This window comes from Carassius auratus, chromosome 35 (genome assembly GCF_003368295.1).
Source record: "Carassius auratus strain Wakin chromosome 35, ASM336829v1, whole genome shotgun sequence".
In the NCBI taxonomy this organism is placed as follows: domain Eukaryota; kingdom Metazoa; phylum Chordata; class Actinopteri; order Cypriniformes; family Cyprinidae; genus Carassius; species Carassius auratus.
In genome coordinates this window covers 3972001-4116179 of record NC_039277.1, presented here as the reverse complement: position 1 = coordinate 4116179, position 144179 = coordinate 3972001, and the positions used below count along the sequence as shown (strand labels likewise).

The following is a 144179-nucleotide window of genomic DNA, read 5'->3' as shown; positions in this document are numbered from 1 at the left end:
ATTACAATTTAAAAATTGTTTTTAAGTTAAATGTTACTTTAGAATACTATTTTAAAATAAAGTTCTATCATTTTAAACCTAACAAACCACGTTTGTGAAATGTTTTGCTTAAAGTATGCTTTTCTTCAAACTAAATGCCACGTGATTTGATATATTTTTTATGTATTAATGCACTTTCATTTTGAATTAAGTGTCCAAATACTTTTCGCACCAGTTTGTTTTGATTTTAAATATTAATTATCTTTTATTTTATTTAAATGTATCTTATTTATTTTTATTCTGAAATTAATTAATTAAATGTTACTTTAAAATATTATTTTACATTAATTTAAAGTTTGCCACTTGATATGATACATTTTTATATATTATTACAATATTAGTATGAATTAAGTGTCCAAATACTTTTTGGAGCCACTGTATTTATTATAATTTCACTAATTATTATTATCATGATTTTATGAATACAATTTAAATACAATTTAAAAATATTATTTTTTATTTATAACATGAATACTATTTAAATACATAAATACAATTTTAAATGCAATTTTTATTTTATTAATTTAATTTAGTTTAATGTGATTTAAATTAGAAAAGTGAGAAGTTCACTAACTTTTAAAACTCATAAAGCTGATTCTGATTAATGAGGTCTTGACTTTGTTGTCATGGTTCTATGCAGACTGTTAAAAGCGAGTTTTCAGTGAACTGACAGTAAATTGTGTGATTTGTGTGTTGACAGTCGTGAGCTGCTGCAGGAAGTGCTGGACTCTGACGTCAGCGACGATACGTTTCCCTCCTTCACACACAAGATCATGAACGCCGCTGGACACAAGGTAACACGCTCTCTTCCTCCCTGTCCTCCATCTTCGTGCAGTTCCAGCTCTGTCTGACACTCTCAGACACTTTTGTTCATGCTCTAATTAGTGGCACCTGCTTCGGCAAAGCATCACTATTATTATTCATCAACTTTTGTTATTTTTTCACCCTGCACCATGTGTCATAGTCATGAAAGATGTGCCTCTTATGCTTAGTATTGAGGAGATGTGTGTTAATTTATGCATTTTGTGGCATTGCATTATAAGTGTTACTATAATGTACATTTTTACCAAAACACTGTATTGACCAATCAGCAACCAGAAAAGGAGGATTGTATTTTACACTTTCTGTGCGTGTGTGTGTGTGTTAATGCATGTCAGACAGATTCTTTTGACTAACATAGACACACAGCTCTATTGGCTGATGGCTTGTGTCATCCTCTTTAAACTCTGCTCACTCTCTTTTTCTCTCACACCTCAGAAGGTGATCATTTATAATAACAGTGTATATCAAGAAAAGCAAAGCCAAAAAAAAAAAACCTTTGCAGTTTATGCATTTAATAAAATCAAGCACCATTGATATTTATGCATGCATTAGACATTATATTACAGTAGATTCTTTTTTTTTTTTTAGATGCTTCATTACCAAAGACTTCCACCTGACTGGTCTTGAATTTAAATAACAAAATGTTAACCTAATCGAGGAATATAGACATTGAGCTTGAGGTCAGTCAGCACATGGGAGTGAGCGAGAATGATTCATTCATTTAAAAGATTTGTTTAAAAAGCACCGATATGATGGATATTGTAAATCATTATACAGTGCATGAATTTTTCAATGATGTCATAATCACAGATGAATATAAAAAATATATGATTATTTTCTAGAGCACTAATTGGTAAACATTATACTGTATTTTACATTTATTTATGTGCATTTTTATTTAAGTAAGACATACAGTTTCTGCCAATCTCATGCTAATCTTGAGTACCTATAGAGTAGTATCACATCCTTCATATCTCCAAACAGTCTTTAGTTTTATTATATTTTCAAGGAATTCCACCCTTCATGACAACCTTCATACAGGGACATACTCCACAGAAAACTTTCAGAAACTTGTACGAACCCTGAAGGATTGTATTTGCCACAGAAACACTCCTTTTTGAAGCTTTGTTCATGTTTATCATAAGAAATACGCGTGTCTGTGGCTCAGTGGTAGAGCATTGCGTTAGCAGCACAAAAGGTTGTGGGTTTGATTCCCAGGGGGACACACATTATGTAACAAAATGTTAGCCTGAATGCACTGTAAGTTGCTTAATAGTGTGTGCTAAATGCATAAATGTAAATAGCAATAGACACCCCCTTTAACTGATCGATTTTATTATCAAATTGGAAATACTTGAGTCTGTTTTGTGACATGCATTTATACATACATATATACATAATTTAATTTTTTTAAATGATTTTTGAGTGTCACATTCAACCCTTTCTGTGTTATCATTAAAAGTTAATGTACTGTTCATAATTGTACGATCGATTACAATCGATTTTACAATCTAAAATAACTGTTTTCTATTGTAATATATTGTAATGTAATTTATTTCTGTGATGAAAGCAGAATTTTCAGCATCATCTCACATGATCATTCAGAAATCATTTTAATATGCTGATTTGATGCTCAATAAACATTCTTATTCTTATTATCAACAGTTGTGATGCTTCAGGATCCTTTAATCAACAGAAAGTTCCAAAGCATTTATTTAAATTATAACTCATTTGAAACATTCCAAATTAGCTTTTTCCAACACTTTTGAACAATTTAATGCATTCTTGCAGATTAAAATTATTAACTTAAAAACAAATGTGCTTTGAATGCATTTTTGGTGACATGTAGAAATGGGGAAACCTGAAATCTGGGATCATATACACATGCATCATCCTGCTACTGTTTGCTTTAAACTAAACTCTTGAGTATCTTTCAAACTTGTTATACCCTGACCCTTACAAACAGCAGAAACAGTGGCTCTTCCTGAAAGAGCTGCTGGTGACACTAACTTCCTTCCTGCAGAAGCCGATAAAGACCTGTGCACTCTGACTCCCAGATACTGAATAAAACCAACCAGTCGGATTGGAACCGGCGAATTTTGCCAGCTTTTGGTTGAATATGCTTCAAGCGGTCTGTGAACGCAGATCTGCGCATGGGCTATCTGAGGCTAAGACCCCAGTGGATTGTGGGTAACAGGGTCTCAAGCTGTTGAAACAACTGTCTTGAATTAGACGACAGCTATTGACGGCCAGAAACGCTTCACATGCTCACTGTATCTCCCTGCGGGTTACAGTGGAGAGCGCAGTGCTTGTTTCTGGCTGATAATGGTGTCCTTCACATGATCTCAGCCCCTCAAGCCTGGCACAATGAGCCGCTTCTCTCTGCTCACTGCAAACACACAGTAATGCACACACTCGGCCGTGTCTGGACTGGAGAACGGCCAGACTATTATCTAAGTGACTGCTGTGTCTCTGCTGTTTAGGGCTGTTGGTTCTTCTCTTCGCCGGCTGCTGTATCTTGATCCTGGTTGAGTGTTAATGTGTGTTCGGTAAGAGTTCAGCTCAGTTTAATGAACAGTTGAGCTTTAGGTTAATGGAGGCTGGACAGATGGACGCCAGGATGAGCCTCTACTGAAACTGTTTCAAAACAGTGTTTTCTGGCTCTCTTTATGGACAATACTTCATCATGTAACTTTTGTACCTGAATAATTATTAACAATAAAGCCATTTTAAGATTTGCAACATGTACAAGACAATCTTGAAATAAGAAATTTCTTTTTATTCATCATGGTCACATTAAATTGATCAAAAGTGACAGGAAAGGCATTTACGTTAACAAATGATTTAAAAGAAATCAGTATATCAGAATGATTTCTGAAGGATCATGTGACACCGAAGACTCGAGGAATGATGCTGAAAATACAGCTTTGGTCACAGAAATAAATTCAAGTTTAAAACATATTGAAATCGAAAACAGTTTTTGTAAATTGTAATAATATTTCATAGTAATCCAGTTTTTGCTGTATTTTTGATCACATAAATTCAGCCTTGGTGACCAGAAGACTTTTTTATTTATATTTTTTAATAACCGTTCCCAAACTTTTGCATGGTAGTGTCTATTTAATTAGAAAAAAAATTATGGAAACTGTTTATTCAGATGTCCAGGGGTTTTTCTAAAAAAGTCAAAATTGTAATTTTAGTATTCTTGAATGATTTATCATACTAGCATACTGTTTTAGACTATGTTCTACTTGTGTTCTGTTTAGTCTCCTCTGTCTTGGTTTTAACCTCTATCCCCCTTAAGGGATTTTAGGGGGCAAGCGCTGAACTATTCCAGAGAGCTGAAACAAACTACAGTACACTCATGTACACGCACTCTGCATTTAACAAAAAGTCATTTTTTCTTTCCTTTATTTTGTGTGTTTATAGGTGAGGGTCATGCGGTTGTCGTTCGTGGGTGAGATGGGCTGGGAGCTTCACACCCCTAAAGAGTCCTGTCTGCACATCTAACAGACCGTCATGGCCGCAGGGGCCAAGTATGGCGTCTGTAATGCCAGCTACAGGGCCATTGATTCCTTGAGCATTGAGAAAGGTGATGGTTAATGCTATTATTATTACCATCACTGTAATTCACTGTCACTATAAATATTATTTTGACTTGGGTCAGTAAGAAACCATCCGAAACATCCAAGTTACCACACAAACACTCTGCAGTGCTTTGGCAATCACCTTAGCTTGTGCTACATTTTGCATAGGATCCCCAACGTCTTCTTCTGGAAACATGAATAAGTCTAGACACACTGCAAGCATTAAACATCACTGTATCGCTCTCCAGTAGAGCCACATATATAATTCATTCTTAGTGCTTCTTTCAGCCTTAAATGGCAGTTTTTCTGCAGCAGAATTGGTCTAGTATGCAGTAAATGAACACAGGTGGAGATAATAGTTCAGGTGTACTGTAGGCTGGTAGGCGTTTCTTATGCAATGAGCTCTTTGTTGATTTAAAGGCAGTAGTAGACAGCGGGGCACAATAAAAACTCATTACTGCAGGTGAACACTTCAGCACTTCCAGTGAACTCAAGAGACTCAACACCGCTTCACTGTTTGTCCACTAGTTAGGTCATATCTTCTAGACTGTGGTTGAAGTGCTCTACCTGGGTGCAAGATGAAGAAATAAGTCCATCTCTGTTCATGTGAATGCATCAGCATGTTAGTGATAATGGATGTGCGATTTTTAGTGTTTTTTTCTGCATTTGGTTCAATGACGTGATGCTCTTTGGATATATTGATTACTTTTACACTATTTACACAGAAAATTAATTAAATGCATTTTATTTTCTAAATTAAAACTAATTTTGATGCCTTTTGTGTGGTCAAGTTTAAAATGCTAACATTATAAGAGATTGTATTATAAAAATACAATAATAAAATAAAAAATAATCTACATTACCGTTTAAAAATATGAGTCAGTAAGATTTTTTCAAATGTTTTATAAAGTAAAAAAAAAAGCTCATACAGTAATATTGTGAAATATTATTACAATTTAAAATAACCTTTTTTCTATGTGAATATATTGTAAAATATGATTTATTTCTGTTATTTTCAGCATCATTGATCCAGTCTTCAATGTCACATGATCCTTTAGAAATCATTCTATATTCTAATATGCGGATATTTCTTATAATCATTTAATAATTATTAAATTTTCTGTAATAATTAGAAAGTCCAAAAGAACAATATTTTTTTATAACTAACTCTTTTGTCACTTTGGCTAATTGAATGTGCCCCTGATGAATTTTTTGTTTTAATTTCCTTCAAAAAACAACAACTTTTGAACGTGTATATTCAGGAAGTCAATCTGTTCAAAACATTTGTACAATTATTAAATCAAAGTTTTGTCGAGAAGTTTTGTTAATTTATTTATTTTTGTTAAAATTGGTTTTGAATTACCGCTTTCTCTCTCTCTCTCTCAAAGAAGAGATTTCAACCATAGCTATCACTGTTAATAATGTCAACGTTATAAAAAAGGCAGCAATATTAAGATGGTAGATAAACAGAAGGATTTAATAGGCCTTTGACTGAATTTCAAAATCATTTAAGTGGTTTTGCTCTGTTTGCTTTAAGCATAGTGTTTTAGCATTACATCAGTCGCTCACCACTGAATCCTCTGCAGTGAATGGGTGCCGTCAGAATGAGAGTCCAAACAGCTGATAAAAACATCACAATAATTCACAAGTAACTCAGACCACTCCAGTCCATCAGGTAATGTCTTGTGATGCGAAAAGCTGCGTGCTTGTACAGAACAAACTTGATTCTGGAGGAAGTGTTGTTATGGATTGTGGACTCATATTTTAGCCAGACGTGGTTTGATGTTAAAAATGTCTTAATGATGGATTTGTTTGTTACAAACACACAGCTTTTCACTTCACACGACATTAACTGATGGACTGGAGCGTTGTGGATTACTGTGAAGAAACAAACTCGTCTGAATCCCGGACGGCACGAGGGGGGAGTATATTTTCAGCAAATTTTATTTTTTGGGTGAACTACTTTAAAATTCAAAGCACAGCTGTAGACTAATATGCTGCTCATCACTGGTTTCACAGCCTCAGGTATTTGGCAAGGTTTTTGACATTTATTTACAAACCATCGGACTTGAAAGTGAATAATTGCTGTCATTCCGAACTAATGATATTATACATCACAATACATTTGACTGATAAGGTTTTTCCAAAGAGACATCTGAGTTTGACCAACACTTTCAACTTTTCATGTCCACTTAGAGCTTCATTTGTTCCTGCCATGAGCCTTAGTCAATACAAGTTAAGCAAACTAATGTTTTACATATGGCCCAAACAGCTTTATAGTTTATAGAAGTTGAATTCACAACAAACTTGGATGTTGAAAGCAAACTGCCAATTCTGGAGATGGCCTCAAGGATCTGCTATGAATGCCATGCAGTTTCTCTGGACCAGTGCTCATGTTATTATTGTATCCTCATTTGATCAGCACTGTATGCTAGTAATATGCATACTAGTAAGCAACTAGTTAATAGTTACAATTGGTTCCTAAACCAAGGTCTGCTACCATGCTATGTATTTTAGCCAAACTACTGTACAGTACTGTAGATTGCATTATTAGCATAGCAGCATGCTAATAATCACAGCATCTACAGTAACTGTATTGAAACCAGTTGTGAATCAAGTGAGTTACTGCCCATGTAGAGTGATCCAAATCAGACTGTTATGAAGATCCATTTTGACCTTATAAGTCAGCTGCCTTTGTAGGCAGTAGAGAGCAAAGGAGATGTTTTACTCACACAGTCGGATTGGAATATGAGAATGGGTCACTTCTTATCATTAACATGATATTTTAAGTACAATTGAACGTTGGCAAGGACGTTTAAGAGATAAGTACTAAGAAACCCTCCCTTTTCTCTGATTTGTGTCTTTGTTGCATTTGAACTCGTTTCCCTTCTCTGCTGTAATGATAGAGAGTGAATCATGCGAGTTGTTCCTCATATAAGCTAATTTAACAGGCCTGTAAAGAGCGATGATTAGATGAAGAATACTGTGTGCCATCGTCTCTGCTGTCATTATTGTGAAGTGCTCATTTGCATTTCTTAAGTTTTTGAAATGAAAGGTGAGGTTCATTATGGCTGGGTGCTGTAAATTGTTTTATATACAGTTGTGCTCATAAGTTTACATACCCCTTGAAGAATATGCAAAATGTTAATAATTTTCACAAAATAAGTGATTTTTTATTTTTTATTTAGTACTGTCTTGAATAAGCTATTTCACATAACTGATGTTTATACATACTTTATATATTTATAAAATGACCCCGTTCAAAAGTGAATGTTAATACTGTGTCATTTCCTGGACGATAACATGTTTTGTGATGGTTGTTCATGAGGCCCTTGTTGGTCCTGAACAGTTCAACTGCCTGCTTTCTTCTGGAAAATCCTCCAGCTCCTGCACTTTCTTTGGTTCTCCATCTTCTTCTGCATATCTGAACCTTTCCAGCAGTGACTGTATGATTTTGAGATCCATCTTTTCACCCTGAGGACAATTGAAAGACTCATACGTAACAATTACAAAAGCTCAAAACATTTACTGATGGTCAAGAAAGCAACACGATGCATTGATGTGTGATGTGCAAATTTTTCTTATTTTTCTTCTGGTCGCTTGTCTTCATACGAAACGTTGGTCTGCCATCACAGAGGGATCCCCATCCTGACACGTCTGAGGGAACCACTATTCGTCTAACTACTGTGTCCCGTATACACCTGGTCGCTGCTCTACGGCAGGGGCTGCTTACAACGTGTGAACAAGTGAGCGACTGGAGTTTCCTGAGCTCTGAATGCGGCTAACCATTGCTTTGAGGCTAGGGGCTGCCGCTATAATGTGAATGAGTAAGTGATTGGGACTTCTCTGTGTTCTGTACACGGTTGGTTACTGATATCCCGCTAGTTAGAGAGCATACTCTTCATACTCTGCTTACAGTTGGCTGTAGCTTTGAGGCAATGGGCTACTGATATGGATTCTGTGAAAGAGCGATTAAGCGACTGGATCTTCCCCATGCTCTGCACACGGCTGACCTCTCACTGCTCCAAGGCCAGGGGCTGCTCATATCCAGCGAATTAGTGAGAGCCTGGAACTGTTCTGTGTTCTGCACATGACTGGCCACTGTTTTGAGGCAGGGGCTGCTGGTATTGTGTGAATGAGCGATCAAGCGTCTCGAACCTCTCCGTGCTCTGTACACAGCAGGCTGCTGCTTGAATCATGCCAATGAGGGTCTGTGAAACCCTGTAAACCTTCTCTAATAGACGGCACTGTCAGCGACAGGACTATTTTCCCGCCAACTTCAGGTGGGTGGGGTGAGGAGAACAGAGGAACTGGGCCCGCGGCGCTTGCTTCCCAAGTTCTTAGGGCATCTCTTAATGTCTGGTAGACAAACACGGGCTGCACTGCATCTGTGTGGGGGCAATGAATATCCACTCTGAAGGAGACATGGGAGGTTTAAGTGAACAAGGGGGGTGCAGAATTGACACGTCGCAGGCCCATCACCTAAACTTTCTGTCCCAAGCTGGCATGCCTTCTGTCTCCATGATTCAGCAGCAGAGGTGAGGAAGTAAACGGACATCTCATCCGTACTATAAAATGATGTTATCCTCACTGCAGCACTGCAGGGAATGGCAATCCAGGCACTGAAGCATATACTTCAGTGGTATGCGATAAGAGGCTTCTTGAAACAGCATCGCTAAGTGAAGGAGAAAGATGCGGAGGTAAATCGGCGCCCAACATCACCTATATAGCAGCTGAGCCCACCAATCAGGTGAATACTCGAACGCCATTGGCTATTGACAGAGCAATAAAGTGATTCAATCAGATTTCAGCATCTCAAGAGGAAAAGGGTTTCCCCATACGTAATGTCAAGAGACCGACTCGAAAAAGGAACCCTCTTTTGTGTGGAATTACTTCCTTCTTCCTCCATGGATTCAAATCTCAGTTTGACAGTTTAACAGCTGAGCACAGAAGTCTCTGTTAATAATTCCGAAGCATCACTTTAGAACTTTAATAACGAAGAAGCGTTGAGTTGCTTCATTGAAAGCTTATTATATTGAAAGCCAATACCATTCTCAATACTGTAAGGGAAACAGGTCAATTTAGCTCAAAGGGAATCATTTAAGATTTTAAAGGGAATTTGAACAGAATCACTGTTTCACGGCTGTTCACGGAGACGCGCCTGCGGTTCAGTGAACGAGCCGTTTAACATCAAATCTGCGCTGGATACTAATATCCAAACTATAGTGAAAACACTATCAATTAGCACAGTAACAAGATCGGCAGTTTAAGACATTAACTTGTAAGCACAAAACACAAGATACTTCTCTTTTCAATATGAATAAGGCTTTATTAGATAAATCTAAGACATATAAACTAATCTAACACATAAACGCACGCACGCACACATTCACACAAGTTGCAGGAAGGTCGAAAGTTAGGGAAAGATGAGTTTAAGAGAATGGAAATATGGAATCCCAAGTTTACAGCAATACGTTAAATTGCATAGACATGAACAACCATCAATCACGTAATTAGCGCTCGCATTGAGTTCCTCAATGTGACTAAAATTATATTAGATACACCAGCACAACAAATATCTGGGGATACGTTGCCTTAGTTTCCTGTGAAAGGGACTCCCGTTGAAAGGGGTATCCCGGTGTCGCTGATTGGCTGGAAGTTCAGTTGGCTGAAGTGACGTCTTGGGGAGCCCGTGCTTGGGCTTTGGCTGAAGCTGGAGTTGTGTGGCTGGTCAGAGTTCAAACGCGCAGACGAGGTCGACGTTACAAAACTTAACTCAGAACACGAAACTCTCAAACGGAAAAGAAAAGAAATAAAGTTTGACGAGACTAGGTTGTGTTCCTTCTCATTGTGGCATAAGTAGCAGCAGGCAGGCACGCTGGAACCGCGCTCAAAGAACCATGATGACTAACCACATGGCTAGATGCTACAAGCTAAAGCTAGGTAGCAAAGCTACAAGCTAAGAGCAGGCATGACTGATAGCACGAGCAAGGCTGGAACTAAAAGCCGACATGGCTAATAGCAGCAGGCAGACTAGAACTAAAAGCAAGATTTAATCGTGTCCAAAGTATTTAAACTTTCCTGTTGGCCACCCCTCAAATGTTGCCTTGACCAATCAGATATGTTCTTGGGGTGGGTATCATAAATCATTTGTTTATCTTACCAAGCATGTGGTCCTTGCCTCACAGGGTCTAATTTTGGACATGATTCCTATAACATGATTATGATATATTTTACAAATAAATGATTGTCAGGACAATATCAAGAAAGAAAATGCGATTATTTCAATACTAGACATGACTAGGTATCCTATAGTTATCAAAAGACATACACAATAAGTGATTATACATGATAGTCAAATGTGTGGGTTACACGTAAATGAATATGGAGTTAAGCAATGGAATGATTCATTCATAAGTCTTTTTTTTGAGTTCATTCTGGTCCATATATAATGGATAAAAAGGGTTTCTTTGCCATTCTCTGGCAAAGGACTTTTCTGTGAGGACAAAGGTTTAAAGCCCTTCCCCCTTAGGAATTTCAGTCTGGTTTCACTGGCTGGGGGGGGGGAGTCAATGCAAGTATTTAACTTGATCTCCTGGGTTTACATGTGATGTCCAGCGTTGCATTCCAATCACGAACAATAAATTTGACAATCTCTTCTTCGAATTAAAATTGTCAATAATTGTTCTATTGGTGTTAATGTTGAAAGCTGTTGTGTGAACAAGTTGGTTGGTTGGTTATCTTGCCTGGTTCTTGTGGCACTAGAACTGATTTATGACTTCCTGAGGAATTCAGCTCATGTTTCAATGCACACAGCTCTGATAGACTCTTTGATTTGTCTGATTTGACTCATTTCTGCTACATATATCCCCCTTTCGATCGGCGAGGTGTTTAGGTGAAGACATCGTCGATCGCTGGAGAAACAAAGGCAGAAGAAGCAGACAAACACAGCAAACAGCAAGACAACACCTCCATGACAGTTACTGTACTGGTGCAGGCATCAGGTTATTTAGGTACACGTGGTTAAGTTCAATTAGTCAATGTAGTTTAGCACATTGAGGATAGTTTAGATCGTCTTGGAAATTGTTTTTATTTTGATTCATCAATCAAATTTGTGGTTAACTTTGTTTGGTTCTTCTAGGTCGTCTTACTTTACATGTTTACCATTAGTTTTCTAGTAATTTCATTTTCAATTCAATGAATTGACCTATCATGCATGGAGCTCTCTGGCTTCCATTCAGTTTAGAGTGGCTGGCGGATATTAGGTGTTGCGAGTCAATCCTAATATCAGACCTTCGACCCTCGCAGGGTGTCTAGGCGTTTCACCTACTCAGGAAAGAGGGGAAGGAGAAGGATAGGTAGAAGAAGAACAAAACAAAACAAGGCTGCTGTGGGTTTTCCTAGCATGGGTTACAACTACTATTGAGCTAGGATGTCAGGTGCAGCTAGTGTGTCATGAACCTTAACTTAGTGTCAGGTGTTCTACCTATTGTGAGGATGGCTGCACGTTTCTTCATGGTGGGTATGTGTAACTTTGTTACACTAAAAGTTGGATATTCTACCTGTGGGAAGAATATGTTTGTTGACTGTGTTCTCAGTAGATGTGTTTACCTCTGGGTGTAGGTAATGTTGTGTGTTACTGGTGTAGTGCATGTGTGGTCAGATCTGTTCAAGTCTGTCTTGTCTCCCCCTTTTTCTAGCATGTCACTGAAGACTGGCTCTCAGCATCCTTGGCTTGGATGAGGGCGTGTCCATGGTCTAATGAGGGGTCAGTCCAGCAAGGCAGGAGGTTCTTTAGCACGCCGTCGGAGGCAGTTTGGCATGGCTGTGTGAAGCTGAGTTGCAAAACTTGTCTCCTATGTTGCATTCTTCTTGTGATGCCTTCTGGCTGTAGCAGACTTTCTGACCTTCTGTGCTCTGGTGGTTGCTGTTGCACAGACAGGGAATTTGGAACTTGGAGTTGGAGTTCATTTGACAGTTTGTTAGTGACTGAGGTGATGTCCTTTAGTACCTCAGATTTTTCATCAACAGTTGGCCGTGAAAGACTTGTTCGTTCTGGGTCGTTGTTGAACAGGTGCTTGTCATCTCTGATGTGGTGCACCAGGTGATCACCGGCCTTCCGTTCTGTCGCTGGTCACAGCGAGCACGACTCAACTTTGTGGTCATATGCATGTAAATTGTCTTGAAGGAACTCTCTTAGTTGTTCCATGACTTGTTCCGTGTCTTCTAATGGTAAGCGGTTATGTTCTTGTGCATACTCAGCACTGTGCATGTCTGAGTGGTGCTGAGGTGGGTTTTGTTGTCGCTTACCCACACGAGTTGCTCTTGGATGAGTCAGCTGATTACCTTTGGATATCTGGTTAGGTTTCCAGATGTTCTTATCCTTTTGGTTTCTTGAGAAGCGTGGCTGGTCCCATGGATTTTTCCAGCAGTTGGGCTGAAAGCGGTCGTGGATATGGGCGTCACGTTCTCTGTGCTCTTGATGGAAGACTCTGGTGTTGTGATGCCACTGGGTGGCGTCCAGTGCAAGGCTTGAGTCTTTGTTGACAGAGTTCAAGAGTGTGGATGTTTTGTTACCTTTCTTTGAGGCCAACTTCTGCTTGTTATAGGCCTTCTGTGTTAGGTCACGCAACTGTTGGATGGTCATGGAGTTCGGACAGGCCATGACACCTAGATGGTGACTGACTCCAGGGTGCAGATTCTTTAGGAAGAGGGTTTTGAAGTTCACATCCTCTTCAAGGTCAGAGTTGTTGTGTGCACCAAAGTAGGCTTGTCGGAGTCGGTTGTAGTAAGCTTGTGGAGTCTCTTGACGACCTTGTTTGGTTTCCAAGGCAGTTAACAGTCCATGTTCAGACTCTGGGTCTGTAAACCCTTTAATCAGGACCTCACGAAGTCGCTGGTAGTTTGACTTGGTTTGACTGGGCTGTCGATCTAGAAAGTTTCGTACCTCGGAACTGGACGTGGCTCTAAGGAGGTATAACCAGTCTCTGTCAGTCACATGAGGTCTCACTTCCAGGTGAAATTCGATATCTCGCAGATAAGCTTGGATGTCGGGGCTCTCTGTGGAGTTCGGGTTGAACCTGCTGATGTTTTTAGACAGCTTGTTGAGGTCTTTGATGGTCATCCCGTGTGCAGCTTCAAGGCCTTGGACGGGAGGTTTTCTTTCGTTGGCAGGAAAGGGTTGTGTGGCGAAGGCAGGTGAGGTTTTGGGTTGTGGCCCTTCGCTCCTTTCGTCATATGCCAGTTCTTGGACGTGGGACTCTGCTCTGCTCAGCAGTGATGAGGCTAAGAGAGGTTTCTCTTTCCTTGGCTCTTGTTTGTGCTTGTAAGCACTTTGGAGTTCTTTTCTGACCATGTAGAGCTCATCGTTGGTATCGTCTAGTTGTTGGGTCAGATTGTCCATTTCAGTTCTGTACCTTTCAAGGTGGTCTTTCAAAGCACTGATTTCAGAATTCTTGTTTCTGATGTCTATCTTGGCTTTCTCCAGTAGCTGTTCGGCATACTGGAGTCTGTTTACCAGGTCTTTCTGAGCAGCCGTTGCATGTTGCTGGTCGAGCTGAGCTGCTGCTAGGAGCTTCATAACTTGTTCTGTTGTATCCTGCTCCCTCTCGCTGGGTGCTTTGAGTTGATTTTGAACTTTCACTTCCAGCTTGTCTATGCGACGCTGAGCACGTGTCAGCTCCTCTTGAAGGTGGGTGATGTGCTTGTCGCTCAGTTTCAGCTGGGTTGTGAAGGCATAGCTTAGTGAGCTCGTGATCTTGACTAGCTCCTCGTGGTTGTTGTTCTGGCTTGAATCTTGTGTCAGGAATCTTCTCAGGATTAGGATTATTATTAAAAATAATAACAGTTCAAATGTCTTTGGAGTGAGGCTGTCTGTTATGCCTCTCAGCCAAATGTTCACATCTTCCCCATGGGAAATGGGGTCTGCAGTCTGCGGCATGTTGGCACGCTGGGAAGAAGAGAGACTGACACAGATCTGTGTGGAGTAAAAGCCTATGTGTGGTGGGACAACTAAGTGTTGTATCAGTGATTGTGAACCACTAGTGAAATGTGGTGATGACTGTGTTGGTCTCAGGGTGTCTAAGTAGACTAGAGATGCGAAGACTTTGTCACTCTAATGAGGAAGAGGAAAAGAGAGACAGAGGTGAAAAACAAATTCAAATGACAAGCAAAATTTCTGTTTTTCAAATGAGGAAAATTATTTTTTCCAATTAAATGTTATCAAAAACGTAAATAATATTATTATATTTCTTGCTTTGGACAAAAGAATACAATAATAATTCTGATATCTCTTTTCTTAGTCTGACAGGATTGACACCGTACACCTTTCAGTTGGACCGCTCACCAGGGAGTCAGCGAAGGCGACAGTTGCTCAACACGTATCTCTATTAAATTGATCTCAACGATGGATGAGATGCTAAAACTTGGAATGCGTTTCCAAATGTAGGGAGGTTAGGAAGAACAAATGAGAGGATGATTACAATCAAATTCATAAGGATGATTCGTCGTCTTTGGCACGATTGTGTATTTACTTCACTTAGAATTGATTGATGGTTCTTACATGTCCTACAAATGTAAAAAGAGAAGAGGAAAGTAAAGGAGAGAGAGGACGGAGATGGTAAGTCTCAGAAGCGGTTACCTCAACTACAAGGAGAGCGTTGTGTTAGTTGCTGCACAACTAATCAAACAAAATAAACTTTAAATGAAAGAGAGTTGTCTTTCTAATTTATTTGAACTCGTAGTGAGGGATAACAATGTCTCCTTTTAGGGCTCAGGTTTGTCGTTCCCAGGCTAGGATACACAAAGTAAAGAAATGGTAAGAAAAAGTAAAATTAAAAAAATTAATAAATGGGCAAAATATGCAAAAATGAAATAAAAAAAAAAGGAAATCAATAAGTAAAACAATAGTGGTTAAGTGTATAACCAAAATAGGAAGAGGGGTAAAACGCATTCAAATAATTAAAGGTCTGAATAGCATATATTCAGATGGGTAATAAATAAATTAGGAAGAATAAGTTTACTTAAACTTCCAAAGTTCAAGGCTTATTCATTCCTAAAATAATAAGACCCAAAAGAGAATACTAGAAATAAAAGATCATATGAAATGATCTGAGAGGGAAATTTTAAATGATTCAAAATAAATTTAATGTTTCAATTAAATTTCAATTTGACAATTAATAATTGTGAGTCAGTATTTCCCTTTCTAGTAAAATGAAAATAAGTGGTCTAGTGAGAAAAGAGAGCGATAAAAAGAAAGAGACTAACAAGTGTTAGTTAAGATGTTGAAAATGGTTAAATCACGTCAGCGTTGCCCAAACACACATTATTCTACCACTGGATGGTAATGCTAACGGCTAACCTTTGAGGCTAGTGGCTTTAGTATAGACTTCAATGTAAATGCAATGGTTTCGTTAGCTTAGCGACACCGCAGAGTTTGTGCGCTGCGCGTGCACAGTTCAGAGTTGCTCCGGAAGTACGTTAGGCTTCCGGGTCACGGTCGTCACTATGGCAACCAAAACACATTCTAGTGGATCAGCACATGAATCGTTGCATTGTTGCAAATACAGTTAAGCATGTTACATGAAATGTCGGCTCATTTCAACACTGTACAAATAACAACACCGCCTTTCAGTTGGTTTTGCGATGTGGCACTTAAACTCTCAGTTTGTATAGAGTTAAATTTATCTTAATTCAAATAGCAGCTTCCTGCTGTAGTTAAGGGAACACAGTTATATCAATCTCAGCAATTTGAATCTCCGTGCCAGTTTTTCTGGACACAAACATAAAAGTTTTCCTTCGCTGTTGGTACACAGTTAAACTTTACTTGATCAAGCTTTTAAAACACTCCCATTCAAATTACTCTCGGACACACGCAGTGTTACGCGAGATTGCATTCACTTTGTGAACGGATACAAATGGGCAAACATTGTTCTCTAATGTTTAACGTTAATTTAGGGGAGTAGAATATCAAATTTGATTCGGCAGTGGAACACGCACTGGCAATCAAACTATATGAAATATGAATACGGGGACTTTGATAAATAGATTGAGGAACCCGCTCAAAACTATTCTTTATTCACCGATTTATATCCCTTTTGACAGTGTTCGAACTATACCGTGTTCTTTGGGGGAGCCCACTTCTTTTTTTTTTTTTGGGGGGGGGGGGGGTGGTAGAGGTCGTGCACATGCGCATGCCTCAAATAAGGACTTACAACAGCTACAAGTATATGCACTATTATACATTATCGACACGAGTGCCTCAAAAAAGGACATATAATGACTTACAAAGATACATAACAGCTACAATATGCACTATTATACTTTATCGACACAAATTGATAGGTCAGGAAGACAGCCTTGAATGATGTTGCGCTCTCCTCCGTTAATTTAGAATTCACCTCAGTTACTTTATCTGCCAGAATCGCCTTTTGCTTAGTCAATGCCACTTCAATGGCCATCTTGTGTGCAATGCTGTCCCTGTATTTATATATAATTTTTCGCGACTGGTTCTGAGCATTAATCATTAATCCACTCCTCAGACAAGTGCGTGCCAGGTACCTTTTCAGACAGAAGAAGGTTTTTTGCGTCCTTACAAGTTGCAACGAGTGGAAAAAAATGTGGCGCCTTTAAGAGCTGCGCGCTCCCTGTAAAACGGCATGCACTCTGTATGATAATGTATACACGCGCGACTCGAATCGCCCATGTATGCGGGTAATCTCTGTTTGGAAATCATTTTGTTTTAATATTGTTTGTTTTGTTTTGGTTACGCTGTGGACGGTGGAACATGGGACAGACAATTGCCCGAGTTCGATTGGAGAAATAAAACGAGTCGTTGTTAAATGTCAATCGCCTCCGTGAGTTTTGTCTGGCCTAATAACTTTGTGAGCTATCCATATTTTTTCCCCCTCCTGACACAACGCGTTACAAAGTGATACACCCCAAGCTTCCATCCTTAACACACAGCCATGTATATTGGCTCTTCCAGTCTCTCCACTGCTGGCTGTTCCAGTTTAACGCGAGAGAGGACTCGAAGCAAGAAAGCAAGAGGGGTTAGGATCCCAGAGATTACTTTTCTTCAGCTTCATGCGTTTTCACGGTGGGCTTGGCTTGAGGTTTACCAGTGCTTTCAGCAGGTGAATCAGTCGTGCGTCATCACTAGGCTACACAATTTCTTAATAATACCAAAATTAATTGAACTACCTTGTTTTCTTTTTGCCCTGGCTATGATGCTATTACTGCATAATGGAAGGACTTTGCGCACGATAAATGGCCTCCAACGTTTATTTTGTTTCTACGAACCTATGACATACTAACATGTGGAATTTGCAGCGCAGCGCCCCCACACCTACTGTAATCTTAATTGAAGTTAATTAGGTTTTAATCGCCGTCATGCATGAATGAATAATATTTTGCCATCATAATCACATTACAAAACTGAAATTGCACTTAAAAATATTCACATTGTCAGTATTTTTTGAGACCCCCCAAAATTTCAGATTTCTCGTTTTCAGGGGAGCCCATGTCTTATTAAGGGGAGCCGAGCTCCCCCTAGCTCCCCCGTAGTTCGCACTATGCCTTTTGAAACACTAACAGTTTAGCTCCGTTCAGCAAACAGTGACTGAGATAGCGTTTGAGACACTGGAACACGCAGTGAAATCAAATCAGCTATAAAACAAGGCATTACACAAATGAGGAACACGCTCAATTTCTACCTTATTGTACGATCTCAGATGTTTACTTTTAAGTTCACTTACTGCTGTTAACAAAGGGGAGACGGACTCGAGTTAAAGTCTCCTCTAGCTCCTTTCATTCAAGCGGGAGGGCGCGCGCTGCTTACGTCACGCAAACACACACACACACACATACTCCGGTCTCGCAAGCTTCTCATCTTTCATTCCTTTAGCAAAATCAAAGATTAAATAACTTGGTTTATGCTCACAATTTAGATTAAACTGCCCGCATCCTCCACCATTATAAATGTAAGGGAAACAGGTCAATTTAGCTCAAAGGGAATCATTTAAGATTTTAAAGGGAATTTGAACAGAATCACTGTTTCACGGCTGTTCACGGAGACGCGCCTGCGGTTCAGTGAACGAGCCGTTTAACATCAAATCTGCGCTGGATACTAATATCCAAACTATAGTGAAAACACTATCAATTAGCACAGTAACAAGATCGGCAGTTTAAGACATTAACTTGTAAGCACAAAACACAAGATACTTCTCTTTTCAATATGAATAAGGCTTTATTAGATAAATCTAAGACATATAAACTAATCTAACACATAAACGCACGCACGCACACATTCACACAAGTTGCAGGAAGGTCGAAAGTTAGGGAAAGATGAGTTTAAGAGAATGGAAATATGGAATCCCAAGTTTACAGCAATACGTTAAATTGCATAGACATGAACAACCATCAATCACGTAATTAGCGCTCGCATTGAGTTCCTCAATGTGACTAAAATTATATTAGATACACCAGCACAACAAATATCTGGGGATACATTGCCTTAGTTTCCTGTGAAAGGGACTCCCGTTGAAAGGGGTATCCCGGTGTCGCTGATTGGCTGGAAGTTCAGTTGGCTGAAGTGATGTCTTGGGGAGCCCGTGCTTGGGCTTTGGCTGAAGCTGGAGTTGTGTGGCTGGTCAGAGTTCAAACGCGCAGACGAGGTCGACGTTACAAAACTTAACTCAGAACACGAAACTCTCAAACGGAAAAGAAAAGAAATAAAGTTTGACGAGACTAGGTTGTGTTCCTTCTCATTGTGGCATAAGTAGCAGCAGGCAGGCACGCTGGAACCGCGCTCAAAGAACCATGATGACTAACCACATGGCTAGATGCTACAAGCTAAAGCTAGGTAGCAAAGCTACAAGCTAAGAGCAGGCATGACTGATAGCACGAGCAAGGCTGGAACTAAAAGCCGACATGGCTAATAGCAGCAGGCAGACTAGAACTAAAAGCAAGATTTAATCGTGTCCAAAGTATTTAAACTTTCCTGTTGGCCACCCCTCAAATGTTGCCTTGACCAATCAGATATGTTCTTGGGGTGGGTATCATAAATCATTTGTTTATCTTACCAAGCATGTGGTCCTTGCCTCACAGGGTCTAATTTTGGACATGATTCCTATAACATGATTATGATATATTTTACAAATAAATGATTGTCAGGACAATATCAAGAAAGAAAATGCGATTATTTCAATACTAGACATGACTAGGTATCCTATAGTTATCAAAAGACATACACAATAAGTGATTATACATGATAGTCAAATGTGTGGGTTACACGTAAATGAATATGGAGTTAAGCAATGGAATGATTCATTCATAAGTCTTTTTTTTGAGTTCATTCTGGTCCATATATAATGGATAAAAAGGGTTTCTTTGCCATTCTCTGGCAAAGGACTTTTCTGTGAGGACAAAGGTTTAAAGCCCTTCCCCCTTAGGAATTTCAGTCTGGTTTCACTGGCTGGGGGGGGGAAGTCAATGCAAGTATTTAACTTGATCTCCTGGGTTTACATGTGATGTCCAGCGTTGCATTCCAATCACGAACAATAAATTTGACAATCTCTTCTTCGAATTAAAATTGTCAATAATTGTTCTATTGGTGTTAATGTTGAAAGCTGTTGTGTGAACAAGTTGGTTGGTTGGTTATCTTGCCTGGTTCTTGTGGCACTAGAACTGATTTATGACTTCCTGAGGAATTCAGCTCATGTTTCAATGCACACAGCTCTGATAGACTCTTTGATTTGTCTGATTTGACTCATTTCTGCTACAATACTTAATACTATTGTTATTAAAAACTACTATTATATATATCAGATATAATTTTTTGATTAATAATATTTCATAAACAACAAAAACACCCATCATAAAATTTACTAGGGAATTCAGTCAAAAGTACAAATGCAGCGCTCTGATATGCAGCATTAAAGTTACATTAATTAATGTGTGATGAGATTTTGCCCTCAGCCCGTGAGATTTACCCAAAACTAATTATATCTCATGTTTAACCACTGTAGAGACATCAGAACCGACGGAAGATTCCAGAATGAGTGCTGAACAGCCGCTGGATATCTCCAAAAACCTTCAAATAAACATTATCTTTATTAACAAACTGCATATTTGAAGTTTAAACAACTACATTCTTGCCTAAACTCATAAACTCTTTAAACTACATTCTGGGACGCAAGAACAGTATTATTTATAAAACTGTGGTGGTTTTGGGCGTCTGCCATGACACTCGCTGTGAGAAATACTGAAAGAGGAGTGAAATGGTTGGAAGGCTACTATCACTAGAATATTGCATGCCTGGAAAATGCCCTCAGCCAATAAGGTTCAAGAACCAGAAAGGACTGTTTTATATATATACGGTCAACAGTGTGGGTTATGATGCTTGGACACAGTGGTAGCTCTGAAGTCCGTGTACCTTGAGTATGACATGATACAGGGGGATGTGTACTTAATGTTAACTGACAGAGAGGTAGATGAGGAGGGACAGATGGGGAGGTAGAGCGGAGACGTCTCCATTCTGCAGCATAGACGGCAGTGCTGTTGAACAGGGCTGAGTGCTGATCTGATCAGACCTTTACTCTCTCTCCGCTCCCTGCATTGCACACCACTGACACATCACTGGACATAATGTCAGAGAACTATTATTCACAGCCGAGAGACCTCGTTACTTCATGCATAAGACTTTTCATGGTTTCTAGTTCACATTTTTTAAGTTTCCGAACCCGTGTGAGTTGCTTTCTACAGTGGAACACAAAAGAGGAAATTTTGAAAAATGTCCTGGAGAGTTTACAAGCTTCAAAAGGACTGAATGTATTGTAAAAGCAGCCCTTACTAGTCAATGTATTAACTTACTAGTAAATAAATACTATAATTTGTTCAAATAAATGTGGTCTTTCATTTGTCAATACTGGCAAATGGTGCCATTGGATAATGCATGGCTAGCTGTGCATTAAACTATTTTAATGCATTCCGGGGAGGCAACCACCAAAATTGATTAATGCATTTAACCTTTACATACAGTATACAGTAAAAAAAAAAAAATTTTTATTATTATTATTGTTTATTATTTAGCATATAAACATTATAAGAAATATAAGACTATGTATGTATGTAATTTCATGTTTACTGCAGAATAAGAACAGATATCCAAATATTTAAGCAGGTCGATGCATAGAAGGACTGATTCAGTTACGTGATTCTCATTTTAGGATCATGAGTTTTTCTCCAGGAATTCACCATAATTATGAACTGACTGCTTCAACAAAGCATATATCTTTAAATCACCTTTTTTGATTAGTATTTTAATACCTTTAATTACATGTATGCAGGAGTATATGGAGCTCAAGATACTCTGTAGAGTTTCTGTATTAATTGCATGAGCAAATAGTATGTATTTATTTGCACACTGCACAGCAGTTTTGCTTTAGTTTCTATAGCTACAGCTGCTGCTAACTGCTTAATTCTATGTAGCAGTCAGTGGATTTGTACCCATGTGTCCATTAAGACTGCATTGTGCCCACTTACAGAGGTCAGGCTAGTTTTCCAGCCACTGCGTCTTGATCTCGACTCCACAGGGTAATGCCTGCAGCTCGATCAGTTTTAATTAAAAAGAGATGTAACCCCTGACAGAGAGCGAGCCGCAGGGGCACAGATAGAAAGAGAGGGATGTGAGAGCAGACTTCATTTCTATTGCATGGTTTGACACTGCGATATGAAAAAAAAAAACATTAATGTGGATTAAAGAGAATTAAAATAAATCCACTTTACTCAAAGTTCGCTTGAATTTACAGTATCTCTGTTCACTTCGCCCCCAGGTGAGCCCTGATTTCGTCCGCAGCAGTGAATTCATTCTGGAGAGGATGGGCGTCACAAACAAGGCTACAGCTCACCTGAGATCTCCTTCGACCCCGAGAACAAGCATGTTAAGGGCATCTACGGCTGAACAAAGACTGATTCAGTGTAACTGAAGTGAATGTTTACAGGCCTTTGTCAAACACATCAGCATCAGTATTCCAGGACCAAACTGAATACACTTCTGTATTTATACTCAGTGTCTTTAAGGGATGATTCACTATGAAGCATCATAGAAGAACAATGAACTAATGTGAAGTTCAGAAATAAACTGGTTATACAGTCTAAAAGTGTTCAGCTTCTTTCAGTGCCTTAAATTTCATCATTTTCAGAAAGAAATAATTTATATTTTTCAACTCTTTTTTTGTGTTTTCATAGAATAGTTGTGTATTAAAGATTTTATTCAAATCAAATCAAATATACTAATGTAATGGTTTGATTACTGTAACTTTTGCAGAATATAAATCGGTGGAATTAAATAACTGTACTTAAATTAACACTTCACTGGATTTTAACCATGCAGTAAAAACAATAACCACTGCATTTAATTTCCTTATTGCTAATAATAGCAATTCTTTCTAAAGTCTACCCTTTAAGCTGTATGCTCTTTAACTTAATTTGTTTTTAAATGGAAAGTGTGAATTTGCTAAATGTATGAAGATTAAAACACTGTCATATTGTTTTTTATGATTCCTTATAGGAGAACATAAACTTCCATTTAAAAGTTTGGGTTAAGTAAGATTTTATTTATTTATTTATTTATTTTTGCTTTTATTAAGAAATAATGACTTAAATCGGCCAGAATGAGAATAAAGCTATTTATAATCATTCAAAAGATTTTTATTACAGATAAATGCTGATCTTTTGTTACTTTATTCACACATTGATAATAATCAAAAATGTTTCTTAAAGGGTGGGTGAAATGATCGTTTTCACTCAATATCCTGTTAATCTTGAGTATCTATAGAGTAGTACTGCATCCTTCATAACTCCAAAAAGTCTTTAGTTTTATTATATTCATAAGAGAAAGATAGTCTGTACCGATTTTTACCGGAAAAACACGACCGGCTGGAGGCGTGACGTGTGGGCGGAGCTAAAGAATCACGAGCGCAAGTAGGCTTTTGCATTGAGAGCGTCTGGGAGCTGTGACATTACCGTGAGGAAAAAAACATCCAAAACAAACCATGGCTAACAGTCAGATTCAGCGTATATTTATGATCCAGAATCAGATCCAGAGGCTGAAATTGAACAAGAGCAGCATCAGCAATGACGTCTCTATGTGGTATGTACTGAAACTGTATATATTTGCTTAGCGGTTTTGAAAAATGACTAAGTTCCACTTTATATCGTCTTTTTTTTTTTTTTAAGCTGTACATGTGGAAAGTGCAGTTTGATGACAACATCGCATGTTGTTTACTTGATGTGCTTACGCGCCGATAGCTAAGTTAACAACACAGAGATATTTGAAGCAGTTTTACTCACCGCCTGCGGTTCCAACACACGATCGTGATACTTTTTCGTTGGGACTGCATTATCCTTAAGAAATAAACAATGTGCAAATCAGTCGTCAAACTGGGCCTTGTTTGTAAAACAAGCATCTTCGAAATGCAGGGAACAAACAAAAACACTTGCACAACTCTGTTGATGCTCTGTAAAAATAAACTCCATCCACTGGTCCCTTAATGCTGTTTCTTTTTGGATGATCTGTGCAGGGTTGTCTTGCCCTGGCAACCAAAAACACACTTCTTTTGTGACATTTCGCAACGCTCTCGCTCTGATCAGTGAACGTCTGTGCTCTCAGTGCTCTGCTATACGGGAGCGCGCGCTCTTCCGGCAGAAGTGCCTCAGGACCCATATAAGGAAATTCCGCTCCATCTAATGTCACACAGAGCCATACTCGAAAAAAATACTCCTTCAAACGTACAACTTAATTTTTGAAACTTTGTCCATGTTTAGCATGGGAATCCAACTCTTTAACAGTGTAAAAAACTCAGTATGCATGAAATAGCATTTCACCCCCCCTTTAACAAACTGAACCTTATTGTGAAGTGTTGACAATAAAGCTAATTTTAGATTTTCTAAAGATGAATTCAGAATAGTATAATGTTTATTGTGTTAATTCATGTTCATTTACAGTACGTTCTTACCTGTTTCTTACCTCAAGTTCTCAGTGTGTGATGTTAATGGCAAATCCCAACACATAACAAAAAGTTTTCAACCAATTTATTATCCACATTGTATTCTTAATTGTATTATCAATTACAGGACCATTTCGGTATCACCTTAAAACATAAAACAATATTAATTATCTATGGCTGAAACAAAAATACTGTGATAAAGCAGTGCTGCAAAAACTAATAATAGTAATAAATATAGCTGCAAGCAGCAATTACGGGGCCAAGCACTCCAACAGCAAATGTAGGAGCTAAGCATGGCATGAAGCATCACACCAAATACATTAATGAGCAATAACAGCAATTTTGGAATTATTTGAAATGGCTAAAAAAATCATAATACCATTTCTAGTAGCATGATTACTTGGCTTACCAAGTTTGACCAATAGGTGGCACTGTTATAAAATCTATTTGGTGTTCTCTGTGTGACTTTTCAATGACACACACAAAGTTTGGTGTCAATATACCAAAGCATTCAAGAGATACAGCCTCAAGTGTCATTTTGTCATTGTACCTCAAATTCGTCGCTGTGGTATGCAAAAACGGTTTTGTCTATCGACACAAAATCCATAACTTTGTGTCAGCATAGTCTGAAGATCATCTGATTCTAATTTGGTGAAAATCGGACCTACGGTTGATGAGAAGTTCAAAAAAGTAGGTTTTCAACATAAATAAAAATGTCGGACCGGAAGTTCAGCTTAATCTGGCATATTTAGTATATATGTTGTCAGCATAAACCAGGGAATATTTTGAGCCCAGTTTCGTTGCAATAGGCTAATGCATTTAAAAGTTATTAGCATTTTTAAAAGTGTAATTATTCATGGTTAATGAATGGTTTATTACTCTTGACCAATAGGTGGCGCTGTTACCAAATTTATGTGGCATGGTCAGTGTGAGGTGACAATGACAAATACAAAGTTTGATGCAAATATGTCAAAGCTTTGCAGAGATACAGTCTCAAATTCATTTTGGCACCCTTCCAGCAAATACGTTGATGCGCTAAATGAGAACCGTTTTGTATATCGACACGAAATCCATAACTTTTTGCCAGCATGGTCTGAAGATGATCCATGTTAAATTTTGTGAAAATCGGACTAACAGGTCTAGGAGGAGTTTGAAAAAGTATATTTTCAACGTTAATCAAAATGGCGGACAGGGCGTTCAGATTTCCTACTAAAAAACTGGTATGTCTATTGTTGGCAGAACCCAAGGAATATTTTGAGATTAGTTTCATTACAATAGCCTAATGCAATCAAAAGTTATTAGCATTTTTGGAAATTTCATAATTGAAGGTGAATGAATGGTTAATTACTCTTGGCGAATAGGTGGCGCTGTTACCAAATTGATGTGGCATGGTCAGTGTGAGGTGACAATGACACATACAAAGTTTGGTGCAAATATGTCAAAGCTTTGTTGAGATACAGCCTCAAATGCATTTTGGCATCCTTCCAGCAAATTTGTTGATGCACTAAATGAGAACCGTTTCGTATATCGACACGAAATCCATAGCTTTTGGCCAGTGGGGTCTGAAGATGATCCACGTCAAATTTGGTGGAGTTCGAAAAGGTAGATTTTCAACATTATTCAAAATGGTGGACAGGAAGTATGGCCAATTTTGGAATAATTAGATTATATGTTCTTGACAGGACACAAAGAATATAGGGATACCATTTTCATTTCAATAGTCTAATTTATTCGAAAGTTATTAGCATTTTTTAGATATTTCATTATAACTCTTGACCACAAGGTGGCGCTGCCACCAAACGTTTTGAGTACCTTCAGGGCATGGGGCTGAATATTTTTGTAATTATTTTCATAATGATACGGTAATGCGTTCAAAAAATACAGCATTTTAAAACATAATTCAAAATGGCCGACGCCTAAAATGGCTGATACAGGAAAATTGGATATCATTCGACTCGACATGACCCAACGAATCTAAAGAGACCAGCATTTTTCATATCTCCTGACCACTAGGTGGCACTGCTTCGAAACAATGCTGGTAGGCTCAGGTCATGCTTGTTATAACACACACCAAGTTTGGTCTCAATACACCAAACCGTTGCCGAGATATAGCCTCACATGCATATTTGCGTGCTTTTCGTCAAATTTGTTCACCTGTTATTCGAGAACGGTTAGACGAATCAACTTGAATTCCATAAATTTTAGCCAGCATTATCTGAAGATGGTCTGAGCCAATTTTCGTGAAATTCGGACTAACCGTCTAGGACGAGTTCGAAAAAGTAGGTTTTTCGAACAATCGAAAATAGCAAAAAAAACTAAACCTTGCGATTTTTGAATTTTGGGGTTCATTCGACTTGGCATGAGCCAAGGATTCAGAGGAATAATTTCCATTTTCTGACTTACGGTTCAAAAGATATTAGCATAAAAATATTGAAATTTTGGACAAGTGGTGGCGCTAGAGAGTTGGAGTTAGGGACTTCAAATTTGCTGTAGTTAATGATGGGACTGTCCTCTATCAGTGTGCCAAATTATACAACTTTCCTGCAATCGTTTCTTTGGGCTGCCATAGTCTTGCGACGGAAGAAAAAAATGACGCTAATGGATACAATAGGTGCCTTGCACCTTCGGTGCTTGGCCCCTAATAATACAGTTGGTATTAACAGGCACTGAAACATGTATGTGTGCAGATGAGAGACACAGCGTGAGATTTAAAGGGGTCATGGAGAGTGAAAGAAGAGCTAGGAGAGAATTCTGAAATCACAACACAACCACAAGGTGATCACAGAAGTCAAAGTCACCTGCAGGACTGTAGTGTGTGGCTACACACCCAGCGATAGAAGAATATCACTGTTAAACAGTCTAGAAACAGAAAAAATATTCTTGATAATCACTGTGTCATTATTAAAAAGAAGAAAGTTGTTGCATGGCCTCACTTGTTTTGACATCAACAACGCACAGGAAATAGGCTAACTGTCACCTCTGTAAGCATGAACAGCAGAGAGAGAAAGAGCGAGATAGAAAAACCCTTCTGGCAGAAGATGTTCTGTTCATAGTCCAACAAGCAGCATTTAGAAAGAGCAAATGTTGCACTTGAAATCAAGAATCCACTGCCCTTATATCCATCTCACATTTGGGTTTTAAAAATAAAATCAATGGAAATCATTTTAATGCAGCTGAAACAAAATCATGTGCTTTTTTAGATAGGAGAAATGTGAATTAAAAAAAATATATATTTAAACATCCAAAACGGAACAAATAATTCACAAATTGTGAAAACATCTATTCATTTATAGAATCCCACACATTAACTTTTCAGTATAAAAAAAATGCTTATCATCCCATAATCAAATGCTTACATTATGTTGTTACATTTTGTTCTAACAGTTTTACTGCAGCCCACTTAGGGATTTTCTTAAGTTGTATTACATGTGTTGGTGTGTTAAAACAAAGTCGGTGGCTATATCATTTATTATTCAGCTAAAATGTCTCGAGCTACTTGAACAATAGAAAACTTTCCATTCAGAACGAATATTTAAAAATACAAGATGTCAAAGTTTCCGTGTATTGATGTGTCTTTCGACAAAAATGTAAGGAAATCATAAAAACCTCTGAGTCATTTTCTGAATCCTCTTTCCAATTACTGAAAACACAAAACAAGAGATTCAGGAGTGAAGCAGATGTGCTGAGGGAGAGAGAGTATGTTTGCTCTCACCCCATTTTTGCCTTTATAGTTCCCAGTTACGAACAAACAAACTGGGATGCCTTCCTAAAAGTTTGCCACTCTGGGAGTTTCCAGAGGACATTGTTGACATTGTTTTTATGCAGGCAAGTACAACAGCTTTATGAAATGAGTAATGTTTTTTTTTAATGAGAATTGAGTCTGTTGCCTGCGTTGATGCAGTTAGCTGTTAGCATTTAGCATCATTTAAATCTGAATGGCTACACGTCAGTGCTAATGCTGCAGCTTCGTGTGAACATCTCCCTCATGGTAACTGAGCGGCTGAGGTTTAGCTTGTGGTAGTTGGGTAGTGGCGTCGGCAGCTGGGTGGGCAGCAGGGTGGGCAGCCCCAAATCTTGTTGATACATGCTGCGGTAGCTAATTCGTTCTCCGCCATTTCGCAGGCTGTCTGGATGCTGCAAGTAAAATGGCAGGTCATAATGTGTACAGGATGGACAGTAAGTCTGTGAACGGGTCAGTTTTCGTGTTTGCGGGGGCGTGAAAAGGGCAGGCCCATTGGGGGTGGTTGACGTTGGGACAGTGGCCGCCAGGATGTTGTGGTTTGAATGCACCGGCGGCAAACGAGACGTGACGGCGAAGTCAGGCTCCTCCTCCTCTGACTCCGACTCCTCCTTCTTACAGCAATAGTACTAGAGGGGTGTAAAGACAGACTGTGTCAGCTTAGTATTTTAAATGTACATATAACAAATATAGCACATGTGCATTTTTTTACATTTGTAAATGCATTAAGAAGTCCAATAAGAAAGTACTGAAAGGCACAGATTTCACAAACTTACAAGTGTTTACAAATATTTTTGACGTTCATAGAATTATGAATACTAAATGAAACTGAATGGCGACAAATTTATGTACACACATTTTACATTATAACAGCATTCTATTCTGTATGTTTTCTAAAAAGAAATAAGAACCACTGTGACAGCAAATACACATTTAAAAGTTGGGATAATTAAGATTTTAAAATATTTTTCCAAAGAAGTGTCTTCTGCTCACCAAGTCTGCATTTTATCGATCAAAAATACAATATAAATGGTAGGGCTAATACTGTGAAATATTATTATGATTTAAAATATGTGTTCTATTGTAATATTTTTTAAAATGTAATTTATTCCTGTGATCAAAGTTGGAATTCCAGTCTTCAGTGTTACATGATCCTTCAGCAATCATTCTAATATGATGATATACTGCTCAAAAAAAGCATTTATTAATATTATCAGTGCTGAAAACAGTTGTGTATATTTCTTGATGAATAGAAAAGAAAGGTTGAAAGAACAGCATTTATTTGAAACAGAACTTTTAAACTTTACTGTCACTTTACCCTAAACCAACTTTTTTTAGTTAATGATCTGTAAGAATGGGGCTTTATTAGTGCTGTTCATTGATTCGAGTAACTTTTTTTACATTTGTCAAAATTTCTACAATATATGGTGTAAAAACGTGTGCTGCCCTCTTCAGGTTGAACGGTGGCTACTGCAGTTGATTTTTCCTATCGGATGTTTGCGTGGTAGGTGACGTAAGCGATGGCAGGTGACGCAATCAGTTTCCAGCTCACCATGCCCTTGGTACGAGCTACCACACCCATGTAGGTATAAAACCATCTTGTTCCGTCAAAATCACTGTAGCAAGTCAGGAGTTTTGAAAATGATCAGGATAGAGTATTTTAGCATCTATTAAGGATAGCATTTATATAGTTATTTAGATTATTTTGTGTAGGCTATGTAGTTATTCAGCATAGTTGTTTAGTGTAACTTTAGTATTGTAAGAAGCATATAGTTAGTAGCATAGTATTGCATCAGTTAGGATAGCTTCAAGTTAGCATAGATTTATCTGTATTTAGTACAGTGGTCAGGATGGTACGTAGGTTTAGTGTTGCTGGTTGCGACAGCACTGCTGGACTGCATAGTTTTCCAGCAGACTTGAAAATTAGGCGCCAGTGGTTACATGCACTTGGCCTGGAAGACCGGGAGTTCCCGCCTAGAGCGGATGCTGATTGCGATGCGGGAGTTAAGACCGCAGTTTGAGCCAGCGGCTCAAATTGATATGGCTCATATCAATGTCCACAGACACTTCGACATCCTCCACTTAAGGTTAAGGTGGGGGAGAAAAGTCCTCTACTTCAAATGAACGTTCAGTTGCAAAGCCACTTGCGTCACTACAGTCACTTTCCATTTTAGCGACTCTGACAGCAGCTGTCAATCAATTAATCTGTCACTGATTTAAATTAATAAAATATTCCAGTACTGCATTTTATACTTGATGTAACTGAATTACACTGCCAATAGTAAAAATTGCACAAAGTTCCATCTGAATTTCAATTACACAAAAATGTGGTCATTATTTTCAACTATGGCATTATGTCTGAATATGCAAATTGGTCATCCGACATGGCAGTCAATTTTAGTGCCAACCAGTTGTTTCAGTGTCAAATCAAAATGTAAAATCTAACAAACCATCTGAAAAAAATTATGCAACCTGACTTTTCAATTCTGACGTGACCTGTTAGTGTTTGTGACAAGCAGTCACGTATGAAGTTATTTTTGATTCAAAACAACTGAACACCTGTGACAGTGCGATTTGTAGTTGTAAAGAAAAGCCACACATGTGTATCAGTAAATTTGAAGTCACAGAGAGAAATGTTTTAAGAGTTGCAAACCTGTAGACTTTTTTTCTCTCCCACAAACACAACACAACAGTTACACCTTCTCAAATTCTTCATTGCAGGTGCACAAATCCTATTCTACAAATCACACATTTAGAAACTCGTACGCTGACCTTTTTGTAACAATTGCTGCAGTGAATGTTGTGCAAAACGCATTTACACACCTGCATCAAGAAATGTGAAGTCGTGGAGAAATGTTGAACATCCGAAAATCAATAGGTGAATTCATCAAATGAGTTGCACACTTGTAGAATGTTTTCTCAGAAATGTCTTGTATATTTTTCTAACACAAACACAAAATACATAACTACATTTGCTTGAATCTTCTGCGATGAATCTCAAACACTGTTTTTCGCTTTCAAGTGACAAGTTTTGCGCTCTCCCTTTTGCACCGAGATATTTGGTTCAAAAGTGATCTGTGCATCTGTAGAGGTAGTGGGCGGGACTGTTTAGAGATTAGTGAATTTCAGCCAATCAGAAGAGCTACTTTGGCTCGTTGCTGAGCATAGACTCATGGTGTCATATTCACATTGTTTTTCATGGCATATAGTTTATCCATAATGTTAGACCATTGCTATAAAATAATAGTTTTTTTCTTAATATAGAAAAGGCACTTTTGATTTTGTTGTAAAAAAAATAAAAAATTAAAATGCTAAATGATGCTTGGCTTATTTGGGCTGTGATAAATCTTTCTCTGGTAATCCATCATCTGTGCTCTTGCTGTTGTGAAACATGTGTCCATCTTGGAGGCGGAGGAGAAATTCCTGCAAGGACCTGTCATTGACGCAAGGTACTGTAAGGATTCTATAAAGGACAAAATGTTGAAACATGACATCCTGCCATAATATATAAATAACCATTGTTTATACCACTATGCAACTTTTGCTTTATTTATTTTTATCAGTGAGTGGGATCACTGACAGCAGGATAAAGAAACAATTAAAGATGAGTGCCAAGCCATAGGAGAGTCATCTACAGGAGTCATGCTGTTAAGAAATAACCAAGTCATGGTGTTAATAAATTTTTTTTTTTTTTGAACAACAAAGTTGTCTCTTTCTTTGAAATGACCCTTGGAACTTTAGAAAAGGGTTAAATTGTGTTTGTCTTCATAAAATGCTATGTAGGGCATGTTTTGTTGCTGTATGACGAGCAGTTGTGAATTGTAAAGCAAATATTTCATTTAGGATCCATATGATTACACAGTACTGTATGTCTAATGGCCTGAATATGGTCAATATCTAAATATAACTTAATATAAATTCACAACATCATATATCAGTCAATCTCTGTATATAAAAACAGTTTATAAATATATATAAATAATAAATTTTACAGTAGGTCATAGGTCTGCAGCCTCCCCCTACTGGACGCATGAGGAACAACAGGGGCGTAAAACTACTTGGGGCTTATATCTACCGCTACAGTTCCCAAGCCTCCACCTACTCAGCAACGAGCCAAAGTAGCTCTTCTGATTGGCTGAAATTCACTAATCTCTAAACAGTCCCGCCCACTACCTCTACAGATGCACAAATCACTTTTGAACCAAATATCTCGGTGCAAAAGGGAGAGCGCAAAACTTGTCACTTGAAAGCGAAAAACAGTGTTTGAGATTCATCGCAGCAGATTCAAGCAAATGTAGTTATGTATTTTGTGTTTGTGTTAGAAAAATATACAAGACATTTCTGAGAAAACATTCTACAAGTGTGCAACTCTCATTTGATGAATTCACGTATTGATTTGCGGATGTTCAACATTTCTCCACGACTTCACATTTCTTGATGCAGGTGTGTAAATGCGTTTTGCACAACATTCACTGCAGCAATTGTTTCAAAAAGGTCAGCGTACGAGTTTCTAAATGTGTGATTTGTAGAATAGGATTTGTGCACCTGCAATGAAGAATTTGAGAAGGTGTAACTGTTGTGTTGTGTTTGTGGAAGAGAAAAAAAGTCTACAGGTTTGCAACTCTTAAAACATTTCTCTCTGTGACTTCAAATTTACTGATACACATGTGTGGCTTTTCTTTACAACTACAAATCGCTCTGTCACAGGTGTTCAGTTGTTTTGAATCAAAAATAACTTCATAGTCACTTCCTGTACAGAAAACATGAGATCTATCAGCAACTACAGAAAAACAAGAGCACGCCACTACTTCCTAAGAGAAGAGAAGGTACTAAAACACAGCAATATACCTGTAAGACAAATATGTAGCTATTCAGATTTAAATGATGCTAAATGCTGTACTCCAACAGAGAAAAGCACACAGCTCACCTGCAGCCTACAGTAACACAGTACAGCGATAATGCACAGTAAGATTACTGTAGCTAGAATTCCTCCTGTGATTACCACTGTCCCGGCTGTCATTCGAAAGGCTCTCCATCAACACCTTAAAAAACAGAAGCAAAGAGAGAAAGGCTTTAGGTTAACAAGAAACATCTATATAACAATGGTTTATAATTAAAGGTAACCCTTCATACAACCACAGTGTGTGCGACTGAACTCCATTAGATTCAATCAAATATGCCAGAAGAATTTTATGGACATTTCAGCATGATAAATGTTTCCCTGTATCTATGATTTGAATGCCACAATCATCACCGCACAGGGATGTATGTGAATGGGCAGAACAAATGGGAGGAAAAATACAGGAGCCATAATGAAGGTCAGAAGAAGATGAAATTATGGAGAGATAACCTTGGACCAAGATGACGACAGTTAATATAGAAGGTCAATAAACAAAGATGTGAATGATAAAGAAGAAAATTGTATTTTAAATGGATCCAGTCGTCATTTGGCACAGTGAATAGAAAACACTTCAACAGAACTTATATACAGCAAATTTTACAGTTTAATTCATATCTTTATTCTGAACTTTGTTCAGAGAGATGTTTGTTTGCCTGGTTTATACATAATTGTATTGCTTAAAACAAGGTGAAAGTGTTTTTTTCTTCTTCTGTCTGTTGACAGTATTTTCTGGTTTATCGATAAAACAATAAAAAATTCCTTCTGTAAAATCTGTCATGTCCTCTGGTTAATCACCCCATCCTTCAATTGGTGTGTTCTGTATCTGTTTGCATGTTGTGTGCACATGGTGTTTTGTTTTGATTGTTCGCCATGCACTCCTCTATGGCGTTCCTCCCTCCCTCTCGTTACCACCCTAACTGCTCTTAATTGTTTGATTCTGCTCACATGAATTCAATGTTTGTTCATCTCTCGCTCTATTTATTCCCCTCTTTGGTGTCGAATGGTGCCAGATCATTGTTCACCAGTTAGCCAATGCTCAGCTGCTCCGTCTGGTCCAGTCTAGTCATGACATTGTTGGCCCCCTGTCAGATTTTTGTTGCTTTCTCCGTTGTTTTGTTTTTTAAAAAAATTTTCTCCCTCGTTTCCTAGGCCAGGCACCTGCATTCCCGCAGAAGTTTTCTCTGTCCACTTGAACACCAGCTCCCTCGTTTCCTCTCCTCTCTGTCTTCTGATTCCCAAGTGGCCACGCCATTGAGCACCCTTTGCAAGGACATTTTAGTTTTTAGCATTTTAGCCTTCTTACCTCGGCATCACCCTTACGATTGTGCCACTGAGCTCCTCCCAGGCACTTCTCCGCCTAAGGGTCACTTGTTTTCCCTTTCCGGTCCTGAAAGAGAGGCCATGGACAAGTATATTAATGAAACTCTCAAAGTCGGTCTCATCCGACCCTCTTCATCTCATGCAGGTGCCGGGTTCTTCTTTGTCAAGAAGAGGAATGGCTTCCTGCATCCCTGTTTAGATTATCGAGGCCTGAATGACATCACTATAAAGAACAAGTACCCCTTGTCTCTTATGTCGTCTGCCTTTGAGCTTTTGCAGGGAGCCAAGGTCTTCACCAAGCTTGTCCTCCGGAATGCCTATCACCTGATTCGCATATATGAAAGGATGCATGGAAGACAGCTTTCAACACACCCATGGGAAACTTTAAGATCCGTGTCCTACCGTTTGGTCTGACCAATGCCCCAGGTGTCTTCCATTCAGGTTCATTGGCCCATACTCTGTGGTGTTCCTTCCTCTCGTTACTACCCTCACTGCTCTTAATTGTTTGATTCCGCTTACCTGAATTCAGTGTTTGTTCATCTCTTGATCTATTAATTCCCCTCTTTGGTGTCAAATGGTGCCATTTGCCATTTAGCCAATGCTAACTAGCCGCTCCATCTGGTCCAGTATAGTCATGACATTGTTGGCCCCCTGTCAGGTTTATGTTGCTTCCTCCTGTTGTTTTGTTTTTCTATTTTCTCCTTCCTCGTTTCCTAGGCCAGGCACCTGCATAACCGCAGAAGTTTTCTCGGCCCAATTGGATGCCGGCTCCCTCGCTTCTTCCTCCCCTCTCCATTCTCCATTCATTTAATATGTCATATAAAAAAATATTTTCAACCTGGCTTTATCCAATATTCAGATTTATGTTTTAAGAAAATGTATGCAAATTACTACAGATTTAATTAGATGTTTTGCCTACAGTATTTTGATACTTTGCATATTTAAATGTAACATTTCAGAAAACAACTGTCTTATTGCACTGAAACTAATCAGCTTGGGGAAGTATGGTGATATCATATCATTTTCACTCTATTCTATGTGATTTCTACAAAGAAATCAGACTCAGCAAATACACACACATCAGTTTGCACATTTTGCTGTACGGTGGGAAAATGCTTCAGGAGAAACTCCGGGTAAAACATCTAGTTCAAAGTAATAGTGATGCAAGAGCAGCATTGTGATCACAATGACACTCCTGCTACTTCAGACTCAATCTGTATTATCTGTTTTAACAGCTTCCTTAATATTAATCTACCATCAACCAGGAGAGACAGATCAGAGCACAAAGAAGCTGATGTCTTCACTCACAGCAAGCATGAGCACCATTCAGGAATGAAATGACACCTGCTTTTAAAAACACCCGCCAGAATCCACCAGCAGGCATTTGCCTATAGAGCCCCAGACCAGCAGGGGGCCCTGAAAAGCTGTAAATGTACTCCAACTGTAGCCTCTTATAAAATGATTGGTAACACTTTACAATAAGGTTCCATTAGTTAATATGAAACTGGCTATGTATTTTTAGTTGGGGCTCCTTGGCATCATAAAGTGGACTCCACAAGACTTTCCATTTGTGGAGATGCTCTGACCCAGTATTCTAGCCATTATTTCTCTTGTTTGTTTAGACATGTAATAGAATGAAAGACAGCTTTTGGGAGACAAGGCTCAATGAAAGGCTGGAAACTGGTGAGTTTAGATGAGTATTAATAGGTAATGCCCTTTCTGCGGTGCTGGCCAAAAAAAAATCTTTATTCAACAATTTTTCTCCTCTGTGTATCTCCACATCACCGTAGCGGCATTTTGGAGAATATGAGCTGAACGTAAACGGTGTACGCTATTCTGTGTCAGCCGCGCCATTAATTCAGACTAAAGGTTTGAAAAATTATTAATAAGAAAACTCCTCTAACATCGGTAAGGTATTACGCTTAAATAAGACTAGCTGTAATGTTGTGTGAATCACGTGTGAAGTGACAAAAGCAAAGTAATCTTGTGCAGTGGCAATAAACTGTAATAAGCTTCATCTGTCTTCTTTTCTCCATTGGGTGCTCTTTAGACATGGACCTTCCTCAAGCTCCTAGTTGAAGTCAACACCAAGACTATTAAGAAATAACAGAATGGAAACATTATGTCCTGAATACTGAGGGTGTTCCTGTACTCTTCTTTAAGGGAAAATGACAGTTTTTTCATATTCCACTATGTTCTTCCCTCAACTTAGACAAGTCGATAAGTACCTCTCCCATCTCAGTGGGTGCACTCAATCGTTGTAGTGTGCGGCGCCACTATGCTAGCATTTAGCTTAGCACCATTCATCCCTTAGGATCCAAACAGGGATGAATTTTGAAGCTACCAAACACTTCCTTGTTTTCCCTATTTAAAGATGGTTACATGAGTAGTTACACGAGTAAGTATGGTGACAAAAAATAAAACGTGGCGATTTTCTAAGCAGATAAAAATGATGACAATAATGTATGGTGGAAGAGCACTTTGCAGCACTTTGACCTCGGTGCAGTAATATCATTACTCCTGTAAACTCCCTCTAACTACCATCAATACAACCAACGTGAGGAGCTCTTCCGCCATAAATTATAGTTATCATTTTTTATGTAACATAGTGGAATAAATGCAGTGGCATTTTTCTTTAATAATAGGCTCCTGATGAGAAAACACACACACACACCAATTTAATGTCGTCTTAAACCACCTTGATTTAAAGAATATGAGACTGTCCGTGGGATTCTAGTCTTTCTGTGTTTTATTTTGACAGGCAGCTGTCCTCGAGTAGTTCGTATGTGCTCTCTAAAATCTAATTAGGCCTTCGTAACCTGATCCGTCTAGTGGCCGAATGCAATCAATCGATCTGGGTTGGAAATGGAACTGATGTTGGTTTTCATTTGATTGCGAAAAAGGCAGCCAGATCAATAATGCGTCAGAGTTCATTGTTGATGTAAGGCTGAGGAAGAGCTAGAAATCATTCTGTTAACCCCTGGGTCACTGACAAGACACTCATGTTGTTGTTGTTTTTTTTTGTCTGTATACCAAAGTCAATACATTAAACTGGAGGTAACTGACTTAAAAATATGTTTATAGCATTACAATGTTATTAATTTGAATAAATAAATACATAAATACAGGAATTCTTTAAAAGAAAAAAAATTAAGTAATTTTTGATTGTTATTATTTTTTACGTTTTCAGTCATTTAATATTCAATATTAAGATTTTTTTGTTTATGACAATACCATACAATTTTACAAAAGATTTCGATTTCAAATAAATGTTCTTCTTTTGAACCTGAATTTTTGAAAACTCTGATTCCACAACAATGTGAAGCAGAACAACTGTTTTCAACAATGCTAATAATAAGAAATGTTTCTTTGAGCAGTAAATCAGTATATTATAATGATTTCTGAAGGATCATGTGACAGTGAAGACTGGAGTAATGATGCTGAAAATTCAGCTTTACATCATAGGAATAAATTACATTTTTACATATTACAAAAGAAAACAGTTTTAAACTGTAATAATATTTAACAATATTACTGATTTTCTGTAAAAATAAGATGTACAACCCCAAATTTATTTGAACTAGTGTATCAATAAATAATTTATGCATAAATATAACTATTAATATATATTTAATTATATAAAATAATGATCAAGTTTAACATTCACATGATTTTAAGATGCATGATATGTTGTTGTTGTTGTTGTTTTTTTGTAAAAACAACAACTAGATGCTTAAATCTTTTTGTTTTCTTTGTTTTAGACACTCTTATTTGTCATTGACCCTGATACTGACTGCCATGTCTATGACCTTTAACCTATGAAGATCAGTAATACTGGGACCCATTGATTAAAAAGTCATATATGAATATATATATATATATATATATATATATATATATATATATATATATATATATATATATATATATATATATATTATATAAAATATAAATATAATATATATATATATATATATATATATATATATATATATATATATATATAATTTTTTTTTTTTTTTTTTTTTTTTTTTTTTTTTTTTACATGAGCAGAGACTCAAGCCTGTATCCTACGCAAAACCCAGCTTTTACTCACAGCGCTCATGTGCACACGTAGCTGTAATTTAATGAAGTCAAACCTCCATCAGCGTACTGCAGTCTACCTCACAATCCTCCCATGGGGATCACTAAATTAGATCACAGTTTGAAGAATATGTTGCCATATCACAACATATTCATCACATGACGCTTTAATTACAGGATGTGTGCAAACACACTTAAAACAAAGATACACAAAGCCGACCACAGGCAGATCCTTGTACGCAACAGTCAAAGTTGAAGAAATTTAAACTCAAAATAGATTTTTTTTTTTATATTTATCTTAAAAATATTTATCATATGTATCAGAATCTCATGTCTGAATCACACAGGTTTAATCATACTTAAAGGGGGGGTGAAATGCTCATTTTCACTCAATATCCTGTTAATCTTCAGTACCTATAGAGTAGTACCGCATCCTTCATAACTCCAAAAAGTCTTTAGTTTTATTATATTTATAAGAGAAAAATAGTCTGTGCCGATTTTTTCCAGAAAAACACGACCGGCTGGAGGCGTGACGTGTGGGCGGAGCTAAAGAATCACGAGCGCGAGTAGGCTTTTGTGTTGAGGGCGTTTTGAAGCTGTGACATTACCTTGAGGAAAAAAAAACATCATCCAAAACAAACCATGGCTAACAGTCAGATTCAGCGTATATTTATGATCCAGAATCAGATCCAGAGGCTGAAATTGAACGAGAGCAGTTTATATATTTGCTTAGCGGTTTTGGAAAATGACTAAGTTCCACTTTATGTCGTCTTTTTTTTTTTTCTTTAAAGGTGTACAGGGTTTACTTGATGTGCTTACGCGCCGATAGCTAAGTTAACAACACAGAGATATTTGAAGCAGTTTTACTCACCGCCTGCGGTTCCAACACACGATCGTGACCCTTTTTCGTTGGGACTGCATCGTCCTTAAGAAATAAACGATGTGCAAATCCGGCGTCAAACTGGACCTTGTTTGTAAAACAAGCATCTTCGAAATGCAGGGAACAAACAAAAACACTTGCACAACTCCGTTGATGCTCTGTAAAAATAAACTCCATCCACTGGTCCCTTAATTTTTTTTGGTAATCTGTGCAGGGTTGTCTTGCCCTGGCAACCAAAAACATACTTCTTTTGTGACATTTCGCGACGCTCTCGCTCTGATCAGTGATTGTCTGTGCTCAGCCTCTCAGAGCGCGCACTCTTCCTTAGGACCCATATAAGGAAATTCCGCTCCATCTAACGTCACACAGAGCCATACTCGAAAAAAACTTTCCGAAACTTGTGACAAACCGGAAGGTTTTGGGAACAAAAATACTCCTTCAAACGTACAACTTAATTTTTGAAACTTTGTCCATGTTTAGCATGGGAATCCAACTCTTTAACAGTGTAAAAAACTCAGTATGCATGAAATAGCATTTCACCCCCCCTTTAATGTCTCATAAACAAATCCCATCTGAGACGCATCAATCAAAAAAAATAAATAAATAAATAAAAAGATAGCAAAATCAATGGCGCCATTCAGTGCATGACTAATCATATGCTTAAAAATATACTGCATATTTGTGAATGTTTTTCAAAGTGTTGTATTTGTACTGATAACAGACTAATCATTCCCTTGTTATGAAAACTTGGTTCACATACAAAGCATCAAGATCCTATTCAAAAAATCCAGATAAATTAATTCATATATTTTTTTGTCAAATAAAATTAAGAAAAAAAAAAAAAAAAAAAAAAAAAAAAATATATATATATATATATATATATATATATATATATATATATATATATATATATATATATATATATATATATAATTTTTTTTTTTTTTACATGATTATGTTGTATATAAAATATTTTGAGGTAGAATTTGCTCCAAAAAGAACCATATCATGTACATCGGCATATTATGAGATTCGTTGTTCAATATTTGCCATTCAGGTCTTTTATTTTCTCATTGTGATAAAATCATTCACAAGGATTTTTTTTTCTATTCTAATCTAAAGTTCATTTAACCTCTTTCATTCCCTTCTGAAAATGAAGTACACTTGTTAATATAAGTTAAATACATTAGGCAACAATGAATTAACAATGAAAAATATCTCTATGCATTTATTAAGCTTTGCTAATGTTAATCTCAACATTTACTAAACATTTTTAAATAAAAAATTGTATCTGTTAATATAAGTTAACGCACTGTGAACTAACATGAATATTTTTTTAAAGTAACATTAACAAAGTTTAATAAATGCTGTAAAATTATATTTGCCTGTTTTATTATTATTTATTTTTAAATATACAAAATTATACAAAAATATACAAAAAGTTCATATTCAATCAATTAATCAATTAACTTCAATTAAGCACACTCCTTTTTCACAAGGGTGTGCTTTTACTATTTTCTTTGTTTACAATCTTACTTTCTTGCAAGCAACTTCATGAAATCACTTTCCTGTGACACTGCAGTATTTTCAAGGGGAGGTCAAAGGTGCATTGAAGCCCTGGTGTGAAATGTGTGAAAGGGACTTAACAACTCCTGACAAAAGTTTGCACATTTCTCAGTGGTGGTGTGGCATGGGAAATAATGAAAATACATTTTTCACTGATGCATAGCAGGGGCGCACAGGCAAGTCCATTCGTGTGACAGCATAATAACACAACCTGACCGTGCACATGAATGTGGAAACATAAAACTGCAACAAAAGTCATTAATTTCTGCACACACGATAAGATTGTGACTCCATACAGCATCAAGTACACTTCCAGAAGAATACATCTGGATTGCATGCACAAAGAGCTTTGAATATGGATCACCCTGCTGACAAGACCACCTTAGACCTGCACACATTTCCATGCTGGCTCAGACTAGTTTATGCTAGTTAATGCCTGTTTGGTGCTGGAACCTCTCATGCTGGGAAACAGTGAAAGTGTAGCAGGGGAAGCTAATCAAGCTGAATGGTTGCCGGTAAGGCTAGTTAAGAGGTGTGATGTCACACTAGCACCAACATCCAAAATAATATAAAAAAAAAATAGTAATAATAAAATATAATTCTGTAGGCCACATTACAGCCACAAAGCTGAGTAATGCAGGCAGACGATAACATGATGCTACTTCTGATCTGTATATGCATATTGTCCAAATGAGAAATTGCTGCTTAACTGTGAATCACCACAACTTTGATATGACTTTGATAAAACCTTGCTTCAGAGGTTTTCTAAAAACCTTATTGTTGTATGTGACATATAACCCACATTATTTGGATGTACACTGTAAAATCTGAAAAATATATGGTAAAATCGGCGGCTGTGGTTGCCAGAATTATACCAGAAAAATACAGTAACAACGTTATAGGTTTTACCTTAAATTTACAGTTTAATACTGTAATTTAACTGATATAATGTTAATATAACAACTTATTGAAGTACTGGAATCTGTTTTGTACCTTTGTAATACACTGATAACCACCAGAAGCAGGTGGTGATGAGAAAGTCACGTGATGAAACAAAGCCCATCACAAGCAGCTTTTAAATAATAAGATACATAGAAGGTGCACAGTGTGATTCACACAAGCACTAAACACCATCATGATGAGACTAATTCAACTGAAATATGCAATAAACATGAATTTAACAACATTATACACACCATAATAAACATAACAGATAAGGAAAAATAAATAATAAGAAACAGTTATTTCATAGAAAAAACATCAAATTCAAACTAAATTTGAAATGCAACGCAGAGAATTCTGGGAACATCTGTTCACAGGAAATTACCGTTAACCATTTAAAGGGGGGGTGAAATGCTCGTTTTCACTCAATATCCTGTTAAACTTGAGTACCTATAGAGTAGTACTGCATCCTTCATAACTCCAAAAAGTCTTTAGTTTTATTATATTCATTAGAGATTTTTCCCGGAAAAACACGAGCCGCTGGAGGCGTGACGTGTGGGCGGAGCTAAAGAATCACGAGCGCCAGTAGGCTTTTGCATTGAGAGCATGTGGAAGCTGTGACATTACCGTGAGGAAAAAAACAAACCATGGCTAACAGTCAGATTCAGCCGTTTATTTATGATCCAGAATCAGATCCAGAGGCTGAAATTTAACAAGAGCAGCATCAGCAACGACATCTCTATGTGGTATGTACTGAAACTGTATATATTTGCTTAGCGGTTTCTTTATTTTTATTTTTATTTTTTTTTAAGCTGTACATGTGGAAAGTGCAGTTTGATGACAACATTGCATGTTGTTTACTTGATGTGCTTACGCGCCGATAGCTAAGTTAACAACACAGAGATATTTTAAGCAGTTTTACTCACCGCCTGCGGTTCCAACACACGATCGTGACCCTTTTTCGTTGGGACTGCATTATCCTTAAGAAATAAATGATACGCAAATCCGGCGTCAAACTGGGCCTTGTTTGTAAAACAAGCATCTTCGAAATGCAGGGAACAAACACAAACACTTGCACAACTCCGTTGATGCTCTGTAAAAATAAACTCCATCCACTGGTCCCTTAATGCTGTTTCTCTTTTGGTAATCTGTGCAGGGTTGTCTTGCCCTGGCAACCAAAAACACACTCCTTTTGTGACAATTCGCTCTCGCTCTGATCAGTGAATGTCTGTACTCTCTCTGCTCTGCTATACGGGAGCGCGCACTCTTCCGGCAGAAGTGCCTCAGGACCCATATAAGGAAATTCTGCTCCATCTAACGTCACACAGAGCCATACTCGAAAAAAACTTTCCGAAACTTGTGACAAACCGGAAGGAGTATTTTCAAATGAAAATTTGAAATACAACTTAATTTTTGAAACTTTGTCCATGTTTAGCATGGGAATCCAACTCTTTAAGAGTGTAAAAAACTCAGTATGCATGAAATAACATTTCACCCCCTCCCCCCTCTTTAACAGGTTCATAATGTAGCATTTTCACAGTAATTACAGTAATTTTTTTTACCATTATTATTAGAAATGAATTTCTGTAAAGTTGCTTTGCAATGATTTGTATCGTAAAAAAGTGCTATACAAAAAAAATTTGAATTTGTTAGCTTGCTATGCTTATATATTGCATTATGTATGTTAACATTACAGTATATATATATGTTATACATTTTAGCATGTTGTTGTTGGCATATGTTCACGTTAGCAATATGTATGTTAGCATGTTTTTACAATATGTTTATGTTAGAAATTAGTTTTTTATGTTTAGGTTAGCAGTATGTAGCATGCTTTTACAATATGTGTGTTAGAAGTGTGTTACCATGTTATTACAGTATATACTAGCAGTGTGTGTTATGTTGTTACAGTATGTGCATGTCAGCAGTCTCTATGTTAGCATGCTGTTACAGTATGTGTATATTAGCAGTGTGTATGTTGTCATGCCGTTACAGTCTGTGTATGTTATCATGTTGCTACAGTATATACTAGCAGTTTGTTATGTTGTTACAATAGGTGCATGCAAGCAGTATCTATGTTAGCATGCTGTTACAGTACATGTATGTTAGCAGTACTGTATGTTGTTACAGTATATGTTAGCAGTATGTATGTTATGTTGTTAGAGTACGTGTATGGTAGCAGTATGTATGTTAATTCTCTGTGGTTAATTAGCAATTAAAGAAACACTTAAGCAAAATATGGTCAGGTCAAAGCATCAGAATAATTTTTGGTCACAAATAGTTTATCAATTTCACTGGTAGTCCACAGTATGACGAATTTTTGGGTATAATATTTCACAGTTCGCTTTATTTTGCTGTACTCACTTACATAAATGAACTATACCCTTATGAAAATTAACCATGGTTTTACTACAAATAAAACCAAAAAACCATGGTTACTATAGTTAAACCATGGTAAACAAAAATTAACCATGGTTTGCTAAATTAACCATAGTTTAACCATGGTATTTGTTGTAAATCTGTGGTTATACAAATGGTAGTCAACACGCCAAAAAACCATGGGTTACTACAGTTTTACTATAATAAAACCATGGTTATTTTTCGTAAGGGTAGTGTCCTGCACCCACTAATAAAACATGTCTGGTGTCTCAATAATTTTCGGTTTGGCTGTGGATTGATTATTGTTAAAACTACATATTAATTCAGTCAAGAGCAGTGATTTTCTGTCTTCCATTTTCTTGGATTAACATTGTTTTGTCATTTTTGCAATGCAATTTTTGCAATGGAATATAATTATTCATTAATCAGTCTGAAATCTTTCCAAACACTACATGCAATCAACAAAGGGTTTGCTAACAGATTAAATTGGAAGATGAATTAGATTTTTTATCTGTGTCATTTTTATTGACCGTCATGTCAGCCTATTTTACCCTTCACCAAGCCTGTGTGTAAATAACCAACAGGCACAAGCTGCTTTAAAATGTGCAGTAAGTGTAATAAAACTCTCCAAGAACGGATATAGTGCAATTTAAAAGTTTTGCATACTCTGCGGTCAAAATTAAATTTCTTTAATTTCAAAGAGATAAAAGGATGAAAAACCCTATTAGACGAGCACAACACACTTGGCTAGAAGAGAAAAAAAATATATAGAGCCTGAAGAACAATTGTATATAGGCCAAAAGAATTATGTGAGAGGCTGAGCTCCAGGGGCTTTTTCGAGCAATGAAGGCCCAACGTGGCCTCCCTCTCTTGGGCATGAGGGTGAGATGGCGCCCCCTACTCCGGTTCTCCGTGAAGTAAACTATTATGACTTAAAGTAATAAACTGTCTCATGTTACAGTGCTAATAGAGTCTTGAAACTATCATACTTCAACAAGAGGCTTACAGTAAACAAACACACTAAAGTTACCATGCATATCAATATCACTTCCCTTTGAGGGATGTTTGGTTTATTTTTCATAATACAGTACATTAATTCCATGACTTCAAGTTTTCATACGCTGACTATGAAGAATAAAAAGCTTATTCTCATTACTAAGCCAAATATCAAACTCAGTAAAAGCATTTCCAGATGAATAATATGAAACATGGCAGTGCCATATGCACCCCGCATAATCTTTCTATTAGTGGTTCGTGACAAATAAAGCATTACCCTTGGCAACCCCATGGCTACTACAGAGGCCTATTTGAGTGATCCATAGTATGCGTGTTTGTGTTGAGGGATTTAGCATGCAGGTATGCCATTAGATAATTAATTCCCACACTAATGAAGGGCCGTGAACACAGATTATTTTCTCATGAGTCTATAAAGGACTGATGTTAAACCCCCACTGATCAGAATATAATGACAGGGAAATGTATTTCCTTACCAAAGTACACAAACACTGCTTTTTCCTAATGTGCAGAATAAAACACATGCATACAGGAAGTAAACTGATGGCAACGGACAGCTTGGATTTGAATTGCATTGAATATGCAGAAATGCATACCTCAGATAAACAAACCCAAAGCGGGTGCGCTCGAATGCCAATGTGGACTGATTTACTGTTTCATAAAGGCTTGCTGGTTTGCTCGAGCAGTCTGATACATTAGGATGATCTTTCATGATGCAAAATTTGCAGTCGGGAAAAGAAGAGGGTAAAATGCAAACAGGAAGTGCCTGAGGACAAACTAGAAAAAAGAAATCATTAAACAGAAGGACTGATTGTCTTCTCCATTGTCTGCCCATATGAATGGTTGAGCCCACGCTAATTCAATTTAATCTTATTTTTTTTGCACGTGAATTTTGCGAGTAAACACCACTCATGTTTCCTTGTAAAATGTACAAATGTATGTATTCTGAATAATACAGCAAAGCATTGATATAAAAATTGCACTTCTGTCATTCCACAAGAAATTTGCTTTTCTGTATCATAAATATGTGTGTGTGTGTATATAAATATATATATATATATATATATATATATATATATATATATATATATATATATATATATATATTGTAGTAGTTGTTGCAAATAATCTGAAAAAATAGTCACAATTATGATTACATTTTGTAACGATTAAACAATCACATGAAAAGTGCATTACAGCCTTATATTAATATTTAAGTTGTATCAAAGGTTATAATTTGCAGTGTATTTGTATAAAGATTCACCCAATGCGACGCTACACTACACAGTTCTACAGTACACTTCACATAAATCATCTCATTACAGCCATGATGAAAATAAGACATTTATTATGCAATGCTTCATTGATTTTAAAAGAAGTTTTTGCTGAAATATTTACGATAATATAGAGTGACAATTTTCACAGAGCTTTATTTAATTTAATAATCCATGTGAGAGGCACTGATGAATTTGCTGTGAATAACATAGTGATAAACAAAAACATTTTGGTGTCTCAAGACTCTAAACAAGAAACATGGATCCAACAGTTTGGTGTTCGCTATTTTTAATCAGAATCATTAGTAACCAAAGTTGTTTTATTTTTGCTGTATAATAAAGTGCCCTATGGAGCAGTTAAGATGTGCAATCTACATGAAGACACGTAGAAATTTCTATTCATCAATGTTCATAAATGCAATTAATTGAAAATTATGATTTGTTATAATCGTGCAGCTCTAATTTATGTAGTATCACTTCTGCACAAATAACAGGAAGTCTGTCCATCCAGGTCACCATGACCTACAGTATACCATCTAAAGAGATCTTTCAAGGGCACTCAAAGTAGCACCTTGTCACCATGGAAACGGCAAGCGGGATTGCTGCTTGAGCAAGTCTCATCAACACAACACAGTGATTCATGCTCATACAAATTAATGGTTAAAATGGCTTTTGCTGTAAATTGCAGGTGTTCTGCACTGGGGTTCATCCATTTGTGACCCGTGTCCTTCAGTCTATATATGATCAGCTTAAGCTAAAAGTTACATTAACTAGATACTGCAAAGTATAAATTCATGGCATGAAAATAAATGCTTGCATTAGATTTACTCATGGAACAGTGATGGTCACTTCTATCATGCAGGCACTGAGAGTTACACCTCTTTACGTTTTATGGATTTTCTCTTGATTGTGGTATCAACTATTTCAGATGCAACTGCCTGTAACAACAACATTAACTGTATGATCATTTTACAAGTGAGTGGGTGGTTCTTGACCAGAATAAGTCAAGACAATAAGGAAAATGATGCCAACAGATATGAAAATGTTAAAAATACCTGGATAAGTTGCACTATAAACAGACAAATAATATAAATACTATCAAATAATATTTAATAATAAAAAAAAAATCATTAGTGACTCTTTAGAACAACCTGAACACATTAGCAATGCCCCAGCAACCACCCACAACCCTTTAGCATACATTTATCAGGTTTTTCAGAACTCTGTGAAGAAAATATCAATATCCAGCTCATTTCAAACCATCAAATTCTATTTTGTAAGAGCTAAATATGGAACAGACGATTCATTCACTGACACTCCAGTCATATCATATACATGTCAGGGTGCCTGAGTCATCTTCTAGCTGAGGAGCACTTCCCATCCCAATGTACTCATCGAAATATCTACTTATAACTATATTACTTAGTAGTTCAGGTGTTTAACTATAAACGATTTTCATATTGGGTACAAAATGAATTCATGCACATGCAAAACATGTTTCTTTTTATATAAAAATGCAGATGAATGTCTTTGGCTTTTGCATCACATCTTGCTTATTTTCAGCCTCTCAAAACATGTGCACTGTGTCAAGTCAAAGAGAGTGTGAAATGGCAAGTCAAGACACAAATAATTGTGTTAACTTCAATTAATTAACTCTTTACCCGCCATTGACTGAATTTCCCGGTTTTCTGTGTTTTCCCTGTTACATGGTAGGAGGCACTATTACACATCTTCCGAAAGAGGACTGAATGTCTGGATGAAAACACTGCCAAAGAAGAAGCAGAAACAAGCTATCGCATATGTAAGTTGATGCATTATTTAAATAAAGTGGTGATCAAACATTAAACAAGGTTCAGGAGGAGCACGTTCAGATAGTCAATCAATTTAGCACAGGTGGATCTCGTCTAGATTAACAACTTAACTGGCACGATATGCATATCTGTCCCACAACAGTTTTCCAGCATCCCTCCTCCACCCCAACTCCTCACTTTTAACTATTCAGAGTTCTCTGGATTCGGGCTACATTCGGGGCTCGGAGCCCTCCATCAGGAAAGCACTCCAAATATGCTTACTATTTGCTCAATCTGATTATCTGTAATTGGATTGAAAGGGCATATAAATCAAAACTGCCTAATGTTACCCAATGAAATGTTGACAAAAAAGGTGGTGTAGGACTGTGTAAGCTTTGGGGGTGTTGATGAAGCAGTCTTCTCCATCTATGGTTTGATCATCTAAATCCAATATGGGATAGTCTTTGAAAATATATATATATATATAAAAGCGATTCACTCATCTTGTTCAAAATGTTGCTTTTTTTATGAAACAAAGCACATTCAAGTTTTGATAAAGAATGCATGAAAATAGATTTTGTTTTTTAAGTAGAGGATCTGTTCTTTCTTAAATATTGGCAGTGGCTAGCAACAAAAAAACATGGACTTGTCCTCAGTTTGACCGGAACAACAGGCGGTTCAACTCTCTCGGGCCTCAGGGGCGACTGACTGTGTCTGCATTAGAGGGCCAGAGTGAGCATATGACTGAGTCCGTTTTTTTTGTAGCCGCTATGTACACAACCTCCAGCCTTCTTCCATCACCACAAAGAGGATAATAGTGTTTACAGGACTTACATAAAAACACTCTTTTGTGAGATAACAGTGTGTGTGTATGGAGTTATTTCTTTAGGGCGGCTGAGTACAGCTCCAGCCTCTTTTCCACTTTGCTTCCTGCCCTAATCTTTTTATATCTCTGCCTGTCCATTTGGCAAGAGGCCACTCAGTATCCAGAGTCATTCCACCATTATGTGCTTTAAAAGTTATTCTGCTGCTGTCTCACATTGACAGCATCACATTCACATCCCTATGTTCATGGCCCCTCCTTGGAGAAGATCCTCCTGAGGAACCTCCTCCACACACAAAGATGTGAGAAATTATGCATTTTGTTAATGATTTGGGACTTTTCCAATTGATCTTAAGCAGGTTTGGGGGATGTGTGAGCAAGCTTCCATCTCTGTATTAAAAACAATCTTTTCTAACTATCTTTCTATGTATCTTCTAACATATTTATATTCTGTAAGGCATTGGCCGGCATGTTCTCCCAGGAGTGTCGTAAGCCCATGCTGGTGTCTGCGGTCACAGGAAGTGACATGGCCTTGTGGCAAGAGACATAGCAAGCGGTGTGGGGGAGGAGAGCAGGAACAGTGAAGGACATAAATGAAAGGGTAGCGAGGAGATGTAGAGTGAAAGGCAGATGTTCTGGCAGAAAAGAGTTACAAGAATGATGCTCCAAATATTTCAATCATTAAACTTCTCTGTGCACAAGCCGTATGGTCAGAATAAAGTAGTCAATTTAAATGTATTTTACAACTGGGTGCTTCAGAAACGTTGCATGACTTTAAAATATTTCAATACTTTATGAGGTGATGCAATAAAAAGTCAATGTTACATTCTGTAATTATTACTAAACCTCGCTGCTTGCAGAATACAAATCATTTTAGTGTCTGAGTAGCACATTCATATTAAGTTATAAAAAAAACATTATTATGTTATAAAAAACATTAAATGATGAATCAAAATTCTATCATCACTTAATCACGACATTCCAAAGCTGTATGACTATCTTTCATGTCAGGAACAGGAAGAAGATATTCTGAGGAATGTTTCAACTACATGCAATGGAAGCAAATGGGGTCCAATAATAAAAATAATAATAAAAATAGTAAAAAAAAAAAAAGCTAATTATTTTCTTTGTATTCCAGAGAAGAATGTCATACACACATTCAACAAAACAAAGACTATTATTTGAACAAGAAAAGTTTGAAAATTCCACGAAGAAAATATAATATTAGTATTTCTACTCTAAAATTTCATGTTTCATTCAATCTGTTTCTTGCTGTTTCTTTAATTTGTTAAATTTAAATCCAACACCAATTTATTTTTCAGTGCAGGTTTAGAACGGGATGAAAACAACAACATTCATTTGACAGGTTTATGAGGTTTATGAGAAAATATGATTTAATATCACTTAACAAACTTGACTACATTTGGTTACACCACTGAAACTTATTTTTACATTTCAGATCATGATGAAGTAACTTCTTAAGGTACCAACTACTCAAGTCCAATGCTACAGCACAGAAAATCTGTGTTTTGAAGGTGATTTGGTTAAAAGAAGGTCTGCATATGTGACACTTGCTTGTTCCTCCTGTGAAGATGACACTTTGGAAAAGGCATGCTACGTCTCTGTGATTCACTGGTATGGGGCATCTTGTGATTAATATGTGTGTGACAGAGAGACAGAGATGTGATGGGGGAGGGTCAAGAATGGAGAACGCTCATGGCTGGGGGTGGACACAATTCTTTAACATTATTATGCTCGAAATGCCCATCCCCCTTTACGCACCGTCTCGTAAATGTCATGGGGGAAAAATCTCTTTGCACCATTCAAGGGGTCATGGGGGAATCACATCCACCAATCAGGAGGAGTTTAGACTGCCATATCTGCTTGACTGCAAGTGACATGCCGGGTTCAATACCTCTTAATGTTTGAGTTACCATAAAAAGTGTACAGGTTGAGAAGGATGGTCTCACTGGTCACATGATCAGAGCCATGATGCAAAATCATGAAGCAGTTACAACTCATTGTGGATGGAACAACTACCAAGGGCTGTCTCTTTGGATGAAAATGTTTTTTTTTTTTTTTTTTCAATGGTTGGTCTTGCCTGGATTTCAAAATCTTCTTAGGGGTCTATAGGCCTATAAGTTCAATATAAGATTTGTTTTGGTAAAAAATAAAATAAAATCAATTACAGAAAAAGTAAAAAAAAAAAGTAATGAAGCAGTAGTGCAAAGGATCTGTCTAGGATATACTCAATGTATGTAACATCACCTGATTTGAATTAAATCAAGTTCAGCAGGTCAACTTTCCATAACTTCAGCACCATGGACAGCGACTTCCTACCAATGCCAGATGAAGCTATTTAAGGCATAATGTAGTTTCATTAAAAGTTCTAATACTGAAAATGCCATCTGGAGAATGTCTCCAAGCATTATTGACACATGAACGCGAATTAGCAATGATTACTAATATTGTGATATTGTGCACAAATAAATCGTACTAAATCACAGTTGTGTTGTAAAGCCCATAAGGAGGTATTCTTACCTACACGATGGTTAGAATAGAACCAGAGCACATCTGCAGAAGTGACGATGCTCGAACGAGACGGGCACGAGCTTTATGAACGAGTTTCAACCGAACTGTTACGGAATCGGCGGAAGTGACTTTCGGTGCCCTAAAACGGATTAAACGTGAAGCGAATGGGTTGGGAAACAATGACTGCGGCGTAAGAACAGTCACACGACTAAGATGAAGCGATTTCCAGGCGTAACCAAAGTGTTCCTTATTTCATATCCATTTACGCAGAGTTGTCAACATCCTGAACGACTTCTCACAGACGGTTCCTTAAGTGTGAGGGAAAAAAGAGAAGCCCCGAAAGCACAAATATAGTCATTTAGAAAAAGAAAAAAGAAAAAGAAAAAAACTTGTTCAGGTGACCAAAAGTCCTTTTTTTTTATAGCTATTCCAATTCAGATCCGCCGGAGTGCTAATAAATGGTCATGGAATAGTTCTGCATCAAAGTGGTCGGTGAAATGAAACGCTGTTCCTTCAGACGTCCTCAACCGGAACACGCAAACCTTCGCAGCTCCATATCACAGCACACCTCGAGCTTCACGCGCACCGGAGATGGTGGTGTCTTCTCCAGCCCTCCTTCTCTTTGTGTGAGAAATTACTACGGACTGTGAAATCTCAGCGTGCTTGTTCTCAGAGCTAGCGACGCTGGTTTTTGCCGTAGGTTTGTCGAGGCGAGTGTTTTCCCCTCGAGGTAATTGCTGCTGTTTGTCTCGTGCGGCTGAAGCGCGCTGTAAATCTGCCCGCGCGCGGGGAGTGGGACGAGACGGTTTTACAGTTCCGGTCACTGACTGACGATGTGCGGCTATCAGGAACTGTGATGTGAGTTCAGCGAATCCAGAGAAGCATCATAAATTGATCAGAGCCCCCGGAAGGCGTTAGGATACCGCCTCACTGATTGATTAAGCCGTTAAAATGCACGCTAAACTTTCTGAGGCCACACTTTACAGTAGTGTCAAGGCTGTTGCTTAGGCTATTTAATCAACGCATTGTAGCCCAATTTAAATATTATGTGGCGAAACGTGTAATTATTTTAAATAGTGTTAATAATAAATAGATAAGTCTATAAAACGCTATTTAGTTCAGACTCTAAATTCTGATTGGATGAGCCGCGTTCTAAGCTGTTGATAAATGCTGATGGAATTTTAAGGTTCTGTCTGCCATTTTTGTCAAAATTGAGTTATTCGCATATTCTTAATCTGTGACAAATTATTTATATTATGTGATATGTGTATATCACACATATTTAATATATCATTTTTTCTTTTAAGGAATACGTTTTTTCCCCTCAAAATTGGAATTTATAAATAGCAATTGCGAGTTTATATATCACAGTTGAAAGAAAACATGTCAGAAATGTGAAATAAAAATGCCACATTTATATATATATATATATATATATATATATATATACACACACACACACACACACACACACACACACACATATATATATAAGTGGCAGAAATTGGCTGCCATATTATGATGCTTGATATTGCAAACAGTGTTTGTTATCATTTGAATGTATCGTTCAATTTATTAACACTGGTTAGTGGAGATTACCATTTACTGCACTTTATTCTTCTTCTAGTTAATTGCCCAGAGCTGCTAATGAAGTCTTGCACATTCACAGAAAATAGCTTACTAAACAAATTAGGTGGACAAAACCTCTGTAACATACAGTGGTAAATATTTCAGTAAAGTCTTCACGAGACCTATTGCTTTATTTTAGTCCACATTTATTCAAAATGAGGAAAAACTGAAGGCCTAATTATTTAAAATGTTATTGTGAGATTAAAGTTGAATTCCTGTTCCACTAGGCATCACCAAATAGAAGCTGTCAGAACACTCTCCCACCCTTTCCGTCATTAGTCGAACAAACAGATGGTCCCACCATAAACACACCATTGGTCGAGTTGGATTGCTAAACAAACAGAGTGATGTGCCACACTTTTCAGGGGAAATAAGCTTTATATTTACTTACACAGTAGTTGTCTTTGCATATCAACCTGGGATAGCTTTAAAAATCTACCATCCGAAAGCTACGCACTTCACTTTTAACGCCTGTAAGCTGTATTTACAGTCATAAACATCTTAATATACATTTTAAACTGTATATTTTGTTCCTCAATAAGCATTTGATGTATTGGCAGCTACATTTACAAATGTAAAACGCAATTCACATTTCCACTTTTGTGCGAGACATCATATAGGACCAAGACAGCTGTTGTGAAGTGATAAAACGGTGTGTAAGTCATATTTTAATTTCTCATTGATTGCTCTTTCCCGATTTGCAATTTGATGGAACCAGCGGCTGTTTACAGTCAGCAGTGCATATAATTCTTGGTGGGAGAGATGAGCGTTGAGAATTACACACCCATCCTCACAGTCTTCCTTTCTCTTGGGCAAAATGTTGACATAAGATCTACTGTAGATGATCATGTCATGTCAGCCACTTCGACTCCTTATTTGCTGAAATCTGGCCGTAAGGTTGTTCTGAAGACTTAACAAAAGAACCGCCCAGTGGAGCTGGATGAAGGCCAAAATAAGCAGTAGCCCATCTGTAAGGCCTGCTCATTGATTTTGGCCAGTATGATAATGACTTTTAGGATACATACAGAGCAAGGACTCAGCTGTGGCCGGTTCTCCAGCTGAAGGCACAGAATGGACTCACAGAATGGATTAATGGCAGCAGTGCATTTTGTTTATACAGTGAAGAATAGCAACCAATTAGTCAGCTATCAGATACAATCAGATCTCTGAATGATCAAAACTGGCTCTTTTCAATGACATGCCCCAATCTGGTATCAAATTCTCCATCTGTATTGTCCATCAATGCAATAAGCTTTCCAGATCTTTCATCTGAAGGCTGCAGCTTCAGAGCGTAATGTTCGATGCTATCCCTGCTGTTTGATGGTTGGGTTGGGTTATTAAGTGAAGTGAGTGAGTGATGGACTTCAGAGTCCTCTTAGAAAGGTTCATAGCTTTGCCAGCCTTTTCTCCAGCTTTTTTTCCATCATAACTTCAACTTGAGGTTCATCTTGAGAGGTTAAAGTGGTTGTCAGGACAACAGGTGTGAACTGCTCTACTAATTTAACCAATATCAATAATATAAGTATTTTACATTTTGGTGAGTTGGTGGATTATTTTGCAGTCTGTTTAAGCAGTTGTACAGGTGAATTTGTATATTTGTGGATGTATTGTTTTTAGTGTGTTGTTGTGTCTGGTACCAGCATTTTTTTCAAAAATGTGTCCAGCTAGCGCTCATACAAGAGTAAATAAGAAGGCCATTGGTTCTTTTAGCTAATGAATTTACACTACCATTCAGAAGTTTAGTATTTCGTGGTTTGAAAGACATTTGTAATGTTTCAAAAGATTTCTATTTCAAATAAATGTGTTCTTTTAGACATTCTGTTCTTTCAAAAAATCCTGAAAACAAAAACTGTTTTCAACATTGATGATAATAAAAAAAATGTTTCTTGAGCAGTAAATCAGCGTGTTAGAATGATTTCTGAAGGATCATGTGACACTGAAGACTGGAGGAATGATAAAAATTCAGCTTTACATCACAGGAATAAATTACAATTTATTTTGCTGTACTTTTGATCAGCATTAGTGAACAAAAGAGACTTCTTTCAAACAGATTAAAAATAATTCTGTCTCCAAACTTTTGAACCGTAGCACACACATCTCACAGAGAAGATTTCACTTCAACACAAATACTGTCCTCACTTAGTTCTTCTAAAAAAAGTCAAGTTTTACAAATTAAAAGTATTGCATTAATTATTCAACTCTTGCATATTAAGCTCTATTATAGTGCAAGGCCGTGCATTATACATGACCAAAAGGAAAGCGACAGGACCAGAGCTATTCCCTGCCCTTCACCCCTTACACCCGGAGTCAGATACATCTCTCTCTCTCTCTCTCTTTCTGTGTGTTTAGTGTGTTTGAGGTAATACTGACTGTTCTAATCTGGATAATGTCAGTTTGTGCCTCAGGCCATCTGACTCCTCAGTGGTGTGTGTCTGCAAGTGCTCGTCCACACTTTGTGACATTCATGTGTGTGTGACATGCAAAATACACACTAAAACTGATGGGATATGACCTAAAATGGGCTGAAGGTCTGCTCTGACCGGAACTGCAAGGAAATGGGAAATAACAAAGCAGAATGTGAATAGTACAATGCAACTAAGAAATCAAAGTTATAATAAATAAATATAAAACAAATAAAAGACTTATTCACATTGCATACACATCCACTTGCAACATGAATAAATATGGGTTTTGTGCAATGAATTACTGATTGTTGAGACCGTGGAACCATGGAAACTCAACAGACCAAAATCTAAATAATAGAAACTGATAATTAACCAATATTTGTAATTAATTTATTTTATTATACATTCATAATATTTATAAATTTTATAGTATATATATATATAGGGTTATATATAATATATATATATATATATATATATATATATATATATATATATATATATATATATATATATATGGTTGCAAAGAGGTGGAAAATGTCCAGAAAATGTCCAAAAGCAAATATTTGCAAAGTTTTGGAAACTATCTGGCCATTTTCTACCATTTGGATCCCTAATAATATTTATGATGTTTTTGGCATATGCAATTCAGCATAGATTTAAAATGATCAAGAGACAAGTCAAGAAGCATTTATTTGTCATTTGCATAGTTAACACTGGGGAAAACTGGGCATTGAAATGCTTGTGACGAGGCTCAGACATGCAGTGACAATAACAAGACATAAGACATAAACGTACATGGACAGCACTGAGGTTCTTGAATGACTACAGTGCCCATAGACAAAGACATGGACAGAGCATTATATACAAATAAGAGGAAGTAACCGGTACAATAAAGTTAATCAGTGTTTAGAGTTATAGTGTACATATGGTCAGAATGCTCTCAATATTGCAGCGGTAGAAATTTAACATGATGTTAGAGGAGATGCCAAACCTCTTCAGTCTCCGCAGGAAGTAGAGACGCTGACGGGCTGTTCTCACTATGGTCTCTGAGTGAAGGCTCCAGGAAAGATCCTCAGAGATGTGAATGCCAAGGAACTTGTAGCTCTTAACTGTCTCTGCTATCTCTCCGTTGATATGAAGGGGAACGTGACCGTCTCTCTCTGTGACTTCCTGTAGTCCACAATCATCTCCTTGGTCTTGCTGATGTTTAGAGAGAGAATGTTATCAGCACACCATGCTGTGAGTGCATTAACCTCATCTCAGTAGGATGTCTCATCGCCATTAGTGATGAGTCCTAGGATAGTAGTATCGTCAGCAAATTTGATGTTGATGTTGGAGCTATGCTTAGCAGAGCAGTCATAAGTGAACAGGGAGTACAAGAGAAGACTGAGTACACATCCCTGTGGGGCACCAGTGCTGAGTATAAGTGAGGAGGATGTGTGATTGCCAATTCTGACCACCTGGGGTCTTCCGGTCAGAAAGTCCAGGACCCAGTTACATAAGTGACTGTTAAGACCCAGATTTTTCAGTTTGGCTATGAGTTTGGTAGGGATGATGGTGTTAAATGCAGAGCTGTTATCAACAAACAGCATCCGCACATAGGTGTCTCTTCCCTCCAAGTGTTCTAGTGCAGAGTGTATGGCCATTGCAATGGCGTCATCAGTGGATCTGTTAAAAAGATGAGTTTTAAGTCTAGATTTAAATGTGACTAGTGTTTTAGTACATCTGATCTCTTCTGGAAGCTGATTCCAACTGCGGGCGGCATAGTACCTAAAGGAAGACTCCCCTTGTTTTGTGAGAACCATTGGTATTTCTAACTGACTCGATCCTAATGATCTGAGTGGTCTGTTAGGTTTATATTCAGTGAGCATATCTGAAATACAAAAAAAATGCTAATTCAGCATAAATTTAAAATGATTTTAAGTACTAAGTTTATTATTATTATTATTTTCTTTTTTAACTTTTTAACTTTTTAATATTTGATCCCTTGTAAAACAAAGCAAAGCAAAACACAAAACAAAACAACATTATATTCTTATTTTTTAGTATTTCATCCTTCTTATTTGTAAAACAAAGCAAAGCTAAAACACAAAATAAAGCAAAGAACAAAAGAAAATAAAATAAAAATAAAAACATTTTCGATTTCGGGGACAAATAATTTTGATCTTTATATTTGTTTTCTATTTTCCTTTCATTCTGCATTTTCCCTGTCATAATTTCTCTTTCTCGTTTGCATCTCATAGTAAAAACAAAACACTCAGAACACCTTGGTAACCAGAAAGCCTCACCCTGGCAACCACTCACAGAACTCTGGCAACTTTTGCATGGGCAAACACAACTCACACTTCCTTCAGAAAATCCAGAATCCAGTTCTACCTGTTTTTTCCTTTGGGTCCAGTGTCATAAGCCTGATGATCAGTTGCTCTGAATCGAAGAACAGTCATGTCCCTGGGGCACCGAACACCCCTCTGGCCCCATAACTTAATTTCAATAGTGGATCAGACAGGCATCTGTTCCTGTCTCGCTTCTCCCACATTCACACTGCCTCCCGACACTGCCACAGGGACCTAAATAACCTTTACCCCTCAGACAAGCTCTCCACCTTTCTTGATTGAGATGACACAACTGGCAGCTGCTGCACTGTGTCCTTTTGACTCCAAGGCATTTGAACCTTCTTGTGTGTTAAGAAGGTAACTGTGATTGTTTAATCTCAATATTGTTTTATTTCTTATAGTCCAGTCATAGGATGAAGGCACAGGTGGTTCCTTCCAGAATTGTAAAGTATGTTGTTACTATAATATATACTGCAGTATGTCATATAAATTAATAATCAAAATACAACTAGGTACAATTAATACTAATACTATACGAAAATATTAATAATAATAGATCATTTTTAAATGTGCATATATACTCATTAATTAAATATCCAATAAGCAAACATGTCATACAACTACAAATATAGTTACTATACCATATAATATATGATGCAAAATAGGTTTACAAAACACTATACATATTTTTGACAATTTACAAAACAGACATATAGATATGCAAATCATTTTTAAACTAAACATTAAAATATACTATAAACTATGTTACATGCAAAGGTAAATCAAGTTAAAGTCTATAAAGCCAAACCTAAGCAAAACCTAAGCTTTCTTCCTCACACTGATCACTGAAAAAGATGGAAGCAGCTGGAAGCACATTCATTTAGAGCTTAATTAGGGTTTTTTGTTTCCATTAACTGTGATAACATGACATTTATGCTCTCTAATGCGCAGCATTTTATTTCCCAGTAAAGAAAAAACATCCTTCCCAGACACCCATCAGACATCTCTGATCTCAATATTGATGAATCATAATTGTTGTTATGCACTATAAAGCCTCATTTTGGTGGTCCTAGAGACATCAGTGCTATATTGTAGTAATAATAATTAAAACAAAAATGATTAAAATAATTATGAAAAAAAGTTCTGCATTTGAAAATTCGCTGTATTCATTTTTTTAACTATACAAACAAGACAACACAGGCAATGCGTCTTCTGTTCAAAGACCTGCGCTTCCAAGACGTCACCCTCATGTACCTCACCGTTTTGGCCACTGTGGTAGTGTTTCTGGTGGCTTCCTACCAGGCTCCTGCGGTCCACTTCAGACCCGCCCTGGCCTACCACATCCCCTTAGACCCCTGGGGTCAGCTGGAGCTGTCCTGGAACATCAGCTACCCAGGAGGTCTATCTGGAGCTGAAAATTAAAGAGCTCCACAATGGTGTTTTGCTGGGCATGTCCAATCGGGGAGAGCCCACAAAAGCCGACCTGGTTCTTCTGTGGGATGATGGTCACAGATCCTATTTTGGGGTAAGAATAGTTTATACGGTGTGATTTTATGATGGTTTTTGCTTTATGGTGTTGCAAATCTGCTCCAGGGACGGTGTAGGATTATGTGCTTTAGCAAAATACGTATTTGAGATGAACAGGAAAATGATGCAACATGATGTAGAATCTTGTCAATATGAGGGGTTTTGAGTTTAAAAAATTATAACTTTGTTACATACTTTCATGTTATTACAAACCTGTATGACAAGTGGAGCATACACACACACAATATATATATATATATTGAAGAATTATTCAACTGCTTTTGTCCATATGTCCATACGATGAAAGTTTATGAGGTCCAATAGTGTTCATTTGGATCCCGTTGACTTACAGTACACTGTACAGACAAACTAACTAACTAAATAAATACATTAGTAGAAGTATATAAATAGTAGTAGCACATAAAAAAATAAAGATAATATATGATATTTGTTATGGCAAGACATGACAGGTGAATAGGGGAAAAAATTTAACTTATGGATATCAACATATCTGCCCCATTTAACTCATTACAGAACATTAAGACAGTTGTTTTTATTACAACTTTTCTGTTATGTTTAAATAAATACCATCAGAAATAAGGTATCGCATCATTAAAGATGCACTAATTTGGAATACATTTTCAGAACAAAAGTTTGGAAAGACATGAAGTTGAGTAAATCATAACAGCATTTTAATTTTTGTGTCAACTTTTTAAAAAGGCTGCACTCAACTGGTGATTTTCTTTGTTGTTGAAAAATGAACGACTGATGACGAATTTCCAACCCCGGTGTCAGAGCAAGTTCTCTGTGTTACTCTTGAGTCTGAAGAGTCTTGCTTTCTGGATCTTGTTATGATTGTTCGGCTACAGTAGACACCCACATGCTGGTAGAGCTCCTTCCTAACATCGAGCCGAACAGCTCACGTCTGGGTTTTGGCCTCCACAGCCCAAAGAAAGTGGTTGAAAGTAGAAGGTCATGTGTGTGTCAAGGCCCCCCTTCATTCATTATGCATGATTTATTTCATTATTTTACCTTTGGACTGCACAGTTTGGTCTGTTTTGAATAAATGTTGAATGGCGAGCCACTCACCCTTCCTCCCACAGCGCATGTCAAGGAGAGGAGTTACAGACTGCAAGTCAAAACATTGTAGGGCTGGAAAAAAGCTGGCAGTAAATGCTGAAAAGATCTCATCTTATTAGAATTATTTCATAAGGATCTCTTATTAAAATACAGTTATGTAATAGTAATAGTAATAACAGAGTTTGAAAGTTTATATGTGACAATTCTGAGTTTACATCTTGCAATTTTTATTTGTGTGTGTGTGTGTGTGTGTGTGGTTTCTGCAATGGCGTAAATAATAAAAAAAAGGTAATTGCAACTTCTTATCTTACAATTCTGACTTTTTTCTTGCAATTGTTTCTTGTAGATTGTAGTAGTTCTTTTCATAATTGTGAGTTCATATCTCACAGTTCTGATATTATATTTCGCCATTCTGACTTTTGTCTCATAACTCTCATGACTTTTTTTTTTTTTTTTTTGTGAGATAAAAAGCCGCAATTACCTTATTTATACCCTGGCAGAATTGGTCCTCCATACATAAGAGACTTCTAAAACTTAGCGACCTCTAACATTTGAATGGTTGAGATATAGAAGTGAATGAGTGTATTTCATATTCTTAGGATGCTTGGAGTGATAATGAAGGCAGAGTGAAGCTGGACTATCAGCTGCTGGAGACTCATCGGTCCACTGAAGGCTTCTTCCTGCTCTTCAAAAGACCATTGAACACCTGCGACCCACACCACTACATCATAGCGGCAAGTTACTAAACAAATGAGAGAAGAATAACAGATAAAGAGGGTAGACGTAGGATAAAGAGACATATGAACGATTATATTGGGTTAGAGAATAACGTCTTCTGCTCTATTTAGTATTGTCTCCTTAAATGTTTGGAAGCGTTTGGAACGAGTCTAAAGTAAATGTATGTAAACCTTATCTTCATTTACTCACAACCATGTTGTTCCAAACCCGTATGGCTTAATTTTTTCAGTGAAATACAAAACAAGTACAAAAAAAATACAATAATCCCAAATTCAGTATCTCAGAAAATTAGAATATTGTGAAAAGGTTCAATATTGAAGACACCTGGTGCCACACTCTAATCAGCTAATTAACTCAAAACACATGCAAAGGCCTTTAAATGGTCTCTCAGTTACGTAAGCTACAGAATATTGGGGAAGACTGCTGACTTGACAGTTGTCCAAAAGACGACCATTGACACCATGCGCAAGGAGGGCGAGACACAAAAGGTCACTGCAAAAGAGGCTGACTCTTCGCAGAGCTCTGTGTCCAAGCACATTAATAGAGAGAAGAAGGGAAGGAAAAGATTTGGTAGAAAAAAAGTGTACAAGCAATAGGGATAACCGCACCATGGTGAGGATTGTAAAACAAAACAAATTCAAAAATGTGGGGGAACTTCACAAAGAGTGGACTGCTGCTGGAGTCAGTGCTTCAAGAATCACGCACAGACGTGTCCAAGACATGGGTTTCAGCTGTCGCACTCCTTGTGTCAAGCCACTCTTGAACAACACGCAGCGTCAGAAGCATCTAAAGACAAAAAGGACTGGACTGCTGCTGAGTGGTCCAAAGTTATTGTGGTGGCTTCTGAAAATTTTCTACATCAATATTTCCCTTCTTTTCATACCCTTCAAATTCTTGATCTGCCATTACTTGACCTTCTCTTTCCACTTTTTCTTTTCCATTTGTTGGCCCACATCTGCTCCCAAGTATTTTGATCTTAGTAGCAATCCCATCACTCTCTCATTCTATCTTCACCAGGGAGACTCTTTGCGAGTCGTTGCAATGGTCTTTCCCTCGTTGGCAATGCTTACTAGCACGCTCTTCATCCCTCACTTCAAGCTGTTTGGAGTTGTTGAAGCTGGTTGGGGTATTTTAAGGTTAGAGATGTGAACTCAGTTGTCACTCTGTAACTATTTTGCAGGTTAATGCAAGGCTCTCCCTTTAGATCATAACTGCACCCTCACTGGTTCTCTTTGATGGAGCGAAGCATTCGTTGGCATTACTCGAACTGCTGTCACCTGTAAATGGAAAACTTCAGAGATTTTTTGCTAGTGTTATCAAGCGTGCTAATTTGCTCATCTTGCTAGTTGTCCTTCTTGTTGTGACCTGTGGGAATGTAATGTGGGTTGAGGGCTGTCCTGGCCCCTTTTTGAGCTCTCAAAAATCCAGTGCTGTCATTACAATGAGAAAAAGATGAATACCCATTTTTTATAATATAATAAAGAGTTTGGTTCTCCTCAGTTATCAGCATCCTTACTTTTTATATTGAAATGTGTATGCAGCTGATTTGGCAAATTGATTGAATTGCCTCTTTCATCTTTTTTGGCGTAGACCTGCTATCATTCCACATAGTTTCTACATGTGATGCAACTGGGCAACATCAGTCACCATAAAGTTTAGTGTAACACCGCTGTATTAACCTCTTTATTTCTGTCCTCCTTTCTTTCTTCAAAATCTAATAGATTAATTTGTTTAGAATAATAAGCCCAGGCATCGGGCATTTGGGGGAGCCAAGTATAATTTCTCAAATGTCACTTGTCTAATTTAAAGTTTAGTCAAATACTTTTTTGTTATTGCTCATGAGCAACTTTGAGAAGAGGATTGGAGATCTCTGCATAATCTAGGATTCATGGCCAATTGACCACAAAATGGCCACAAATGACCTTTAAACAAAATGGAGTGACCAATATTTCTATTTTCTCAACCATAAACATTTTCCTATTGTACATTAAATATCCTTTTTTTCTTTTCCTTTTTTTCCCTCCAAAAGATCTCAGCATTATTGTCAAGTATTCAGTTGTGCATTTTCCCCTAGTTGGTTAATGAAATAGACTTACTATGCCAAATCCAGCTCCATTTTTATCCGATTGGTGAGACAAGTACTTACTTCTGTCTGTTTTAAATAATTTTTTTTCTTTAAGACATAAGGCTGGACTGGTACCTATTGAAAAGCAGATTGAGAATGTTTGTTAAAACACAGAATTTAAAGAAGTGCTGTGAGACCAGTGAATAATCAAGATTAATATAGTTATTAAAATAATAAAATAAAATAATTAAAATTTGAAGCAGTCTCGATAGTGTTCATTGAATATGCAGGACCTGTGCACTGAAGGGATGGAAGTCCTTCTGGTGACATCATCAGCCTGGGCTGTTGTACTGGGTCGTCAGTTTGTGATGGCACTCAAAGACCTGATGTTGTGGTGTACGGTCTCCGTTGTTTCTCTGCTTCTGAGTTTTGCATTTCATAATGTTCTTTTCACCCTCAGGAAAAGTCTCAAGTGAAAGATTCACCTTTTTCCTGCTTTATTTCAGTCTGTTAACTTGGTCACCCAATCTTGCTCTCATTCCGCAAGTTATTTTTTTAAGATAACTCAAGCCCAATCTCTGAAACTCTGTAATGGATTAACTTTCATGCTGTGTCCCAGGGATAACAAGATACACATTTTAGATGTCTTCACATATTAGATATAAAGTTTTAAGCACATGCAATCTTTTAAATTCATCTATTAAGACAAGTTAATAAAAAATAAATACATATCTTATTAATTAATATATTATTATTTTTATATTCTGCACAGTCCATTTCTTGGAGCATTTTTTTTTTCTCTAAAACAACATTCATACAATTCACTTTATTGTTTTAGGGCTCATGCACTTTTCTTAACACCAGGCACGCCCGTCTCAGTAAAAAGCAGTACTTTGCAGGATTTCTGCCTTCCCGTTCAGACCTCTGTATCTTACGACTTCTACAGAGCGGTATCCAAAGGACTTTTCCGTGCTTTCTATACTACATCTGTTTCACGTTTATTGCTGTCCCTTTTAGGCCCAGTCTACAATAAACACAGATCATTGCATGCAATGTATTTCTGCCTACACTATCTAGATTCAAATTAGGTCACTTATAAAGGACCTATCAGTAAACCAAACGCAGTTATTTCTTCTGGAATCAAAACCCTTTTTCTTTTTGTTCTATAAAATTGGAGAAGCCTTTTCGAGTGTCTATACCACCACCGGCCGACTCTGGCAAACAACTTTAATTATATAAGGAAAAAACTGCCTACCTTATTGTTTAGTGGCCACTATTGATGTTGTTCGTCAAGCCAGCACAAAGTGGTCTTCCACCCTCTGCTCCTTTCCAATCCCTGTTCGGGCGCCAAATGTGGTGGCTTCTGCCATGTCTAGAAGAATCACTCTCTAAGTCTTGGGGTTTTAAAGCCAGAATTTAGATTTTATTATCAAGAGAAAATAAAACCGAGAAAGCTCTGCAGAACAGTCTGTCGAGTCTGTGTCGGTTCTCTATTTTATACAGTGCTTCTGAAGGCATGCCCATGTTCAATACATTTCATACATATAGGTTCTATTTATCAACTCTTTTACCTTTTTTTGGCTGTATCTCCAGCTTGCTTTTAGGATTTAGAATTCATTTTAAGCGAAACGAGGAGACATAATCATATATTTTGTCTTACTGTATGTCAAAACAGGACATGCAACTGTATCATATACTGTACTTATTTAATGTCTGCACCAAGGAGGTCTCATCATATATTTTGTCTAATGTCCAAATAGAGTGTGCAGATGCACCATATACTATACCCCTGCACTCTCTGCACATTCCATTCTCACGCAGGCCTCTACACACAGGCAATTGCATGATTATTAACAGTATAATAACTTGATACATAAATGGCTAGATTCACATTGATTATACTTGATTAGTTCACATATTGACTAATAAAAATCTTCTTCATTATGTTCTCTGGTGAGAGTAAATTTTGCATTTCCTTTGGATATCAGGGTCCCAGAGTCTGAAGGAAGAGAAGAGAGGCACACGATACACGTTGCTTGAGGTCCAGGTTAAAGTTTCCACAGTCAGTGATGGTTTGGGGTGCCATGTCATCTGCTGGTGTTGGTCCACTGTGTTTTCTGATGTCCAAGGTCAACGCAGCCATATACCAGGAAGTGTTAGAGCACTTCATGCTTCCTGCTGCTGACCAACTTCATGGAGATGCAGATTTCATTTTCCAACAGGACTTGGCACCTGCACACAGTGCCAAAGCCAACAGTACCTGGTTTAAGGACCATAGTATCCCTGTTCTTAATTGGGCTGCAAACTCGCCTGACCTTAACCCCAAAGAAAATCTGTGGGGTATTGTGAAGAGGAAGATGTGATATGTCAGACCCAAGAATGCAGAAGAGCTGAAGGCCACTATCAGAGCAACCTGGGCTCTCATAACACCTGAGCAACGCCACAGACTGATCGACTCCATGCCACGCCGCATGCTGCAGAAATTCAGGCAAAAGGAGCCCCAACTAAGTATTGAGTGCTCATACTTTTCATGTTCATACTTTTCAGTTGGCCAAGATTTCTAAAAATCCTTTCTCTGTATTGGTCTTAAGTCATATTCTAATTTTCTGAGTTTTCAGTTATAATCATCAAAATGAAAAGAAACAAACATTTGAAATATATCAGTCTGTGTGTAATGAATGAATATAATATACAAGTTTAACTTTTTGAATGGAATTAGTGAAATAAATCAACTTTTTGATGTTATTCTAATTATATGACCAGCACCTATATAGTATGCAGAACAACTGTACAGTAAAAGAGTAATATATCCGAATTCATAGTGCTTGAAAAACAGTAGGCAAAAAGTACCTGGATGACCTATACTGTACTTCCACTGAGATTCTGTAGCGCACATTTAATGGAAACTTTACTTGCCCATCAAGCATAAAGGTTCTTTGTTGCCATTTTCTTCTGAAGAACATTTAACATCCATAGAATCTTGGGTCCATGGAAAAAGGGTTCTTTAGATTATTTAAATGTTCTTCACATTAAGAAAAAATTGTTCTTTTAAGAAATGGTCAACAAAAATTGTTTTTCATTGGCATCGCTGTAAAAGCCACCTTTTGGAAAATTTATTTTTAAGAGTGTGGAGAAGAGTTACGAATACCATTGAATTGAACCAACTGACCAACTGATGCTGGTAGGTCACATGACAATATGGCAGCTGTAGTATGTCCAAATTCTATTAAAGGGGACATCGGATGACCCTTTTTCACAAGTTGGTATGATTCTTAAGGGCCTTCAAGAAATGAATGCAACATTCTTTGATTAAAATTCCTCAATGGTCGTTTAAAACAACACTCTTTTTACCCTGTCAAAAACAGGTCTGTTCACAGTGAGCTGTTTCGGTGCATGTCTCTTTAAATGCTAAAAAAAAATGTTTTATCAATTTGAGGATTCTGCACTCTGTTACGCTGCACAGTGCACCTCTTCATTTTTTCAGCAAAAAAAGATGTTTCTGTTTTTTGCACACTCTGAATAAAAACAAAGAAAAACGTATTTTCCTCTCCTCGATCAATTTACATCTCTTTGTTATTAAAGGGTTAGTTCATCCAAAAATGAAAATTATGTCATTAATAACTCACCCTTATGCTGTTCCAAACTTGTAAGACCTCCTTTTATCTTCGGAACACAGTTTAAGATATTTTAGATTTAGTCCGAGAGCTCTCAGTCCCTCCATTGAAGCTGTGTGTACGGTATACTGTCCATGTCCAGAAAGGTAAGAAAAACATCATCAAAGTAGTCCATGTGACATCAGAGGGTCAGTTGGAATTTTTTGAAGCATCGAAAACACATTTTGGTCCAAAAATAGCAAAAACGACGACTTTATTCAGAATTGTCTTCTCTTCCGTGTCTGTTGTGAGAGAGAGTTCAAATCAAAGCAGCTGGATATCCGGTTCGCGAACTAATCATTCAGTTCACCAAATCGAACTGAATCGTTTAAACGGTTCGCTTCTCTAATATGCATTAATCCACAAATGACTTAAGATGTTAACTTTTTTAATATGACACTCCCTCTGAGTTCAAACAAACCAATATCCCGGAGTAATGCATGCACTCAAACAGTACACTGACTGAACTGCTGTGAAGTTGAACACCGAGCTGAGCCAGATAACGAACAATAGACTGACTCGTTCACGAGTGAAGAACCGGTTGCATCGGAGTTCGGATCACCAGTAGTTCTTTCGGACAGTTCGATTCAATAAACCGGTTGAAGAAAACGGTTCACCGGTTCTTTTGCACTCGACGTAATGGCGTCATTGGCGATGACTGCACTTGATTCAAGCCTTCGGTTTACCCGCGCTCATAAGACTAGCACAGAATCAGTTCAGAATCAATCACCAAAAGAATCACTTCAGACGCTCTGTGTGTCGGTCTGCTTCACGCTGAATCACACATTCGCAGTATCAGCTCCTCGGTTCACGAATCGGACGCGTCTGACAGAAACGGTTCTTGACTCGTGAACGAGTCAATGTTTTGTTCATTATCTGTCTCAGCTCAGTGTTCATCTTCAGTTCTCTCTTCACTGCAGTTCAGTCAATGTACTGTTTGAGTAAATGAATTACTCCGGGATATTGGTTTGTTTGAACTCAGAGGGAGTGTCAGCCACATTAAACAAGTTAACAGCTTAAGTCATTTGTGGATTAATGCGTATTAGAGATGCTAATCGTTTAAAACGATTCAGTTCAATTTTGTGAACTGAATGATTAGTTCGCGAACCGGATATCCAGCTGCTTTGATTTGAAATCTCTCTCACAACAGACAAGGAAGAGAAGACAATGCTGAATAAAGTCATAGTTTTTTCCATTTTTGGACCAAAATGTATTTTGTTTACTTTGATGATGTTTTTCTTACCTTTCTGGACATGGACAGTATACCGTACACACAGCTTCAATGGAGGGACTGAGAGCTCTCGGACTAAATCTAAAATATCTTAAACTGTGTTCCAAAGATAAAAGGAGGTCTTACATGTTTGGAACAGCATAAGGGTGAGTTATTAATGACATAATTTTCATTTTGGGATGAACTAACCCTTTAATAGTGAAAACAAATGCCTTTTTTTTTTTTTTTAAGTGAGAGTCTGTGATCACTCCTGGTAATGAAGCCACTGTTCATCACATCGAAGTGTTCGAATGCTCTCCTCAGATGGTCACCGTGTCTCAATACAGTGGCTCTTGTGATTCAAAGATGAAGCCCCGCAAACTCAATTACTGCCGACACGTTCTGGCAGCCTGGGCCATGGGAGCGGAGGTACGCAAGCTACTGCACACTGCAATTACATAATATAGAATTAAAGTGACCCTTCACTCAAAAATGAAAATTCTGTTATAAGTACCTTACTATGTCATTCAAAACCTGTATGAATTGCTTACTTCTAAAGAACACAAAACAAGATATTTATAAAAATGTTCATGCTGCTCTTTTCCCTTAAGGTGTGTCAAGCTACAAAACACACACAAAATTCTGTAAAATGACCATAAAAGTGGTCTCAATGACACATTTGCTAGATATCAACTATTCTGAAGCATATAATTACTTGCTTTTGTTTAATAGTACTTTTATGGCTATCCTTTCTGACTGTATGCTTCCGATGTTTCATCTTGAAACACATCCATAGAGGTCACTTTCTACGTCAGTTTCTCCCTCTTTAGTGCTAAGTTTGTAAGCTAAGGACAGAGCATATGATTATGAGCATCTTTAGGAGTCCATTTTAAGAGGCAAACATACAGATGGGCTTTATCTGTGCCAGTTCGCCCACTCTAGGTAGGTGCCAGTCATGGTTTGAGCAGAGCTGTGAGCCAATCTGAAAGCAGAGGCGTCCTGATAAATCAGTTATGGAGCCAAGGAACGATGCCGAGCTCGGAGAGAGAGAGATAGAGAGAGAAAGAGAAAGAGAGACGGGCCTCCAATGAGATTACATGGGAGTAAAATCTCATGTGTTCTGCTAGCTGCCAATGTCAAGCTGGAGAGATGAGATTACGTAGCAACATGTAGATGTTTTTCTTCAGTAGATTGCAGTTAGTCTTTTATTTTTTTCATCATTTCATTTTTAAATGTTTTTTAGTGCCTTGTGAGAGAAGGAGGGGGAGTGGGTGAGAGCCAGGAGAGTGTGATAGAGAGAGAAACGGGAATGGGGCGAGAAACTGGAGGTGGAAGTAGGACGGTTACATAAAGAGGTCTTTCTCACATGAGTTTTAAAAGTAGACTGATAATGGTTTAGATTTCCTCTTTGCTATCTTTTACTGTACAAGTCTAAACCGCTGGTCGTGAACAAGAGTCAGAGTTGGCATAAGCTTCTTGTGCATTGGCTCAAATATCTTTTAGCCTGCAAAGCATTAAGCAGAAGCTACGCTGCACCACAATCAATCTTATCTACACGCAGCCGTTCTACTACCCTGCTGACGCGGGCTTGCCTCTGGGAGGAGAAGGGTCTTCTAGGATCCTTCTGCTTGAAGTTAAATACTACAACCCTATCCTTATATCAGGTATGCAGCACACAAACTGTGTCAGAGATTGAGAAGACTGTTCAGAATGCTGCATCATCACAGTATATACACTATAGACTACTTAGCCATTCTTAAAAGATGCCTGTGAAGCCTGTGAACTAGTGGATATTATGTAAGAATGCTAGAATTCTAGCAATGACTTCATTGTGTATTTATTTCAGTTGTCAAGTAAAACCCATAATTTAGCATTTTTTTATGTAGTTTTGAGTAGATTATGTCTTACCTCTTGTCAGCCTAAATAAATGAAGAAGGAGATGATAGAAACTGTGGCAGGTGAGGTTCACCTCCAGTGAAGCCCTTTGCATTGTGGGATATAGTATTTGGCACAGTGTATATATATATATATATATATATATATATATATATATATATATATATATATATATAGTAGGATTCAAGTACACTGTAGGTGTTTTTTTGTTTTGTTTTGTTTTTTTTAAGCTTTGGCCCTTCTACCATTGTCCCCCAGTAGTTGATTTAATTTTTTTTTTTTAGATGGACACATTAAAGGGGTCATATGATGTTATTTAAATTTTTTCTTTCTCTTCGACGTGTTACAAGCCGGCCTATGTTTATGTTTATGTCTCGTCGCTCCAGCTGGACAAGGCTTCACAATATGTTAAGGGGCGTAACACTTCTTGAGCTTGAGGTATTCAGCCAATCACAATGCACCGGAAAGCTGGCCAATCAGAGCACATCTCAGTTTTCAGACCGCTTTGTAAAAATTGAAGCGTTTTTAGAAAGGCGAGGCATAAAGGAGAAACAATAATGTGCAGTATGTGGAAAATAATGTGGTTTTATTTTACTTTAAACCGCATAAACACATTGCATTAGACCAAATAATGTTCTTTTTAGCAATATCTTATGACCCCTTTAAAACTGCATTTTCATGCCTTCATTATATTTCTTCTGCTTCGTTTCAAATGCTTCTTGTATGTTTTGTTTTACCTTTTTCCTCAGAGCCTTTAAATCATAAAAAATATGAATTAGTACATAAAATCTTAAAATAGTTTACATAGGTTAAAACTATAATAATATAAACAACGGGTGAAATTAACATTCACCAAAAACGTGTTGTTTTTTTAATCCGTTTATTCATATGTTGAATGTCTCTTTTACAAATTATGTGAGAAAATATTATGCAATTGTATTAAAAAATGCTACTTGTAAAAATGTTAAAAACAGCATTACAGAAGGCCAATTTATTCCAAAAATGTAAAAAAAAAAAAAAAAAAAAATTGTAAGCATGAATCTGAATTTCTTTTTCTTTTCATTTCTTTACAAATAAAATCATGAACATGATGTACACGGTTGCTCATATATTACACTACAAATTCATTACTATTAGAATGATGTGCATACATATTTTGTATATCAAGCTAAAAATTTTGGAGAATTTCTCCTGTTCATATAAATATGAATAATCTATGCAATTATTAGTATATAAGTCTAATATGTAACTAATGTTTTTGCCAATCTCAATCTAAACTACTCATCAGACTGATTTCTCCAGTCTACTTCCTTTCATTCCTGATTGCACAGCTCCTCTTTACTCATTCTGTGTGTTTGTCACAGGAGGGAGGGACTCCTCAGGCATTCGTTTGTGGTACACTCCATCTCTGAGGAGGTTTGACGCAGGCATCATGGAGCTGGGACTAGTCTACACTCCTGTCATGGCCATTCCTCCCCGCCAGCGCTCTTTCCAGCTGACTGGCTACTGCACCGCCAAATGCACACAGACGGTCCACGCGCCTCACAAACACTCCTAAACACTGCACTTCACTCAAGCCAGCCGAATAAATTCATGCATGCAGGCTTTGAATTCAATGAAAACACAATGAATGGCTTACTGAAAACAGATTAAGGCCAATATTCACCAAATTATGCAATCATAAGAGACTCCCCGTAAAAAAACAAAACAAAAAAACACTCATTTATGGTGTAAAAAAAGTCTTATAAACCAGCCCACAGTGGAAAAAGCTAATCAACTAGAGAAATAATGTTAAAAACATTGTTATATAAGAAGGAATACTACATATCTTTAAGTTCAAATCATATAGCTTTTTAAGGGAAATTATGCAAAAACAGACAACTCAGGACTTGCCGGCAACACTCTAGAATTAAAATGACTCACATTTTCTTCATACAGTGTAAAAATATAGTTCAAATATGAATTTTTGAAGTAGCGTTCTGTCCTGCAGGCTCTTCCTGTAGGTGGTATACACATCTTTGTGTCCCAGTTGCACCCGAGGCAACACAGTCTCACCCCTATTCGTCACCCCGAGGAGGCAGAGAGGACAGGAGGACAAACATTTCAGCTCTCAATACCAGGTATTAAACTAAGTTTAACTTTGAGTTTTGAACATGACATTTAAAACGTGCCTTTTCACTTGAATTTTCACTTTATACATGTCCCTGGTTTATTATATATGATTCATGCATGCACGTTATTTCAAATATTCCGTCATAATGTAATAACTTCACATAGGAAACAACTTTTCTACTGACATCATCAAGCCCTCTTATTTTTCCAACCAATCGCCTCTGACCACTTACACAGAAACCACACCCACCTGGAATGGAACAACCAATCAATTCTCAATCTATAAAATCAACTACTGTCTAATTTTTTCATATTGAATTTCTTGCCTCATTTAGTGTATTAACTGAAGTCATGTAGCCACATAACAGATGTTGACTGATTGTTTCACTTTGACTTTAAAATGTACATATACGCCATCATTCAATAGAGTGAAATTTTGTTACTTATTTTTAACATTTTTTTTTTAAAGAAGTCGCTTATGCTCACCAAGGGTGCTTTCATTATATCAAAAAATACAGTAAAATCTGTAAGTTTGTGAAATATTATTACAATTTAAAATAACGGTTTCTATTTAAAATATAATTTATTTCTGTGATGCAAAGCTGTCTTTTCAGCATCATTACACCAGTATTCAGTGTCACATGATACTTCAGAAATCATTCTGATTTGTACGCTGATTTGTGTACGGTATATTTATGATGCTGTATCTGTTCACCATTTATTTTACCCTGCTGAAAACACTGGTCTTTCAGCCTGGTCACAACTGGTTAAGAGGGGTTTTGAACACTTACTTCCAGCATAAACCAGCTAAAACCATCCAACCAACTGGGTGACACTGCAGACGTTACAGGAAACGCCTGGAGCCAGCAAGCCACCAACAAAAGCACAGATCTGCTGCATTTAGACTGTCAATACAAGCACCCACACACGGCTGAGCCTGCCAATTTAATGCTAACCTGCCAGGAGACATTCAATCTAGCATGTTCTACAAATAGCTGAGTGCTAAACCCCATCTGATCATGTGTGATCGCTGCTTTGTGTGTTTGTCTACTCCACAGGGCGACGCTCTCGTAACAAAGTGCTCGTATAACACTGAAGACAGGAACAAAGCTACCGTGGTAAATCTGACTCAGTCCAACACTGTTCAACCACTCAAATACATGCTCTCATGAGAATTTAGTATGGTATACAGATGAGATGTTTGACTAACAGAAGATCTAGACATTACAGACTGATTAGCTGGAAATCAAACAGGTTTCTCATTATTATGCAAAGTATAATAAAGGTTTACATTAAGAGCTGCTTACATTACATTAAAGCCACACTAATATACTTACATTTAAACTTAGGATGAGTTCCCAGGTTGCTTAACCCAGACAGACATTTAAGAAACGCAGATAGGCATCTTGTTATAAAATATGCGATTTATATATGATACTGAACCCAAAAGAAATAATTTATTTATGTATTTATTTTTATTGTTTATATGTGATCAGCATATGTTTATGGTGTTCCTGTGGCTCAGTGGTAGAGCATTGGGTTAGCAGTGCAAAGGTTGTGGGTTCGATTCCCAGGGAAGAAAAAAAAATGTTAGCCTGAATGCACTGTTAGTTGCTTTGGATAAAAGCATCATGCTTCAATGTAAATGTCAGCCTTTTTTGTCAGATGCTCTTTTAACAAATTATTTAATTATTATTATTATTTTTTGTCATATTGAATTAGCAATTTTTTGCATTATAACTTCTTTGCATTATAAATTCCTGTACAAGCGTCTAACACATCCCAGACAGTCATAACCTCACAATGAGAAGAAAACCTTGAAAATGGAAACACCGTTGTCGCAGTATCACACCGCTCTGACCCAGTCAGGCTACAACAACAAAAACCAGCGCATTTCAAACTAATATCTGGCTTCGAGACTAACTGCCTGAGGACAAGAGGAATGCTTTCATTTCCTCTACAAAATCAGACGGAAAAAACAGAAATAGGTTTTCTTCAGCAATGAATAAAACAAAGGCAGGCAGATGATTTGTGTTCTTCCATTTGCATTGGCAAATTGCATTTTTCCAGCTTAAAAAAAGCTATTTCATGGAATCAAATGAATTATGAAAGAAGTTTTGTGGCCATGGAGCCAAATTTTGGAGTGGATATTTAAAAAATACAATTGAAAGGCCCGTTCAAGTCTACTTTTACTGTCATCTGTGTAGGTTTTAAGGATGTGAGAGTAGCAGTTGTCCCGGGACTACGGTGGAAGAGCAGTTCTCCTCGCTATCCTGGGGGCGGCTTCAGCCCGGAGGTGCTGAACTCCCTCTACCTCACCTCCCCAATCTCAATGCACTGCAACCAATCCACAGCTGAGCGCTTTCCTGTAAGAGCAACATTAAACAGACCAGAAGTCATTCATTTCCAGAGTAGTATGTGAGCTGTGTGAATTTACAATGATATGCTTATGCGAAATTACTGGATATAATTTGAGGTTCAGTCATGTTGAATTATTGGGGGATGTCGTGGCCTAGTGGTTAGAGAGTTTGACTCCTAACCCTAGGGTTGTGGGTTTGAATCTCAGGCTGGCAATAACACGACTTAGGTGCAAGGCATCGAACCCCCAACTGCTCCCCGGGCGCCGCAGCATAATAGCTGCCCACTGCTCCGGGTGTGTGTTCACAGTGTGTGTGTTCACTCCTCTGTGTGTGTGCACTTCGGATGGGTTAAATGCAGAGCATGAATTCTGAGTATGGGTCACCATACTTTGCTGAATGTCAAGTCACTTTCACTTTGATTTTTGTGTTGCTAGACTCTGTAACTGCCCGAACAGACAGATGTGGCACATTCTAATATGCTGAGAATTATCAATATTTTTGCACTAAAATATCAGACTTTTACACGGTGTTTGCATATAAATGTGCTTTAGCAATGTGTGGACACAACCACACAATTCGATACCCCAAAAAACCTCAATAGTCTCAATTATGAAGCTGGTTTGATGTCATACTGCTCAGGCCCCGCCCACGACTGTCATGTATTAGCATATCTCCGCCCTCAGCCATATTCTCCATGCTCGAGCAGCTGTAGCAACAACAAGCAATGCAGGTGCTTTGGAGCTGGATGTAAAAGTGAACATAATACACATATTCTTCATTTTCTCCCAGCATCACAGCCACTCAGGACGCAGCTTTTGTGATGTCTTTTTTAGATGTTTGTGCAGACGATTTCAAGCATAGCATTAGTTCTGGCAGGTCATGTCAATCAATCTTGCTTCTGCTTATTGGGCTGGCTTTCTTTGTTTTTATTTTCTTAAAAATGAATATGTGAATCGGATTACAAAGTGCAGAGTTAACAGAACTTTTAGAATCTAAATCTGGATTGGATTTATTTGGACTGGCAAAAATCAGTGCATGTTATAACACTTTCATGTTAGGTTGAGTGAACGTTAAAATGAGGATGTTTCTCTGTATTAACGTTCAATGTCTTTTAAGGTGAATGGGAGAAGCAGGAGATTCTGGTGGTGACGGCAGAGCGAGACTCCTGCTGAGCTCAACCTTTACTGTTCTCAACACATCCATGCTGCAGCCTAGAGTTATCACATTAAATAAATTACCCAAGTACTGTTTTGTGTTGATGTAACATTACATTTAGAATATATGGACAGCAGTGGACATACTGTACAAACAGCATGCATATGGATAAAGATGCATTACATTTGAAAAGTTGACATCATTGTTCGGTGCACAATGATACTATTTTAAAAGACAATAAACAAAATAGTAGGCATTATGCAATGGTTTTAAAACATTATGACAGTATTAATATTAATCATTATTAAAGTCTCTTCAGCTCACAAAGGTTGCATATATCTGATATAAAAAAAAACAATACAACAATAAAACCTGTGTAAGAGTATTACAATTTAAAACAATTGCTTTCTATTGTAAAATATTAATTTGTTTTTGTGATCAAAGCGTCATTACTCCAGTCTTCAGTGTCAGATGATCCTTGGGAAATCATTATAATGTGCTGATTTTCTTTCTTAAAGGGGGGGTGAAATGCTATTTGATGCATACTGAGTTTTTTACACTGTTAAAGGGTTGGATTCCCATGCTAAACATGGACAAAGTTTAAAAAATTAAGTTGTACGTTTGTTCCAAAAATACTCCTTCCGGTTTGTCACAAGTTTCGGAAAGTTTTTTTTCGAGTATGGCTCTGTGTGACGTTAGATGAAGCGGAATTTCCTTATATGGGTCCTGAGGCACTTCTGCCGGAAGAGCGCGCGCTCCTGTATAGCAGAGCACTGAGAGCACAACAGACTTCACTGATCAGAGCGAGAGACCGAAATGTCACAAAAGAACCCTGCACAGATCATCAAAAAAAAAAAAAACAGCATTAAGGGACCAGTGGATGGAGTTTATTTTTACAGAGTTGTGCAAGTGTTTTTGTTTGTTCCCTGCATTTCGAAGATGCTTGTTTTACAAACAAGGCCCAGTTTGACGCCGGATTTGCACATCGTATATTTCTTAAGGATAATGCAGTCCCAACGGAAAAGGGTCACGATCGTGTGTTGGAACCGCAGGCGGTGAGTAAAACTGCTTCAAATATCTCTGTGTTGTTAACTTAGCTATCAGCGCATAAGCACATCAAGTAAACAACATGCGAGGTTGTCATCAAACTGAAAAAAAAAAAAAAAGATGACAAAACCGCTAAGCAAATATATACAGTTTCAGTACATACCACATAGAGACGTCGGTGCTGATGCTGCTCTTGTTAAATTTCAGCCTCTGGATCTGATTCTGGATCATAAATAAATGGCTGAATCTGACTGTAAGCCATGGTTTGTTTTGGATGATGGGTTTTCCCTCACGGTAATGTCACAGCTTCCAAACGCTCTCAATACAAAAGCCTACTGGCACTCGTGATTCTTTAGCTCCGCCCAAACGTCACGCCTCCAGACGCTTGTGTTTTTCGGGGAGAAATCGGTACAGACTATCTTTCTCTTATGAATATAATAAAACTAAAGACTTTTTGGAGTTATGAAGGATGCAGTACTACTCTATAGGTACTCAAGATTAACAGGATATTGAGTGAAAACGAGCATTTCACCCCCCCACCCCCCCTTTAACATTAGTTAAACATAATTTACTCACCCTCAGCCATTCAAAATGTAGATGAGTTTGTTTCTTCATCAGAACAGTTTTGGAGAAATTTATCATTCTATCACTTGCTCACCAGTCGATCCATTGCAGTGAATGGGTACCGTCAGAATAAGAGTCAAAACAGCATTTAAAATATCACAATAATCCACAGGTAATCCACACAAATCCAGTCTGTCAGTTAAAGCTGTGGTAGGTAACTTTTGACGCTCTAGCGGTTAATAAACAGAACTGCTTGCGTCTTGCGGAAGAACATTGTAGCCGGAACTACTTCTCTCTGTTTATGTCTATGAAGAATCACAAAGGTACTGGGTTACTCCGCCGCGGTACCACCGAAGCAATCTAAAATAGTCCGAATATAAACACTTATTATAGGTGTACCCTAGTGATTCAAGACAGGCTAAAAACACGGTTTGGAAAATGGATTCATGGTGTACTCGCTTATTATATACATTTTTCTACATTTTGAACACAAACAAAGTTACAGACCGCAGCTCTGATTGGTTGATTTCTTACCGGGAGCGGTCTGCAACTGCAAATGGCAATAGGAGCACTGAGAGGAGCCACAGGAGCCACAGGAGCTTGATTTTTTCAGAGATTATCTGTCTCATATTCTACTGTCAGGACATAGTGATAGGTTTAACAAATATGTAAAAAATATTTTTTTACAAAAGTTCCCTACAGCACCTTTTATATCTTGTGAAGCCATAAGCTGCATATTTTTTAAGAAACCATAATAATCGATAATAATGCTTCCTCTAATGATAAAGTTCATCCCCTGTTGTTTTCTTACATCAAAATCCACCAGCATATTTGTTTATAACTGTTTTGGCTTGTAAACGGTGCTTGATCTGTGCATATTTCTCTCCTGATTAAAAAAAAAAAAAGATGACTTTTTTCACTGGAAAAGCAATATTATGCATTAAAGGAAGCAATAATTCAAAGTTAAAATGCCTTGATGATGTATTTGTTTCTTACAAACACACAGCATTTTACTAACACAAGACATTAACGAATGGACTGGACTGGAGTGGGCTACTTGTGGATTACTGTGATGTTTGTATCAGCTGTTTGGACTCTCATTCTGACGGCACCCATTCACTGCAGAGGATCGATTGGTAAACAATTGATGTAATGCTACATTTCTTCAAATCTGGTACCATGGACAAACAAATACATCTACATCCTGGAGTATATTTTCATCTATTTCAGATTTTCCATTGACCTAATCTTAAAATAAATGCTGTAAAAGTACTGGTCATTGTTAGTTACTTAAGGCGAATAACCTGAATCCTATGTATGTGTGTGTGTGTGTGCGCGCGTGTGTTTAGGCATTTAAAATATGTTAAAATTAAACTCTTTGAAAATTAAAAACAATCAACTACTCTGTCAGAAGCTTTCTGAAGCTCTTAGTAGTTTGTTAGCATATAATATGGACAAAGGAACCTAGATAAACATTTATATCTTACCGTTTTCAGTTTCTCTTTATTTTATTGCTTAATATCCATGCAACAGTTATTTAGATGATACATGTTTGCTTTCATTTTGCAGCACAGTAGTGTAATGTAGAAACTGTGGTTTTGTTTGTTTTGGACGCACTCTGTCAGATTGGATTGAGAGAATGTGATAACATCAATCCACTGTCTTGTGGGTTCACTGTGCTTCAGAGCCATGTGGAGCGCTCAAGAACGATCACATGCCAAAGTCACCGCAGCAGTATCTGTCTTGTGGGACGTAGTTTAGACAGATGTGGGTGATACTCTGATCAGGTAAATCTGGCTCTCCAATCACATCCTAGAGACAATTCAATCCAGGTACTGAGGAGCTAAACTTTGCTTTGTCATAGTGAAGAGTCAGAATATTGAACACTAAAATGAATATAATATAATATTATTTAATTACTTGAATATTTATATGATTATATTTTATTCCGCACTGGGTAGTAACTGATTACATATAATCTGGATTACTCAATCAGATTCCAAAAATTAAATCCTGGAATTAGATTATGTTCCATTTTTTTATACTCCTAATCATACTGCAGTTAAATTTTTTATTGATTTCATGATTATATATTGTTCACACATTAGAAATAGAGTGTTTGTAATTTATTGATTTTCCCTAATTCTTCGTTCAAATGTTTATTTCTAAAATAACCTATGCTTATATGCAAAAAGAAAGACGTTTTGTTTTTGTGGACATTCATACACAGACCAGTCACTAGTCAGGAAGTTATAATTTAGAAAATAATTAACATTTTAAAAAGTGTTTCCTAAACGTTACAATATTTATTTTATTTACCCTGCAGTTTCTTCATAATCCTTGATGTAATTGTGTTATTACTAACAACAAATATAATATATTTTCTTTCTTTTTGTATTTTTTTATGTCAATATGATACACAACTTTGTTATTTAAATAAATATGATAAACAATTCAGGTCAAAAGTCAGATTATATTACCTAAAATGTGTAATTGAATCTTTTACATTACTAGCTACAATTTGTAAGTAATCTACTCAGAACTGATATATTATATTATATTATATTATATTATATTATATTATATTATATTATATTATATTATATTATATTATATTATATTATATTATATTATATTATATTATATTATTAATTTTAGTGTTAGTATTCAGACTCTTCATGGATGTAATTAAGGATGTAAATACTTAATAAACACACTGTATTATAATTAATAACACATTCCTTATTTATTTTTTGACAGCGTTTAGATCAATGAAAAATGATCAAAATGTATAGATGATGTGAAGTTTTAGTAAAATGAGGGAGTTTGGTCCTGTGCTGAATTATTTAAGGCCATAATGTTTCCCAGCATGCACTAGAGGAGTATTGATGTTTTATGGCATGCCTTGAATGATCTGTCCCGGAGATGAATCTCATTCTCTCTGTCAGTGATCTCTCGGCCTCTCTCCATTCCCTCGGCTCCTCACAGATCCCGTGCTGAGAGCGTGTGCAGGACGTGTGTTTTACAGTCACTGACAGTGACACAAAGGACGAGCCGTTAGATGTGTCTCAGAGGTGGCTGCTGTATGAATTACAAACATGATGAAATGCAAATAAACATGCAAATGTGTGTCCACATCTATAACTTTTCCATATGAGGCACTGGATTCTGCCTAAGAGGAGTGCTGAGGGCAGTCAAGATATATTTGTGATTACGTTGTTGGCAATTTAAAATTAAGTCACATTGTGATTACACAATGACATGCGTGGAGGGGGGGGGGGGCAATCCATTCAGCAATTAAGAATGAATTAGCAATTAGAATTAGAATTATTAATTTATAGCCATGTTTTTTTAATTTGTTCTGTCATTTTAGTGAAATCGTGGCCTACTAGTTCTAATTAATTCGTCAACAAATTAATAAAATAATAAAATAACAAATTAATAAGCTGTTGGAATATGAATTCATGTCATGCGTGGAGCTCAGGAGAAATGTAATTAATAGCATTTTCAGTTGAGCAAGTGACATGTGAATATTGACAGGATCAGATGCTGTTGGGGGAGGGACGTTTTTATTTGAGAGCATTTGATTGGATAGAAATCTGTGGAGTGTAGGATGAGTCATTAATATAATTAATCCATTTTCTCAACAGTGAAAGATGACTGTGGTATGCGGGAAAAGTGACTGTTGTTGAGCTTTAGGCATTAAATAGAATACTGATGACATATCTGATGAATATTTCATCTTTAACTTGTTTTACTTTTGGCTGTCAAGTTTTCTAAACACATTAGTTTAGAGTTAAATGTAATATTTAACCCAAAAATGAAAATCTGCTGCAAATGTACTGTGTCTCAGGCTATCCGTGATGTAGATGAGTTTGTTTCTTCACCAGATTTGGAGAAATGTAGTATTGCATCACTTGCTCAGCAGTGGATCCTCTGCAGTGAATGGGTGCCGTCAGAATGAGAGTCCAAACAGCTGATGAAAACATCACAATAATCCACAAGTAATCAGCACCACTCCAGTCCATCAGTTCATGTCTTGTGAAAAATCAAGTCCTTTATGAATAACATTGCGTGCAGTGAAAAAGTCGTCTCGTCTGAATCAGGAGAGAAATAGGCACAGATCAAGGATTACTTATGGATTAACATGAGGATCCTCGGTATACTGAATATCGTCAAGAAGCTGTTTGATCTGCATTTCATTCTAAGACTGTTACAGACCCTTTTAAAGAACTGAAGTCATTTTCTCTCCATTAACTTGCTTCTATTTCAGACACTACCAATTCAATACCATGGAAACAAGTCCAAACAGACAGTACAATGCCGGTGGATGGACATTCGTTTCATTTAAAGACTTATTAAAAGAATACTAATTCAAAAACAAAAAGTTCTGTTAACATGAGAATTAGTAAATGTTGACCGAATTTCATTTTGCATGGTCAACTCATTTAACCACGTTAACCAGCCAGTCATTTATAGTCAACAATGACAGTAACACTTTAATATAGGGACCAATTCTCAGTATTAACTAGTTGCTTATTAGCATTGCTATTATTAACATATCAGCTAAAGCACATATTCTGCATCTAACCGATACTTAAACTTAACAACTACCTTACTAATTAATAAGAAGCAAATTAGGAGTTTATTGAAGCAAAATAAAATGTATTATTTGTTTGGTGTGAAATCTTGTTCATTTAAATCTGGAGGAAGAGGGGAGGATTTGTCATCCTATTCACTCACTCACTCTCCTCCAGCTCTTTGTGTAGAGAGAGAATAAATAAACGTGGCTCAGGAGTGCCGGCCGAAAGTACTAATTTGTCCTTTTGCTTTTATTTATTTATTTAAAGCCTTCTTCCTTTGACACTGCTCAGTCAAGCATAGGCAGACCGCTCTTGAAATGGCCATAATCTCACAGGCTTTTGAGCAGATATTACATTCGCTGACTCGAACAGACATGAGCAAGGTAAATCTGCAGCACACAGTAAAGGTGAATACTTTGCTTAGTTGCATGTGTTTACATCAGAAACCATACAAGTCACATCATGAATTAGTGTTGGGGAATTTATATTAAAAAAAACACTCCATGTGTTGTTTAGTTATCTTGCCTGATTCATGAATTCATAAAGATGAAAACACTTTGTAAATAATTATTTTATACGCTGGCAAATTTCACAAAAACATGCCCAAGCCACATTTATAACCAAATTCAAATATAAAATCGAAATTATTATATTATTTATCTTTATATTATTTATTTAAAATATTTATTTATATTATATATTCAAAAATTGTTTATTATAAATTATAATAATATTATTATTTATTAATAAAATGACAATATATCGTTCTACAAAAAGTTTATCTGTTTACATTTTTTTAATTTATATATATGTTCTGAAGACACTCAAAATACCTAGCAACCACATAGCTACACCTTACACAGTGATTCCTTGTATTTCTTGTATAGAGGTTACTTTCTGTATTCCCTTCAGACTTATTGAGTAAGATTCTTTGCTTCCACATTATACAGTTGTTAATCAAATTAAAGGCCCTTTGAATTGTTTGCAGTGATTTAGAAAGAGTAGGTCTGGCTAGAGGAGGTCATGTCATCATCAGTATACAAACACTAATCAATAAACCCCACTTTTACCTTGACATGTAAGCGGTGTTTAACTAGATCCATGTTCACTGTCTATCTACTGGGAATTTTTAAATACTAATCTTCACCTAATATTTCTTCGTCATCATTTAATATTTTTTCATTCGTTGTGAAATGCCGCCATCTAATGACCTTATATGGAACTTCCTTATGACTGCATAACTCATTTAACATATCTGTTATTTTTATTTGCAACGTAACAAAAATTATTATTTTTATTTTTTATTTTTTTACTTTAACGTTCACAGTTTAATGCTACTTTATGTATTTGACATTTCCCCAAAACAGAAATAATTTTTGTCGTCTTGTCATTCGTTTGAATAATTCTCAAACGATTAATCAAATTATTTAGCGTAAATACAACTGAAAAAAAAATAAAATAAAAAATTAAAAAAAATAAGTGTGAATGTGTTTCTGACTCCTCTTTACAGAAACTCAGAAACCACATCTGTTTGCACAGTTTTATAAGAAACTAATGTCGGATCCAATCCTCTGTGTAAATCAAAATGGCTTAAACCTAATTGTATATCTTGCCATAGCATTTGGATATTACTATATAAATATATTATTTATAATCAGGTAAAAGAAGTACTTAAAAAAAATATCCACAAATGTTATTCTGTAAATGCAGCTGTTGGCAGATATAATCGTGTTTGTGATAAATGTAACATATAATTTGAAGATATTGAACATTTACTTTTCTATTGCCTTTTTTCCATTTCATTTTGGGTTGACTTTAAAATAGGCAAAAAATAAAAAATAAATACATGAACAAAGCCCTTAGTTTAGAACCTCATAATATTTTACTATGCTTTCAAAGCCCATAAATATACATGTTTATGTTCATTTGATGTGTCTGTTGTTCTGTTGCTTTAAACTACACAACATTGCCTTTTATATGCATTGCATTGTACTTGTATGTGATGGAACTAAAATAAAACACCGTGTTTAATGGCGTGCACTAGAAGTGCATCATTGGACCAATCAAAAAGCTCATACCCGAGCGAACCAATCAGAGCGATTACGTATGATGACGCAACAAGGCGGGAATTTATTCGTCAGACTCAAACGGAAAGCGACTTTATTCAGGCTCACACGCGTCTCATTAAACGTTCAGAGCTCGCGTAAATCAGATGTCCGTTCATTAAAATCGTATCATCTCCGAGTCTGAACACTAAACGTGATTTTGTGAAGAAATGAACGCGACAGCAGATCTAGAAATGAACGCTAAATCCGTTGTTGACGATCCGCACGTCAAAGTCACGCCACGACGAGGGGGCGTGTCCTTAAGAAGAAGGTAAACAAATACTGCAACTCTGCACACGTTCAATACAAATCTGTTTTAACATGAAATAGCAAAGTACCGGTATGTTTCTTCCATACAGACCTCCAGATTCCAGATGTAACGCCAGGAGCGTCAATTCAGGTTTTAAATCTCCAGTACGTAAAGTGTTTTAATTCTCTGTGTTTACAGGAATAATGTATTAATCATATGTGATTTTACCAGAGTAACGTTAGTAGTATATTTCATGATGCACTGACCTTCAACAAAGCACTGTTCATGGGAATTTGATAACTACTGAACACGCATGATGCTTGATATGCATATTTTTGGTGAGTTATCTATGGTCTGTCCTAGGTTCAGAAGCCTAATATGGAGAAATCTCCAGTGTGCCCTGAGGAAGAGGTCAAAGAGCTCAAGAAAACACTTGATCGGCTGAATTCAGAGATCGCCTTGTTGGAACAAGAGTAAGTAGTGAATGTGGGTTAAAGAGATACACCATGTTGTAGTATGTTCATACTGAAATATTAGGTTCAGAAATATTTTCCCTGTTTAAGGTGGAAGATGTCAAAGTGCTTCCATTAGATGTTTTTATTTTTATGAAGAATATCCTGGACACTTTTTTCCATTCAGTGAAAATTAACACTGGTTGTAAAACTCCAAAATAACAAAAGCAGCACTATTAACCCATTATAAGCCTACAATATTATACTGGAAATGCTCATTTTTGAGAACTCCGTGTTATTAACATGATCAAAATTTGTCTGAGAAACTTGTACACAGTCCACTACAATGTCCACTAATAATCTGGTCCTTTGCAGTTAATTAAATTGTTATACCAGCTTAAAAAAAAGAAAGTGGTTTATTGTCAGATCAAACTGAGCTTGTGTTTCTCTGTTCTTGTGTTTGCAGAGGATTTGTTGTACAAGAGCTGGATCAACACATAGACCTTCTGCACGAATACAATGACATCAAAGACATCACACAAACTCTGCTGGGCAGATTAGGTAAAACCTGATGGAACAATCATGTGTTTAATAGCGAATGCAATCGTGATTTATGTTGTCTGATAACTTCAATATAAAATATTTCCTATATCATACCATGTTAACTGTTCATCTCCTCTCCATGAACACTTGTGGCCTACACACATCTCATATAAGTGGGTTACAGCGTTCATATGCTTGGCATTTCTCTCTAGTGTCAGAATTATAATAATGACATCTTCAGGTATTATCGCTGTGTTCTGTAATATAATGGACCCTTTCAGACTCCCAGCATGCTGAGTTTCTTGCATGCTTCGGCCTCACTGTGAATTGAGGGCCAGAGGGGGTCTGTGCCACATCATTCTCCCCCATGTGATCACTGACAAGACAACTATCTCTCTGTGTCTCTCTCAGCTGGCTTGCGTGGAGTGACCACACGAGACTTGTATAGTCACTTCGGCCTCGAGCTGGACGACTGAGCTTCATGAGAAGAGATCGAGTAACTGCAAGGCATCTGAATCTGAATTACTTTTATGTCTTTGCAGCAAATAAGCCAGTTAGTGTTGTTTTCTTCATACTGTTGTGATAGATGAGACAAATTTAGAAGTTTCGGTACAATTAACATAAAAATGTACTCACCCTCAGGACATCTATGCAGTAGATGAGTTGTTTCTTCATCGGAACAGATTTGGAGAAATGTAGCATTGCATCACTTACTCACCAGTGGATCCTCTGCAGTGAATGGGTGCCGTCAGAATGAGAGTCCAAACAGCTGATAAAACACCACAATAATCCACAACACACCAGTCTATCATTTAACATTGTGTGAAAACCTGCGTTTAAAATGCAATAAGATGTTTTTAACTTCAAAGCATTGTTTTCTGGTTAAAATACCAGTCCTTAATCCATAACATTGCTTTCTCCAGTGAAAAAGTTGTCTCATCTGAATCAGTCTGGAGAGAAATATGCACAGATCACCTTTTACAAGCAAAAAACTGTTCAAAAGAAATATTCAAGTGGATTTTGCCAACATAGAATGGACTTTTTACCTCGAGGAAGCATTATTATGGATAATAAAAATCATATTTTGGCCAGTTTAAAGTTCTTAATGATTGATTTGTTTCTAACAAACATGCAGCTTTTAACTTCTGACGGCACCCATTCACTGCAGAGGATCCACTTTAGTAAGTGATGTAATGCTACATTTCTCCAAATCTGTTCTCGTGAAGACTCATCTGCATTTTGATGGCTTGAGGATGAGTACATTTTAGCCTGAACTATTCCTTTAACTCTGAATAAATGATACGTATAAACCTTCAAAGAAATGAAAAGGCTTCTGTCAACATTTTTAGAAGACTTGCCTCAGAGTTTATCTAAGCTCCTGCAATGGACACCGTTTTCCTCACATTGTGTTTGTCCCAAAAACAAGGTGTTATTGTTCGTGAGAGATTGTGTATCAAAAACCTGTCTACCATCCAAATCTGATGAATTAAAGGAATAGTTCACCCAAAAATGACATTTCTGACTTGAACTTGACTTTCATGTTGTTTCAGAATCTGTATGATTGACTTTCTTATTGGAACCCGAGATGAAACTTTGAAGAATATCCACATAACTCTTATTTAAACTTTAACAGTCCATACACATTGTATGTCAAAGAGCAGCATGGACATTCTTCAAAACATCTAATTTTGTGTTCCACTGAAGAACGCCGGTCATTAAAGTTTGTAACAGTTTATATAGTAATACAGTGTTTGTTTATGGGTGAACGATTCCTTCAGACAAGACCTATGGCAAATCAATTGAACAATGTATTCCTGTTGATTTCCAATTTCAGTGTGTTATTGTGTAATCACATGAAATCAACATATATATGCAATTTTTGAGTGATTGATCAAATGTTTTGTGTTACAAAAACTGATCCAACTATGTTAAAGTTGAACTAAATACACTTTATGAAAGTTATGATCATGAATTATGTTGTAAGTTGTAAAATATTATCTAACATGATATTCAAGGTGAAGTGGAAAGATGAAATGAATGAACCAGAAAATATTGTGATTAGTATAAAAGAGCATGAATAGATTCATTTAAAAGTAATTTGAGGCATTTGTGACGTCAGTGAGTGTCAGGGCTGGTAATTACATGTAGATGAAAGATTGTTTGGTTTTTAAGGTAAAGTAATTGGTACTGGCTGTGCATAATAAAAACAAAAACACATTAATAAAGGAAAATATGGTAAATCTGATTTTGCATCTATAGATAGATAATAATCCGGACATTTTTCCAAAGCAATTTTGATGAGCATTGTCTGAACGTTTCCGGAAGACCTATTCATTCATTTTAAATAAATAGATAATCCTTGTCTCCATGTCATTTCAATGCATTAATTTGAAGTAAAAAGCCTGCCTCTTAACACGTTTGAAATGCCATCTACATTATATCATTTTAATTTTCCCAAACATCTGTTTTCGCCTTTACAATTGGCCAGCAGATGTGCAGATATCTGACACTAGCCCTCCTCCATCATGCCTCATGGTCCCGCGGAGCTGCTATCGGGCGGAAGCTGCCGTGATGATTCGCTGGCTGGGACACATTTCCTCAACAGGACTTTAAGCCCCGCCTTTCTTGCGCGAAACAGCAGAGCTCCGATTGGTTCAAAGAGCTGTCAATCACACACAACACCGGCGAATAGAGAGGAGGCGGGCTGAAGTAAGAAAATTATAAGGTCACTGGAATTACCAGTGCTACAAGCCGTCGTTACAATGAAAGCGAGAACAGATAACAATGAAAAAATGAAATAAACGGGTGCAAAGTCTGCGAGGAGAAGCCGCGGCTCTGAGGCCGTGTGTCGTTCAGCGCGTGCATCAGCGCAGGTGAGGTTTAAGCCGATCAAGGTGGGATCCACAGAACCCCTTCTGCCAGAACACACACCTTATTGTGACCACGGAGACCTAAATCGAGGTATTTCCCAGAACATAAACACCTATTTTACCAATATTTTAACCACTTTCCATTTCCGGAATCTCCTGTTATCATTAATCTTCTTGATCGCAGCTGTCAGCTGCCAGTTAAAGATGCATTTACCGATTTTTACAATAACATCACCATACACTGTGTATAGCTCGTGTTGGCTAATGGATGTGGTATCATATGTAATAATTTAATAGATCAAAATCAGTATAAAGGGAATAGAATGCCATATATCCACACTGGGCTTTTCGATATAACGTAAACGCGACTGATATGATGTTTATGATTGGTCGTGTAAACATTTGATATAATATGCCGCCTGCCTGCGTTAATTTCTTATAAATTATCTCGTGATTGTTACAGTAGAGTGTACCTCGGTGTACTGCAGTGCTGTCCGATTCGGGAGCGACTCGTTCTTTTGAATCGGATCATTTGAACCGAGTCATCCATCGGACTGACGAATCGAGCGGATCTGGACTCAATAACTGACCGACTCACTAAACTGACAGTCGCCCTTTGGACATATTTGACTCACAGTGAGCCTAAAACAGCAGACAACTGATCATTATATATATATATATATATATGTTTGCCACCTAGCTACAAGACAGCTCTATCAACACACATTCGACACAGAGTATTTTAGAATAAACCTTTTAAAACACTTTCAACTGAGGGATGAACACATTGGTATGGTTTACTGTAGACGCAGATTTGTGAACTAAACACCGCGTGGTGGCATAATAATGGCATAAAAGAATCGCTGAATTGATTATTTGAACTGGTTCTTTGAAACGAGCTGTTCGAAAGAGCCGATTCGCGGAAACGAGTCACTACAGTGCTGTACTGCCAATGTGCTCCTCAGATTTCCGGGTTGATGCACGATTCAGGGCTCTGCGGTAACCTTCGCTTGATGATGATGGCGGCTATTCTGCAATGCTTTCATATCCGTCCGCTCCCACAGCACATCTATCGTTTTATCTGAAGGACTGAACAGACGGATTCTCCTCAGCATCCCTCACGATAGACTCACGCGCACTGTCGGATTTGCCCGATGCGGCGGAAACGTGTGTGTTGATTGCAGCTATACTGATTGCTCTTATTATATGGCGTAAGCTGTGACAATGGGAAGCTTATTTAATGGCTTTTCAGCTAAATTTGAACAATGAAGCACTTATAAAACACCAAAAGCAGTTCATAAAACAAAACAAAAAAATTTAAGATCACAAACTTATCAGAAAGCAGAAATGGATAAATTAACAAACTGTATAATTCTGAATAAATCAAAATACTCAATAAACTTTAAATCATTACATATTATCTAAATTCGCAACACGATGTATGTGTATATATATATATATATATATATATATATATGTTTTTTTGAGGAAAAGTTTGCAGAAAATAAAATAATTATTAAATGATTTTTAACTAGATGTTCGAAACCAACGTACAAAAACCCACATTTGTGCAATTGTTCTTCTGATTCTTAATCTTATATGTAGTTATAGTGATAAAACCTTTGTTTTATCCTACTTTCCTGTGTGACAACTAGCCCCGGTCTCCACTATATAGGTGCACTATGTGATGCTTCTACTGCGTTCAGATGAGCTGTTCAGATCAAATAGCTCTGTTGCCTTGCATCACTGACATTCAATCCACCCTAGTTACTTTACAGGTCTCTTTACAGGCCTAGAAATGCTTCGGTGTGTTTTAATTTAAAGGAGCACTTTAATAATTAACATTTTACATATCTGTCACAGTTTGATCATCGGTATGTATCCATCTGCATACTACACCGTGCGCATCGGAGCTGTCAATAAGGGTTACCTTCAATCTGAATACAATAGCTAACGATAACCGTATAACAGCAGCATTAAACTACATATTTCAACGCAAACAATAAATCTGACAAACAAACACATTTTCAAACCTAACTTGCAGCGTCTGACTCCATTTTTTCTCCCAGATGATATAATGGTGTACCTTTAACATACTTTCACAAGGTCAAAGATCTGTGTTCTTCACCAGCTATCTGCTCTTGATATGATGAAGAGACTAATCTTGTGTTAATCTCCGAATCTCTCAAGAGTTTTGCACATCAGCGCTTGTAATTATCAGGTTTATAGTGATTATATAATAACTTTTTATCAGTGAGCGACGTCTTTTGTATATCAGACGGGTCAGGTAAAAGTGAACTCCGTAACCCAGGATTGAGGATTGATGTCGATGTGTTTTGTGTGTTAGGATGTTGCGGTTGGCGTGCTCCACGGCTCTTCTCTTCGCTCTCCGGCTGTTCACAGGCCTGCCCTGGTTACAGGTCCTGCCAATTATTGTGATCATCTTCCTGGGTTCTGGAGGATGGAAGTCTTTCCATGTGTTTTCAAAGACCATATACCGCGATTTGCAGTAAGTTGATGTTACAATATCCTTTTTAGCATGTTTATGCTTTTATGAAATCTAAACAGTACTGTGCAAAACTCTTAGCCATTAGTATTTTCATCAACATAAAAATGGTTGCAAGTCAGTTATTTCTATCTTTTGCTGTAGTGTGTTAGTAGCAAATATCAGTTTACGTTTCTAATGCAGTCTGATTTCTGTCTAAGGAGGTGGTTTTGTGAATAACGATCTTGTAGTACATGAACCTGTTCCCTTTGTAAAAGGAGTTCCTCAGCAAACACAACCGCACATTCCTGTATTACGAGCTGTGTGTTTGTTAAGGGGAACAAGTGGTTGAAATGGGTTTCCTGGCGGGTTCAGCTGGTTTTCACTTTGAAATGTGAATGGAGTCATGATCTGAAGCACGATTGATAATCATCATGAGGCTTTCAGGGAGTTCGTTCTTCTTCATTTCAAAACCCAACTTCTGTGTTTGCTGTTGAATTGCAAACAAGGCAAAACCTCTGCTAAAAATCACAGTTTTGTCACTTGGTGAAATTCAGACTTGAGTTCCTCTTCAGATCCTGGAGGTGTGGGTTTATCGTATCGACAGCACTGATTACTCCGTAAGGGAAGGACGAAGGATTTTAGGCTGGATGTTAGTGGATGTAAGAGCTCTTTTGGGTCAGGGGTCACTGCTTTTAGCAACGTGACAGTGTTTGTGTTCGCTCAAGCACCACACTATCTACTTCTGCCACTTACTGATTTGTTATTTGTTACTGAAGCAAGAAGTTGATGAGGCCAGAATCTCCACCATAAACGGATGATCATGCGCATTAAACCTACACAACAGTGGAAAGTACATCACCGGTCAAAAGTTTGGATTTCTTAATTTTATTTGAAAGGAGTTCCCTAGAATTATAAAGGACTGTGGATATACAGCCTCCACGCATTACGTTAATGTATTAACAGAATTTAATTGATTGTGATGAACAGTAATAGTAAATAAATAGAAGTAGAACTGCAGCAAACTATATTACACTGAATATTAAAACAGAATATTGCACAGAATGTGAAGTATTACATTGCACTACAGTACAGGGTCCAGTTTAATAACAAAGGGTCCATGTGTCAGACACTTCACTATCTTGAGGCCACGAGATAGTTGTAAAAAAAATTTTTAGACAAAGAAATTCTGATTTTTTTGCCGTTTATTTTTTTTATTATATTTTTTTTTTTTTTGGAAACCATTGTCCTTGTCCAAACTTTTAATTGGTCGAGTAAGATTTAAAAAAACTTTATATCTTTATTCTGCAAGAACACATTAAATAGATAATTTTTTTATCACAGTAAAATGCATTCATAATGTTTAATTAATTCTTACTTTGAAATAAAGCAGCTGTAGTTTGTTTACTAAGCGTGCAGAACAACCGCCCAATAAAGCATTACAATAGTCTAACCTTGAGGTCATAAATGCATGGATTAACATTTCTGCATTTGACATTGAGAGCATAGGCCATAATTTAGATATATTTTGGAGATGGAAAAATGCAGCTTTACAAATGCTAGAAACGTTAAACGTTTCAACATTATAACAACAAATCCGTATATATTAAAATAATTTCTGAAGGATCATGTGACACTGAAGACTGGAGTAATGATGCTGAAAATACAGCTTAGATCACAGAAATAAATCACATTTTAAAATATATTGCAATGGAAAACAGTTCTTTTAAATTGAAGTTTACCCAAAGCTGAAAGGAGGTGTTTTAAAGAACTTGCCCAGAATAACCCATCAGTCATAATATCATTTCATAATGTGCTCTTTTACAGTGCAGCCAGTGTGTTGCTGAGGGTGAAACTCAATGTCAAAAAGCACCTCCGTGAGCGCAACACCGTTCCCAAACTCTTTGCCAAGTCCGTCAAGAAATACGGTGACAAGACGGCTCTGATTTTCGAGGGAACGGGTGAAAAATGGAGCTTCAAGGAGCTTGACGAGTACTCCAACCGCGTGGCTAACCTTCTGCTCCAGAGGGGCTTCAAGGAGGGCGACGTGATCGCTCTGTTCATGGAGAACCGCTCTCAGTACGTGGGGCTCTGGCTGGGCATGGCAAAGATCGGAGTGGAGGCAGCTCTCATCAACTTCAACCTGAGACTGGAGGCTCTGGTGCACTGTGTCAACATCTCCAACGCCAAAGCCGTGGTGTTCGGCAGTGAGCTGACTGATGGTAAGAAGAAGTGCTGTGAGAGTTATCAGTGATGAGGAAACTGTTCAAACTGTCACTTCCAAAGCTGCATTCAGAAAGTAGTCATCTATGCCACAAACTACCAACAAAAACTTAGCGAACTACACTGAGGCTGTGTATGGGGAAAATATATCTTTAAATGTTTTAAATGCAATCGTTGTCAGTGGCAGGCAATTGCATGAACTGCCTATACAAAAAAATTCACTAACAAATAAAAATTGGTCTACATCGCTACTTAAATTAATTTATTTTTAAAACATATTTTCTGAAAGATGAATGTGTGTAATGTCTGTACTGGAAATTAATCTGAACTCTTTTTTTTTTTTACCATCCAAGCAAACTGATTCACTGAAATTAATCAAACTTCTTAGTGCTACCTCAAGTAGCATTTTGCCACTCTGCATCACTGCCTATTGGGAAATTTAAATAATTTCTCAAAAACAAAATTCCACAAATCATTTACTGAAAAATGAAGATGTAACTGTGCACTGGGAATTAATTTGACCCTTTTTTGAACCATTCAAACAAACCGATTCATTAAAATGTATGGATGTAACGATTCACCGTGAACTGGTTGAAAATCGCTAAAAATATGTAATGATTCAAATTGTTTGAGATGATTAACAAATCGCGATAAATTTGGGGGTGGGAGTTTATATGAATGTATCTCTGAGGAGAACTGACTCTTTATAAAAGTTTAGATGATTTCATTTCATCTCTGTATAATTTACATTAAAGTAGTGTTTATAAGCGATGCACTGCTTTGTTTACAGCGGTAACCAAGGAAACGCTGTATCTGCTGTTCTGTAAGCGCCACCTGCTGTCAGAGAGTGAATCTGCAGCTCATTCACTGCTTCTGCTGACTTTATGTAGAATAGTTTCACAGAGCTGAAGTCAGAGCATTCTGTTTTTGATTTAAAAGTTCAAATGACAATCTCTTGTAGATTACAAACTGCTCATGCTGCATGTGTTCAGCATCTTCGTTCGGATTGTGATTCTAATGCAGTGGCTGCCTATAAGTCTTTGATTATGAAAACTTTTTTGTCTTATTTATTTGATTAGATTTGAGGTTTGTATTAAAGTTTCAATTTAGTTTTGTTATTTGACAAATTTCACAAAAAATTGTGCTGCATTTTGTCCAAGCAATAATAAAAGGACACCTTTTCGTTTATAATTTGTCTTGAAAAATTGTTACATTTTCAAATCGTGAAATCAGTATCGTGAATCGAATCATGAGTTGAGTAAATTGTTACATCCTTACTAAAATTATTAAAAAAAACTCAAAATTTTTGAAATAAAAGTAGCAGTGTAGCATTATGTCATTCTGTATTGCTATTTGTTAGGGACATTTTGATCTGTGCTGGCAAAATGTGAATACACAGGGGCTTCTGTTTAGATGTAAGATTAAAAAAGTAATGCACAAATGTAATTTGTTTCTTAAATTTGTTATATTGTTTATTTGCATCGTAGTTGCAAGGTGTCCAACAGAGAGTCCCGGTAAACCGCAAATGCAAGTTTGTGTTTGTGTGTGTGTGTGTGTGTGTGTGTGTGTGTGTGTGTGCACGGATTAATCTTGCACCATAATTCCAGAAATGTGTCATAAAAGAGTAAATAGTCTGAGTTTTGATTTCATGTAGATTTTAGACAAGGATTTATTTTTTGATTGACATTTGTTGGCTCAGTATAGTATCGGTTAAGGCAGCAGTTCAGAAGTGTTGCAATGACACACTACAGAAAGCAAATAAGGAAGTGACACTTAGACAAAGATTGAGAGAGTGTACTCTAGAGAAACTAATGAATGAGTAGCGCAGAGTTCAGATTTATTATGGCCAGAGGTCACTGTGAGTAACATCACTGCACCAAAGAGGATTCGCACCAGAGGTCATGAACCACAGTCAAATCCTAATGAAATCGAGTTTGCTAGTTGTCTCTTAACTAATTGAAAACTGACTCATGGAGCACGCCATGTTGAGTCAGCTTTGTTTCTTATTGATTTCACATTTCCGGCCGTTTGTTTGTCCTGTGCTTCCTATGAGGGGTTTTCTAGTCTCTCGTTTTGTTGCATTATGTGTGTCTGTGATGGTGACTTCATCTGTTTCTCCCGCTCTTTCACTGTCTCAGCGATGTGTGAGGTGCACAGCTCCATGGGAAAGACTGTGAAGCTCTTCTGCTCTGGAGAATGGGAGCCTAAGCGGGTTCCTGACGGCACAGAGCATCTCGAGCCGCTGCTGGAGGCCACCGCTACAAACCAGCCCAGACAACCAGATTGCAGCTTCACAGGCAAGAAACACAGACAGAGTTATAATCAAATTATAATCATTCAAGGATGCAATGTTAAAATATGCATCACTGTGAACTCCTGTTCATCACGACAGAGCCACCCTGTCACCTTGAAATTATATATATATATTTGTAAATAATTTTTCCATTTGACATTAAACTGATCCTGAATATATCCTTTCAGAGCTATTATAGTTAACTAAACCATTTAAAAAAAAATGTTTCTTGATATAAAATAAAATTTAAATAAAATTAAAATTAAAATTAATTTTCTTTTCAGCTAGATGCCCAGGCATTCTGTTTTTCATTTACTTTACCTTGATATATTAATGTAGCTAAAACTAAAATTGAAATAAAAAATGTAAAACTAATAAAGTCAAAACACAACAAAGTTACTAAATCTTTAATTCAAATTGAAATGAAAAACAGAAAGTGTGAAAAAAAAATTTATATTAATAAAAACTATAAATGTTACTCAGTTATACTAAAATAATACTCTTTTTTTTTTTTTTTTTTTTTTTGTTGCTGAATTTATCTTAAAAAGACCTTTAAAGTGTCCCTATTATGGGTAATGAAAGGTTCATATTTTGGTTTTGGGAGCCCCAACAACAGGTGGGCATGTATGCAAGGTCAAAAAACATTTTCATTGTCTTATAATATGAATTTATTCTTACCTCCCAAACGATTCGCTCAACAATTATTTTTTTCCAAACCCTTCCTGTGCGTGAGGCTAATCTTCAGTGATTGTTCGGATTGGTCTCATTTTCATGTCATCTCGCCTGTAATGCCTGATAAAGCAGCGTTTGTGAGCACAGCTGCTTTGTGTACAGTGTTACTGGGGAAAACAATATTTTTACACTCCAAAAGCAGCACCTAGTGGCAAATAATTAATTATCATTTTCATTCACAACAACGCAAAAAGACTAACAAGTGTGCGGGCAGTATGCTAATTGTTCATGTTGACCTCAACATTAAACAGCTTAGGATTAGTTTTAAAACCGACTTGTTTCAGGGATTCGGAGTCGACTCTTTCTTTTGAGAGACAATACCTTTATACATGGTGCACTTTCAGATTTAAACCTTGCAGGATGTTTTAATTCACTGTGCTGTGTTACACACTGCATAAAAAAGGTTATTTAAAAAAAAACATAATAGGGGCACTTTAACAATGTTAAAAATCCCATTACCCGTTAGATTTTTAATCGTTTTTTTCTTCTTCTTTGCTTCTAGATCGCCTTTTTTACATTTACACATCGGGAACCACTGGGATGCCAAAAGCTGCTATTGTTGTACACAGTCGGTAAGTGTGGGACAATGTTAACATCTCCACTTCTCACAGTCGCTCCTTCCCTGCTTTCTCCCTCATTTCTTTCTCTCTCAGTGAATCGAGCTCCTGGTTTTCACCCAGTCTTTCCTGCGTTCCTCCCTCAGGTATTACCGCATGGCTGCCTTGGTGTACTATGGTTTCAGAATGAAGTCTGAGGATGTGCTTTATGACTGTTTACCACTTTACCACTCAGCAGGTACATCACTGAACACAGGCTGCTCTACACCTTCTTCATATGTGCATTTCCTGTCACAGAGTTTGGTTTAGGCTACTTCCTGTGTGACAGTTGTGTGGTTTGTTTTGATGGGTGTCTACACAAGGTCCTATGACTTGTGTCCAATTGCTTAGTTTGATATTTTACGGTTTAAGCTGGCTAAGGTCAGAGTTGTTTTCTCTGGCAGGTAACATCGTGGGAGTCGGACAGTGTCTGCTCCATGGAATGACTGTGGTGATCAGGAAGAAGTTCAGCGCTTCCAAGTTCTGGGATGACTGCATCAAATACGACTGCACAGTGAGTGATGGATTGCATTTCATTTAGGAATATACAAGATTTAGTTTTGCCTATATAGTTTGATAGTTGGTGCTGGGTGAATATACTGCTTTTATTTTTGAAGAAATTAACAGTTTTATTGAAAAAGGTCACATTAAATTGGTCATAAGTGACAGTAAAGTCATTTATAATGTTACAAAAGATGCTGGTGTTTTGGAGTTTCTATTCATCAAAGAATCTTGACATTATGCATCACAATTTACCCCAAAATATGAAGTTTTAAAAAATTACAATTTAATATCATATTGCAATATTACGGTTTTACTGAATTTGTATCAAATAAAGGCTGCCTTTATTAAATCATATCGACCTGAAACTTTTAAACAATAATGTGTATAATTAATATGTTAATACAGTTTTGTATACACTCTTTTAATGTTTTTTGTCTTTATGAAGAGGTATATATATGTATTAGTAAACAGCATTGAGGCAGTTTAGTGTGGATGCAAATAATTGAATCAATGATTTGAATCAGACAGTTCAAAAGAACTGATTCCCAGAAATCAATAGATCTCTCCCTGTTACTGAGTTTTGCTCATCCTCATGAGTTTAGGGTTAGTCTTTTCTAGGTTAACAGCGAGCGGTCATGTAATGAAGCTAGTACTCAGGCCTACATGTTTCAGATGATAAGCCACATTTGAGGTTGATGAATGAAACAAGCGTTTGCCTGTCCTGACCGATGTATTAATAACCACACAGACAGCTGTTAATAATCTCTCTGTCACTGACTACGTGACTTTGCCCCTTTCTGTGGATTTCTTCCTGCCCCACACGAGTCATAACACAAGCTGTTGACAGGAAACCCACCTACTGACAAGGTCCCAAATGACTAAACAGAGCATAGCATTAAGATCATGGAAGTTTTGCGAACAAAATCATATTTAATGTATTGTACATTCATTAAATATATCAATACTTCCAGCTTTACTGTTGAAGTTGTGTGATTTGTTTATAATATTACATTGTATTACTGTTTTCCATAGAAGTGGAGCTTCTTAGAAAAGTCATTTTTTGGTTTTATCTCTCAGATCGTGCAGTACATTGGCGAGATCTGCCGCTATCTGCTGAATCAGCCGAAGAGGGACACGGAGCGCCAACACAAGGTCCGCATGGCCCTGGGTAACGGCCTGCGTCAGTCCATCTGGGAGGAGTTCACCAGCCGCTTCCACGTCCCACAGATCGCAGAGTTCTACGGCGCCACCGAGTGCAACTGCAGCCTGGGCAACTTCGACAACAAGGTGTGCCCCGACGAAACACACTTTAGATGGAGCGTCTCTAAACAGCCAGTTGTTAACCTCTACAATAGTGGATAATGAAGGTGGTAAAGGATGCATACTTTAGGAGTTGCAGCAGCGCTTTGTGTATTACCAATATTTTTATGAGGCCATCTTCAAGATGTTCAGTAATCAAGCACAGGTGGTTATGGGTGTTATTTAAGGTGCTGATTGAAATGCCGTGACTTGTTTAATTTTGTAACATGTTGTTTTGACTGCAGACGGGCGCCTGTGGATTCAACAGCCGGATCCTGCCCTATGTTTACCCCATCCGCTTAGTCAAAGTGGACGAGGAGACCATGGAGCTCATCAGAGGACCGGATGGAGTCTGTATCCCATGTGGTCCAGGTACAGTACTCGCCCACTCTCAATAAGTACAAAGGCTCGAATTAATGGACAAATTAATAATTAGTAATGAATTACACAACTACTGTCTATTCAGCCTTAACCCGATACATACAGTACACAATCATCTTTTTTAACAAACTTAGCTGCCTGATTATAAGTGATATATTAAAGTTGGATATATAAAACATCTTACTTAACTTGCAAAGCACAGAATATACTCACATAAAGCAATACATACTAATCTTAATTATCTGATTTGTAACCATATTATCGCCCCAATTCTTCATATACCAGTATGTACAACTTAATCTGCATACTTACAGTATATTTGTATAGTACAGTACATAAGGGGATATATACTATATATAGCAAATCTCAACTGTTTAATTGCTTATATCATCTTAAAGAATAATTGCAATACAGCTCAGCACTAATTCGCTAAATGCGACAATAAGGCATGAAGATCTTAAGATATTATAAACATTAACATCAAGATTTTCTGTAAAGCTGCTTTGAAACAATGTGTATTATGAAAAACGGTATATAAATACATTTGAAGAAATATGACAGGTGAGAAGCTGATAAAAAGCCAATATATATGATATCATTCATATACATAAATATATATACATATATAACACACACACAAACCAAATATATATATACAAACCCGATCCCAAAAAAGTTGGGACACTGTACAAATTGTGAATAAAAACAGAATGCAATGATGTGGAAGTTTAATGTATCTTTTTTTAGGGAAAAATAAGTTGATTTTGAATTTCATGGCATCAACACATCTCAAAAAAATTGGGACAAGGCCATGTTTACCATGCATTTCGCTTAATTTTTGACCAATAGAGTTTTAGCTGGCAACAGCGAATGGCACGGTGGATTGTGTTCACCCAAAATTTCAGTAGCATTCCTGTATGTGATGCAGTGCCGTCTAAGGGCCTGAAGATCACAGGCATCCAGAATGGTTTTCCGGCCTTGACCCTTACACACAGAGATTGTTCCAGATTCTCTGAATCTTTGGATGATATTATGCACTGTAGATGATGATAACTTCTCTGAGAAGCTCCTTTCTGATATTGCTCCACTACTTTTCGCCGCAGCATTGGGGGAATTGGTGATCCTTTGCCCATCTTAACTTCTGAGCGACACTGCCACTCTGAGAGGCTCTTTTTAAACCCAATCATGTTGCCAATTGACCGAATAAGTTGCAAATTGGTCCTCCAGCTGTTCCATATATGTACATTTAACTTTTATGTTTCTAGGAATCATTGTTTTAAATAATGCAGTTTTTCTATACAGTACATATATAATTAATTAAACCGAACTGTTAAATAAAAACAGTAAACTAATGAGCATTGAGAATTAGATCTCCTGTTCTTATGCATTCAGGCACTGACATCCTCGGCACTGTCAACATAAAGATCTGTCAGCCACTACAGAAAGTGTGAAAGTCTTTATAAAATCTACTTTCTTATTTGGTTCCTCAGGAGAACCTGGTCAGCTGGTTGGCCGAATCATTCAGAATGACCCTCTCAGACGATTTGATGGTTATGTCAATCAGTCGGCCACGAATAAAAAGGTTGCCAATGATGTCTTCAAAAAGGGAGATAGTGCCTATCTCTCAGGTATAGTATTTTGAAACGCTCTACACAGCCGTACTCTTACTTCCAGCTGGATAATAGCCGCTGGCTTCTGCTCTCTCAGGAGATGTGCTGGAGATGGACGAGTACGGCTACATGTACTTCAAAGACCGCACAGGAGACACGTTCCGCTGGAAAGGAGAGAACGTCTCCACCACTGAGGTGGAGGGAACGCTGAGCCGCCTGCTGGACATGAAAGATGTGGTGGTGTATGGAGTGGAGGTGCCAGGTAATCACACGGCTTTACTGTTTTTCTTTTTGTCTGTCTCTATATTTGTTTTCCCACCAATCACATTTCATCCCATAATCTCATCAATGACTATGTTTTCAAGTGGAAGGAACATAAACCTCAGCAGTGGTTTTGTGCTGAAGAGAGTCTCATGTGTTGAACTTGTTCCTTTAAGTGTTCTGAGTTTTTAAGTGTCATGAATCATTGAGTGCTCAGCCAGTGTGTGGAGAAGAGAGTAATTCATTTAAACGAAGCTGACTGCTGCAGTTCCTGAAGGATTCTGGGAATCCACAGCCAAACAAAGTCTTCTTCTCTTGGCCTAGCTCCGGTTTTGCTTACAATAGATCTATAAATGAATCGCAGCAGAGTGCTGAATATAGCTCTGTGCATTTGATACTGCTGGCCAAAAAATACTCTCACCTTCAAAACGGATTCATCAGCAGATCTTTAGCTGTGGGTCTGTAACATATAGATTAGTGTGTGAACATGATTTGCTGATAACCATCAACACGCTTTAAGGGTCTACATGCAAATTGATACCAACAACGCAAGAAAACGGTTTACTTGAGATTTTGAAATTCGCTACGGCGAGCATCGTAGCATGTCGCGTCAAAAGTTACATTATACATTATGTGTCTCTGTGGCAGATTGACATCAGCATAAGCTTTTTTTTGACGAACAAAAATGTTTTGAGTTCTGAAACTTAAAAGAAACCCTTAAAAGTCAAAACATTAAGGGACTTTTGATTTCTCAGCTCATGACCCGTTTTAATCCCAAGAATAGATTAGTCTAGCGTTATCTAGTGTTCAGATAATGAACGGAACATTGTAGCCTCCCATCCAATAAATCACAATAAGTTTTGTGCTTTGTTATTTTTGATATGAAACAAGTCTCAGATTTCAAATTCTGTCCATTTTATTACAGTATAGGCCGTTTATTACAATAAATACCACGTTTGCATTGTTCAGTGTGGAGTGACAGATCGCTATAGCACGACGCACATGTGAACTGATCCTCTCCATGGCTTTAATAGCAGTTCCAGCACAAGCAAACATGAATTACCATCAGGAGATATGTTAAAAGAAAGAGTACGACTAATCAAAATCACCCAAATCAGTGTTTCACGTCACGATAACATCTTGTAAACAATGTCATGTAACGACACATTTACAAAACTGCTGAATATATGCACCATATTAAAGACTCCTTATCATTTTTACTGTTCTCTTTAAGATTTATGTTTGAATAAAAGTCAGGTTTTTATGGCAGCCACCATTAAAAATGTTTATATTTCGAACAATTTAATTATTTAATTATAAAGTTAGTATTATAACTTTATCATTATAAAAACATGTAATTTTAAGTGTTTGTATTATAGTAAAGTAGTAACTGACTGTGATAGTTAGTGTTTAACGTTTACCAACTTGCTTACTAAAGTAAAAGAGAAAACTTCAGAAGAGAAGACTTTGCACAAATGGCTGTTGTAGCACTTCTTGTGGCAATGCTGAGAATGCAACATATTTTTGCACTGCATAAGCAGTTCCATGTAACTCCCTTAATAATAATAAAACCCTTTATTTAGGAGAAGCAGTGCAGTAATGTAACACAGAACTGTGTCTCTCCCCGTCTGCAGTAGTCCATAGATCTCTGTCCTTGGACCAGTGACATATGACCTGGCCAGACAATGATCTCCTTAGTTCGCTTATTTTAATTCATGGTCACTCAGTGTCTCTCTATGCTTCTAGGTCGATTACAGGACCTTGAGTGATGCATATGGATGTTTTTCCTCAGGTGCTGAAGGCAAGGCAGGGATGGCAGCTATAGCAGACCCGGAGCACAGCACAGACCTGGTGAAGTTTAGCCGGGACCTGGAGAAGGCCCTGCCACCCTACGCCCGGCCCGTGTTCCTGCGCTTCCTACCAGAAGTGAACAAAACAGGTGTGACCCCGTCTGATAAATAGTGTCGAGTAAGACAGTAACAGTCCCATGCTATTTTAGAACGAAACCCAACATGTACATATCCAGAGTTCGTCTAGGCTTAATCAAGTTATTTATTCAGTTTCACCTTTAACGGTGCAACGTTTCATTGCTGCCATATCTGAAGTGTTGTTCCCTTAAAGGGATTTAAAGAGCTGTTTATCAGCCATTTTCAAGAGACCTCTAAATATAACGAAGCTTACAACAGGCCCTTAAAGTTTTAACATGTCTTGAATTCAGTTTGTTAAATTGAAGGTTATAAGTCTTAAATATAGTAAATAGTGTAGCAGAAAATTCTAAATATTTTAGGAGATCTAAAAAAAAATTAAAAGGACTCATGATATGGCCTAATGTGGTTATTAAACTTCAGAAGTTTAAATTAAATAAATGTGAGCCCTGCGAGTTTCATTTGAGATATTCATGTGAGACACTTTCTCTGAGATATTAAATTCAACCAAAAGTTGACAGTTGTGGAAGATATGTTGTCTAAGGCTCTAACAAAATCTAAAGTTTATAAAAATCATGAATCATTTTATATATAGACCCTTGAACTTGATATATGTGCAGTTCAGGGCCGAGCAGAATCGTTATTTTAACATTTCTGTTCTGCGTTCCTCTGATATTATTACCGTTCCGAAACTGGTTGGAGTGGAAGAAATACCGAATAATAACTTTATTTTTTTAAAACAATATTCTTTGCCTATAATTTGTCTAATAATATAATAATAATAAAGTACAGCGTTTTCCTTACTCAAAAAAGAAAAGGAAAGAATAGAGATCTAATAACCCGCAATAACTTAGTCACAGCCAATACAGCATCATCATTTCTAGATTTTGGCCAAATGTAAGGTACTAAAAAAAATAAAAAATATATGAACACTTTAAAAACATTAAAGTATTTTTAAGATATTTAAAAATGTTTGCTGCATTGTTTAAAACTAAAAAAAAAACTCTTGTTTAAGATTGCGTTTTGAGAGTGAAAAAAAGTCGTGGCTCACGTCGCATTTTATTAGCCCTATCCTACCCTATACAAGAAATATTTATAAGCGATGCAAAAGACTATAAACACTAGGCAATAATGTTACCATAGTAAACATGGTAAATGAGACCGCTTGAAAAATTCAGACGTCAGCTTTTTATTCATCACAATCGTGTATTAATTTAGTAACGTATATTATCTGTCATAAGTCTCGTCTCGAGAATTTCGCTTCGCTTGTCTTTGTTTGTGAAGTGATGGGGTTGCATGATGTTGTTCCTGAGAGGCGTGTAAAGGGCAGGTTTTAGTGAAGAGCAGCAGAGCTTCTGGGCCAACGGTGGAAACGCAGCACTATTTTGTCCTCGGTGCTACAGGTCCGAGAAAGTGCCTTTGTTTGGCCTTATAAGGCATTTTAAATAGAGGGTTATGCTAGATCAAGCCATTAAATGTAAATTCTGTAATATGAAACCAGTACAAAGAATGTTAATATGTAAAACTCTTTTCCTGCCAGCTTCAAAATTTACTGAGAGCACTTGACCACTGTAGAATCATCAGGAAACATTCACATTGCAGCAGCTTTAACAGTTCGGATAGCCTACCCTTTCCGAAATAATGAATGCTAAAATGCTTGTAGTCTAAAGCAATATGTTTACAAACATTATAAAAACAGTTATTAGTTTCTCTTCAAAACAAAACAATTTTAGGCTATAAAAACGTCAATCCATAAACAAATTAATTTAAGCTGAAGCTGATGCCTGCATCTCTCATCCGGCACGAATCCAAATGTAATAACGTTATTAACCGGTTAATGGCCATTTCAAATTTTCGATTCTGTTCGGAACTATAAAATTTGATTTAGTTTCCGGTTTTTGTTTTCATTCGTTGAACTGGTTCAGAGCCCTGCAATACAGATAACTGAGCCAAAAAATGTGCAGGACACCAGTGCATAGCATAAATGTAAGTTTGCTGTTTTTCTTACTTTTGTGTGTTTTTTCTTTCTTTCTTTCAGCGACTTTTAAATTCCAGAAGACAGAAATGCGACGGGAGGGATTCGACCCCAACGTCGTCTCTGACAAACTCTACTTCCTGGACTGCACTAAGGGACAGTATGTGGAGCTGAATGTGGAGCTCCATCGCAGCATCGTCTCAGGAAAGCTGAAATTATGAGACTACTGCCAACCTCCACCCGTTCCCTCATCTTTACCCCACCTTCAGCAGCCCCCAAACCCCGCCCCCTCATCACTCCGCCCCTCGTTACCTCAGCAGACACAGTTAGGGGCCGCAGGGACCCATTCTGCCCGTACATTCAAGCCCCCATTGATTCATTCTCCCATCCGAGACGGGACTGAGGTGGCGTTCAGCCAGCCGTCTTCAAAACAAAAAAAAGCAAGGAATGCAAAAAAAAATTAAGCAATTTAGCAAACAGTTATATAAAACACATACAGCAAGGAAAGGCACAAGGACCAAACACACTGCTGTCAAGTGGTAAAGCTTTCTCTTTGCCTCAGCTGCACAATGCTCGCCCGGCTACAAGATTCAGGACTGACGCTTTCATTATGACGGATTGGACAAGTCCTGACCAAAACCATGTGGATCGACATGCAATACAAACCCAGTACTGGCTGTGCGCTTGCCAGCTGCCAAGACTTGATCAATGCTGTTCATTTAAATGTGTAACATGCACCAAATATATGTATATAAGTTATAGAATAGCTCCTCCTCTATTTACAAGTCATGAATCTACATGCTGCGTTGAAGACGTCCCTGATAGCACTGCTTCTGTGTGCGTTTGACCTCTCCAGACTGTAGTATGCAGCGTTAGCATGGAAGCAGATTTAACGATCAGCCCGGTGTGACATTGTGCAGCCTGGGCTTCATGGGTTTGCTTCGTTTTGCTAGACGTTTTGCCTCTCTACAGGACACTATAGTGGACTTTGCAAGTAGTGTAACACTCTGGTGCTAAAGAGCGAACATCCTATCTATCTGCAAAGCAGTGCCAGACCTAAAAACCATCTTTTCTCCTTGACAGGAAGAGGACAGAAGTGGAGGAGAAGAAAGGGGAAAGCGATATAGGCTATTTGTCATCAGAGATCTAGTTTTTCTTTCAGCAGCATGAATGATTGACGCAGCAGAGCACTGTGCCTTACTGTCGGGTCAGCAGATCGTGTTATTGCCCTCGTCCTGCATCATTACACTAACTGACTCTAGACGTCTCTTGGACAGCTAGCTTATTTTCTAGACCTTGCTTGTGCTCCCATGAATCTTCCCATCATGCAAAGTGTGTCCAGCACTACGTCTATGGGCATCCTGTCCGTTCCATGTGTATTTTGCTCGATCTCCTTTTGCGAACCTTCCTGTTCTCACTCGTCCACTGAAAGCTGGTTATTTATTTATATATCGTAGGAAGTATTTAAGTGTGTGTGCACGTGTGACCGGATGATTTTGTTTGATAGCACTTGAATTTCACCAAGTCACTGTTTTGGCCACTATATATTAATGTACAGCACAGATGTGGGAAAACAGAGAACAGTTTTGACCTTATTTGGGTAAATCTTATCAGTAACATGTTTGTGTCAGCCATCACCACAACATCAATATATATATATATATCATCAATACTATTTCTCAATGTTTTGCCATTTATTTTTTTTCTCTATACGTTAATGACGAAAATCTAATTCATGTTACCATAATGACAATAAAACTGCGTTCTCTTTACCGTAACTACCAAAAAAAATCTTATTCTCAATTACTGTAATGAAAAAAAATCTAATTTCCATGATCGTAATAAGGAAAAATCTCATTCTCAGTACCATAATGAAAAAAAATAAATAAATTTTTATTACGTCATAATAAAATCCTCATCCTCGAACATCTCAATTTCATTACCGTAATGGCAATATATCAAATTACCATAATCACAATCTATTCTCATTACTAATGGCAATAAAGTATTTTTTATTACCATAATGGCAAAAAAATCAAGATCACATTACTGTAATGATAATAAAATCGCATTCACATTACAATAATGACAATAAAATATTGTTCTCATTACTATAAAAGCAACAAAATAAGATCCTCATTCTCATTACCGTCACAACAACAAAAAAATCAATACTTTTTTTAATACTTTTAGCATAAATTAAATTCACTACAACAGTAAAAAGTAATATTTTGTTCACATGTGGGATAAAGTTTGATTTTCTCAAATAGCTGAAGTGTGATTTAGACTTCAAATCCAAGGGTGCGGTAGTGATGTCATTAGTTAATCAGCCAATCAGATGCAGTTGTCCCCATCAATACCTTTTCTGGTTTTTATTATGTTGTTGCCCTTTCCTGTATAACTTGGAATTTTTTTTTATTTTATTTTTTATTTTTTTGTAAATGATTGCTGTTTAATGATTTGTTTGATGGTTGAGCTTTATTTCTCTGTTAACCTTATTTGCTTTTTGTTTATGTTCTGGGTGTGTGAAAGAGAGGGAATCTCTGAAACCTCGACAGACGTTTCTTTCTCTCGTGATAGTGTGTGTTCGAGTTTGTCCTATGATAGCAAGAATCCTCACAGGAAGCTTTCGCCGAGGCCTCTCTTGATTATTTCCCCCAGTTAAGGGCATAGTCTAACCCAAAATGAAAACTCTCATCATTTACTCACCCTCACGTCTTTCCAAACCTGTATGCTGTCAACTGTCAGACTCTAAAAAGGACAAAAAAAAGCCCAAGTCCTCTGAAGCCATATGATGTTTTTATGTGAGAAAAGAGCAGCATGTATTGTCTGTCTTCCTCCACTGCAGCTTTCAGATGTGCTTCTCCATTCTCTACTCTTATTTAAAAAGCAGCGGCACATTGTCAGCACACCTGGTGCAATAATATGCCATTTTCCTAAGGGTTTCTAAAGGCGAGGAAGATTGTCTGTCAATTTTAACTGAAAAGAAAAATTATAATAAATTAAAATTGAATTTCAATCTACTTTTATGGTGATTTTTTTTTTTGTCCTTTTTGATATTTGCAGGAAGATTCTGTGTGTTCCAGAAAAGAAATAAAATCACGCAGGTTTGGAACGACAGAAAAGTAATTAACGATGACAAGGTTTTCATTTTTGGCTACACGGTCCTTTTAACGTCTCTTACAAAGACACACACAAACGTCCTTCAGTTTCAGTTGATAGAGATTTCTGCATTGTGATTAATGTCTATCTTCATATACTGTAAAGGCATTAGTAATGTGAAATGCAAAACCAGTGCTGTGAATAATTTAAAACTTCCTGAGTTTCCACTGTACTATAAAAGCAGTCCGTTTTTCTGTGTTTCAGGCCAAACTTCAGTGTTTCAAAGGGTCGGTGTGTGTGTGGTTCTTCTGTTGTGTTCCCCCTCTCTGGAGATGATGCTACACTCCTCTTGCAGTTAAATGTGAAATGTTGTTCTCGTGTCTGTCCACTAGATCGTGCTCATTCAGGACGTAAACACATTCGCTCCTCATGCTCAGAATGGCTGAATTGCCATCCAGAATTGTGTTCATGTTGATCACTCTTTTATGAGGGACATCTACCGTTTTACTTACGGTGGATTTGTTATTATTTGCACTGTCTATAGCTTTACGGCTACAAAATACCATTTTCAAGTAACCTAAGTTATATTGTTTTTTTATCTTGTTTTATAGAGCACCAAAGTTAGTCAGGGAGGAAAACGGATGTTTATAATTTGTAGCGATCTGTCACTCTTCTCAAAAGACTGATCATAAATGCACTTGTGTTTTGTCTATTTCTGTTCAGTACTCAGGAACAACATTCAGAGGCAGATGAGAGAAGGGAAACTGTGTGTGTGTGTGTGTGTGTGTGTGTGTGTGTGTGTGTGTGTGATGTAGAGGTGTGGGAGGTGTGCTGCGTCACACTGAAGTCCTCTCGTCTGAAAGACTAGCTGTAAATCATGCTCTTTCGAAACAATGGCATCCAAGAATCAATATTAATAAAAAAAATCGATATCAATTCTCTGCAGTCGCTCCTGTTTGTTTACTTTATTGCTGCAAACCAGCAGAATTAGATTCACAGAGAAACTTGGAAATTGTCATATTTCTGCATTTCAAACATGGTACCTTCAGTGAATGGTCTTTATGTTGGATGTGTGTTCTTGCGTGTGATTGGCTGGATTGGTGAGGGGGAGGAGCTAATGTGGCTGGCAGACCCTGAATAGTTCACGATCCCTGGCTGTGTTTCTTATAACGTCATCATGAAGATCGCCCTGGTGAGCATCTCTTTGCTGATGCTCCTGACTGACATCCACGCCAGCGTCCAACCGCAGAAAGACTTTGACCTTCAGAGAGTAAGAACTTTAGCTGTGTATTTCCCCTGCCGTTTTCAACACTGAAGCTTTTTAAAATGACCTCTAGGTCCTGCCGCATGTTCAGTTATGGACTTGAAGGAACAAATTCCTTTGCTGAGTCTAGGCTGGTGTTGTGTGAGATTTAACAGCTGAATAATGTTAATGTGATGTTTGTTTGAGTTGTTCTTAAGTTCTGACATGAACAAGCTGTTTCTGCATGTTGATTAGGGTAATGCTTTACACTGCATTAACCCTATAGAGACCGAGCAGACAAACAGAGCTCAGGGCAAAGGTCACACACTCAGTGTCGCAACAAGGACTGGGTGATCTCTGCCAAGTTCTCAAGGCATCATCATGAAACTTTATGGGGTAATTTAAAAGGGAAGACAAAATATCATAATAAACAGACAAATAACCTAAGGCTGTATTTTTGTTTGGCCATTATTAGTATCAGGCTGATCATTTTCGGCTGGATTCTCTTGCCTAATTCTGCTTCTGGTCTTGTGTGAGCTGGATGTGTTTGGTCAGTTTGCAGGGAGATGGTATCGGCTCGGTCTGGCCTATGATTCTCCAGGGTTTGTGCGCTACAGAAGCAGACTCACCATCTCGATGGGCACAGTGGAGCTGAAGGAGAACGGGAACGTCAGCATGACCATGTGGAGTGTAACGTGAGGGACACTCATCTTCACATATGACTGATTTCAGAAAACATAATAGAATACAGTTTAATTTAGAATAGGTCCAAAATTATGATTATTATCATCCTAAAATTGCTATATATATTATATTATATTATATTATATAAATACACTGTATGATTATTTTTGTCTCATTTGTCATAGTTAAAATAGTTAAGAATAAAATATTCTAAAATAAATTAAATTATTAGATTTATTATGTTGTGTAATATTATATTATATTGTTGTTATGTTATGTCATATTAATAAACTGTGATGATTCTTATCTCATTTTTCATTTAAAACAGTTAAAATGTCTAAAATAATTATATTATTATATCATGTTGTGTTATTGTATTATATTTATTTTATTTTGTTATGTTGTATTATATTACATTATATTATATTATATTATGTCATATTATAAATACACTGTATGATGATTCTTGTCTCATTTGTCATAGTTAAAATTGTCAAGAATAATTTCTAAAATAATTATTATATTTATTATATCATGTTATATTTATTTTATGTTATGTTGTTATGTTATGTTATATTTATTTTGTTATGTTATATTTGTTATGTTATGTTATGTTTTGTTATGTTGTTATGTTATATTTATTTTGTTGTGTTATGTTATGTTGTTATGTTATATTTATTTTTGTTATGTTATGTTGCTATTTTATGTTATGTTATTTATTTTGTTATGTTATGTTATATTTATTTTGTTTTATTATGTTATGTTATATTTATTTTGTTATGTTATGTTGTTATGTTATATTTATTTTTGTTATGTTATGTTGTTATGTTATATTTATTTTGTTATGTTATATTATGTTATGTTATTTATTTTGTTATGTTGTTATATTTATTTTGTTTTGTTATGTTATATTTATTTTGTTATGTTGTTATGTTATATTTATTTTGTTTTATTATGTTATGTTATATTTATTTTGTTATGTTATGTTGTTATGTTATATTTATTTTTGTTATGTTATGTTGTTATGTTATATTTATTTTGTTATGTTATATTATGTTATGCTATTTATTTTGTTATGTTGTTATATTTATTTTGTTTTGTTATGTTATGTTATATTTATGTTGTTATGTTATATTTATTTATTTCATTATGTTATGTTATATTTGTTATGTTATGTTATGTTTTTTGTTATGTTATATTTATTATGTTATGTTATCTTATGTTATGTTGTTATGTCATGTTGTGTTATATTTTGTTATATTATGTTATGTTATATTTATTTTGTTATGTTATGTTATGTTTTGTTATATTGTTATGTTATGTTATGTTATGTTATGTTATATTATATTTATTTATTTCATTATGTTATGTTATATTTGTTATGTTTTGTTATGTTTTTTGTTATGTTATATTTATTATGTTATCTTATGTTATGTTATGTTGTTATGTCATGTTATGTTATATTTTGTTGTTATGTTATATTTATTTTGTTGTCATGTTACGTTACGTTACGTTATGTTATTTTTGTTTTGTTTTATGCTATGTTATGTTATGTTATGTTATGCTATATTTATTTTATGTTATGTTATCTTATGTTATGTTATCTTGTTATCTTATGTTATCTTATGTTATCTTATGTTATGTTATCTTATGTTATCTTATGTTATGTTATCTTATGTTATGTTATCTTATGTTATCTTATGTTATCTTATCTTATGTTATGTTATGTTATGTTATCTTATGTTATCTTATGTTATCTTATCTTATGTTATGTTATGTTATGTTATCTTATGTTATATTTATGTTATATTCATTATGTCATGTCGTGTTATGTTATGTTATGTTATGTTATAGTCACTCATTGGATGATAATTCTTGTCTCTGTTGCGTGTGATCATGCAGTTCCTCTGGCTGTCATTCTGTGGTCTACATTTATAAGACGACGTCTGTTCCCGGTGTACTTACCTACTACAGCACTCGTGAGTAAACAAGACCCATATGACTGATCAGTACTGAGAAAATGATACTACTGTTCAGGTTTCTGTTGTTACTTGAAGGTCATAGAAGGGTGAAGGATGTTACTGTGGTGGAGACAAACTACACAGAGTATGCCCTGGTCCTCAAACACAAGAAGTTTAACAAGGAGTTCACACAAGTGGCCCTTTATGGTGAGCCTGCGATTAACAACAGGATTGACTCAAGCTTTCTGGGAGGGCAGTTTTGTTTTGACTTTGTGAGTTGTTCTCAGTGCCTGTATTTCACTGTAGGCCGTACTGAGAAGTTGAGAGCAGATGTGATGGAGAAGTTCAGAGCATATGCCACAGCTCAAGGATTCCCTAAAGACTCCATACTGACTCCACCAGCTGCTGGTAAACCTCTCAAATCACTAACACCTGCAAGATCACCCAAAAAATGTCATCATCAAAAAGTCTTAATTTACTCAGCCTCATGTCGTTCCAAACCAGTTTGAGATTCTTTCTTCTGTGTTGTTTCAAAAGAAGATATTTTCTGGTAGCCATTGACTTCCATAGAATGTAAAGAAATACTATAGAAGTGACTGGCTACCATCAACTACTTTGCTAGCCATATTCTTCACATTATATTATTTTGTGTTGAGAAAGAAACTCATACACGTTTGGAAACGACATGAGGATGAGTAAATTATGACAACATTTTTAGCTGAACTATCCCTTTAAGTCACACTTGAATGGAGGAGGATTGCAATACTGATTAAGCAATACTGTTCAAAACGACAACAAAATAACAGACTGTCTACACCATTGTTTACTCCGACGGGACATTTGAGGAGGAACATTTTTGATATTTGGTTTGATGTCTAACACCGTGTGTCCGAAATCTCACACTGAGTACGTAGTACATTTGAATTTGAACTTATTTCACAACCAGTAAAAAAGTATGTTTTATATAGTATGAATCTGGGTAGTATTAATTAAATTTAGACTGTGACATGTTGTAAAATGCCATGTTGTAATTTTCATGTGAACTACCAGCGTCAGTTGCTTCACTTCCTCTCCCGTGGCCTCATGGGATAGTACAGTGTTTATCAACTGTACACTTAAGATTCCAAGCAAAAATAATTGGTCATTCAGATATTTTTCAGCTGCTGTTTTCAAATACTATGAATTCAGACATACTGCTTCTTTGGCATGCTGTTTTTGGCATGCTATATAGTGGAGAAGTATTCAGTTTGGATGCAGTGAGTAAAATTCAGTCATATTTTTAAGTGTGGCCGAAGTACTTTCTTTCGGGACTATACATGTGCGACTGAACCTTTGTTCACAAACCATTTAAGTGTTTATTTATTGTCTAAAATAGTTATATTTTCATCAGAATGCTAACAAAATTTCTAATTTTTGTTTTGTCTTTTTAGAAAACTGTCCTTCTTCAGGTAGTTAGGTAAGCAAGACCTTTAAATCTAGTTCGTCAAACCCTGTTTTATCACCAATAACCTCACGGACACTGCTAGAAGTTATTCAGTTTGGCAACTTTGTATATTGTGTTTTATAACATTGTTTTTTACTTGTTGTGTCTCTCTTTCAGTTGCCATTCACATTTAGCGCTGGAGGAAACACACACCTTTACTTTAATATGACAAATTGATGTTATTTTGTGGCAGTTTGTAATATTGTAACTGATGTCATTTTCATTTGTTGTGCTTAGTTGTTATATTTAAATATAACGCTGAAAAAACACTGAATTCAAGCGCCGAAGAAGTGTGGAAATACAGAGAGAGGTATTGTCACATCTCTGATTATCTTTGCTGGCGAAAATTTAACTTTTTTTGTTTCTGTTCATGTTGCGTATGTGACTCACATCTGGAGTTTAACATGCAAAATGAAAGTTAATGTGTAAATATGAGTACATCTCTTCTCTTGTGTTGAAGATTTTCTTATAGAATCTGTTTTAACGGGAAAAAGCTAACTGCTTACTGAGTGATTGTGACTGAAAAGTCATGCTCACTGGATGAAATTTTTGTGACAGATGTTTGGTAATTGTAAATAAAGATCTAATTCTAAAGGATGTGGTGAGGTGTCACAACACATAGTTACTGGGGTGCCTCAGGGCTCAGTTCTTGGACCTCTTCTCTTCTCTATCTTCACTAGGTTCTGTCATTCAGAAACATGGCTTTTCATATCACTGCTATGCTGATGATACTCTGCTCTATCTCTCATTACATCCTGATGATCCGACGATAGCTGCTCACATAACAGCTTGTCTAACAGACATTTCTTGCCGGAAGAAGGACCATCACCTTCACCTTCACCAACACAGAACTGATTGTTGTTTTAGTCAACCCAACACTTCAACACAATTTCTCCATCCAGCTATGTGCATCAATCACAATTCCTTCAAGGACAGCCATGAACCTTGGAGTTGTGATAGACGATCAGCTGAATTTCACAGACTACAGCTGCCCTGTCCTACCAGATTTACCTTATACAATATTAGGAAGACCAGGCCCTTTCTATCTAAAAATGCTACACAATTCCTTGTTCAAGCTCTTGTTCTGACCAGGCTGGACTATTGCAACGCCTCCTTGCCAGTTCTTCCAGCCAGTTCTGTCAAACCCATGCAACTAATTCAGAATGCGGCAGTAAAATTAGTCTTTAACACGCCGAAAATAGTACAACACTTCTGTTCATCAACTTGCACTCAAGGCACTAATGTTTGTCACAAAATAACCACTGACTCTGCACCCCTTTACCTAAATTCACTCACTTCTTCAGACGTAACACTAGCTCTTTTCTACCTTGTTTAATATCCCTCTATCATCTATTTTCTGTCTACTTTTTATTCTTTTTATTTATTACCTGAAAACAATTTTATATAAAGCAAAAGAAAAGTTAAATCTCTTTTTAACATTATGGGAATATTAAACAGAATTGTGTAAAAATGTAATCTTTTATTTGTTTCAGCCAAAGCAAACAAGAACATAAGGCACAAACAGGAGTCGATAGGCAGATAAGGAGAACTTTGTTCTGTTTGTTTTGATGGACTGGTTTTGGGGGTGGTGTTGCACACATGGCCAGCAGGTCGATGTCCTGTGGATGATAGAGACAGTTGTGGTTCTTCAGAACTTCATTTGGATCACAGACAGTCAGAATGAAGTGTGCTCTTCTAGTGTTTCTGCTGCCACTCCTGGGCCTGTTGCATGCTGGGCCGCTGCCCGATGAGCCTGTCCTCCAGCCTCAGGAGAACTTTGATGTGAACCGGGTGAGTTATGGATGTGTTAGAGAATGTTTGTGCATAGAGAAGACCAGGACCAGTTGTCACGTTTTTACACTTCTAGAATTTTTTTAAATAGTCAGTTTCTAAATAGACACAAAGAAAATCCTTGAATACCAAAAAAACTATTTCCACTGTTATTGCTCAGGACAAAAAAAAGCATAGTTAATTTATCACTTATGGTTCTTTTGTGACAACATACCCCAATGGCACCACTAAATGTGGTCTGTTGTCACAATGGAAACCTGTTTATTACACTAATTGTAGAAATCACTTTTTTTTAAAAAAGAAGAAAAAAAACATCTGTATTTGAAGTGTTTTATAGGCAATTTGTTTGCATTTTGGCAATATGTTATATAAACTATTTATTTATGAAAAAAATATATGTACATCATATATTACATATTACATCATATATTACACCAATTTTTTTTAGAATCATTATTATTATTTTATTATTATTTAAAAGATTTTATAAGCTATTTATTTGCATTTTGGTGATTTTGTTTTTATATTGTTATAAACATGATATAAGAAAGTAGGCTATATAAAACTAAATTCCATAAAATATATTTTTAATATGAAACAAATATTTCATGAATATTAATTCATTAAATAGTTAAAAAAAATCATCTCTAGTTATAAGCTATTTATGTGTTTTTTAATCTTTTAACTGACTAAATATTTTACGAGAAAGTAGGCTATATAAAACATGTAACACCTTTTTAACGTGAAATAAACTTAAAAACAAATCAATTAAAATGAATAAATAATCGTATAATAATAATAATAAATATTATAATTATAACCTAGTGTTATACAAAATATTCAGCTGAAATATATATATATAGTTGACTCTTTTATAAACAACAAATAGACAGTAAATTAATTAATAAATAATGTTAGTTTGTAGGTCCTCCCTAGTGAATTTAATTTGTACACTTTCTTAGGTCTAATATGAGGTTTAGGGTGATATTTGCATACTCACTGGCTGTTGTACAACGATTATGCAATGCAGTGTCCTGTTACCCCACGTTCTGTTTTATTATTCTTACCAGAAATATGGTTGTAATGTGGCCAGTGATGTGATCTTTTGATGTGATGTTCACATTCACATGCATTTGAAATTCTGATTGACCTTATTTCTCCTAATCCTCTGTAAGTTTATGGGCAAATGGTATGATATTGCGATAGCGTCCACGTGCCCATGGCTCAAGCAGCATAAGGGAGACGCAGCCATCGGCTCTTTGGAGATGCAGTTCAGTGACTCAACAAAGACCATCAGCATGACCCGGATCAGCAACAGGTACAGCACACAACTACGTCACATCCAATGAACAAACTGTTGTGAAGTAAACACCCTCATACCCCGTCATGAGACCGCGGATGACAGGCATTGTTCATTTATTTCGCAGACATGGCACCTGCAAATCCATCAGTGGAGAATATCAGCTGACCAAAACACCTGGAAGATTCCAGTACCACAATGCCAGTGAGATGAGCACCACAGCTGTCAATCAATCAATCCTGGTGTCACTTCACTCTTATTTCACCGTGCATGTGTCTTTGCTCATGAAGGGTGGAATGCTGATGTGGACTCCTATGTGGTTCACACAAACTACGATGAGTACGCTCTCATGGTGATGCATAAACAAAAGCCAGGCGGTGAAAAAACCACATCTGTCAAACTCTACGGTAAAACATCTGTTTTCTTATTGGACAACATTTAGACTTGAGCTTTCGTGATCTCAGTTTTGCCCTCAGATCGACCAAAGCAGCATGTACTGAATCACATACTATTTCTGGGGATTTTCAAACGCATCTGCATCTTTTGGGCTTATAATGTTACCCATAACCCCCTCAATGACGATCATTACTTTTTCAGTTAGGAAGGGAAATGGTGAGGATAGGGAGGCAAAGCTGCCACCACAAGTGCTAAACATTTGAACTAAACAGTAGAATTGAGCTAAATGCTAATGCTGACAAGCAACAAAAACAGTTTGTGAGAAATTTGTGTGTGGCAAGAATATATTCTATGATTTTAATCTCTCATTTCTACTCAAACTCCTATTAAAAAAACTTCAGAATGCTTTCTCAATAGCTACATTCATTGCATGTTTACTACTTAGTTGATATTTCTCTAGAATGACTACTACACCAGGCAAAATGACTTGCAAACTTGCAAAATGACCCACAATGCAATGCACTCAACTTGACCCATTTTAAGTATATTAAACAAAATCAAAGTCAAATCTCTTTTTTTATTTCATTATATAGTCAAACTGCGAAATGTTAAGACAATTAAAAAATTGAATGCAAAAAACTATATGTTACTGTTACCTAAATGTTATTTCAAAACGTTTAAAGAACATTCAAAAGTATCATTTTCATACTGTTTTCAAAATGTAAAAAAATGGAACGTTCCCTTCAGCGTTGCCACGCTTTCACAACAAAACCCGCCCAGTTGATACTCAAAACTAGCCCAATTGCGTTTCGTGGGGGATCCCCCGGTATAAAATCACGTCTAGGGGGTAAAATACACGTTTTGTGGTGGGGTTCCCCGGTAATATTCACATTTTACATGCTAAATATCACGTTATTGGGGTCACATCAGTCCGCGGATGTGAAAAACAACCAGCGGCAATAGTGTTAAAGTAGTCCATTTCCGCGGGAAAACCATAGACTTGGCAACACTGGTCCCACATTGTTAATGTAACCAAGAAAAAAAAGGTTTTGACATTTTTTTTTAATTCAAAGAACATCCTGAAAAACGTAATGTGAAAGTCAGCGAAATGTTCCTAGATCGTGTGGTTATCAGGGTTTGTGAGCATTGAGGAGCCGTTCTTCTCGCCCTGTAGGACGTGCTATGCAGCTGCGGCCCACTCTCATCGAGGACTTCAAGACTCTGGTGACTGAGCAGGGAATGAGTGAAGACACCATCATTATCAAAAAGAACAAAGGTTTCCTCAGCACACAAACCAATGCACAACATCCCATTTATTGGGAGCCGATGTCACTGTCCTTCTCTCTTTGTGTCACCAGGTGAGTGTGTTCCAGGTGAGCAGGTCACACCAGAGCCACAGATCCAGGTGAGGACCTCACCATCACTGCAGCACTCACACATCAAAGCCAAACATTTTCATTTTACCTTAAAATATTTAAGTCTGCTGAATCCAATCAAAGAGAAAAACAACACCCGGGGATAGACGTGTCATATCTGACTGAATTATTATTAATGAAAGTGATAGAAGGGTCATTAATAATCCTGTGATGTGATGTGAACAGAGGGCGAGGAGGAATGTGGTCCCGCCGGCTCCTGAGGAGGAGGGATCGGGGGACGATATGCGCATATTTAAAGGGCCTGGTGAGTGCTACTTTCTTATATATATATATATATATATATATATATATATATATATATATATATATAATTATTATTATTTTATTTTTTTGATATGTCACAAAATGACTGAGGTCACAAAAAGGCATGTGTACTCATACATTGCTTATACATTATACGTTACTGTTCAGAAACGCTACATTTATATGATCTGAAATGATTGTGAAATATTAATACAATTTCCATTTTAACTGAATATAACCATTACAGTTTCATTGACTTGGCTCAATAAACATTTATTATTTTCTTTATTATCAATATTTAAAACAATTTTGTTACTTAATATTGTTATGGAACCAATAATACCTTTCTGAAGGATTCCTTGATGAATATAGGGTTTAAAATAACATAATTTATTTGAAAAATGAAATCTTCAGTAACTTTTTTAAATGTTTTTACTGTCACTATTGATCAGTTTAATGCATCCTTGCTTGGAAAAAAGTATTAATTTCTTTAAAAAAAAAAAAAAATTAATAGCATCTTAATTACCTCAATTTCTTTTTAACAGTAGTGTGTCTTAAATTGTTTAAGTGTGAAGAAGAGTTCAGAGAGTTATAATACATTATAATATATCCTATCATTTAAAAATGATTATAATTAAAGAGTTAATTTATTGCTTTGATATTATAATAAGATGAGCCGTGTGTGTGTGTGTGTGTGTGTGTAGAAGCGTGTAAGTCCCAGCCAGACTCGGGTCCATGTTTCGGGATGCTGCAGCGCTATCATTACAACTCGTCCATCATGGCCTGTCAGATGTTCACCTATGGAGGCTGCATGGGGAACCAGAATAACTTTGTGACTGAAAAGGAGTGTCTGCAGAGCTGCCGCACTGAGGGTGAGTGTGTGTGTGTGTGTGTGTGTGTGTGTGTGTGTGTGTGTGTGTGTGTGTGTGTGTGTGTGTGTGGTTTTATTATACACACATGTATTCTGTCCCTCAGCCGCCTGCAGGCTGCCCATGGATGCTGGTCCCTGTAAAGTGTTCACTGACCTGTGGGCCTTCGACTCAGCCGCTGGAAAGTGTGTGTCTTTCAAATATGGAGGCTGCAAGGGCAATGGCAATCAATTCTACAGCCAGAAGGAGTGTGAGGAGTACTGCGGCGTTATGATGAGAAATGGTGGGACACACACATTACACCAGAAAATAGCAGATTTTTCATTAATGCCATTCATATTATTATTCAAAATGGTACGGAGGATTCTGACGCTTGTGTGGTTTTGTTATGGATTTGCAGGAGATGACGAGTTTCTCGCAGTGAACTGAGTTTGGTGGGAATGGAGCATTACTGAAAAGTGCAACATGGATCAGTTTCCCACAGGCACTAACTAAAACATTATCACAATAAATAAAGACCTGTCCGATGTTCTGGTCGTGCACTTCTTTTGACATTTTACAATACTGTGCCGCTGTGGGGGAATTTTTATTTATCATTTATTTTTATTGTTCTGTTTTCCTTCACTTTAAAAATAAATCGCAGTGAAATTATTATTTTAAAACATTTTATTTTATTTTCATGTTTGTTTTCTTTTGCTTTCTTTAACAACAAAAACTTTTTTGTTTTCCAGTAGAATTAATTTTAGAATTTAGTTTGTTGTCCAGTGTGACATTTTAAACAAAAAACATATTACTTGTTTTATTTTACTTTCTTTTATTATTATTATTGTTGTTATTATTATTAATTTATTTGCTTTCTTTAAAAATAAAATTCAGTAAAAAACATAATACATTTTTATATATATTAATGTATATTGTATTTTTTTATTTCCTTGAACATAAATTTCATTTAAAAAAACACACACACACACATTTGATTTATTTTTATTTAATTTTCCAGTAAAATAATTAATTCATTTTGGTTTCATTTGGCAATCATTTTACAAATTTTCCTTTTATTTTATTTTGCTTTATTTTACATTTTATTTATTTATATAAACGTTTTATTAACTTTTACTTTATTTTTCAGCAACAATAATATTCATTTTTATTTTGGTAATTTATTATATTGAATTTTATCTGATTCTTGGGATGACCAGGTTTTTTTCTTTTCACTGGACATGTTACAGTTGCCCTGGTCTCTCCTACCGACAGTGGCCAGGAGAGGTCAGTGCTGATCATCTTTCCAGCTCTAGTCTGGTCTTGTTCTTTGTGTGAAACTGCCTGCTCATCTGATTTCACTGCTGAACCGAGACCAGTTTTAGCGTTCTTGTTATAATACCAAAGCAATATGTTCATGATCATGAAGCTGAACCTGCATACAGGCAAAATCAAGTCATTCTGAGCAAAGTCCCCAGCAGCCCAAGCCAGGCTTCCTGCCCGCTGTTTCTCAGAATTCATGGCTGGTGATGTTGCTGGGAGAATGCTGGGAATATCCGGAGAGGAAAAAGGAACTGACGGCTTTCAGTGACCTTCCGGCCAGGGCCACATCACCTGCTCACACACACCCTCACACAGACACAAACACTTTTCACACACATAATGCCTGCCTAAAATGTTTGAATTTCATTGCATTTGCTACAAAATATAAAATCAAGTCTGTGCTCAAATGTTACTTTAACTTTTCTCAAAAAAAAAAAAAAAATCACTTTTATGAGCCATTTTTGCTGTTAATCTTTCTTGATTTTAGTGCATGTGTGAAGTCCGTTTTCTCACGTTCACGCAGGTGTCCTAAAAGAGGAAGCACAGGTGTAGTTACATTAATGTTTGACAACTACATAAGTGTCCATAGCATTAATAGAATGAAACCGCACAAGACGTGTACTCGTATAAACACACAAACACATGCTGATGCAGCAAACACAAACTCACGAAACTACATCACACTTATAAATAACACCAACTCACACATTTTCAGTTTCGCACACATAAAATGCAAACTTCCTCAGGCATCACACACATATGTTACACAGCCATTCACTCAAAAAACACCATGTGAAAATGTAAAATTACACGTGAGCGGTTAAACACAATATAATCACTACTGGTTTCAAACCCATATCCATCTATTGTATAGAAAGAAGCATACAAATGATATGATAAGGGATTTATATTAAGAAAATCACCCAAAATTCGTTGGGATTCAACTTTTTAGTTTTTAGTAGTTCTGCACTTTTTGTACAATAGACACGAAAAAACTTCAAATCCTGCAGGTTGCTGTAAAGAGATGTGCTACTTTTACCACATAAACTGCTTAAACTTGTCTTTAAAATTACAAAGTTACAAACTGGGACTTTGTCTTCATTACATCATTAACAAACTGCTATGTTGCTAATGCTACATCTATTCTGTCTGCATTTAAACTGCCCTGTCAAACATCTTGTCGCAGTTATCCTTCACATTTCAATTCATTTAAAGGGGGGGGGGATGCTATTTCATGCATACTGAGTTTTTTACACTGTTAAAGAGTTGGATTCCCATGCTAAACATGGACAAAGTTTCAAAAATTAAGTTGTACGTTTGAAGCATAGACAGTAAAAGAAATGGACACAGCGACCCCATTGGAACTCAACTGAGACAAATGAAGCCCAGTATTAGCGTTTTTTTAGCACTTCCGTTTCTGACGCGCAGACTCAAACGAAGCTTGACGACGTCAGCAACCTGTCTGGCAGATGTAAATCTTCTAGTGGCTGTGCGTGCAAACTGCCATCGTTAATCTTGCAGAGACGGCGAGCTTGAGCGGGGAGTTCTTTGTCGTGAGTGAGCAGGAGTAAGTATTCTGATTAATTATTTTGTATAGTATTTTAAAATGTAACGCCAGTACGCCATATTAAGTTAATTGCCTGCGAGCTTCTCCTGTCTGTACGGTAATGCGACAGAGAGTCGAGTGGTTATGATGCAATCGTTAGTCTATTTTTTACAAAAACTGTTTCTACGGGGCCATAATGTAACATAGAAGGTAATGGGGCCCTTTATATATTGTTGTGTATCTTTAGAAATAAATAATGGACAAACGGAGTCTTTAAACGCCTCAGATGTAAAGTTATTCGCTGTCAAAGTGACGCCAAAATGAATGGGAGTCAATGGGAATGCTAACGCAAGTGAAGTTCTGCTAAAAGATGGCAGCCCCCACCCGACTTCAACTTCCGGTCGAGTTCCTTGCCCCTTGGTTTGAAGGAGTATTTCTGTTCCAAAAATACTCCTTCCGGTTTGTCACAAGTTTCGGAAAGTTTTTTTTGAGTATGGCTCTGTGTGACGTTAGATGGAGCAGAATTTCCTTATATGGGTCCTGAGGCACTTCTGCCGGAAGAGCGTGCTCCCGTATAGCAGACCACTGAGAGCACAGACGTTCACTGATCAGAGCGAGAGCGTTGCGAAATGTCACAAAAGAAGTGTGTTTTTGGTTGCCAGGGCAAGACAACCCTGCACAGATCACCAAAGAAAAAACAGCATGAAGGGACCAGTGGATGGAGTTTATTTTTACAGAGCATCAACGGAGTTGTGCAAGTGTTTGTGTTTGTTCCCTGCATTTCGAAGATGCTTGTTTTACAAACAAGGCCCAGTTTGACGCCGGATTTGCGTATCATTTATTTCTTAAGGATAATGCAGTCCCAACGAAAAAGTATCACGATCGTGTGTTGGAACCGCAGGCGGTGAGTAAAACTGCTTCAAATATCTCTGTGTTGTTAACTTAGCTATCGGCGCGTAAGCACATCAAGTAAACAACATGCGATGTTGTCATCAAACTGCACGAGTAAAACTGCTTCAAATATCTCTGTGTTGTTAACTTAGCTATCGGCACGTAAGCACATCAAGTAAACAACATGCGACGTTGTCATCAAACTGCACTTTCCACATGTACAGCTTAAAAAAAATAAATAAAAAAAAGACGACATAAAGTGGAACTTAGTCATTTTCCAAAACCGCTAAGCAAATATATACAGTTTCAGTACATACCACATAGAGACGTCGTTGCTGCTGCTGCTCTCGTTCAATTTCAGCCTCGGGATCTGATTCTGGATCATAAATATACGCTGAATCTGACTGTTAGCCATGGTTTGTTTTGGATGATGTTTTTTTCCTCAAGGTAATGTCACAGCTCCCAGACGCTCTCAACGCAAAAGCCTACTGGCGCTCGTGATTCTTTAGCTCCGCCCACACGTCACGCCTCCAGATGCTCGTGTTTTTCCGGGAAAAAACGGTACAGACTATCTTTCTCTTATGAATACAATAAAACTAAAGACTTTTTGGAGTTATGAAGGATGCAGTACTACTCTATAGGTACTCAAGATTAACAGGATATTGAGTGAAAATGAGCATTTCACCCCCCCCCCCCCCCTTTAATTTCCTACCACATAGGAGAGAAATGAAGAGACGTGCTGATCTGCCAATCCCCGCTAATGTGTTTCATTAATTATGCATTTATCAGGTAATTACCTAATGTATCTTTCACAGATCACAGATGAAATATAAAGTGGATAACAATAATTTTTTCTTCAGGTTAGATATTGATTATTAATTTGTTAGCAAAAAACAAACCAGTCCATTTTAGGACATTAGGATGGATAGTATATGAATAGGGAAGCCTTATGTCGTCTTAAGTGACTATGTTTATGCATCTGGCCCATGAACACCTTAGCAACTGCACAGCAACACCCTGAAAACCAACCTGAACAACTTAAAGGTGCTGGATATCTTTTTAACTGTACTAAAGTATAAAACACCATAATACATTTGCGGATATTTAGGAAACATGCTGATTTTACATGTACTAGATTCTCTGAAAAACAACACAGACAGTTATTCTACGTTGAAATGTGCGTTCTGTGTCAGAATATGTGAAACCGATATTTCTGAAACCGATATTTCTGAAACCGATATTTCTGAAACCGATATTTCTGAAATGAAACCGATATTTCTGAAACCGATATTTCTGAAACCGATATTTCTGAAACCGATATTTTTTAAGGTCCCAGAGTGGATAAATCTGAAAATGCCACCCTTGTTTTTTCATGTGGACAGCGAATCCGTAAATTTTCTGGAATGATGACATCACTGACCTACGTCTCGCACCTAGTCAGACACCGCTACGTCACATAACAGCAACAAAAACATCAACAAACACTGAAGGATTGTCTTTTTATTAACACCGATTAATAAATGTATTGTTCCATGTTTGTTTGTACACCGCTCGCAAAGTTTACGCGCATAGTCTTCTTCTAATTTTTAGTGTATCTCTGTGGCAGATTTACAGCGCCACATACTGGTCTAGCATGTATACTACATGGTTTTGTGTCAGATATGTGGTTTTGTGTGGAGACAGGCGAGGAAAAACAAAAACTAAACAACTGAGAGGGAAAGCTCGAAAGCTCTGGCTTCTTGCGGACGTAGCCTCAATTGTTTCCTCTCATGTAGTGTGTCAGTGCTATCAAACATGCTGAAACAGATGAGAGACAATGCTATCAGTCCTGCTAGGTGGAACTTCACAATGGAGGAAATGTTTGTTACTCCTGCATTGTTACTCCCCTTGAGGGACTACTGAGACAGAGTGAAAAAAGTCAAATAAAAAAACTATTTTACTTCAGTTGTATTTGACAGCCCATACTGTCCTCTTCATGCAATCCAGATTTGTGTCCACCGTCAGGTTCTCTTTCTTTTTGGGGGTTTTCTGACGAAATCACAGACCAAAACATGCTGTTTGCCATTGTTTGTTTACGCTCATGGCACCTTCTGTCTAAAGTCCTGCCCTATCGATGAAAGCACACACATCATTAAAGTTGGCAAGTGATGACTGATTGGGTAGCAACATGTATTCTGTCCTTGACAAGACAAGATTTTAGGAGTCAAAAATCAATTAATTGCACTTGTTCCTGTTATGAGTCTTCAATCTGGAAACCCGCTTGAGCATGCAGAGGTGTAAAGAGTACCTGAAACAATACTTGAGTAAAAGTACAGATACCTCACAGTGAAAACTCATCCATTATATTTTTACTTATACCAAATATAGGCTCAATTTATGAGGTATTTAATGAAAAAAAAACACAAGGGAACAGAATAACAGGCAAACATTACATTCAACTCACAAGGAACAAGAAACACTAGGGTGCTAACAATATTAACAAGATAACAAGACACACCCTGGGAGACTTAACATGGGGAACCAATGAACAAACGGACTACAAACTGACTACAAACATCACGGGAGACAGGAAGTGATATAAAAGTCCAAGACAAGGCACAGAGAAATGTAACAAAAAAAAAAAAAAATGAAAAAGTCAAAGTGGATGTGGATGTGCTGGTTTGGGCCTCATTCATGTCATCATCTCATATATAATACACCTGTGATTCACAACCACTTAATAAGGAACTCACATTCACGTAAAGTAGCCTTGTTGACAAGTTTGGATGAGTAAAGCCGAAATACACAAGATATTGTACTTTCAGTGCCCTGTGGTTGGCCACATCACTTCTTTTGTAGCAGAAATAAATTGCTGCATTAAAAGCAAGGTGCTATGCTAAATGTAATATGTTGATGCTAATTATAAATGTAGTGGAGTAAAGAGTACAGCTACTTATTCAAAAAATGTAGTGTAATAGAGAGAAAAAGTTGCTAATATCTTTGTAACTCCAAAAAGATACTCAATACAATATTTTTATTTTGGACTACAACCACTAGATTTGATATTACATTCAATGTCTTTAACAACTGCACAGCAGCATCCTAAAAACCATTCTGAACAATTTAGCAGATGCATTGCAATGCACTGGAAAGAACGCCAAACTAAAAAGAGTTTTACAAAGGCAAGCACCACTCAAAGTTTGCTCAAAAATGTATACATCTATTTTATATTGAATGTTTCATTGGTAAAACGCTCTAGCACAGCTGAATGGTGTTACACATAATTGAGCCTTCTTACTCTATACATGTTGAGTCATGAACTCAGATGAGTCTAGCAGCTGTAGAGCTCCTGCAAACCTTTGATCTGCATGCTTCCCACAGTGCTCTGGCTAAGGCATCTCGTGTGCGTGTATGCGTGCGACTGAGGTTGGTTAGTGGTACGTCTTTGCTGTGGGAAGACTGCTGGTGTGTAAATATGAAAAGAGTATGAGAGCATCTGTGTGTGTACGTGTCATGTCTGTTGGCAGCTCAGGAAAACAGTTTCAGACCGCTGAACAGGATCAAAGTGAGTCAGCTTAGACACAAAGGTTCACTTCTCCTTCCAGATACACACATGGTCACACACATATACATTTTCACACACGCATTCAATCACACCCAGACTTTCCCACAGAGGCCCACGTCGAACACACAGCTATGCTGTAACTGCAAGGCACGGACTCGCCCTTAAAGGTATAGTTCACACGAAAACTGAAAACTGTCATCATTCACTCGACCTCATGTTGTGATAAACCACAATATAATATTTTTTTCCCACATGTCATGTCCGGGGCTCCGTAATATCCAGTGTTGTCTTGGTCTTTTACTGTAAAGACAAAAACGTTTTGTTCCACAGAAGAAATAAAGACATGCATTGACATTTTTCCCCATCCCTTTGTCCCCTTCCAGTTCCCATACGTTGTAATTGCATGGAAAAGAGTGTTCAGAAGTTCTTGTTTTCCACTGAAAAAAAGAACGTAATGTGGGTTTGGAACAACATGAGGGTGATTAAAGATTAAAGAATTTTAGAGTGAGCTAATTTTTTAACCCATTTTTACTATGTCAATACAGGCATCACCACAAACCCACACTGCAGAAAAACACGAACCACAAAGACCATGAGTGAACAGAGAATCAGAATCAGAATCAGAATCAGAATCAGCTTTATTGCCAGGTATGTTTACACATACGAGGAATTTGTTTTCGTGACAGAAGCTCCGCAGTACAACAGAAGTTCTTGTTTTTGAGATGAATTGTACCGACTCTCTTTTTTCTACAGCAATTAAACGCAAATTGCAACCGAAAAACATAGATCCTGGCTGCTTGGATTCCTTCCTTGTGTCCCTTTACAGACTCTGAGCTCAACCGTGACCACAGGAAGAGCAAAGGCACTGATTGGTCTTTGAGTCTCCACTCATGCACATATGTCAGCTCGGTTGTGTACATAATAAAGCCCTCAGCAGGTTAGAATTAACTTTGTCAAACACTTCCTTTGCATATGATCAAAGCTCCTTCCTGGCTTTCTGTGTAGATTTGACCTTCCTTTCATTTGTGACTTGCTTTCATTAAACATAACAACTGAACAATGTATTGACAGTATAAAACATGTTCATGCCGCTTTCCTTTATTTTTTATCTGGATGTAAATTAAAAAAGAAAAAACATCAGGTAGACTTAGGAATGTTTAAAAAGTTGAAATATATTTTCTATGTTAACTTTTAAACCAGATTTAGGTGGACTGAAAACTATAAGTAATTCACTGTTGAAAGACGCAAACATTGTACTCTTATCCCCCTTGTGCATTCTGGTTTTGTAACATAATAACGTGAAAAAGAGCTTGCATAGCTAGAAGCTTCTGCATTCACATACTTGCTTAGAGTATATTTTAAGACTTAAAGGCATAGTTCACCCAAAAATGAAAACTCTGTCATCATTTATTCACCATCAATCATTCCAATCCCATATTAGTTTAATGCTTCTTTGAAATGCAAACGAAGATATCTAACTTCTAGGGCTGGGTGATATGGCCTAATAAAAAAATACCTGATCTTTTCAAAAAAAAAAAAAAATCTGATTTACGATATAAATTGATTTTTCCCCCCTACTTAAAATCAATTTTCAGATGACAAAGAAATTGTTCAAAACAAGTTTGAATATAATTCTTTATAATTTTCCAGTCAAATGTATTACTGAGACAAGATGATGAAAAAAAAAAAAAAAAGAATTACCTTAATGCTGGAAAGACCTTAAGGTTTTTTTTTTTTCAATACTAGCAAATCATGCATTTAACCATCCAAGTTCACACTCGGCATTAAGAGTTGTTAAGATTAAAACTGGTTTAGGTTATTTATTAGGGGCCGTTTTATACGGTAGCGTGATTTTTTTTCTTCTGCCGCAAATCTATGGCAGAATCTATGTCATGCTGAGTCGAAAGCATTCGGGTTTTGTTAAGGTGTCGTGTTTTTTTTTTTGCTATTTTCAATTGTTTGTATAAACTGCTTTTTTTTTTGGGAACTCGTCCTAGGCCATTGAACCGATTGTCACAAAAATTTCAGATCACCTTCAGACAACGCTGGCAAAAAGTTATGGAATTCAAGTTGATTAGTCATATTGTTTACGAATAGCACGTAAACAAATTCTATGAAAGGCATGCAAAGTGGATGTGAGGCTATATCTCCAAAATGGTTTGGCCTATTGAGGACAAATTTGGTGTGTGTTGTAATAAGCATGACCTGAGACTACCTGCAGTGTTTCGGCGCTGTGCCCCCTAGTGGTCAGGAGATATGAAAAGTGCATATTTTTGCTCATAACTTCTGAATGCTTTGGCGAAAAATCACAAAACTGGTCTCGTTAGATTCGGTGCATCATGCCGAATTGAATGATACAATGTCAGCTATTATGGGCGTCTGCCATTTTGAATTTTGTTATAAAATGCTGTATTTTAAAACGCATTAGCGCATCTTTACAAAACCAATTACAAAAATCTTTGGCTCCATGCCCTCATGGTACAAAAAATGTTTGGGGACAGCGCCATCTTGTGCTCAAAAGTAGGGTGACCACCCGTCCCGCGTAGCGCGTGCATAGCTAGAGCTATCGTTCATCTATATCTGGAGTCACCATCTCGTCGATCGCGGTCGACAAGTCGATCTTGGAAGCATTTTAAGTTGATCACGAAGATTTTTCAAAATCTGAGAAAAAAAGGTGTGAGCCTCTGGTGTGAGTAGGGAGGTGCGAGCCTCTGCTGACTGCGCGCGCACCTCCTGAAACAGACGAGACATTTATACTTGACGCAACTGTTTTAGACTGAAAACCAGACCATACAACTGATTTAGACGCGGGTGCCAGTGTGATGAGATGTACTAATATCCGTCTGCTCGGGCATAATTGTTTTAGGCCTGTAATTGATTGATTATTGAGGTAATAGGGATGACACGGTTCGCTGAAAAAAAAACCAAACCGTTTCTGTTGATGCATAAATAAATAAATAAAATTATATAGCTAAAGTAAATCGTAAGTGGAAGTGCATTTGTCGATTCTGTCATAAGCATACAGTACATCAGCAATTACACATGTTTAGGGGAATAGGGCATTATTAATATACCATGTAAGGTGGTATGTGCTAGAAATTGGTAAACCACTATCAGTGAGTCTGCCCATGGGGTGGGGGCACCGCTGCGCAAGGCAGTGTCCCACATTGTCCCTCAGAAACATACCCCTTGTCCCCCCTTGGGCTTATTAGCAGGTGGTCACCCTACTCAAAAGTTATGATGAAATTTAGAAAAATGCTAATAACTTTTGCTTGTATTAACCTATTGTAATCGGAATGATGTTGATAGATACCTTGTATCATGACGAGAACACCAATACCAATTTCCTGTCCACCATTTTGATTAATGTTGACAAACTACTTTTTCGAACTCCTCCTAGATCGTTGGTCTGATTTTCACCAAAGTTGGCTCGGCTCATCTTCAGACAAATCTGGCAAAAAGTTATGGAAAGAGTATTAAACCATTCATTAACCTTTAATTATGACATTTCAAAAAATGCTAATAACTTTTGAGTGCATTAGGCTATTGTAATGAAACTGGTCTTAAAATATTCCTTGGGTCATGCCGACAACAGACTTATATTTTTAGTAGGAAATCTGAGCTACCTGTCTGCCATTTTGATTTATGTTAAAATCCTACTTTTTCTAACTCCTCCTCAACTGTTTGTCCAATTTTCACCGATATTGAGACAGATCATCTTCCGACTGTGCTGACAAAAAGTTATGCATTTCGTGTCGATTGACAAAACTGTTTTCATACAGCACTGTTACAAATTTAGACACTGTGACAAAATGATTCTGATGCTATATCTCTGCAAAGCTTTGTCAAATTTGCACCAAACTTTTTATGTGTCATCATCACCTCACACTGACCGTGCCAAATCAATTTGGTAACAGCGCCACCCATTGGTCAAGAGTAATAAACCATTCATTAACCATTAATAATTCAATTTATTGCATTAGCCTATTGCAATGGAACTGGTCTCAAAATATTCATGGCTTATGCTGATAACATAGACACCAAATATTCCAGAGTAAGCTGAACTTCCTGTTCGCCATTTTGATTTATGTTGTAAACCTACTTTTTCGAACTCCTCATCAACTGTTGGTCCAATTTTCACCAAAATCAAGTCAAATGATCTTCAAACTGTGACAAAAGTTATGGATTTTGTGTTGATAGACAAAACCATTTTCGCATACCACAGCAACGAATTTGAGGCATGATGCCAAAATGGCACTTGTAGCTGTATCTGTGCAATGCTATGGCATATTGACACCAAACTTTGTGTGTGTCATTGTCAACTCACACTGAACACACCACATCAATTTGATAACATCGCCACCTATTGGTCACACTTGATAAGCCACTTGATAACTAGAGGTTGTATTTATGATTTTTCAGCCATTTCAATTAGAATCATCCTAAAATTGCTTTTATTGCTCATTGTTGCATTTGGTCTGATGATCCATGCCATGCTTAGATCCTCAACTTGCTGCTAGAGTGCTTGACCCTGTAATTTCTGCTTGCAGCTATATTCTATATATAAATTATTTGTAAATCAAGCAGACACTGTGTAACTTTGTCTGCACCGGACGCGAGAGCTGTCGTGCCGTATTATTTACTGTCATGCGAGCCACAAAAGTAAAGCTTGGCAAGTCGCGCAACAAGTAGGTTGCCTTTTGCCGGGTGTGCTTGTGCTGCTGCAGTCTTCTTCATTTCGAGGGGTGAAATTAACATCTTTCTTAAAAAGAAAACTGATTTTCATTCGAACAAATCGATGTAAAAAATCGATTTATCGCCCAGCCCTACTAACTTCAGTCTTATGGTTTTGGAACGACATTCACTTTCAAATTAAACATTTCCTGATAATATACTCACCCCCATGTCATCCAAGATGTTTACATCTCTCTTTCTTCATTCGAAAATAAATTTTGATGAAAACAATCCAGGATTATTAACCTTATAGTGGACTTACAGCTACCGAAGGGTTGAAGGTCAAACTTACAGTTTCAGTACAGCATCAAAGGGCTCTACAAGATACGAAATGATCGGTCATTCTCTAAACTAAAAATGTATATGCTTTATAAACAAAAGTGCTCGCCTTGTCTACGTCTACGACTTCAAGTACTACATAATCATGTTGAAAAGATCACGAGTGATGCAGGCATTTCTGTTTATAAAGCATATACATTATTTATTATTTTTATTTTTTTTTAGAAAATGGCAGATTGTTTACCTAGATAAAACCCTTATTCCTCATCTGGTATCATGTAGTCTCACTCAAGGTCTGAAGGCAGCTTTCATTAGCCAAGACCTGCCCATGAAGCCGTTTAACCGACATGTCAAAAAACCAATCAGTTTGTTTAGTTTATCGTCACAATTGGAGGAGTGGAAATGTCACCACAATAACAGACTGGTGAGTAAAACTCTCGGACATATTTTCAAGATCCTATGCCGCGAACTTTAAATATTTCACATACTTTTGAGAATCCAGTATTTAGTTGATCATGATAAGCGCTCGTCTGCACAGTTGTAAACACAACAGCTTTCTTTTTTCGTGAGAGGGTTTGGCATCACAGTAACTTTGTTTCCAGGCAGAATGTTAAAGAACGCGTCACACACGTCTCGTGGAAATCCTGTAGAATTCAGCCAATCCGATGACGACTTTGACACTCCTGAAGTCTTTTGTGTCCCATATGCATATTATCATATTATCACACATTTTTGGTGAATTATCCTTTTTAATGTATCTTATTGTAATAGCTTGTCAAAACAAACATCCTCTTAAGAGTAGAATATAAAGCTATATAAATAGAAGCTGTCGCTCTATCTGTAGGACAAAAAGAAATCATAGAAAAAGCTAAAAGTGAAACAAAAAAGGTCCTAGGACATATACTTGGGATACACATATTACTATCCATTAATAATACATACTTTAAGTAACCAATGACAACCAAGAGTGAAGGATCAACCCTAAATAAGTTTTTAAAAACCCTGTGTAGAGCATGTTTTTATATCTCTCTGTCCCCATTCGTTCTTCCCTTGTCAATCCCAACCCCCTCTCCCCTCCTTTCCCAGACATCTCTCTCCCTCCCTCTCTCTCACTCAGTCTTGGGCTGTATGGGGCAGCAGAGAGAAGAGGAGATGACAATGGAGAGAAAAGAGGGTTGCAGTATGGGGGTCTACTGAATAGTCCCATTCAGCCTGCCCAGTCAAACAGAAACACATCTCCCCTCTCACTTACAACCCATAGTTTCACTCCAAACAACCAGGGCTTTATTCCCCAGAATCACTTGCCAGCACACACTCTCACTTGTGTAGCCCGAAAGGAGTGACGGCATGGCCAGACATAAGTACATACAGGCAATCACTCACAATCAATAGGAGGAGCACTGGGGTGACATACATAGCGTGTACTCAGCTACAATTTGGAGCAGGAGAGGAATTGGTGAGCGAGATCTAAAGTGCTCTCCTGCACTCTAGAGCTGTGTCGACATTTACACGTTCATATGGAATGATCTCACAATCAATAGAAGACATGACAGTGTCGACGTGGTGGTCAAGAGGTTTGTGGCAAGCTGTTGTTTTCAAATGCAGTCAATGCTTCCAAAACCATAGTTCTAGAATAGTTGTCAGCAACAAAATATTTTTTTGCTCATAGAACTGCACAGTTGACTGCAAATTGCTTGAAATCAGCATGGAATGGAAACTGACCTACTACAATTTCTAAATGCATGTTATTGATCCTTTTGTGAATGCATACATGTATTTTTATTTATTTATTTATTTGTTTGTTTGTTTTGAACTTGTCATTTCTGATTAAAATATCATAACCGGATTTTCCATTGAAACTTTTCTCTAATGCTGGACTCCAATTTAGTCCACTTCACCCCTTTCTCACAAACAACTACTAGCAAGAGAGGTCCCCACCCTACATTTTTTTTGTCTTCCGATATTCTGTTTCACTTGGATGTACGTCACAAAATGGAATAAAAAAGCCTATCTCTACTTACATAGCAACTTCTTGAAACCCAGAAGTATGTATTTTGCACATATCAATTCATTCACAATGAGTGCTTTCTAGAATGTGGTGGATTTTTTCCCTCAGTTTTTCATTCGCCAGGTTAAAATTGTAGATTGTGTTGTTTAGAAAAGAAAAAGCACAGCTCTCCTCAAAGAATGACATGATTCAAGGTATTGTTCATGCTTGTCAGCACAGACAAACTGCTTCTTTACAGTATAAAATAAAGCTATTCAAATTGAGTCTGTCACTCCGTCGGTAGAATAAATACTTTTGTTTTGAAACAAAAAAGGACCTAGGACATATACTTGGGGTACACCTATCATTTTCCATTAATAATGCATATTATGGGTAGTGGATTTTCCCCTGCTTTATCTGTCAGGTGAAAATTGCAATTTGTATTGCTCATATAAATAAAAGCATGGCTCTCCAGAACAAGATGCACCAAGTGAGCAATCATTCATGTCTGTAGCATAAATAGTGTCTAAAGTTTATACAGTGTGATTATTGCACCAATTTCAGTTCATCCATAGTATTCATGGGACAAATTAGTTTACTAAAGAAGTTACCTTTATTAAAATCTGATTTCTGAATTCTAAAGTTTTCAAGATAAACCCAAATATGGACAACAGTCAGATCAGAGCATCCTGCTGGGTGAGGTCAGTGCCCTCTGGTTACAGAGACCTGAACATGTGTAGAGAGGAGAAAGTCTGACCCCACTGCTTGCACTCGGCTCCTTAACCTTATCTCTATTTATGTGTGTGTGTGTGTGTGTGTGTGGGCAGGGGAGTGCCCTGCCCTTGTAGCCTGTTGCACGAATGCGTCGCTGACCAGACATGCCCTCCTAAACACACACTCACACACCCACACCCTCCCTCTTTATGGTCTGTTCAGGAATGAGGCAAACAGCACCGAATGAGATGCACAATAGCAGAACAAAAGGTGCAGGCAGCAGGAGGGTACAGCGATGTGACAGGACGAGGGCTGTGTGTACGTATGCATGTGTGCTCGAGTGTTAATGCGTGTATGCTCCATATGGGTACTCCCTCCCGCAAAAAGGCAGATGTCACATGGGTGGCCCCGCCCTGCAGGCCACTGGGTCACGCCGCTCTGGGACACGTCTAAATAGCTGAGCAGGAGCGAGGAGGACGGGGCCTCTCCCCAGCTGCCTGCTCCATATACACATAACCATATTCATGCATCCTCTCCCAAGCACCAAAGCGCTCGTGTTCCCCTCATGTTTTATTAGTGCTATTTTTTTACGTGTTTGTTTACTTATTCACAATGATTCATACTTCTCTCTTTTTCATGGTTTGGACATCACACTACATTTTTGTGCCAATTTAGCTGAAGCTTGTGGAAGTAGAAAATGATTTATTGTAATTCCAGTATAATATAAAGTACAGTAAAACAGCAAAATGTAAAAATAAAGTTTCCAAAAGTTTTTATTATTATTATTATTATTTCAGGAATGCCATAAAAGAAGCATTTTTTGGTTCCCCAAAGAAACTTTCAGTGAACAGAGAAGCATGTTTTTCTTAGGGTGAAGAACATTTTAATATGTGTCAAGCTAGTTCGATTATTTTTATAGGAAGATCTAGTGTCACTGATAAAGATGCACTTTTTAAACAGATTTGAGCCTGTCTGCAACATTCTGCAGTTTTGTAATCCTTGAATTGAGCATTCACTCATCATTTTTAATGCACTTCAGAGCCCTGCACAGAGTTATAGTTAAGGAACAGTAGTGGATAATTAACTGCCGTTTCTAGCCAGAATCAATATGTGGCTTGGATGCTATTCAGGCCTTGGATTGGGAAATCCTGTTTTAGTAGTTACAGTAAAAGGAGAGACGCTACATAAAAATTGAAGGCCAACACACATGTGTTAATTTAACCTTTGCCTGAAGGACAAGAATACCGTTACATTTCTTCTTTACGTTTTGTTTCTTTGAATTCTTCAAATTGTTATATGGTTGTTTAGTGATATTTCTCAGCTCTTCCACCTCAGTTTGTTATGAAGACAAGAGTCATCCTCATGATTCCCTGTCATTTCCCCATCTCTCTATTCCCGAGGTTCATTAGCATAGCAGCTGCTGAGTGCAGTGTGTGTGAGGTGGAGACGGCTGGTGTGTGTGTGTGTGTGAGAGTATGTTTTGGAGGGGGGTGAGTGTAGGGGGGCTCTAATCAATGGTGGTCCGTCTGGGAGCTGAATAGCGATGAAGCAGAATCCAGCAGGCAGGACAAAAAAAGAGGAGAGCACAGAATAGAGCGAGAGAATGAATGCGCTTGTCACTGTGTGCTTGAAAAAGCACAGAGCGGAGCGAAAGAATGAAAGAGAGTTCAAACAGGAGAGGAGGGCAAGGAAGGACAGGCCTAGCCACCTGTCTAATTCTCTCTATATCTTTCCTCTCGCTTTTCACTATGAGAGAACTCTGTTTTATATGTTTAATAACATGCATTAAAATATGGGTTTCTCATATTGAACAAAAGTGAGCAGTTTGCATTTGCATTGAGTCTAGATAATCCTAACTAATAACTAAAATCATTTAATAAAAAGAAAAATGACATTGTAGGTTGGACAGTCATTGCAATCATAAAATGTTTGATAGAGACGACTTCCATCTACAACTAAACTTATTTTTATGCAAAAAATTCATTATTATATTATGATATTTATTTATATTTTTAGATGATTTCGAAATAATATATTAATTTTAATGTGCATTGATAAATAGCTATTCATCATAATTAAAAAGGTGAATTTGTTATATTATTGTTTCATGTAAATTAATTTTAATTAATTATTTTATGTAATAATTATTCATTATTATATTTATAATACTACGTCAAACTGAATATAAATGCTGAACAAATATAAACACTAAACTCATCACACCTCGAACACTACAGTTCATTTGCCAGCAGCAGATGAGTGCATTTATTGGATTATGCTGTGTTTGAAATGAACTTTTCCTGGTAATAGTTGTGGTCGTGACTAAGCCAGAGCAACAATCATTCATCTTCTTTCAGCTCCTGGCTATAATGTTCCTCTCCTTCTGAGAATCTGCACCAATTTTCATGGCCACAAACACGTTGTTCTCTGCATGTGTGTACTTGCACCAGGGCGAGCAATGTTGTGGGGCCTTTTTTGGAATTAGATGTGCAAGTATGTGAAACTACTGACAGGAATCTGTGCAAAGACGTTGTTTTTGATCTCTGGAACGCTGAAGGTTTGGGAAATCTAAACATTCCAATGCACAGAACTACAAACAAAAGAGGACAAGCCACCAACTCCAAGCCACCACTTCACATTCTCGGGGCTAGAAGAGGAGCATGTTTCCTTCTCTCTCTCGCTCTCAAGTACATTCACAAAATTCTTTTTCACATTGTTGGGTTTACACGTCCCTCCCTCTCTAGCTGGCGGTGGGGGAAGGCTAGCGCGCAGAGCGACGGGACTCTGTTAAAATCATTTCCAAATTCCTGCAATGATGTGTGTCGAGACTGAGGCACATGAAGAATCTATTAGGGGGCCTCTCTATTGCACTCTGGGAAGGTGGCCAACTCAGCCGCCGGACAATGGAAATCCAGCTCAACAATAACATCCTGCCCCGGGGATGGAGGGGGGTGGAAACAGAGAAGGATGCCATTGAGGTCACAGTCTTCTAGTGAGAGTTGTCTTCAAAAGCATGCAGTAAACTCTTGTTTACTCTTGCACTTGCTTGGTTCGGATTATTGCAATAAAATGCAGCCTCTGGAAGATGTCAGATTACGTTTTTGGCTTTTTGGTGAATTTCAAAAAAACACTTTTCAGGAACTGAAATGAGAACAACACTCTGTCAGAAGTGTATTGAGGTACAACTCTTTGTTTCACGTTAGTATGAAATGCAGCAAACATGACTTGATTTCTAATGTGTATCTGTCAGTGTTTCAAGCTGAACCAATAAAAACTGAGACAGAATATGACTATAAGCAATTAAAGTGCTGGAATATGTTTTTTTTAACTATGAAGAAACGCTGCGAGTCTCCCACAGAACAGAGGAGCAGAGAGCTGCTCCATGCACAGTAACATAAAACCCACACAAACACACAGGGAGGGGATCTGTCTTTAAAACAAAATTACCCACAACCCCCTGCACTCTTTTATCCAGCATATGAAAGGACTAGCTCAAATGAATGACAAAAAGGAGAGAATGGAAACTGGGGTCAGGTTGGCCCAGAGAGGAGGCCCAAACCAGCCCGATACTTCCTCTGAGGTAGAAAGAAACGTTCACAGCCACACATCGAGGAAGGTTTAATTATTTCTTTACTGGCTTGAACACACACACACACATACATACATAAAAATATTACAGCACTCATTTTCTCACCGCACATGAATCACAGTGTTACAAATGTTCAAAAACTGACAAACAAAACAGACGCACAAACAAAAAAAAGAGAAAAGAAAAGCCGAAGTCAGCACAAAGGAACATTCGCATCACTCGCTGGAGACACAAGATGAACAATAACTTGGTCCACAGAAACAAAAGAAAAGAAAAAGAAATACAACAGCACTTTTACTCATTCATATACACCTATCCAGCCATTTAACCCCAATGTCATAAATGTTATGACAAACGGTGGGGTAAAACAACTATACATCGTGCAATTTATTTTTGTTACAATGATCTTACCATCACAAGTATTATTCCCCTTTATTAACATCAGGAGGAGAGCACTTCAAATAAGTAAGTGCTCTGAGATATCAGCATCTATATATCCATATATATATACTATATATGTATACACACACACGATCACAGAGATACAAACATCTTTGCAAACGTAATGTTATACAATGTAACGCACAAACAAAGACAATATAACCTGGAGCTTTTAATTTATACAATAGTATTTTGTTGTGTTTCTTTTTTCTATTTAGAAAAAATGTAATGTTGACTCGAAGTCAACGAATTAAGAACAGTCATCAGTGCAATATTTTCAACAAGAGTAAAAATATCAAGTTTAAGACAAGCGATGCATATTTGTTCCGCCTACACCAGTCGAACAGATGATCGTGAGAATCACATCGGTTGCATCTCCAGGTGTACGAGGAGTTCCCGGTTGGTTAACCAAGGTAGAGCGACGGGGGGCTGGAAACATCAGCAACGCCACTGGACTGTGGCAAGACATGAGTGCAATCACACACGCTCACACGACTGCATGGGGCTTCTCGCAAAAACAACAACAAAAATGGATCTAACTGATATTTGTCCTCATTCACTCACCGTTGGCCATTGTATCAAGAAAAAAAAAAAAGACATAAAAGCAGCATTGAAACAAACATCAGGTGCCATGACTCTTAAAGGCGGCAGGCAGTCTTTTCTGAACGAATCTGTCGATGTTTCCTGCAACAGAAGTCATAGTCTTCTCAATGTTCAATGTTCGTACAGTCCTGCTCAGTAGTAACTATTGATAAGCCTCAGCTCCTGCAGTTACCCGACCAGGCACCAAGGGGCGTAAAAGGCTCCACATGTGCAACAAAACTCCCTGCATTTAATAGTCATGCAATGCATTACACTTTTCGTAACTACAATAGAAACCAAAAATGACAATGCATAAATGAAGCAGTTGGTTGAAATAATAATGTATATATATATATATATATATATATATATATATATACATAATGTCTCAACCATGCTTGGCGAAAGAAACATTTTTTTGAATAACCAATGGATCTTAATTTTGGTTCAAGGAGATAAATTGTCCCGAGTGAAGATTGCAAAAAAATAAAAATAAAAATAAGACTGAGAGTAAAAAAAAAAACAACAACAACAAAAAAACATCAAGTAAAATGACCCAAGCAGTTCCAACTGATTCTGTTGGATTAAAAAAAAAAAAAAAAAAAAACACCACTAGTGGGTAACTGAGCACAGTTCAGTAGAAGGCTTGAGAAAGAGAGCATATGATATTGTCGAATACTTTCAAGTCGAGGTAGCTGATGCAGAGAACTAGAATAAAAGTGGAAGGGGACGCATTTCCCGGGAAAAAAAAAGAGTTGTAGGCTACACGTGGGTGGCCGTGGCGCGAAATCTCCACACGGGACAGTTTAGCCTGTAACGAGTCCGAAGCAGCTTTAGGTCACCCTACATACTTTTACACTTAGGCTATAGTCTTAAAAAAATAACCACAACATAATTTAAATGCATCATCTTAATGTACCTTCATAAATAAAAAGACAAACCCAGCCTGTATTCACAGTGATGACCAGGGTGTTAATTCAAAATACTGAAATTAGATTATAAAGTGTGTCCCAAAGGCGACTTTCCTGACGATTTGAATTTGAAAAAAAAAAATTGCGAAAGCAGCGGTTTTTAGTAACACGTTAACCATGGGTCGCGCTGGCCTGAAAGCTGTGTGGAAGCCGTCTGCTAGGTGAAGGCAGAGCCCAATAGACTACTTATACAGAGAAAAACACAGTAAAGCTATGTGTACAGTACTTAGGAATAAGTCACTTGTTATTTCGAGGACATAATTCAGCACTGGTCACCAATGCCACACGATTTGATTGATGAAACGACTTACGGTTCGTATTAAAAGACAGTGTTTAGCCAAAACAGAGGATGGCCATCATTCCGGAGTTCACCTCTTTCAACTATTCCAGCATTCAGCCACAGCATCAAGTGCTATCTCGGTTTCTCCAGGTGGACAGGTCAACAGGTCAAGCCCTGGTAAAGCCACACAGTTCAGATCTGATGACTTCAACATTCGATAAAAAGCTATAGTACCAACGCACATCCCAAACAGCATGCGTTTCAGTTCCTCTCATCGCCAGATCTGACACGGGAAAGAAAAAGGCTACAGCCCTCATTTGGTTTTAAGGTACAAGGGAACTCGAGCTTGGCAGATCAAAACTCTAGGATGAAACGAGCCCGGTCTTTCCGTGTGCTTCTACCGGATCACCGCGCGCCGGAGGAGTACTTGGCCTTGGTGATGAGGTATAACACGATGTCTTGGTGTCCTCCGAAAGCGGCGATGTGCAACGCGCTCCAGCCCTCCCGGTTCGCCAGCCGTATATCAGCTCCGAACTTCACCAGCAGCTTAACGAGCTCCAGATTCCCGTCGATGACCGACTGGTGCAGCGCTGTCTGTCCCTCGGGACCAAACGAATTAACGTTAAACTCGCAGTTGGTCATGTTCTGCAGCAGTGAATGGAGCTCTTTCGTGTTGCCTTTCTTCACCGCCTCCTGGAACACTCTCTGCGGCGCCGAGCACGTCGAGATCTCCGCCTGGCTCATGATGCTCTCCGCCGCCTTCACGGTCTCTAGTATATAGATCTAGATATTCGCGGCTGGACTGGACTAAAACCAGCTTAGGCGCGTTAGACTAGAAATAAGACGAGCGTATATCCCAAAAAGGACAAGTAAACGACACACTCGGTGTGTAAATGCAGTCGGTGGCTATGATATATATCCAAAGACCTAGTGAGAAAGTTCAATCATCCACAAAGTGTCAAGTCTCCGTGTGTGCGAGTCTCTCAGTAGCAGCACCAGGTTATGGCAGATTATGGAGCTATTTAATGTGCGAAAGGAGGCGTGTGAACGGCCGTGTCTCCGGTTAAGCGCATCGAGAGCCGTTAGCTTTAGAGGCGTCTGAGGTAATTTACCTCAGGACATGCGTCCCTCAAGTCCCGCGGTGGTTTATTTGGCAAGGCTGACTGGAATAAACAAAGAAACTGTTAAAAGGACTAGTTCACGCTGTCGAGTAGCGGCTTCAAGAAGTGAGCAGGTAAAGATGTACTTACCTTTTAACGTTTGGACGGGTTGAATGACTCAAAAACTGCCCGCTTGCCCGCTGCTATTTGTCCCGGTGATTCTTTGCCCAGAGCTGCGTTGCCAGGGGGATATTTTAGCCGAACTAGTCTGCATAACAAAACGTCTCTATAGAATAAAGTATTGTGGAATGGGAGGGGCTGGGCGACGCTGATTGGCTGCGTGGTCGGCTTGGGGGCGTGATCAAGCGGGGAAACTGAGAAATGGGCGTGGCGCAGCGCCCAAACATCCCACAGTCATAAATGCACTGCGTTATTAGGCTATATATGTGTTAAAATAATGCTCGGCGAAACAAATGGTGCAGATCCGAGGAACAAAATGTGTAAACAAACGCTTAAAAGATGGACATAAGATAATAGAAAGGCTTGGGTTGGGTGTTTATTTAGTAGATAAACTTGCTATTTGGCCATCATAAACGCAATCAGCAGGCAGTTTGGGATTATCTCTAGTATTAAATTCAATTCCCGCTATAGAGGAAAATATTCACCCGTTTAAAAAAAAAGGAGACACCTTTAATTTAATTCCTTCACTCGTTCATTTAAATCTAGATTTTCTAATGACTGTACCTGTCTACACCAATTACCTCTTCTCTATTAGTGTTGCTTAAAAGGAACTCGAAACACCTTTCTCTGAACCATTAGACTTTAGGACTTGTGAAGCAGCCATTCCAGCTGTTTTAAGTCAATAGCCAAGCCTGTGCGGCTTCCTGTGCGCGTCAACAAGAGGTGCGCAACAATCAGGGCGTCAAACATGCGCTCTGAAGTCAGACCTGAAGCTCCAGGCCGCTCTGCGCATGCGCGAGGACGGAACCTGAGAGACACGCACAGCAGCTGTACCGTGGGAACCGGACGACTTCAGTTTCTGCGCAGCGCACTCGCCTTTCCTCACACGCCGCAGTTTGGCGTGGAAAGCCACACACGCACTGTATACTGTGCAGCCGTTTGCTCCGTTTTTTACAGACGCTTCAAATATTTGATCTACCAAACTGTTCTGTTTCACTCTGTAACCGCTTCGTGCGTTATAAACTGCACGTAGGCTACGTTTTGGGCCAGTAAAGTGACTTTGCATGTGGCTCGGGCGTTTGGAGACGCATTTAAAACGCGTTTTCATATCATTGTGGAATCAGAATACGCTATCTAAAATCTCATTTAAATCTAATTTAGAATCGACAAAGACTCGAGACATTTATTTAGCATTCAACAACAGCAATCAAGTTTTCGTTTGTTATATTATTGTCATCATTTCATTTCCACGTTTTATAATTACTGTAGTTTTAAGAGTTAACTTACACATCCTCAACTGACTGCATATAAAAGACACGCATAAAATAAAACATCTCTGCCTAACTGGTTTGGTTAACCTCTGGCAAAAGTGCTCAGAATTACTTTATTGTCACTTCAGATAATCACTATGAAATGCAATACATAAAATTTAGTCAGTATATATAGCCCAAGGGTCTGCAAGAACTGTAAATGTAAAGTTGCATCATTCAAAAATAAGTTAACTTCAACCAAAGCTGAAGTGCACCTAAATGTTTCATGTACCCTTCCAAATAAAAAAAAAAGAAAAAAAAAGAAAGCAAAATTAAAATGTGCAATGTATGCATCATAATGTATGTAAACAGATCAATTTTGAATATGCATGTTCTGGCCTTAAATGCAGCACTCAGTTTTACAGAGTATGTCATAAATATCTCGGCTTGGCTTATGGATATTCTTCAGTGTTTTTCCGACAAAACTCCCAGTTTTGTCTAAATATTGAAAACTGAGGGTAAAGTTTCACCTCCACTTTTGAGTAGTTCACTAATCCTTGGTTATGTGTCAGCTGTCAAGTTCTCATGTTAACATTCTTTTTGTACATGAAACCCAAAGCTCAATAATAAACCATATGGAACCAGACTTCGCACATATAAACACTGGCTTAACATGTGGAAGTAATAACTTGTGCACAATATTAATTATTTGTAGTTCCTTATCCTAACATGTCATTTCTCCTCTAACCAATATCCTTCTTTAATATCTCCAGCGGGGCATGTGTGAATACCGTTCCCATCGTATGAAAGAACGAAGCGAGGTATTTGACACTTGCGGTATTTGACCATGTGTGAAACAGAAGTGTTCTTTAAGACCTGCCAGGGGTAGGGCTAAAACATCTCAGCACATCTGTTGGCTAATCAGAAAGATGTGTCCGTGCGCTGGCGTCTTGGAAAATATTTGTTAAGAAAATGGAGGGCCTCTCCCAGTGACTGGTTATCACTGGAGCCGGGAATTTGCACAATTTCTATGTACTTCGATTTGCCTTCAGTGGCCCCACAAAGTTTTCACTTAAAGGGACGGTTCACCCAAAAATGACATTTCTTTCATTATTTACCCTTATGTCTTTCCAAACTTCTATGGCTTTTTTTTTTTCTTTTGCTGAACACATTTTTTTTTTAACAATGTTAGTTTTGGTTCCCATCGACTTCCACTGCATGGACAAAATTTAAATGGAAGTCAAAGGGAACCGAAGCGGTTGTGTCAAAACTTTTTTTTCCCTTTATCTTTTTTTAAAATACATACCCAACACACATCTAACACCAACCAAACCTGAATGGTAATTTTAAGTATCAGTTGACTTTAAAGCAACCGGCTAGACTGAGACGCCAGGGTGGTGCTAATCAACCCAACGCTGAGAATATCCCATGAGCCATTTCAGAAGTACAGGAAGTGTCCCATATTCCACCTGGGCACGGGTCACATTCATCAGAAACCCAAGCCAGTGAGAGCGAGCCAGCGAGCGAGCTAAAAACTCCTCCCAACATCAACACACGTGTGTTATTCAAGATTAATACGTGTCATAAACGCTAAATCTAAATCTCGGAATGCTTTCAGATGAACTCCACCAAACATTATTTGGCGTTTCGTAGCCCTGCGGAGGCATTTCACCTGAAATAAGGGCACGAAGGGGGAGCTCTTCAGAGATCAGCCAGCCTGC

The 144179-nt window shown here is 37.4% G+C and overlaps 7 protein-coding genes across 11 annotated transcripts; 5 read left to right on the top strand and 2 right to left on the bottom strand.

Moving 5' to 3' along the window:
- Positions 1-28155: 28155 nt before the first annotated feature.
- Positions 28156-52654, bottom strand: LOC113054072 (protein FAM163B-like). Of its 2 annotated transcripts, none has more exons than XM_026219370.1 (3): positions 51710-52654; positions 33121-33235; positions 28156-28822 (listed from the first exon to the last, which is right to left on the bottom strand). In XM_026219370.1, the coding sequence occupies exons 2-3, from the start codon at positions 33211-33213 to the stop codon at positions 28394-28396; spliced, it is 522 nt and encodes a 173-aa protein (XP_026075155.1). In that variant the 5' UTR covers positions 33214-33235; positions 51710-52654; the 3' UTR covers positions 28156-28393. The 2 variants fall into 2 exon arrangements, with proteins under 2 accessions (XP_026075155.1, XP_026075154.1); XM_026219369.1 differs by having other exon boundaries at positions 51706-52653.
- Positions 52655-59269: 6615 nt separating this feature from the next.
- On the top strand, positions 59270-73519 carry LOC113053887 (dopamine beta-hydroxylase). Its single transcript, XM_074559840.1, is given in 10 exon segments — positions 59270-59457; positions 59459-59591; positions 61273-61407; positions 68598-68768; positions 69901-70003; positions 71600-71766; positions 72226-72317; positions 72319-72363; positions 73113-73143; positions 73406-73519. Coding segments are annotated over 10 exon segments (1179 nt in total).
- Positions 73520-84185: 10666 nt separating this feature from the next.
- Positions 84186-87794, top strand: swi5 (SWI5 homologous recombination repair protein). The gene is made up of 5 exons (XM_026219368.1): positions 84186-84432; positions 84521-84575; positions 84775-84884; positions 85330-85424; positions 85818-87794. Exons 1-5 carry the CDS (start codon positions 84332-84334, stop codon positions 85880-85882), a joined length of 426 nt encoding a protein of 141 aa, XP_026075153.1. The 5' UTR covers positions 84186-84331; the 3' UTR covers positions 85883-87794.
- A 300-nt stretch (positions 87795-88094) lies between these two features.
- LOC113054066 (long-chain fatty acid transport protein 4-like) lies at positions 88095-108596 on the top strand. 2 transcript variants are annotated; one of them, XM_026219362.1, is made up of 13 exons: positions 88095-88367; positions 90624-90785; positions 92589-92983; positions 95123-95281; positions 96512-96581; positions 96713-96804; positions 97010-97119; positions 98187-98396; positions 98654-98780; positions 100280-100417; positions 100497-100661; positions 102453-102599; positions 104624-108596. In XM_026219362.1, exons 2-13 carry the CDS (start codon positions 90625-90627, stop codon positions 104779-104781), a joined length of 1932 nt encoding a protein of 643 aa, XP_026075147.1. In that variant the 5' UTR covers positions 88095-88367; position 90624; the 3' UTR covers positions 104782-108596. The 2 variants fall into 2 exon arrangements, with proteins under 2 accessions (XP_026075147.1, XP_026075148.1); XM_026219363.1 differs by lacking the exon at positions 88095-88367 and adding an exon at positions 89218-89443.
- A 107-nt stretch (positions 108597-108703) lies between these two features.
- ptgdsa (prostaglandin D2 synthase a) lies at positions 108704-114660 on the top strand. 3 transcript variants are annotated; one of them, XM_026219366.1, is made up of 8 exons: positions 108704-108932; positions 109461-109600; positions 111492-111568; positions 111647-111757; positions 111857-111958; positions 112981-112998; positions 113271-113343; positions 114527-114660. In XM_026219366.1, the coding sequence occupies exons 1-8, from the start codon at positions 108840-108842 to the stop codon at positions 114600-114602; spliced, it is 690 nt and encodes a 229-aa protein (XP_026075151.1). In that variant the 5' UTR covers positions 108704-108839; the 3' UTR covers positions 114603-114660. The 3 variants fall into 3 exon arrangements, with proteins under 3 accessions (XP_026075151.1, XP_026075150.1, XP_026075152.1); XM_026219365.1 differs by lacking the exon at positions 114527-114660 and having other exon boundaries at positions 113271-114471; XM_026219367.1 differs by lacking the exon at positions 114527-114660 and having other exon boundaries at positions 112981-113006; positions 113151-113405.
- ambp (alpha-1-microglobulin/bikunin precursor) lies at positions 114607-119599 on the top strand. The gene is made up of 10 exons (XM_026219364.1): positions 114607-114824; positions 116000-116142; positions 116252-116328; positions 116415-116531; positions 117695-117796; positions 117879-117925; positions 118122-118200; positions 118904-119071; positions 119175-119351; positions 119469-119599. Exons 1-10 carry the CDS (start codon positions 114714-114716, stop codon positions 119495-119497), a joined length of 1050 nt encoding a protein of 349 aa, XP_026075149.1. The 5' UTR covers positions 114607-114713; the 3' UTR covers positions 119498-119599.
- An 18078-nt stretch (positions 119600-137677) lies between these two features.
- On the bottom strand, positions 137678-141684 carry nrarpa (NOTCH regulated ankyrin repeat protein a). Its single transcript, XM_026219361.1, has 2 exons — positions 141179-141684; positions 137678-141091 (listed from the first exon to the last, which is right to left on the bottom strand). The coding sequence occupies exon 2, from the start codon at positions 140670-140672 to the stop codon at positions 140334-140336; it is 339 nt and encodes a 112-aa protein (XP_026075146.1). The 5' UTR covers positions 140673-141091; positions 141179-141684; the 3' UTR covers positions 137678-140333.
- Positions 141685-144179: the final 2495 nt, after the last annotated feature.

Coding starts and splice junctions, on each gene's coding strand:
- LOC113054072 (XM_026219370.1), bottom strand. CDS start 33,213: ATGACAGCCGGGACAGTGGTAATCACAGGAGGAATTCTAGCTACAGTA. Junction 28,823..33,120: donor TGTGTTACTGTAGGCTGCAG/GTGAGCTGTGTG, acceptor ACACCCCTCTAG/TACTATTGCTGTAAGAAGGA.
- swi5 (XM_026219368.1), top strand. CDS start 84,332: ATGAACGCGACAGCAGATCTAGAAATGAACGCTAAATCCGTTGTTGAC. Junction 84,576..84,774: donor ATTCAGGTTTTAAATCTCCA/GTACGTAAAGTG, acceptor GGTCTGTCCTAG/GTTCAGAAGCCTAATATGGA. Junction 85,425..85,817: donor AACTCTGCTGGGCAGATTAG/GTAAAACCTGAT, acceptor TGTCTCTCTCAG/CTGGCTTGCGTGGAGTGACC.
- LOC113054066 (XM_026219362.1), top strand. CDS start 90,625: ATGTTGCGGTTGGCGTGCTCCACGGCTCTTCTCTTCGCTCTCCGGCTG. Junction 100,418..100,496: donor AGATAGTGCCTATCTCTCAG/GTATAGTATTTT, acceptor CTGCTCTCTCAG/GAGATGTGCTGGAGATGGAC. Junction 102,600..104,623: donor ACCAGAAGTGAACAAAACAG/GTGTGACCCCGT, acceptor TCTTTCTTTCAG/CGACTTTTAAATTCCAGAAG.
- ptgdsa (XM_026219365.1), top strand. CDS start 108,840: ATGAAGATCGCCCTGGTGAGCATCTCTTTGCTGATGCTCCTGACTGAC. Junction 109,601..111,491: donor ATGACCATGTGGAGTGTAAC/GTGAGGGACACT, acceptor GTGATCATGCAG/TTCCTCTGGCTGTCATTCTG. Junction 111,758..111,856: donor CACACAAGTGGCCCTTTATG/GTGAGCCTGCGA, acceptor ATTTCACTGTAG/GCCGTACTGAGAAGTTGAGA.
- ambp (XM_026219364.1), top strand. CDS start 114,714: ATGAAGTGTGCTCTTCTAGTGTTTCTGCTGCCACTCCTGGGCCTGTTG. Junction 117,797..117,878: donor CATTATCAAAAAGAACAAAG/GTTTCCTCAGCA, acceptor TTGTGTCACCAG/GTGAGTGTGTTCCAGGTGAG. Junction 118,201..118,903: donor GCGCATATTTAAAGGGCCTG/GTGAGTGCTACT, acceptor GTGTGTGTGTAG/AAGCGTGTAAGTCCCAGCCA.
- nrarpa (XM_026219361.1), bottom strand. CDS start 140,672: ATGAGCCAGGCGGAGATCTCGACGTGCTCGGCGCCGCAGAGAGTGTTC.